This window comes from Leiobunum rupestre, chromosome 11 (assembly GCF_980474605.1).
Source record: "Leiobunum rupestre chromosome 11, qqLeiRupe1.1.hap1, whole genome shotgun sequence".
Taxonomy (NCBI): Eukaryota; Metazoa; Arthropoda; class Arachnida; order Opiliones; family Sclerosomatidae; genus Leiobunum; species Leiobunum rupestre.
Window position 1 is genome coordinate 49,002,549 of NC_143394.1, and position 137,067 is coordinate 49,139,615.

At 37.9% G+C, this 137,067-nt stretch overlaps 1 protein-coding gene across 1 annotated transcript; it reads right to left on the reverse strand.

Moving 5' to 3' along the window:
* Positions 1–44,451: 44,451 nt before the first annotated feature.
* LOC149923129 (neuronal acetylcholine receptor subunit alpha-10-like) lies at positions 44,452–111,178 on the reverse strand. Its single transcript, XM_090162959.1, has 8 exons — positions 110,973–111,178; positions 101,935–102,080; positions 72,520–72,564; positions 70,574–70,683; positions 70,326–70,509; positions 67,811–68,162; positions 67,525–67,724; positions 44,452–46,320 (listed from the first exon to the last, which is right to left on the reverse strand). Exons 1-8 carry the CDS (start codon positions 111,028–111,030, stop codon positions 45,964–45,966), a joined length of 1,452 nt encoding a protein of 483 aa, XP_090019085.1. The 5' UTR covers positions 111,031–111,178; the 3' UTR covers positions 44,452–45,963.
* Between the last annotated feature and the right edge of the window lie 25,889 nt (positions 111,179–137,067).

Genomic DNA, 137,067 nt, shown 5'->3' on the forward strand with positions numbered 1-137,067 from the left:
TGCAGGGAGTACAGAACGTTTTGACAGATCTTTTAGGGCTCTCAACCAAGAAGCCAGAGAATCGAGGTGGGTGGGTTGAAAGGGGATGGAAAGGTTGGCAAAATACGGGACAAGATACGGCTTTTTGCGCCATCTACCTAATTTTTGTGGCTTTATTGTTTATGGAGGAAGTGGATGCTACCGTCTTTCATTAGATAACGTAGAATCCTAATTGTAAATATTTAAATTATCTTACGACCGGCAATATTCCAAGTTTCTTGAGTAAAGCGTATCATTTTTAGGATATAATACAACTGAAATCATAGTACTAAATCAATGTAAATATAATTTTGTATCATACTTCAAACCTTATGCCTTTACAATGATTGGCTAAAATATTTCCCATTTTTGCCTTTAACATGGCCTTTTTAAACACATTCCCTAAAATAGAAAAATAACTTGTATAAAATGATATAAAATAATTATAAGATCTGTTAAAATAATTACAATTTTTTTCTTTTGACTTTTGAAAGTCGATTTATGCTTATTTTCACCACGTGTGTAAAATTTGAATTTCTCAACAAAAACCACATGGCCTCTGATAATAGGAACTTGGCAGCATGACGTCACGCCGTACCTTTGGCCATGGCCGCCATTCTGGTATACTTTTTCTCCCCAGGATAAAAACTATTGAAAAAAAACTGTGACGTAGCACTGCCAAGTCCCTATAGATGGCGTTAAATAGTCGAGGTGTCCCTTATTTTGCAGAGGCGCCGGCTGAAGTGTAGCTCATTGCAGCAGAACCAACCCCCCCCCCCCTCTTTTCATCTCCCGTCCTGTACTCCCTGATATTTGACCCGGTTTTAATGTTGCGAGAATTTATATTAATCAATAATAAAAACGAGTTAGCTGCCAAAATAACAAGAACTTGAAGTTAGGGTGGCGGAGTGGTTAGCACTTTCGCCTCGCAGTAAGTGGAACCGGGTTCGATCCCAGCTTGTAACGTTGGGTGAACTCTTTCTGTGTTGATTTTGCAAGTCATTTCACCGTGTACAATGGTTGGCTTTCGACAAGTTCTATATTTATATTTTGAATTGTAAGTCGGAAAATTTTCCGTGGAAAACTACCGAGGTCTTTTTTTCTATAAAATTTTCCGTATTGTTAGGGAATTTCATTTTCGCCTCTTTTGCTCGAATCCAAAAGTAAAATTAAGCCTAGTCTAGAATAAAAACTCTTAAAAAGTAATATGTTTAATTTTTTTATTTTTCTGATCTGCGGAAAAATTTCCACAATTGATTTTCCCGAAAAATTAACCACTTTATTTATATTTAAATTCTGTAAAAACTTCCACCCCTTCACACTCAAAATCTTGAGAGAAAGCGCAGTGGCACACTAACAGAAACTCGTTGGATGATTGCCTAAAATCACCGATAAGTGATTAAGAAATTCTGTAAATTTCGCTCTACAGAATACCTCAATCACGTCTTCCTCGTAGTAGGAATTGAAGTAAAAAGGCGGTGTTTTAAGTTTCCAAAATTGCATTGGTGTAAGAGATTTTGGGTCAACTGGTACGTCGCGGCATATTGGACGGTCAATAAAGTTTCAAGTTGAGACCGACGAAGAGGTCTACGAGCTTCGATAAATCGATAAAATTGGGATCGCGCGGAAGGAGACTCGATACGAAAAACGAACTCGGGAAAAAGGTCCACTCCATCTTTCCTTCCGCCTGGATAGAGAAGGAACTACGCGCGATATATCATCTACAAATAGACGAAACTCCGAAACGCCTCCTCCGCCGATCTCTTAGAGCGTCTCTCGGACGTTACGACGTTGCTTTTAATAGTAGCGAAGTTGAATTTCGCATGTTGAAAGACAAGACTATAGAAGCAATTGTATGCAAATTTCGCAGTTACAAGGATACTCTCTCAGGCGGGCCGCGCCACGATAAGTCCGGAGTTTCGCAGAAGGACCAGATCGAAGTTACTCCTCTCCGAGTCTACGCGATACAAGCCGAAAGGTATACGATAAGAAGTTGTAACGGCTTAAAATCTGATTGAAATTTTGCAGAATTCAGTCAGCGTATATTTGAATATTTTTGCGTGTCAGCAGTTACAAAACATAAGAGTGAATCTTAGAAATGAAAAAAAAAGATGGTTTTATACAAGCGTATCTATACGTGTGTTTGAAATAAAATCACGCGATCCAGCTGACAAAATTTTCCCGGAATTTTAAAAATTATCAATAACTCATATTTTATAACGAGAAAATCCATATTTTAAAGACACCGTATTATAAAACTTAAGTAATCCAAATAGAAACATCAAAAATTTAAAATATAAACAATTGAAATTGAAACTGAAACTTGACGTCCCCGCGTAAGTCTTTAAACGGCAGGTTTTTGGAAACTCCGGAATATTCCTAAATTCAATTCTACAGAGTGCCTTTGAAGGTTTCGACGTTCCCGTTTGTCTGGTTCTTAACCTCTTTAATAAGGGGACCAAAAACTGGATTGAAAAGAGGGGATTTACGAAAGGAATTAACAATCGCATTTGAAATTCCAGTCGGTATTTGGGCGGCCGTCCATCTCGAGAGGGATTTGGGAATTTGGAGGACGGGGAACGTTCGTTGCGAGATTAAAGGATGCGAGGCCATTGAAATTGAAATTGGTGATCGGACGGGGATGAGAGAGGGAGAAAGGTAGGATTTACACCTCCGAAATACCGCGTATAGGCTCGCCAAGTTTATTGGGCAAACAATTAACGGTTGCCGCGAAAGAATCTAATCAAATTACCATTAACCAAGAGCATAATCGGGTTGCTCCTCGAAAATCCCCCAACCATTGTGGGAGGTGTTCTGGGATGCGTTCACAAAACCCCCTCACCTGCATCTCCCCACCATCCATCCATACAGGTAATTTATACTCAGAATATATATAGTTTCGATATGGATTGCTCCATTTTAGTTATTCTATTCCCAACCGATATATTCTGAAAATAAAATACGAAATTCCATTAGATCAAATGCTATGGTTATTTAGCTCAAATGAAATTTAAATTGGAATATTTTTAGATGTGTAAATAAGCTGTACGTGAATGCAAATTGGTTGAGCTTAAATATGAATTGCTGTGTGTAAATGCGAATTTATAAATAGTGAATTTTCCGGGTTTTAATTTAATTTCCTAAGTATGAGTGAGAATCGGAATTTTCGGGAGTTAATGCGAAATGGCAGAGTGCGAATGAGAATTATCGGGAATGAATGCGAAATGGCCGATTGCGAATCATAATTTTCGGGAATGAATGCGAAATGTAAGAGTGCGAATCATAATTATCGGAAGTGAATGCGAAACGGAAGAGTGTGAATCATAATTGCCGGGAGTGAATGCGAAATGGCAGAGTGGGAATCGGAATTGCCGGGAGTGAATGCGAAATGGAACAGTTCGAATCGGAATTGCCGGGAGTGAATGCGAAATGGCAGAGTGCGAATCGGGATTGCCGGGAGTGAATGCGAAATGGAACAGTGCGAATCGGAATTGCCGGGAGTGAATGCGAAATGGCAGAGTGCGAATCGGGATTACCGGGAGTGAATGCGAAATGGCAGAGTGCGAATCGGGATTGCCGGGAGTGAATGCGAAATGGCAGAGTGTGAATCGGGATTGTCGGGAGTGAATGCGAAATGGCAGAGTGCGAATCGGGATTGTCGGGAGTGAATGCGAAATGGCAGAGTGCGAATCATAATTTTCGGGAATGAATGCGAAATGGCAGAGTGCGAATCATAATTTTCGGGAATGAATGCGAAACGGAAGAGTGCGAATCATAATTGCCGGGAGTGAATGCGAAACGGTTAAGTGTGAATCGGAATTGCCGGGAGTGAATGCGAAATGGAAGAGTGCGAAACGGAATTGCCGGGAGTGAATGCGAAATGGCAGAGTGCGAATCGGAATTACCGGGAGTGAATGCGAAATGGCAGAGTGCGAGAAGGAATGGCCGGGACTGAATGCGAAATGGCAGATTGCGAATCGGAATTTCCAGGAGTTAATGCGAAACGGCAGAGTGCGAATCGGAATTGCCGGGAGTGAATGCGAAATGGCAGAGTGCGAGAAGGAATGGCCGGGACTGAATGCGAAATGGCAGATTGCGAATCGGGATTTCCAGGAGTTAATGCGAAACGGCAGAGTGTGAATCGGAATTGCCAGGAGTGAATGCGAAATGGAAGAGTGCGAATTGGAATTGCCGGGACTGAATGCGAAATGGCAGAATGCGAATCGGAATTGCCGGGAGTGAATGCGAAATGGAAGAGTGCGAATCATAATTGCCGGGAGGGAATGCGAAACAGAAGAGTGTGAATCGGAATTGCCGGGAGTGAATGCGAAATGGCAGAGTGCGAACCGGAATTGCCGGGAGTGAATGCGAAATGGCAGAGTGCGGATCGGAATTGCCGGGAGTTAATGCGAAATGGCAGAGTGGGAATCGAAATTGCCGGGAGTTAATGCGAAATGGAACAGTGCGAATCGGAATTACCGGGAGTGAATGCGAAATGGAACAGTGCGAATCGGAATTGCCAGGAGTTAATGCGAAACGGCAGAGTGCGAATCGGAATTGCCGGGAGTGAATGCGAAATGGCAGAGTGCGAGAAGGAATGGCCGGGACTGAATGCAAAATGGCAGATTGCGAATCGGGATTGCCAGGAGTTAATGCGAAACGGCAGAGTGCGAATCGGAATTGCCAGGAGTTAATGCGAAATGGAAGAGTGCAAATTGGAATTGCCGGCAGTGAATGCGAAATGGCAGAGTGCGAACCGGAATTGCCGGGAGTGAATGCGAAATGGCAGAGTGCGAATCGGAATTGCCGGAAGTTAATGCGAAATGGCAGAATGCGAATCGGAATTGCCGGGAGTGAATGCGAAATGGAATAGTGCGAATCATAATTGCCGGGAGTGAATGCGAAACAGAAGAGTGTGAATCGGAATTGCCGGGAGTGAATGCGAAATGGCAGCGTGCGAATCATAATTTTCGGGAATGAATGCGAAACGGAAGAGTGCGAATCATAATTGCCGGGAGTGAATGCGAAACGGTTAAGTGTGAATCGGAATTGCCGGGAGTGAATGCGAAATGGAAGAGTGCGAAACGGAATTGCCGGGAGTGAATGCGAAATGGCAGAGTGCGAATCGGAATTACCGGGAGTGAATGCGAAATGGCAGAGTGCGAGAAGGAATGGCCGGGACTGAATGCGAAATGGCAGATTGCGAATCGGAATTTCCAGGAGTTAATGCGAAACGGCAGAGTGCGAATCGGAATTGCCGGGAGTGAATGCGAAATGGCAGAGTGCGAGAAGGAATGGCCGGGACTGAATGCGAAATGGCAGATTGCGAATCGGGATTTCCAGGAGTTAATGCGAAACGGCAGAGTGTGAATCGGAATTGCCAGGAGTGAATGCGAAATGGAAGAGTGCGAATTGGAATTGCCGGGACTGAATGCGAAATGGCAGAATGCGAATCGGAATTGCCGGGAGTGAATGCGAAATGGAAGAGTGCGAATCATAATTGCCGGGAGGGAATGCGAAACAGAAGAGTGTGAATCGGAATTGCCGGGAGTGAATGCGAAATGGCAGAGTGCGAACCGGAATTGCCGGGAGTGAATGCGAAATGGCAGAGTGCGGATCGGAATTGCCGGGAGTTAATGCGAAATGGCAGAGTGGGAATCGAAATTGCCGGGAGTTAATGCGAAATGGAACAGTGCGAATCGGAATTACCGGGAGTGAATGCGAAATGGAAGAGTGCGAATCGGAATTGCCAGGAGTTAATGCGAAACGGCAGAGTGCGAATCGGAATTGCCGGGAGTGAATGCGAAATGGCAGAGTGCGAGAAGGAATGGCCGGGACTGAATGCAAAATGGCAGATTGCGAATCGGGATTGCCAGGAGTTAATGCGAAACGGCAGAGTGCGAATCGGAATTGCCAGGAGTTAATGCGAAATGGAAGAGTGCAAATTGGAATTGCCGGCAGTGAATGCGAAATGGCAGAGTGCGAACCGGAATTGCCGGGAGTGAATGCGAAATGGCAGAGTGCGAATCGGAATTGCCGGAAGTTAATGCGAAATGGCAGAATGCGAATCGGAATTGCCGGGAGTGAATGCGAAATGGAATAGTGCGAATCATAATTGCCGGGAGTGAATGCGAAACAGAAGAGTGTGAATCGGAATTGCCGGGAGTGAATGCGAAATGGCAGCGTGCGAACCGGAATTGCCGGGAGTGAATGCGAAATGGCAGAGTGCGAATCATAATTTTCGGGAATGAATGCGAAATGGAAGAGTGCGAATCATAATTATCGGAAGTGAATGCGAAACGGAAGAGTGCGAATCATAATTGCCGGGAGTTAATGCGAAACGGTTAAGTGTGAATCGGAATTGCCGGGAGTGAATGCGAAATGGAAGAGTGCGAACCGGAATTGCCGGGAGTGAATGCGAAATGGCAGAGTGTGAATCGGAATTGCCGGGAGTGAATGCGAAATGGCGGAGTGCGAATCGAAATTGCCGGGAGTGAATGCGAAATGGAACAGTGTGAATCGGAATTGCCGGGAGTGAATGCGAATTGGCAGAGTGCGAATCGGGATTGCCGGGAGTGAATGCGAAATGGCAGAGTGCGAATCGGGATTGCCGGGAGTGAATGCGAAATGGCAGAGTGCGAATCGGGATTGCCGGGAGTGAATGCAAAATGGAACAGTGCGAATTGGAATTACCGGGAGTGAATGCGAAATGGAAGAGTGCGAATCGGAATTGCCAGGAGTTAATGCGAAACGGCAGAGTGCGAATCGGAATTGCCGGGAGTGAATGTGAAATGGCAGAGTGTGAGAAGGAATGGCTGGGAATGAATGCGAAATGGCAGAGTGCGAATCGGGATTGCCAGGAGTTAATGCGAAACGGCAGAGTGCGAATCAGAATTGCCAGGACTTAATGCGAAATGGAATAGTGCCAATTGGAATGGCCGGGAGTGAATGCGAAATGGAAGAGTGCGAATCATAATTGCCGGGAGTGAATGCGAAACAGAAGAGTGTGAATCGGAATTGCCGGGAGTGAATGCGAAATGGAAGAGTGCGAATCATAATTGCCGGGAGTGAATGCGAAACAGAAGAGTGTGAATCGGAATTTCCGGGAGTGAATGCGAAATGGCAGAGTGCGAATCGGGATTGCCGGGAGTGAATGCGAAATGGCAGAGTGCGAGTCGGGATTGCCGGGAGTGAATGCGAAATGGCAGAGTGCGAATCGGGATTGCCGGGACTTAATGCGAAATGGCAGAGTGCGAATCGGGATTGCCGGGAGTGAATGTGAATTGGCAGAGTGTAAATTGGAATTGCGTATATATTCTTCAGATCTGGCGCTTTACGTGCGTGGACCCGACCTTTGCGTTGTTAAAACCAGAACTGAACAACATAGCCTATAAGTGACCCGCTCAACGCCGTTATCGTGTCCAGGGCACTATATGGCCTCGAGTGATCAGCAGCGGCAACACGAGGGCGTGATTGAGTTACTCGGTTTCGCTTCAAGGCAGAATCGAATTAGTATATTAAGGGCCTTAGGCGGGTGGGTCGTCGTACGTTAGTTAGTTTTCGTTACAGCAGCGGCGGCGGAGTCAATGATACCCTCTACTAATTGAACGCGTACCGGTATCCTCCCAAGACAAGCGCCCACTATTCACTGAGCGAGTCTAATGAGTTTACGAAAAGTATTAAGAGCCCCGCTAATCAGGCGGCACTCTAATGAAGGTGCCCCGGCCGGCACCCCAACCCTCTACTTAGCTTGATTTTATAATCAGCCAATTCGCCCCCGTCGTCTCTAAACAAAACGAGTGCCAGGGGTGCTTTGGAAAACATTACGCGATAGTTGTATCGCAAACAATGTAAATGCAATGGCCCTTGGAAAAGCGTTATTCTTCGTACAGATAATGCGTAATGTTTTCCGTAGCAGGCGGCCCGAGGATAAAATCGATTTACACTTCTCTCTTTGAAATTGTTTTCCAATTATTAAGGTTTCGCTATTTCGATTCCTCCCGAGACGAAATTTCGTTAATTTAATTGCGAGAGATAGACCCAATCTTACACCTGTTTCGTTTCAATTTATATCGCTTTAATCTTATATAATATTTCTACGCGATCTTTATTCATTAAACTACTTCCTTTTCATTTCATTTGTTTCCACCAAGATCAGGAAAGTCAATCTGATTCGAGATTTGTAGTGGAATAATATTAATACAGGGTGTTACCATAAGCCTATCAACCCTAAGTTTGACACGCGCATAGCGCCCTTTGTACCACCACTGGATGGGCGAAAAAGAAGAAATCAGGCGATAGTATCGGCACCTGGTAGAGATAAATTGAAGCTTCTTCCTTCCCCCTTTCTCTCTCTACGCACCTCTCTCTTACTAAAGCAGCCGGCATCATGCATTGCGGGACGCGTTACGTTTCTCTTTTCCGCCACCGGCTGGATTTAGCGCTGTACTTTCGACAGTCGTTAGCTTGAACTAACACTGCCTTTCAATTCAAACTTAGGGTTGATAGGCTTATGGTGGTACGGATAATTATGACATACATTTTAGGGCGTGTTCTTTGGGTGCTATTGAGTCAAAAATGTTCCACGAACATGGATCCTAAAATTCATTTGTTTTAGAGTTTTAGACCCACAAAAACCGGGCCCTCAAAACCATGAAATTTTGCCAGTAATGTGAAGTTCGGTATTCTGCCTTTAGCCCAATTGTTTCCATTTATTATTTATTGGTTTTTTAACGGTTAAGCGGAAGTGTGCTAATTTCTACAATGATTTTATTAATTCCAAGTTCCATTATTTCAAAGAATCGAGTTAGATCGACACTGTTAGACCTGGTCAGAAATTTTCGAAATAATTAAGCAACTTGCACGAGCTAATTCAAAGTATTTTCCCCGATGGATGTTGAGATATCTAGTGCTTCTTATTTTGGAAAGCGCGCAAGAGCGAAATACGAGTGTTATGGAAACGTAATGGTACTTTTACTGTTGAAGACACGAAATGGTACTTGTTAGTGTTGAATAATCGAAATGGTACTCGCGAATGCTTACAATTGCTTCCGTTTAGTAATCATTTGGTTTTTATTGGTAAGCGATAATGACCATAGCTGATGTCATTAATAGACTTGAATATTAAGTGTCATAAGTCCTACAATGGATTTAATAATACTTAAATAAAGTTTTTTAAAGAATCGACATAAATGTTAATTACTTAGAATTGAAGTTACAAATGCAAATTTCTCCGCCTCTAATACCTGTTTGAGCTCCTCGTACAAAGTTTCCAACTGTGTTGCGGAGAGTTTGACAGCCATCAATTACGCGTTGTCGTGGGTCGTCAACGTCCCGAACTTCAGTCTTGTAAACTAAGTCTTTAAGATAGCCCCAGAGGAAAAAGTCGTGTAGATTTAAATCGGGAGATCGTGCTGGCCACACAACTGCTCCACCACGACCTATCCGCAATTCGGAACATTTTCCGGAAAATTAACAACACTAGAAAATAATATTTGCTTAAAAAATGCAAAATTAAAGACAACCGATGTTTATTTGCTTAAAATAATTATCTGTACATGTATAAAATCATTGCCTGTTATAGATCCCCAAGTCACAATCTAACAGACTCTGTAAAATATTTTAAGGATAAATTACCAGATATATCATGATCTGGAAAAATTATATATATTGGGGATAATAAAATAGATATTTTCTACTTGAATGATACGAATACTTTAGATTATGTTTCAACTCTATAGGAATGTGGTTTTTATTCATGCATAAATAACATAACAAGACCATCATCGAAATATGATAACGACATTATTGAACTTTTATCACTAAACCAACAACCTATTTTGAAGATGATCTACATAACCAAATAATAAAATCTAGTATAGACGACAAAACCCTAACGAGAAATGTGGAATAGTGTGTTAACAAAAAAATATTGTATTGACCGCTTTAAAAAGTTTTCAATTCATTCTCACAAAAAAAATTAAAACCATAGTTTTCAAACCTTTCAATTCTTAAAAACCTTTTTCAACTACATAGAAATAAATTGTATAATTTAATTAGAACAACTAAATATAACTATTTCAAAGATAAAATTCAATATAGCAATAAACACCCTAAAACAATTTGGCAAACTATCAATGAAGCAACCCAAAAAATTATAAACCCATGTTCCTATTGATGAAAAAACTGTCTGTAAAAACCATAGTAAAAGAGTAACCAATGTGTTTAATAAATATTTTTCTTCTAAAGGCCCTAGCCTAGCTAAAACAATTTAAGATTTTTATCTTGAATTGTTTATAATTAATCACAACATAATGAACAATAAAAGCCTTTTTCTTGCACCATTTATAACGAAGTTGAAAATATTATAAATTAATTGAAAAACGTAAACTCGACGGGCTACGATAACATTAAATTAACTTAAAAATCATATTTCAGTGCCTTTGGCACACCTACTTAGTTTGCATCCCTACGTCACCAATGACGCTGTTGCAAGAATAGATATATGCACCAAGAATAAATATGTTATTTGAGCAAGAATGAACTCTAGTGTAGGGTCCAGTAGATTATTTGTCTACGCTAGAACAGCCCCAAAAGTGAAAAACAAACTAGTGTTGTAAGTCGCAAAATTTTCCGGAAAATGACCAAGGCCTTTTTTTCCGGAAAATTAACAACACTAAAGAAAACCAAACATCGCAAAAATGACAAACTCATTGCGAATGTCGCTCTACCAGCCAAATATTCATCTATTTAACTCAAAAGCAAGCACTCACAAGGAGAGTACCCGAGGTGTTTATGGCCGATTTTGTTCAAATTCGAGCGTAATGTAGACCTTTATGAGATATGAAATTTCCGGAAGGGAGACGTTGCACTACCCATTCGATTTATAATATATTTTTTTTTCCTTATTTTACCCAAAAATTGTTACAATTTTACCCCAAAAATGTTCCAATTTACCCAAACTTGATGAAATTTACCCAAATGTGGTCCAAATTAGACATTTCGTGATTTTCTAATTTTTGAAAACCGAGAAAATCGCATGCTTTTTTAATGGAGATATTTTTTGTTTTAAGTGATCAAAAACATTTACGGTTGCCATGGCAAATCGAATGGGTAGTGCCACTTCTCCTTTTGGGAAATTTCATACCTTGTATGGGTCTACATTACGTCCGACTTTGAACAAAATCGGCAATAATTAAACTACTCGGGTACTCTCCTTTGTCAGTGTTACCAAACAACCCCTTTCGCTTTCTTTAATTCTATCGAAGGCACTTGATGACGTCCAACGACACTCCGCGTAGAGAAAGCCCACAGTAGATGGTTAAACCGTAACCAAGGCTACACTATGTACCGCTTCATTAGTCTCCTTCAATTTGGCTCACTACAGCCGTAAAATCAACTCGATTTGTTTGGCGGGCCCTGTGGGTTCCCACGAAATATATTCAGCCTTACATTCTTCGCTAGCAATTTTTTATTCCATTATATACGAACAAGTCGCGCGATGAAAGGTCCGGATACTTTATTATACTTGGGATCGGATCATTGAACTCATTACGCTTTCATTAGAGAAAACGCCCTAGCTTAGTGCGAACGCAACGAACAATTCTTTAATTTAGCGAAGGCAAATGCTTAAGCTTTAGGGTAAAAAAAATAATCCGAAGAAGAGTTTTAGGAGACAAGCGAGCGACTGAAGGATCCGTCCCTGCGAGGCCGCTCAGGGGTCATTTGCATGTTATTGAAAACCCATGACCGCGGAAGGAAAGCCCCCCCCCCCCCCGGCCCGTAACTATGTCAATCCAGGCATCGGGGAGAAGCGGCCACTTGGTATAATAAAGCTTTTTAGCCCTTCTCCCCAATTCATCGGCTCAACTTGGGCTTCGTAGAGTTGGGGAAAAAGTAATTTGGCCGTGCACGCGCCAATGGAAACCCCCGATCATAATAATAATAATAATAAAAAGTCTTCATCGTCCGACTGTTGGGCGCGCGATACGGGGCCAGTAGCCATGGCCACGGAAGCGGAAACACCCCCTCGTAGATTTCCGGTTCACCCCTTCTTCGAAAAAAGGAGAGAAAGTGCTTCTCCCTTCATTAAATTCCGCGGGATAGATTAGAGGAAATCTTCCAGACATTTCATTTAATCTTCTTATTCCCTCCCCCCTCCGCGCCCCAAAATACGGAAATATTGAACAGATTAGAAGAACTCCACTATACAGGTGTTTAGGAGTTAGCACTGTAAAATATAATATATAAACATCAGAAGCTTAATAAGCGTAAGATACATAATAAACATAATAACATAAGAAGCTTAATAAGCATAATAAACATAATAACATAATAACATAATAACATAAGAAGCTTAGTAATCATAAGAAACATAATAACATAAGAAATTTAATAAGCATAAGAAGCTTAGTAAGCTCAAGAAACATAATATAATAGGAAGCATAATAAGCATAAGAAACATAATAACATAATAAGCTTAGTAAGCATAAGAAACATAATAACATAAGAAATTTAATAAGCATAAGAAGCTTAGTAAGTACAAGAAACATAATATAATAGGAAGCATAATAAGCATAAGAAACATAATAACATAAGAAGCTAAGTAAGGATAAGAAACATAATAACATAAGAAATTTAATAAGCATAAGAAGCTTAGTAAGCTCAAGAAACATAATATAATAGGAAGCCTAATAAGCATAAGAAACATAATAACATAAGAAGCTAAGTAAGCATAAGAAACATAATAACATAAGAAATTTAATAAGCATAAGAAGCTTAGTAAGCTCAAGAAACATAATATAATAGGAAGCATAATAAGCATAAGAAACATAATAACATAATAAGCTTAGTAAGCATAAGAAACATAATAACATAAGAAATTTAATAAGCATAAGAAGCTTAGTAAGTACAAGAAACATAATAACATAAGAAACTTAATAAGCATAAGAAACAAAATAACATAAGAAGCTTAGTAAGCATAAGAAACACAATAACATAAGTGGCTTAGTAAGCCTAAGAAACATAATAACATAAGAAACTTAGTAAGCATAAGAAGCTTAGTAAGTACAAGAAACGTAGTAACATAAGAAGCTTAATAAGCACAAGAAACATAAAACATAAGAAGCTTAATAGCATAAGAAACATAATAAACATAATAATAAACATAATAACATAAGAAGCTTCATAAACATAAGAAACATAATAACTTAAGTCACATAGTAACATAAGTAGCATACTAACTTAGGTCACATAATAGCCTAAATAGCATAAAAACTTATTTTTTAAATACTAATTTACTTACCGAAACGTTTTTCGACACTGACCTTCTGGTCCAATTCCGAATTAGACTACGTATTATTTTATCGACCTTGGGTGGGCTCTGTAACTAATCCTTTATTGCGCAATAACTCTGAAAAATAGTTTAGTGAGCTTTCTTATTGGTATTATATTACTTATGAGATTAAGCCGAAGTAATATAATAAGAATAACTATGATACTGCATATCATCTGACGCTTTTTCTTATTGAAGGTCTGTTGCGCCGATTTAAATCATTACGTGGCTAAGTACTGAACGACCTCATACTAGACTAAGGAAGTGTCAGGTAGCTGATACTAGTCTATGGAAGTGTCAGATAACTATGTTTGAATCACCACCGACATCCTATTCGAAGGATCAATCAAGGTTATTAAAAATTTAAAAGTTAAAAATTACAGTTATTTAGGCAAAATAACTGCAAATTATTCAATTATAAACTTAATCTTCATTTCTAAAGGCCCATTTTCATTCTCGCTGGTAGCGGATAAAAATTGTCAAAATTCGCTTCCGCCACTCGCAAGCGTGAAAATAAAGCTAAAATATCTGTTTGAAACAGATCGACGCGGAAATTGAAAAAGTGTGTAGCGGAAGCGGATTTTGTCGATTTTTACCCGCTACCAGCGAGCATGAAAATGGGGCTTTAAGGTAATTATTTTCGAATTAGAAATCTCGTATTTATCGCGATGATACTAACCTGTCAGTAATTAACTTAAACACTCCGCGTCAGAGTATCATTAAACGAAATTGTTTGGTGTCAATCTTATTAGTATTTTGTTATTTATGATATAAAAGATACTAATCCTTAGGTATTAATAGGTATTCTCAGTACAAGATATTAACCTATTTCTCCTAATTTACAATAATTATGAAACTAAAATTCCATCTCTTTTCAATTTATTTCTAATCATTATTAAATAAAACATTTAGTAAATAACGGTAAAAATGTGTCCTTTAAATGATAAATATAATTTAAGTATCGCGTGAGTTTAACTTTCTCTATTTCCAGGCGACAAAGTAAAAGTGGGAACCCATATAAAAGGAAGCGTATTGTTATCGGGAGGGAAAGTGATCTATCCATTGATAACATTTATTTTTCGCGCTATGTCCGTCGCTGGTTCGATTATTTCCAGCATCCCTATGTTCTCAATTTCGCCTGGAATTCCGCGAAGCTGTGTCAGCCCTGCAAGTGAAAGAATTCCGTGAGCTCCGAAACTTCACTCTTTTCGACCGCAGGAAAAAAATGATAACAATTTTCGGCCCCTATCTGGTTCCTACGTGGGTGGCTTCGTACTGGAAGGACTATATAGATGTCGAGTCGTAACTTTTGTCATTCTTTTTGTCGGGGGGTATGCTGGTCGTTTTTTCAAACATTCTCCGCCATTCCAAAGATTAAATAAACTTCCGCGGATAGAAATCTAGAGCCCCAAAAAACGACCAGCCTCCAAAAAAATATATCGATGGGTAAACGATAATCGTCACCAGGCTTAGCCAAGAAACGCTTGGTGTGTATTGTAACTTACAGGTAGAAGATTACGCGCGGAAAGGTCTAGGGGGGCGTGGTTTATCTTAGGCCCCCTTCGCGTTAAAATTTAAAAGGGGTAAAAATAAGAGATTTTTTACAAAATGACGAATCGAAGAGTCACCACAATTAACCCAATGTTGGTATAGGCCCCAAACAGTGTCAGTCCAGGGCCCCCTAAGTTAACCCCTGCCCCGGGAATCCCGTATATTCTTCCTAAAATATATTAAAAGTTACGTTATAGTTTAAAAATTCAGTTGCAGCAATCCAAATATTGACATTCACAGTATTGGTTTATTCATTATTCTAGTTTGCATATATGAGCTTCCAAGCATTTTCGGGGTAATATTACGCCAGCAAACTGGCACGCTGCAACAAACAAGAATAAATTCTCGGGGAATTTGGAGCTTAACAGGAACTGAGACTTCAACCCCGTCCAATAGAAGTTGTGGGAGTGAAATCAGGAAGTTTACGCGGAAGCAGGTGTTACCGGCTTTCCTCCGAAAATCGCCAAAAAGTTGCTGCCCAAAATAACTATTTCGCCAGTGATTTGCATACAAAGGGAGATCTTTCGCGCTAATGAGAATGGAAGAGCCGCAATATAATGAGAGTGAAAGTGGAGATGATGCATTTTAACGAACGCGCCGAGGCCTAGAACCCAATTTCGAAAAGAGCAGACGACGGAAGTGCCGGCTCGCTAATTTTTTTTTTAAACTAGGCCCGGCCTATCATGCAAAACTCTTTCAATACGTTTTATAAACGCGGTCCCGGTTTTGAATTCCCCAGTTCGGCTTCTCGCTGAACATGGAATGTCTCTTTATTCTAAAAGTACAATTTTATTATTTCTCCCGGGGAGGAAAGAGAAATTTCATTTGCCCGCTTAAAAAGAAAAGAGAATTTGGAAATTGCTTTTCGGTCAAAACAATTGCCAAGGCTCGTTCGCTCCCCCGAAAGTTGAAGAAAAAAACCTTCCGCCTGGTCCGAAAGAAGCCTAAAAGGAGTAAAAACGCTCACGCCACACTGAGCATAAACTACTTTTTATTCAACATTTCTTTCATTTTTCTAGATTTTTTTCATCTCTTTCTAGATAGTTTCCATTATATTTCTCAGAGTTCATATATGCAGATTTAAATAAGCTTCAGCGACGGCTTAAGGTCAAAGGTTATCTTGGGCTAAATAAATGTTGTAGAAAAACGCGGCTTAGAAGGGTTTTGTCATGGGAAATACGTCCCAGCTGCTTTCACGAAGATCATTGAAAAAGTATGCTAATCGTACGAAAGCTTTTGATGATTTTATTTATAAAAATAGCATTGCCTTTTTAGTCATTCTTCACCATCTGGACTATACTGAACCCCATGTTTTGCCATTTCGACTATACTGAATAGCATTTTTGACCATTTGAACTATACTGAACCCAATTCTTTGCCATTTGGACTATACTGAACCCCATTCTTGGTCGCTTGGACTATACTGAACCCCATTCTTGGCCATTTGGACTATACTGAACCCCATTTTTTGTCATGTGGATTGTACTGAACAACATTCTTTGCCATTTGGACTATACTGAAAACCATTCTTTACCGCTTGGACTATACTGAACCCCATTCTTGGCCGTTTGGACTATACTGAACCCCATTCATGGCCGTTTGGACTATACTGAACCCCTTTTCTTGTCATTTGGATTGTACTGCACAACATTCTTTGCCATTTGGACTATACTGAACCCCAATCTTGGCCGTTTGGACTATCCTGAACCCCATTCTTTACCATTTAAACTATCATGAACCCCATTCTTTACCATTTGGACTATCATGAAAAGATATGAGCTAATCTGTGGGGAAATACCCAGGGGCTCCACAATTCCACGAAACTCCATGCGGAGATGCTGTCTTGAACCTTTGGTAGGTAGAGACAATGCATTACTTTAATGCAGTAAAGACGGCCTTGCTACCCGCTTTTCTGCTATCAGAACTATCCTAAGCCCAGCTTTGAACTATCCTGAACTCATTCTGTACATTCTGAACTATCCGGAACTCATTCTGTGCATTCTGAAGTATCTGGAACCCATCCTTGACATATTGAACTATCTAGAACCCATTCTTGACACTCTCAGTCATTATGAAATATCCATGAACCCAGTCTGTACATTTTAAACTATCCTGAACTCATTCTGTACATTCTGGACTATCCTGAACTCATTCTGTACATTCTGAATTATCCTGAACTCATTCTGTACATTCTAAATTATCCTGAACTCATTCTGTACATTCTAAATTATCCTGAACTCATTCTGTACATTCTGGACTATCCTGGACTCATTCTGTACATTCTGAACTATCCTGAACTCATTCTGTACATTCTGTACATTCTAAATTATCCTGAACTCATTCTGTACATTCTGGACTATCCTGGACTCATTCTGTACATTCTGAACTATCCTGAACTCATTCTGTACATTCTGAACTATCCTGAACTCATTCTGTGAATTCTGAAGTATCTGGAACCCATCCTTGACATATTGAACTATCTGGAACCCATTCTTGACAATCTTCAAGGGAGGGTTTCAAACTATAGAAAACACCTGAGAGGGTTCGAGAAAGAGCCTAAGAGGTGAAATTTGAGTACAGCCAAAGATTTGCCGAACGGAAAGCCTCCCCTTATCTAGGCCACTGTTCTGAGCTACTCTGAACCCATTCTTGACATTCTGAACTTTCATGAAGCGATTCTTGACGTTCTGAATTTTTAGGCCACTGTACCATTCTCTTTTAATTAAAAATGAAACATTGCTCTAGTGTCAAATGGTATTACGATTTGTACGACTTGGATAAGATAAGAAACCAAATTGCATTGTACTTTGAGGAAACCAATCGAAAAGTGCCATAGAATAGAACATAGAATAATCAAAACAGTAAAAAAAGTAACATCCAAGATAGTGAAACAATTTTGGCTGGCATACAAAGGAGGTCTTGACCCCCCGGCCAGAAGCTATCCTTACATAAGAGCTTTGTTATTCTGTTATTCTAAGCCTACCCGCGCAAAAAATAACACTGACAGGGAGGGTCCTGCCGATCCCCTTTCGTCATCATATACATAAAGCAGTGAGACATTCTTTATATCGTCGACTTGACAATTTCTCCCCCCCCCCCCTTTCAACCACACACACACACATAATAAGACAGCGCGGGGGGGGTGAATAATTCCGCCGATGTGGCACAATTCTATTGATCTAATCGATTAAGGACGCCCTCTTCTGGTCGATGAAGAAGTTACCCCCGACGGATTCGAATAAGATATAAAAAAAATGGGGGGAGTCAAATCTGCCCCAATAGACCTTTCTTTTTAAGGAGCGGGTGGTGCTTGGAAAAACATATGCAAAACGATGGGGTGCATTCTCGTTCCCCGCGAGGCCAAAAACCCGAAAAAAGGGTAGCGAGTGAAATTCGTTTTGGGATTTGAGGGATAAACAAGATGGGCCGGCATTAAGAGAGCGAAGGACGTAACACGCTAATTTTCGTAGTTATGGAATGTCAAGCGCTTTCTTTATATTACTGTTACCATAAGGTACATATTAACGATAAGTATGACAATTAACGAGATTTACAACCAAACTGAGCCCTCTAGTGTCTAAGCCGAAATATCTTGTTTCCGATAGATAGGCGGAATTGATGGCTTTTAAAATTCATTTTGCGCGTGAAAATACTTCTACATGTTATGGTCAAAAAAGCACGCAAAGAAGGCTGTGTGCCCAAGACATGTACCTGTAGTGTCACGCGCTAAAACGTCATTTCAAAATCCGTCAATATTAGGCTAAAATGATAAACATTAAAAAGGTTTTCTCGGCGCCACGAGCTAACGTTTTTTTTATCACGCGTGATTCGCGCGCGCGCTTCTAAACAAAGCCAAAGCTTCCCTCGTGACTCCAGAACGTGCTCTCCGATATTAGGCTTACGTTTTTATCAAAAAGTAGTCACCCAAAACGGTAAGTCGCCATTTCAAGTCACAGCTTGAAGAGAAGTGCCGAAAAAAGGTTCGGTTAGAAAAATACCATTAAAGCAATAGGAAGTGTCATACTTATTGTTATTATGTTACTTATGCTGTAACCATGAATGTAGTACAACAATTAATGTAGTCTAGCTTCGTAGTTATTTAAAAAAGTTCTTAGGTCCCCAGGTTGGAAGCGTTGAAAAATACCTGATTTTAGCAACCATATTGAATATTTTTCAGAGATATTTTCCCGAAATATTAAGAAAAAGCATTCCATATGATTTCGATGATATTAGCAGGGTGTGTCTATGTTGTTTCAAAATGGTGCTAAGCTAAATTTTAAATTTCGAAAGCGTTTCTTTATGAAATAATAGTGAGAGCGCATGGTTACAAAATATACCAGAATTGTTCGAAATTGGTATACCTAAATTTTATTTTTCAAAAAAACCAACTGAAAAACTTTTATAAGCAAAAAACGCCCTTGTTGCCGAGGGCGCATGCATCTTAGTTTAAATGTGATTCTAAAATGTTTTTGTTCTAAGTTGCACCGCATTTCCGCAACTTTAGGAATAAACAATGGTAAATCGCGTATAACTCACGTGGTAAAGATGGTAAAGTTAAAGTTATGAATTTTTTTATGGTAATACGTGTCACAGTGCTACTTAACACCTGAGGTATTTTTTTACTTGACGTTTTATACCATTTTTCATTTTTCTCCATAGGGAAAAATGGTAAATCGCGTGTATCTCGGGTGGTAAAGGTGGATAAGTTATGCAATTTTTTTATGGTGATACGTGTCATAGTACTACTTAAAACCTGATATGCCATTTTTCCCTATGGAGAAAAACGAAAAATCATTAAAAACGTCAAGTAAAAAAATATATCGATGTGGTTCCATATCAGGTTTTAAGTAGTACTATGACACGTATCACCATAAAAAATTCATAACTTTTCCACCTTTACCACCCGAGATACACGCGATTTACCATTTTTCCCTATGGAGAAAAATGAAAAATGGTAAAAAACGTCAAGTAAAAAAAATACCTCAATGTGGTTCCATATCAGGTTTTAAATAGCACTGTGACACGTATTACCATAAAAAATTCATAACTTTACCACCTTTACCACGCAGGCTACACGCGATTTACCATTATTTATTTCTAAAGTTCCGGAGATGCGGTGCAACTTAGACCATATAATTTTAAAACACATATAAACTAAGATGCGCGCTTCCTGGGCAACAAGGGCGTTTTTTGCTTATAAATGTTTTTCAGTTGGTTTTTTTGAAAAATAAAATTTAGGTAGTCGAGAGTATATTCATGGCACGTGTATATCAATTTTCAGAGCTGTATACCAATTTCGAACAATTTATCACCATGCGCTCTCACTATAAGGTCAAAAATGCTATACTCCTGCTTCCTTTTTTTTCTTCAAATTTAATAATTTTGTACCCATTGCCTAATAATTCCATACACATTTAATTATATTTACAAGATATATTAGTTTATCAGGTAACTATGGAGGACATTTTTTCGGAGGTCCGGCAGGAAGTGGGTAAGTGCTACTGACTACGCTCAAAGATAATAGGCATAATAATAATCAGCTAGGCTAATACCCAAGGCACCATCTTAGGCCTAGGTCATCAAGCAAGTTTTAAAGCCATTAATTCAGGTGGCCGGGTTACAATGCGTAGGATGGTGGTAGCAAGCCCTTTATGCCACGTGAGCCAACAGCTCCCTACACTCACTAAATTATTAGCCTAGATTCAAAATCACTGTATCGCGTGTAGTCAAAAGCGTTTACCCACTTCCAACCGAAACTCCGAAAAATTAAGCTCCATAGCCAACTATAGATAGCGCAATACAGCAGCTGATGGATGTCGAGTTTTCGGAGGTCACGTGACGGAAGTGGGTAGTCGCTTCGTTGCAAAGCCGTTCTGAATTCCAATCTAGAGCAGGGGCGTATTAACCATTAGGCAGAGTAGGCACGTGCCTAGGGCGGCATTTTTCTAGGGGCGCCAAATTTCTGATAAAGCCCCGCGGTCCAAGTACTTGGCTTGCCCCTACTTAACTGATCTTAGACAATGCCAATAGGCTTCTTGCGTAGTTTAAAATTTGGTCATAAGTATCGCCGCCTACCAATCGAGTTTTAAATTAAATAAATGAAAGCTGTCTAATCATTCAAAATTAGCTCTGCATAATAGCTGAAAGTTCATCTGGAAAACCTATAAATTAAAAAGTTGTCTGATATTGCTTCACATATTTAGTTTACGGATATTAAGGCAGATGGCGCTATATTTCCTAAGCTCGAAGCCATTAGGCGCCAAATGTTTTTGTGCCTAGAGGCGCCGAAAGGGTTAATCCGCCCCTTGATCTAGGGTACATGTAGACAGAGATCTACACGCGAAGCAGTTCTTACCTTTGGTTTTTTGGCGAATTCACGAGTCACAAACCAACGCTAGACGACTCCTAGATCAACCCGCCGAATCCATAACGTTCTCCAACGGACTGTAGGAAAAATGTAAAAAATCCCAATTGCTTCAGCCGCTGGAGTATTGATATAAGTCTGATGGACTAACTCGGAGAGTGCGAGCGCGGTTTTCTTTTAAGCTGTTAGCTGGCAAAGAAATTTCCAAACGCAGGCGGCCGTCTAACGAGCCCGGGAATAAGAGACGCTCGTCGAAGGCGGGGACCCGAAAAGCCGCAAATACGCGTTGATGCATATATCGGCATACGCTTTCCGAATAAATTGATGACGACTTTTTTCCCCCGACCTTATTGAATTAATTCGGTTCTCGGGGTCGACTTACGCGACGAATAGACGGACTAAAGGGTGCCGCGAGAAGAGGTAGACGCCACCCCCAAACCACCCACCAGGAAAGTAAAATTTCCAAAATAAAAGGAATGTTATAAAGACTGAGAGTTTTGAGGTTTCCTCTTTGACTATGAAATTCGACGATGAGAAGAGAAAGAGAAACTGCATGGTGGAGATATTTTCGTCATTTTTTATCCATCTTTCCCGAGATGAAGATGAAGGGAAACTAATTTCGAAGAGGAAATATTAACCGATAGAAATGAGGCCAAGCTCGGAAAGGTCATTTGAAAAGGTCGTTTTTTTTCTTCTTCGGTTTAATTAGTGTCAGAGATATAGGGTTGAATTTTGAAATCATTTGTGGAAAATGAATGCCTGGAATAGTAATTATAGTGGAATCTTTGACTATCTTTGGGCTATTCAGTGTATCCGCAAATGACGTTTATACAGGGTGGCCACTAAAAAACGAACCAGGGCGAATATCTGAAAATCGGTTTTAGGTACGAATTTGAAATTTTCAGGTCGCATAGAGTGTGTAAGGAGAAAACTTACTATAAAAAGGTCACGATGAATTTGTCTAGCAAATTTCGACAACGAAACACGACTTTTGTTCGAGTTATTACCGCTGTCTTGCAATTTTCCCTTTAACGACCTTTGTGATTTTGGAAAACCACTTTCTCGACTTCCTATTGGTCAATTCCGATCGGGTCAAAGCTATCTAGACCAAAAATGTGACGGGGAATACTCTATTAATTGGAACCAACTTTCAACACTTACGGTTCTCGAGATAATTTTAGGATGACCTTGAAGACATGGTTCAAGGTCATCTACATTTTCATAGTAGGTGTTCCCCCTGCATACTCTATGCGACCTGAAAATTCCAAATTCTTACCTAAAAGATATTTTGAGATATTCGCTCTGGTTCATTTTTAGTGGACAACCTGTATATGACTGTCAAATGAGAATTTTCTAAATACGAATTTCAAAAACGAGATATTTTTTAATCCAAATTAGAGTTTTCTTCAAATGAAAAGTTTCGGTATTTGAACTTTCTCTCTCTTTTTGAAAAGACAACTTCACCGTCAACAGCTGTTTCAATAATTAACAAGTCTTCAATTGCTATGCAACCTAACCTTCACGGTACTACAGAAAACATTAAAATCTTATGATAAAACCAGAATGCAAAAAATTTATTAATACTTAAGAGTCTTTAGCGTCCCAATCCCCCTGACGGTCTGCCAATATGCCGTACTCTTTAACTAACGCGTCAAAATAGTCATTATCCCTAAGTATAATTAAATACACTCTTGATACAAAAATTGCTATTATAAATTGGTCGACCTTGACCTTGAAAATAGTGATCTTTTAAATTGTAAATTTGTGTATCGCTGGTATAAACTCTCTCTCTTTTCGATGACCCTGACGTTGAGCATTCGTCATTCGTTTGATTTTATCGGGACATTACCTGGAAGTTTGTCGCTGTACAACAACCAGTAATTGAGAGTAAATGTTTCTCCAATGACAATTACAATATGTAAATTTGATTTGGACAATTATCGCGACATTAGCCAATTCAATAAATTCAATAAACGCGATACAAATGAAAGCCTTCTAAATATATATTTCGTAACGCTTCGCGGAAAGTCTGGCCATGATCAACAGTATATAAATCCTTAATTTAATGATCTTCTAATCATTTTATACTAAAACCCAATCACGTTAAAACTAGACACGTTCCGAATGGGCAAACAACCGTCCGCGTTATAATATGATTACCCGACTCCATCCGAAATATCGTTCATTTATAGAAGCACGGATATGATCCAAAGTAAGTTAAGGTTTTGATTACCAAAGGGTTACCTCCGAAGATGGCGTGGTTAATTTAAGAGCGAGTCGGACGGGGCACTTCGCCAGCGGTTTATCGGAGTACACTCGGCGCGAACATGATATAGTCGGCTTAATTATAATGAGACCGTGCTAAGCATGAGCATATCACCGACCGGCCTCTGATTCGTTTTAATATTTAACGAACTAACTAACTACAACAGATTCCCTTTTGAAATATTTACCGGACTCCCTTCCAAATAAATAATCTAAGTCTACCTCTAGAGGTGAGTGGAGTGGCTAACTAGAGCAACTCGATGGAAAGAGAAAACTTTTTAATTAAAGTTTGTTGGGAAATTGCCTTTGGTCGAAAAGCTGAAACTTTTCTCCTTAAGAATCAAGCCGATAGTTCCCTTTTATTGACTGTATTCACCGTATTTAAAGTAAAAGTGTTAATTATTTTTCTCATCTAAGTTTTAATTAATCTTACGTGACTCTCCGTAAACTATAGAAAGGCCAGTTTATTATCAAGTGCTTAGAAACCATTTTTATTTGTTTTCAACGCGCAACCGAGAGTGCGTTATTAAATCATGGACCAAGAATCTAAGTGCAGGGTGACCACTGAAAAACCCCAACAAATTTATAGGAATATAGGAAATTCAACAGTCTATTTATAGGAGAATATAGGAATATTATCTTTGATAATAAAGGAAAATTTGCATAAATACAATTTAAATTTGTGTTAATATAAAAGGAACTTTTTTTAAGCAGACGACGATATTCTTAATTCCGTTCAGTGCAGTTCTTTAGAGAAACAATTTACATTCTATCAAAGGGATTTAGTACATATGTATAACGAAAAGCGAACTAGGCACGCGATAAATTCGAAAAAACCACGCGAAATACAAAATAATATCTAATCATAGGAAAATATAGGAAAAATGATTAAATTATAGGAAAATAAAGGAGAGCATTGAAATATGGGATAAATTATAAACTATAGGAAGAATGGTAACCCTGTAAGTGGCCTCACTGTTCAAAATATTTTGACACGGTAGGCGTGACTTAAATCGGAAGGCTAGCTGAGGTGCATCAGCCGCTTTGAAGCGCCTCAAGAATTCTATTCAACTATTACTAAGAGAGGCTTAGTCGGGGCTTAGAGAAAGTTAGGTTAGGCTTAGTTCATTAATTTTTTTAAGTTAGAATTGAAATGGATTCCAGTGAATTTGATTAAAAAAACCTCAGTCATACGCGGCTTACTGGTTATTTTTCTTATCACAATGGTTGTTTACCATTACTTAAACTTTTAAAGAACCAATTTCAAAAATAAAAGGTTTAAAACTAGCTAAGCCTAATCATTAAAACGACAACAACGGCGCCATTTTGTCAAAATTGAACGTGAACGCTCAGCTTCTTTACGAAACTACGCCGGAAATCGACTTCAGCGACACCAAGTTTGTCCACATTGAACTAAAATTAGCAGTGATTTTATCATTTTCCTATTAACAGTATTAACGTGTGCTTTAACCACTAACTGTGGTAACTAATTATTAAATAGTTACCACAGTTTTTGTTTGAAATTATTAATATTAAATAGTAATTGATAATAGTTACGTAAAGATTTCGAAATCATCCTCGCAGCCAGCGTGGAAAATAAAGCGGTGGCACTGTACAAATGTAATAATTATGTTCTAATTACACAACTCTATTTTCATGAACTATTTACAAGAGGTCATCAAGCTAAATTGGTCAAACCTTTGGTCAAATTCTCTGTAGGTCAACGCCATTTATCCGAGGGGCTTACCACTTCCCGTAATCGGTGTACACCCTAACTGTAATGATTACGTAATCTTCTGTTCTCATTCGTAATCCCGAAATCATTTTTAATCTTCTTACTCATCTGTAGCCACTCGTAAGCATAATGAAATCACGCGTACTCATCTGTAATCCCGTGTAATCATTTGTAATAGCGCGTAATCATCTGTATTCAGGCGTTTTCATTGGAATTCTCCCGTACTCAATTACTCACCTGTAACAATTTAAATTTAATCATTCTGTACTCATCGTAATCATTCTGTACTCATCGTAATTATTCTGTACTCATCGTAATCATTCTTTACTCATCGTAATCATTTATAATCATTGCGTAATCATGTGTACTCATCGTAATCATTCTGTACTCATTGTAATCATCTGTACTCGTTGCGTAATCATGTGTACTCATCTGTACTCATTGTGTAATCATGTGTACTCATCTGTACTCATTGCGTAATCATGTGTACTCATCTGTAATCATGTGTACTCATCTGTAATTATGTGTACTCATCTGTACTTATTGCGTAATCATGTGTACTCATCTGTACTCATTAATGATTACGTAATCGGTGTACAGGCAAATTCTTATCATTTATCAACTAGAATCATTCATGATTGGAATTCGATTCCACCTGATATTTTCAAATCATCATCAAAAGCTTCATTCCGCAAGACAATCACAGTAGATATTTCAACTCAATAGTTGTTCATTTTAATTTATTTTTGTTGGTTTACTTTTCAGATCACATATAAGCCTTCGTGATCTTTGTATATTTAATATAAAGAAATAAATATAAAGTATTATTATTAAAATTGTAATTTAACGCACTATACATTTTAAAACAATTTAATAATTGAAATAATTATAAAAACAATATTTCGTTCCTTTTCTTTCCTAGATACTTTTTCATAAATCTTATTTTGGCCTCAGCTACACGGCCTCCCACCTCGCTACATTTCGGAGTGGATCATTTTTAAGCGTCAAACAAGCTTGACAAAAAGGAAACTTCAACCGCTTATACGGAATTTCGTAAAGGAAAGAATAACCCCTTCGAAATAATATAAAATATTGTGAAAAAAGATGTAGAATTGAAAAGATCGAGAGCGGATGAAAAAAGCGTGTCTTACGCGTGACCTGGGTTGATGCTAGCTAAAGCGATTGTAAGGCGAGGCAGCCTATGTATCTCGGCCTATGTATTCTTGACGTTTCCGGACGAAAATATTTTCGAGCGTTTTTTGCTAAAATTTGAGCCACATCGAAGCGAGGCGGAAAGAAAAGTAAGCCTGCAGACATTTTCTTTTTCGCTATTTGAATCGTGAGTGCGCACTATTTTAGCTTCCGAGGTAGCGGAAGTAATACCTCGCCTTTCAATAAGTACTTAAGGGGCTAAATTCCCAAGATCTCCGCGTAATGCAACAAAAATAAGCTTCGAGGGGCAGTTTTTCGTCATGTCATTACGTGGCTGTGACTAAGCGGGGATGAGACCTACTCTGTCGTCTGCTAGAGCCATCTCGGACTACTCCCAAAGGGTAATTTTATCCTACACTTTAAAAAGTAGATCCTTACATATGTTTTCTAGCGGAATTTTATAAGAAGCTGACCCAAATTTGTACAAACTAAATTTTTAATTCAAAAGTCAAGATCTCATTGTTTATGTTAGTTGTTTTTATTATTAAATTTTATACTATTTTCGAAATAAACAATTTTAAGGTTGAGTAGGCGCGTAGGAATGTTTTTGATTAAACGGGGTACAGATTGGATGCTAAATTTGGCGCCCCCCTGATCGGCAGGCTTTTTGCACCCCTTCTAAAACAATTTGGCGCCTTTCTCAAACTAATTTGGTAACCCTTTCCAATTTTAAGTCGAAATCTCATTTATGTTACTTATTTTTATTATTAAATTTTATTATATTTTCGACATAGACAATTTGAGATTTAAGGTCACTATTTTGAAGGTCAGGATCACCCTTTGGTATAAGAAAACCCTAGTCTTTCTTTAAATTTCTATAAGGGCTACAGAACATTCTATATGAAAAGATTTTTTTTTAGATTTTGTGGTTTGTTCTCCTAGATTAAAAGGTGGTTTAAAAATGTCTGCCAACCCAGCAGAATTTGAATTTATTAAAATCAAACTATGCTCTGGCGAAGTTCAAGATTTTTAGTAATATATTGTCTCCTTTACAGACGACGTGTGACTAGGCTTTCCACCGGGTTTGGGCGGTGTTTGTTCACACAGTCTTTCTAAGTTTCTATTACGTCCCAACGAACACACTTAACTTAAAGTTAAAATTAGTATATGAAAATTCATTATAGTAATAAATTTTAATTTAGGAAAGTACAAGTGAATCGACTAATGTGGTCGACACTACCTCCCCGATTCTAATAATCAGCTAGGCTAATACCCGAGGCACCACCTTAGGCCTAAGTCATCCAGCAAAGGTTTTTTATTGTTTCTGGTATTTTGGAGGGTGCTGATCACGAATCTGCCAGGCTCCAGACCGATAGAGTTGATCATTTTTAGCTATAACGTCATCAAGATGGCCGCCGGTCGCCTAGTCCAAACAATACCTTTTAGATATTTTTTTAATAGATATTGCCCTTTCCCATACCGCAATTGTAATGAATCTATCACCAGGGGTGACTAAGGGGCACTGAGAAAGGGTAAAATTTATCGTCCATAGTTTAGTAAAACAGAAATTTATAATACCCCAGTATCGGATTATATTTAAACAAATTAAAATGTATTTAGCGTAATATTTTAATATTTTGTTAGTATTTATATCTTGTTACTTGAATCCAACACTTAGCCTAGCTAATTATTATTATTATTCTTATTTTTATTAGGGGGGGAGCAAAATCGTCACCGGTGTAAGCTTCAATAGCGTCGGTAGACGGGAAAATGACCGAAGCCTTTTTTCCGGAAAATTTTCCGTATTTTTCCGAAAAATAAAAAAAGTTTCATTCCATTATTAGTCTAATATATTGTTTGCGAATTTAAATAAAGCGGCATTTTCGCCCCATTTTTTCCAATCCTAAAGTAAAACTAAACCTCTAGACTAGTTTAAAATGATTAACAATGTAACGCTATTAATGTTTTGTAGTATGTTTACTGATATTAGACATTTTATATCGATAAAAATTAAAAACATTAAAAACCCTTAAAAAGTAATTTATGTTTCAATTTTTTATTTTTCCGATTTGCGGAATTTTTTTTTATTATACATATATTTCTTGTGACACATTGAATGATTTGAAGGCACCAGAAATGGAATTGCATTCGGTCAAAGTTTGTATCTCTTCATTTTGAAACGCTCTTGAAGACTGTTGAGATTATCTGGTATCTCCAAACCAAATAAATTAAAAGTAGGAAAACATCAGTATCGTCAGCTGTAATGAACTGACTTTTGTTATTATTACATTTCATAATCATTTCTCTAAAGGGCAGAACTAAGAATAACCGGCTAGGCTAATACCCAAGACACCACCTTAGGCCTAAATCATCAAGCTATTTCGTGTGATTTTATAGATCCTTTCTAATATTTTTCGAAAATAACCAAACTTCTTGGATACCGTTCGTAGAATGACTTTGGAAACCATACAAACGTTTAGCCATGAAAAATGATAAAGAGCTTCGTTGCTAAGTAACGAAGCGCGTGATATCGTAGGCTAATGTAAAGGCAGGGCGCCCACTCAAATCTTTTTTATAGGAAAATAGGATTATATTTCTAAAAATATAGGACACTATAGGACTATTTTTTTTTAATTATAGGATTTTATAGGACTAAATATGCTATTTCATTTACTAACTTTATGCATTTAAAAAAGAAAATCTATATTTAGTGAAATAAATCTTTGATTTTCACTTGAAAAATAGAAACTATTGAAGCATTTCATCACAAAAATATACTAGTAGCTAACCATGTTAACAATAACAAAAGTATAGACTAGAGTGACTATAGCTAAATCTAGCAATTTAACAGAGTGGCAGGATTTGAAATGGTAAAAAATATCAAAATTATAGGATTTTATAGAACTTTTTAGGCATTTTACTAAAAATATAGGATGTTATAGGACATTTTTGAAAATATAGGATTTTATAGGAATTATAGGACCTCTGGGGGCCCTGTAAAGGTGTTACAAATTTCATGAGTGTAAAGTCCTTTAACAACCGTTCTTAAGCCACGAACCGAGTCCCTGCGAAATTAAATATTATAACATTTTATAATTAATTTGAACTATCACAGCACCCCTTAATGGCGGATATTAATAATTTATGAAACTTACAGTATCGTAAGTAGGGACCGCGAAATGCTTTTAAGCGAAGTATTACAAGCCTACATGGTTTTTAAAAAAAAACCAGCGCCTTCTGTTTATAGATATCGGTAATTATTTGTGGTATGGGGAAGACCAAAATCTATCAAATGACACCGAAAACGTATTGTTTGGACTAAGAGTTCTGGAGATAAGGCCGGTTGAATGTTAGGGGACGTCATGTAGCTAAATCGGTTCAACTTTCTCGGTCTGGTACCCTGCAGATTCATGATCCAAATTACCAGAATCAATCGAGAAACTTTTGCCGGCTCGAATCCGACGGTTACGTGAAAAATGACCCCCTGTCTCTCGGACTAGAAATTGTTCTTCATATAAATTACAATCCCGATATTTTCACCCACATTTTAAATTTCACCCGTCATTCTTCATAATCGTAAAATTTTATTCTCACTACGCCGCAAAATTTTCGTTTTGAAAACGAAAACATTTGAGAGAGTTGGCCGTTTTCGGTCTATCGAAATCTGGCAGCCTTGCCTGCCTTCCAGCCTGTATCTTCATACCGAAAATGGCCGACGATTACGCCGCCGAAAATATTTTACTAAACTGATCGGCGGCGTTTTTGACCGTTATTTTAAATTATCGACTAAGACTTTACACCAATTTCGACGAAAAAAAACGTTTACAATATAAAAATTAATATTAACTGCAGCTATACTCGAAATCACTGTTATCTTCGAGCGCTACCAAAGGCGGGGATTGTTGAGGCTCCGCCGGAAATATAGTCCGCTAAGTAAAGGGATCTGTGAGAAATTTTATCAGATTAGAGTTATGTGAAATTTATTGTCTTCCACTAAAATTAATTAAAAGCTTGAAAGATATTGTAAAAAAAATTGTCAAAATATTTTACCACTTAAAAATTTAATTTAAAGTACCTCAACGACGGTCATTCGTAATAACATTCGCTTCAACATTAAAAACATCATGGTTACCCTGTTTTAAAAGATTTTACAACTAAGGACTTAAAGGGGAACGGTCAAGCTTTAACCAGTTAGATAGCCCTATAGCCCATTAAAAACTAAAATTTATGGCGAAAACCGCATCAAAAAATATTGAGTGGTTAATTTTTAATAAAATAAAGAAATTTCGGGAAATCGAAAAGCACGCGTCCGCCGCGACACCTGGTGAGAAGTCGGTGAGACAGAAAAACAACGTACAAGCGCGCGCTGCTGAAGACGCGAAAAATATGTTTTGCACGCGCAGCGCGTTCCAGTTATAAGAGAACTAAGCCTAAATGGCGCGATTTTAAAAGTTAGGATAGTCACGGCCAACTTAGATATGTTCTCGCTGTACTCGCACAAGAAGGCCCGCCAGCTTGAAACGACTCAATGTTAACGAGCGTATGAGAAATTCACGTTTTACTCGAAAATATTCCGCTTGGGGCGCCAAAATACGGGAGTACCTTCCTAATGCTTTCCTATGGGAAAATATTTTGTAAAGTGGATCACTTTTCCGAACCTTTTTCGTAACTTTACCGATTTACGTCAGTGCCGAGTTTCTTATATGATTTCAGGTAAGTTTCATTAATAAATTCAAGCCTAATATCGTAATTTTCCATCATTTGGTTCGCTCACAATCTATTTTTGAAATCACCGATATTTTTAAGGCGAGGAAGCGTCTCCTCATCGGATTTTAAGCCTTGGAGTCGTATCGCGCGCGTGAGATTTGAAAATGTAAAACTGAGAACAGTGAATAAAATAGTAAATAAAACACAGTTTTGCCTCTTTTTTTAACTTCAATTATTATGTTTCAATAAAAAACCCGTAATAAACATCATTTAAAATGGTAATAGTTTGTTGTTTACCGTTCTGTAAATCTACAGATAAAAATAAAACCGCTGGGTTGTCTTTCCTTGAGATTCCTAATGATCCTATCTTATGTAATGAATGGCTTAAAGCCATTGCAAGGAAAATAGTTTACCAAAGAAAAAATAAAATAAATTGGATTTGAGTCGAAAAGTATGTCTAGAAAAAGTGAGGGGGAAAAAGTCTCGAGATCACATCTACTTGGATAACTGATAACAAGAACACAATTAAAACCTTAGAGAGATCTGATTTATCTCTATTTATATCCGAAAACAGTGAAAAAACTATGATCAATTCAAAAGTTTCTATCATTGAAAACCCAGAAGCGCACTCAATCTAAGTATTAAATAAAACCATAGAATATTTATTTATTTATGACAAAAATAATTACTCAATAAGAATCAGATGGGCTTTTAAAGAAAACTGTAAATAAACTCAATTCTACAATTTGGAGACTAAACAAGAAAATTGACCAACATAATAATGAGTAACAAATTCAAGAAGCGGAAAAATTAAACCATCACGAGAAAGTGGTATCAATCGCAAATGATGAGATGTCGTTGAATAGCCAACTTCTATATATAAAAGATAACCCAGTTTTTGGATGAAAAATTGGCAAGACACACTCCTGAAACTGCAGAAGAGTTCCAAAATTCACCAACACACCGAAATATTGGCTAGAAATATTGTAAATCAGTTAGTTCCCCCTCTTTTGGACAATTTGATGCACAACATCTCTAAATAATTTGAAAAGTCTTGAAATTTTAAATATAATATATATTAGGTGAAATTAAGGATATTTAGTATTTAACGGTTTTTAACCCAATAAGGAGATTTAGTATTTAACACAACAAGGAGATTTAGTATTTAACCCAACGAAGAGATTTAGTATTTAACACAACAAGTATATTTAATATTTAACCCAATAAGGAGATTTAATATACAACATAACTAGGAGATTTAATGTAATATAAAAGTTATGAAATTTTATTTTAAAGTTTAAATTGCTTGGTTGAATTAATTACAAAGTTCCAACTGGGCGGCACCGTAGAGGACCTTCGATACGCGCGAGACGACTCCAAGGCTTAAAATCCGATGCGGATTGCGGAGACGCTTCCTCGCCTTAAAAATATCGGTGATTTCAAAAATAGATTGTGAGCGAACCAAATGATGGAAAATTACGATATTAGGCTTGAATTTATTAATGAAACTTACCTGAAATCATATAAGAAACTCGGCACTGACGTAAATCGGTAAAGTTACGAAAAAGGTTCGGAAAAGTGATCCACTTTACAAAATATTTTCCCATAGGAAATCATTAGGAAGGTACTCCCGTATTTTGGCGCCCCAAGCGGAATATTTTCGAGTAAAACGTGAATTTCTCATACGCTCGTTAACATTGAGTCGTTTCAAGCTGGCGGGCCTTCTTGTGCGAGTACAGCGAGAACAGATCTAAGTTGGCCGTGGGATAGTTCGCAAATCGCTCATACGGGGTTAGGGGCGCGGGCGGTAGCCTCTAAGATGGCGGCGAAAATTGAAACCCAAACACCGGGCGCGTTTCAACTTTTTGGTCCAAAAGCTATTTTTTCAAGACAAAAAAAGGTACGTGTTAGTATATTGAACGTCTTGTTAATCTTTTGATACGGAAATAAGGCCATATTTGGAAAAGCTTGGCCGTTCCCCTTTAAGATTGGACCGAAAACGGCTAATGTTTCTACGTAAATTAACACGATAATTTTTCAGCGCGAGCTTGAGTGTAAAGTCCGTAAGTTCCAAGATAACTGTTTATTTGTGGGTGCTCTTATTTGAAAATTGTGCCTTTAAAAAACGGAAGAAGGCTATGGCCAATTACCGGTGGCCGGGTTAAATTGCGTAGGAGGGTGGTGGCAGGACACTCAGAAAGTTCTTATGCATAAAGGAAACCGAAGATCTCGGAGAAAACCCTTTTGCGTTTAGTTGTTTAGATTAATTAATGAAAGAGCGTAATAAACACGAGTTTGTTTTTACTTGTATTGTCCCCGTTGTAGCTGTTCTGTAGCCTTTTACATTTCTTTTTAGTTACATTATGGCCTGTGTTGTGGCGCCATCTATATATTGAGCACTATTCTAGTTGGCGGGTAATTTAAATGATATAGTTTATGTTTACATAAAATGGAGTCCTAAGATGACATATTATAACAAACCCCACTAACCAGCGGTTAGATAACTTACAAACTCAACGCGGAAGGAGTGGTTCTGAGTTTTAACACAGTGCCACAAAATGGATCGAACCTGGCTCTTCTTGCTTTGAGGCGAGAGTGCGAAAGACCACTTGTATAGGATTTATAAGTGATAGAAAATATTTAATGATAAGTTTTAATTTGATTTTAAAAATAGTATGTTTTCTCTTAATTTAATAGGTTTCGGTATAACAACTGTTAATTTAGACGTTAAATCTAACTAAAATTATTAAATCCATGGGCAGTGCATACGGAAAATATTAGCCTTTGTTCCATAACTTCCTTTAGATATTCTTAAAGTGTTGGTTGCACGAAAAATCTATAGTAATAAAAACGAATGAATGCGGGCATGTTTTGAAGCCCAGGACGTTCTCTTTCCAAAAATGTCATTTTCGAAACAAATTTACAACTTTGAGTCCGAAACTGACCTTTTTCGCTCCTAAAAATCCTGACATTTTCGGCGAATTTCTCTCCTCCGTAGCACGAGCAATTTGGGGCAAATCAGAGCTGTAGTTTTATTCCTAAAATAGAAGGAACTGAAGTGGAGGGATTCGGTTTACTTGTTGAAGTTTTCAAACCAGAGGTTTTTAATCATAATATTAGGCTTATTATCGAAATAAAAAATATTTTTTTACGCGCGCGCGACCCGACGTTTACCAAAACATTTACGAGGAGCCTTCGGTTTCATATCGTTTTTCTACTACGTAGGCTTGTGTATGCCTATTTCAATTACTACCGCATAGGACTTTTTCCTGGGTGTTAAATCAACCCGCTTTTAATCCCAGATGTAAATAAATGTATTACAGACAATTAGCCAATGATACGCTTCGCATTTTCTGACGTCATGGGTGCCGAGAAAGTCTGGAAATTCGCCGAAAAACTCGCTTTCCACCATTTCGACTTCTTTTTATAATAATTCGAAGACCACTTAACCGATTTTGACGAAATTTTCTGTACTTGCTATAAAATGTTTGCTCTTTCTAATAAATCATTAATTAGCCATAGCTAAAATTTCGTGCAACCAACACTTTAAATATTTTTATTTTAAATAGGAAAAAGACTCCAGCAACAAAATCGAAGATGGTTATCTGCATTGTACCTGAATGTAATAATTGTAATCATCCAAGGAAAAGCAATAATTTAGCATGTGTGACAGTTGCAGAAAAGTTGAGCTTCCACAAATTTCCCAATGATGAAAACAAAAAGAGCCTTTGGTTAAAAGAAATATTTCCCAATGATCCCTCAAAGTATGAACAGCTACTCAGTCTCAAAGGTGAAGCCTTTGTGTGTAGCAGCCATTTCAAAAATTCTGATTTTAGTACGTCCACAAAAAAGAAAACATTGCTAGGCCATGCAGTACCACTTATACGCATGGAAAATGTACAGAGCCAGCTCCCAAAGAGGTTGCCTCTTTCTCCTTTAAACAACACAATGTCAAATAAACGAAGCTGCCTGAAAAGTGCAAGAGAAAGACTTCGTAGAGTACTATTTGATTCTACAACTGATCACACCACAGATGAGATTGAAATAGAATTATCTTCACCAAAAAGAAATTGCTCTTTGCCAAAGAAAAATATTTTATTTTAACTTACCGAAGATACTGTGATAACCCAAAATAATGTTCCTAATACAGTACCAACTGTTCCTATTGGTATACCAATGCAATATAATGGAGAGCAAAATACTTCAATCTCGCCTTCAATATTAATACTTCAAAAAAAATGTAGTTCCTATCATTTTGTGATATCTGTTCATGGAAGTAATGGGAGTCCTATCAACCCTAATAATAAAGAGTTACCTGTAATTGTAACCCATAAAAGTTGTTCAACACAAGCATCTCTTGTCACAGGGAAGCGACAAATCAAAACAAACGTACGAAAAATGGGAAGGAATAATTACAAATTAAGGAAACAAGTAGAAATTGTGCAGATAAAAAACATAAAAGATTCCAGTTTAAGTGATGATTTACAAGCAATTTTTTTATTAAAACAAGTCATTGCTTATGGGAAAAAGACTTTGCCCTATGAAAATTCTACATTAAAAGTTTGCTGTTTACTATACAAAAAATCACCTGCTGCCTACAACTTCATTCGTGATATGAATATTTTACATTTGCCACACAGGTCGACGGTTAAAAGATTTATTGGACACGCTAGTGGAGAACAGGGAATAACATCGCTAGTCAAGGAAAGATTAAAGGCAGAGCATAGCAAATTAAAGGAACCGAACGAAAGATTGGGCTCGTTGATGGCTGATGAAACGGCCATTAAATCTCGATTGCTTTACGACAAAAATTTGGATTGCTACTTTGGTGAAACCTTATTATCGGAAATGGAAGGTGTAGGTGACACTTTAGCCACTCACTTGCTCTGCTTCGTCTACCAGGGCTTGTCAACCAATTTTAGACTACCAGTGGCTTATGTTTTTACTGCTAATCTCACAGCGGAGCAACTACACCACATGTTTCTTGACGTGATCAAAACAGTTGAGGAATGTGGATTTACCGTAGTGCGTCTATTGGCTGACAATGCAAAAACAAACACTGCCGCCTTCAAGAAATTTGGTGATGGGGAACTGAAGCATGAATTAAATCATCCATTGGACCCAAGCCGCAAGCTTTTCATTGCCTTTGACCAGAGTCATTTGATAAAGAACATAAGGTCTCAGTTCCTAGCCAGAGATTTCAGTTTCATTGGTCTTCTAATACAATCAGCGTTCATAAAAAAGTTGTAAGACATTCAAAAAGGCTGCCTGGCCAAACCAGTAAGGTTTTTGACTCGTAAGCACCTGTTCCCAACGAGCTTTCAGAAAATGAATGTCCTTAGAGCCATTCAATTATTTTCCGAACCAGTAACTGCTGCCTTGACAACAATTTTAAGACTTCACTTGTGTGATGGAGAACAAGAAGAAGATTTGGAAGCCACAATATTTTTTATGGAGATGATAAGAACGTGGTTTCAGATCCATGATGTGCATAACAAGACGTATGGAGTTCACCTGAGAAATGAAAACAAACTTCTTTTTTTTAATGTTGATGACCAAAGGCTGGATTGGTTGATTGAGGAATTTCTACCCTTTATTGAAATGATCCAAGTAAACGCCACTAGAAAAAAAGATCGTTTTACAGATGAAACCTTTGAAGCGTTGAACCTGACAACAAAGTCCACATTCTCCCTAGTAAAATATTTGCTGAACAGTGGCTTCCACTATGTTTTCACCCGAAAACTTTCCAGTGATGCAATAGAACAAACATTCAGCCACTTGAGACATTCTGGCGGTTTTAACGACCAAATGGATGTTCGATCCTGTGTTTTAAGTATAGAGCATACGCTTAAAATTGGGATATTAAAAGCATCTACCTCATCCAACTGTAGTGAAGGATCGAAGTCAAAACCGGAAGGTAATAAGAAATTTCTAATAATAATAAAACCTCCATTTTACATTATCTATCCTTTTTTTCTCTTTTATATAACTAGTGTTAAATGACAAAACAGATTTTTGTCCAAATTTGCCCGATGAAAATACATCGAAAGTGAAAATACCTGCTTCACTAATGTTCATGTTACAAAGAATCGAAAAACTGACTTTACATGGTAAGCTATATTGTAACTGATCTGAGATTGTAGTAAATAAGCGGTGTCTCCAATATTCTTAAGTTTTATATTATTTTAGATAATGCTGCCGTATAAATCAAAAATCTTTCTATAACCATGATTGGTGGCTATATTCTAAAGATCGCCGAAGAAAACTCAGAGTGTTGGGATTGCCTACAAAAATTGATCCATCCGTCATCAAACAACCCTATCAATTTTCTAATTAGTGAACAGGATCGTGGTGGACTAAAATATCCATCACGCTTATTAATTTCCCTACTAGTCATTGCAACAGAATTTGTAGAGTGCTCGCTTAATTTATTTCCTAGGAAGAAAGAACTTCAAACGTATATGGGAGTCATTCTCCCTTACTTTACCGTACCTTTAAAATGCCATTGTGGAGATAAAAACCTTCCCAAGGTCTTACTTGAAAAATTTTTGAGGCCTCTCTTAAATAACCATGCTAAAGACGCGACTGACCGAAGAGAATTTGTTAAAAAAATTAACAAAAAGCCATTATCACGAAAAGTTTTAAAAGTTTAACTAGGACGTCTCAAAACCCGGAGCCGGCATTCTCGACAAAGACTTGAGCGGAGCGTGGGCACTACGATAATCGTGAATTACGGAGTTGTCGAAGAGTTGTATAACTTTAGTAATGTCGTATTTATGTTAATTGAACATTAATACCAAAAGAAAACTAAACGAATTTGATTAAGCTACAAACAGTTTATTAGTACAAATAGTACAATTACAACATTAGTAATTTAAGTCTTTCTAGTTAATTTTTTTGGCGGATAAGCCGCTCTTATTGTTTACTTTTAAAAGCCGGGCAATGTTAAAACCTGGTTCGAATATTATTCCGTCTAAAGTCTCTTTTCCTGTCCCCCCTCTCTCGCGGCGAAGGTCTCCCTCTCCTAAATAATATTTTATTAGTCCAATCTTTTTTATAACTTATAATAAGTCCACTCTTTATTTTTCGCTTAAATTATATCCTGTACGGCAGTGCCTTGTCCCCCCTCTCTTTTCTTGCCCCCCTCTCTCGCGGCGAAGGTCTCCCTCTCTTCCGGACATTACCGCGAATTTCCCTCTCTCTTCTCCGTCTCGTTCAGAGTCCCTTTCTCTTCTCCCCCAAGTGCGACACACACACATACCCACACACACACATACCCACACACACACATACCCACACACACACACACACACACACACACAGCCAACTTTCCCATTGAAGTCACCACAGTGAGAGCTCTACCAGGGGGTAGAAACGTACGTGAAATGCGTTGTCTCATGCGATTCCCTAGTGGGAGAGGTGGGGGTGGAAGTTTAGTCTGAAAAGTTTCAGCGGGTTCGTCTGCTTCGGTATCTCGTTCGGGCCTCGGGCTAAAAAGGGATCACGCTTATTGTCAAAAGAAACAACCCAAATCTAAAAAGCCGAATGGTTAGTATTACAATTTTAATTATCATCGATATAATTGTCATATATATATAAATTGTTTGTTTTAAATATACGTAGTCTAGATTATCTTTGGCTAAAGTCACTCGCTTCGCTCGTTCGCTCCGTTCAATTAAAATAATAAATTTTAAGATATTGTAAATATGGGTATTATCTTCCTTAAGGCAATTAATATTTGATTTGTGATATCAAAAAGCCATTATCACAAAAGGTTTAAAAGTTTAAAAGTTTAAAAATAATACACTAAGAAATAAAATTAACATATTTAAAGATATTGTAAGCATTGGTATTATCTTCCTTATGGCAATTAATATTTAAATTGTGATAAAGAATCGATATTTAAATTGTGATAAAGAATCGATATTTAAATTGTGATAAAGAATCGATATTTAAATTGTGATAAAGAATCGATATTTAAATTGTGATAAAGAATCGATATTTAAATTGTGATAAAGAATCGATATTTAAATTGTGATAAAGAATCGATATTTAAATTGTGATAAAGAATCGATATTTAAATTGTGATAAAGAATCGATATTTAAATTATGATAAAGATCTGATATTTAAACTGATAAAACTGAGCTTAGTTTTAAGTGATTAAGGTATTTTAAAAAGGTATTTCGGAATTATTGATTTGCCAAAGATATTAAAAATTTATGAAAACAACTAAAAGGTGTATATTTTAATAAATTTCATACATTATTGAATTCCATTCCTACAAGATCTCGAATAATACTTTCTATGCCTACGGCTTTAAAAATGCCAAGATTTTGACTGGCTATATTCGTGTTTTAGCGGTAAAATTTCAAAAACACATTTTGAGAAGTAACAGAGCGAGCACCGGCCTCTAAGATTACGGAGGCACCGCGCCAACGTAAAACGTTTGAAACGTCTTGTTTTCGACACGGAGAAAAGAAGAAATGAACGCGGCCTAGGACTAGCAAATCTAGTCAGCGCTATATTTAGTCTTTGTAGCAAAAAAGTAGTTTGCTCTCCAAAACGTCGGCTGGCAAACCTGAAACGTAGGTATAGAAAATCCTTGGTTCAAAACTTTAAACAAGAGAGGCGGGCAAGGCTTAAGGTTTTTCAAAGCGTATTGAGGAAATTATATGGAGATATCGCCTTCAGAATCACGATTATTGTTAATTAGTATGCGTATTTATGATAGAAAATAATAGTTTTCACATTTATTACCTTTATAATGTAGAAATTACCAAGTTCAATCAAAACGAGGCGAGTCTCTAAAAATTTAAAATCCCCAGCAAAATCCGATGGGAATTCTACGAGCTAAAATGTAAAGAATCGTCCGCATTTTTGAAATGTTTTCTCCGCTACTGCTCGCGTACGAATCGAGGGGCTATCCAATCATTCCAATGTTAGAAATTTTGTACATCTGATTTCATATTTCAAGTGATTTCAATATTGAATTGATTAAAGTTACTAATGCTACTAAATTTACGTGATTTCAAGTGATTTCACTGCCAGGGCCGGATTAAGACTTTATGGGGCCCTAGGCCCAAGTTAATTTTGGTGCCCCCTTTCAATAGCAAGCTAGGCGCTTCCTCAATTTATAATTGAGAAATGGAAGGAAAATTCATTTTGCTGCCAGATTTAGTATGTCGTCATGGGCTAGACGGCAGTCCGTCAGATAATGTGACAATCAAACGTTTTTGGTTCATAGGGGTGGACGCATTTACTAAAATTACTCCGGAAAATATTTTGTGAAAAGCAAATGATTAAAGTTTTGTACTTTTATTTTTTTCGAACCCTCTTGGTGCCCCTTGTAGGCTTGGTGCCCTAGGCCCAGGCCTATTCGGCCTATTGGTTAATCCGGCCCTGTTCACTGCTGATTTGAACACCTGAAGTCCCTCAGTATGAATATATCGAGAGGACTATATTTTCTGGCCACATATCGCCTTAACAAATCTGTATCCCTCCGAATACCTCTAGTTCGAAAACGAGACGGTTCACGATTTTGGGCGAGTTAGAGGCTTCTCTTAATATAGGATTCTGATAAAACTGAATTCCTTTTCGCCTTCTGGGATCGCCCTAAAAATATTATCATAATATAATCTAAATTAGAAATTGAAGCGATGAAAGTTTTAAAGATCGAGTAGTTCGCCAAAAAACCGTTATTTAAATAGACCGTATCGTCATAATAAATTAGGAATTTGAATCAATCTACAAATAAATCTGATGTAATTCAATCTTTAATTTACCGAAAAGTAATTAAGTCATTTTATTAATACTATGGTAGAGAGAGTTTTATTGAATAATATTCACCGTAATCGTTATGAGGCGGATAACATAATTATATTCAATTTTGGCGAAGAAGACCCTTTTGTTTATGGTATGTTCAAGGCTTAAGTACCCCCCCCCCCCCGGCTTTATTTATCAAAGGAAACCGCGCCGCCTTGGATGTAGGTCCGCCTTTACATTTGTACGCAGTCGAGGGAGCACGACCATTCCAGACCGAATAACTCAAAGAGGGCCGCGCTTCTAAGTAGCGGCTATTAGCGCTGTTTCGCGTCTGACACCGAATATTTTAGCTTTTCTTCTAATAGCGATATAAGCGCCTTAACTCGGACGTGCCCCGAAAGAGGAAATATTTCGTCGGAACAATCGTTGAGCGTAATTTAGCTTTATAAAACCCTTCCAAATATCTTTGGGAATTTCCACTATCTATAAAATTCTGGTCAAGTTTCCGAAGGCTAAGTCCAGAGTATTTCTTCAACCCGGGGCAAACCCTACATTTTGCGCCCCCTCTATTTTCGCAACTAAGCAAAAAATCGGCGAAAATTCTATGATACTCTGTTGCCCCGTTGATTGCAAAAGGATTCAAGTCGTTTAAAAATTAAAAATTTATTCCGCGTGTTTTTGGCAACGCGAACTCTTGAATGCGATGGTCAATATTAATTTGTACCTCTTGTTCGATTTCCAAGATACCAATATTTTTTTAATCTCAACGTGCACATTGTAGACCTTAAATATTTGTTTCTCACTTTTCCGATCCACGATCTCGGCCGGCCGCGTTCGTTTCAATTTTCCAGGCCGCTGGCCGCCCCATACATCTAAGCCGCCCGGGGCCATGGCCCCCTTTGCCCATCCTACGCTACGCCACTGGCTAAGTCAACAACGTCGTGGTAGGTGTCCGGCTAGCCACGCGCCAACAAGCTTCTACAAATGGAAGAAACTACTCGTTTCCACGACGACGCGTTATATAAAGAAATCGTTTTAGCGGCAGATGTTTTAAACGGTATTTTTTTCGGCATCGAAACGGCAAATTTTGATTGCGCCATTTGCCGTACGATAAATGGAGCGGAGTCGATTCCCGGCGGAGCTCCATCTATCGGATTTAATTTGTACGCCATAGGCGTCGTAAATTTCCGGTGAAATCGGGCTATCGTTATCAGCCAAACGTGAAAGATACCATCGAATTAGGAGTGCGATGGGAGATCATTTATATTAGATACCGGGATTATTATTCAATTACCTATATTCGATCGGTGAAATTCTATTGTCACTCTGGAGGACTGCAATTGGCGGTTGGGGTGAGCTGGGGCTAATTAGGCCGGTTGCGGTGATGTCCAAGATTGAAAAGCCGTTCGAGTGCATTTTGCGTTTGCCAGATCGCGAGATGCGCCGTGTCCTTTTGCGTTTAATGAATGACCAGTGACGGGCCGACGCAATTAGATAATGGCCTCCCACCGAGAAACTCCCAGATGGAACATTGATAAAATGACCATCTCGATCTAAATCTAATAATTTACGGCAAATCCGTTTGGTCTTAGGTTCCAATTCCCGTAAACAGATTCCTTCCCTCCTTCAGTCGATCGGAAGTGTCGCCTTATTCGCGGATACGTCAACTCCCCGAATATGGCGGATCAAAAGGGTAATTTGAAAGCTGACAGATTTTGAGATGGTTGACAATAGGTAATAATAATAATAATAATAAGCAGCTAGGCTAATACTTAAGGCACCACCTTAGGCCTTTAAGTCATCTAGCGACTTTTAAAGACATTAGTTCAGGTGGCCGGGTTACAATGCGTAGCAGGGTGGTGGCAACCCCTTCATGCCACGCGAGCCAACATCTCCCTACACTAACTATTACCGTTAACCTTAACAAGTTTTTATGGTGTTTCCATAACGTAAAACAAATAAATAATCGAAGTATGAAAAATAATTTTCTTTCTGTTTTTATATTATCTACAACGCATTGTAACCCGTCGACCTGATTTAAAAGGTGTTGCGTTGGGTATTAGCATAGCTAATTATTATTATAAAAGTACTAATTGATGATAGTGATACTTAAGGTTTTAACGGTAGACCCTTAATGGGTTAGAGTGTGCAACAACTGATGGCTTTACCGGGGAGTCGGGGTCTGGCTCTTGTAACCCATATGGTCGGTGGTGCACTAGGATATGTTAGCTCTGATCAAATCGGGGGCGTAGGAACGTTCTAGAAGTTGGAGGGGGCAAAGAGAAACGAAAAGTTGTCTGGAGAATGGTTTTGAGTTTTTAATTTAGTGTACCTTCTTCGAATGCATGTGTACTTTTTACTACTGTGTAAATTGATGGGAAAAGACTGAAATTTGAACACAGTTGAGGTTCTACAAGCTTCATATTCTTTCAAAATGATAATTTGAGCCTTTTGAAGATTTCAACTGACCAAAAGGTTGGAGGGGGCAATGACATTAGTTGTCCCTCCCAGCAAAATTCTAGGTAGGGGCATTGCCCCCCTGCCCCTAACGGTTCCTACGCCCCTGGATCAAATGGTCCTATCTCCACCTCCAACTTCGGTCAGGTAGGAGCTGGAAACTGAGTTTCGGCTCAGGCTAACGGAGAGGGTCCGTGCAAACTGGGCGCCTCGGCGGATTGGGTAGCCGGCTGTGGGTCGGTGGGTCTCCGTATGAGGCACAGTGGTCCCGTTTCCCGGCCTTTTGGGGGCACACCGGGATCTCCGGTGCCAGCTGTGCCGGGTTACGTGGACCGCTGTGTGCCCGTCATTCCCCTTTAGGAGCTCTTTCTGATGGGTATGGCTCTCTACCTAAGTAGGTAGGGTGTCGGCTGGAGTTGCTACAGCATCCATTCTTAATACCACTGCTGTGTGCGAAGTGGGAATTGGTCCACCCATTGCTGCACCTACTGCTGGGTTGAGTCGCTTGCGTCGAAGCGGAGACGGTCAGTGGTAGGGTTCTCTTGCTGCCTTGGCTGTTCTGTCAGCTGTCCGGGCTGTGGACGCTGGCGTAGGGCAATATGATGAAGACCTCCTGTGGTGTGCACTTTGTTTGCGGTACACCGGGCTACAAATCTGATTCACTTGTTGTTACGGTACTTATGAATACAGCTACTGACGTAGAAATAAAACGTGTAACTATTTTACGGAAAAATATTGAAGATTTTCCGTGTCCATCTGAAAATTCTTTCCGGAATCGGATCATTGTCCGTCCCACCTTGGACCAACAAACACAAGGAGAACGCAGCTAGCCTTAAATACGCTAACGCAGTTTTGTGTACAAATTTCATTGGACGAAGCTTTACGATGAACGTTTTACGAAAAGGGGGAAGACAATTTCCGAATTTTTCTCTTCCGACGGTAGCAGGCTCTAAAGCGTCAAACCAATCAAAAATGTACACAACAAAATGCACGATCCTAGGTCAAAGAGAAGATCAACCAATAAACAATACTAAACGTTTCTTTTTAATTCTATATAAAACATGGAAAATCCAACAGAATCCGCATTTGTTCATATTTGTTTAGCCTTAAATTTATATATATAGTTCCCTTCCCATTTTACATATTTCTTTATAAGATTTTTTTGTTGCAAATTGACACAAGTGGTTTAAAAAATGAGTGTTCCCCCTCACACTTCAAATTATTTTACACGAAACATCCCCAAAAAAGATATAATATTTTTGTAATTTACAATATTTTAAATTTTATAATAAAAGCAAAATGTTGGGAGAAAAGAAAACCAATATTTTTTTTGATGTCGTGAGAACTTTGACATTATATATATTAGCAAGCGAGGTCGTCATAACAAGGGGCAGTTTGATCAATTTAATTATATCTACGTCTTTTTTAAGCGTTAACCTGGCCGTTTTAATCCATCGTCGACACATTCCGCACTTTGGCACAACTTTCAGTTCTGGTTTTTCGAGATGAACGCGATAAAGTAAAAATGAAGACTCATGACTGTTCTAGTTCAGTGAGCAACAAGTCAGGATTTGTTTTATTTTGTAATAAGGCCACAGCCTGAGAATCTCTTCGTGTCTATAACGTTATAAAAGGATTATCCGTTATTACTAATACATGTATTATGTGGGAAAATTTTTATAATTTTCTCTATTGTAGATGCATTTATGATTTAAGAAAAAATTAAAAAGCCTATCAAGGTTAATTTTACGCTACGGTTAAATTAGTTTTGGATTTTGTTCAGCGCTAATACCGACCATGATTATATTTAACTCCTATACGGACATAGATATATATTGTAAAACGTTTATCAATATATATATAACATTTGTTTTTATTTGGTTATAAACGAGAGACGTCTGGAAATGACGCCTTAAAATGTGATTGTACCAATTTCAGAGACTCTTATCGCGCTGTTCACGACGCCTACCGCCAACGCGACCCGAGCCGCCCCGACCATTCGCGATTCCATCACGCCTACGTCGTTGGAAGAAATAAGATTAAGCGATATACTCGTTGGAAAATAACGTTCTTTTTCCACGAAGGTATCGTTTAATAATATCTCAACCGCGAGTATGGAATCGAGTCAGTCTTTCCGCCTCGAGTCGGGCGGTTTCGGATCGTAAAAGTAGGCAATGTAGGTTTTAAATTGTCGGTGGAGTACGAGCGTGGGGAATGTTATATGAATGATTCTTAAAAGTTATTTTCTCTACGTGTCCTGGTGACGTTTTTCCTTATAGTTCGAACAGGATGAGAGTCACGGGCACAAACGCGCCATCTTTTAAAATACCTAAACCCGTATCCTAACTAATAACAGGTACTTGTTACGAAATCCCCATCCCATTGGCGGCTCGCGCTCTTCATTGCCTCAATTGTTTGACCGGGATGGGGGAGACAAGATGGATAAACATCTTGAGAGATGATCGAGTTTGTTTCATTATCGTAAGAATTCGGCGTTATATGGTTGTATGAAAATGTGGGGATGGTGGAAAAAAACAATGGTGTATTGGCGTCATAGAAATAGAAGAGAAGAACGAAGTGTCGCCACTGTGGTGGTGGTTGTGTTCGGGGGCGCGTGGCTACGGTCCGTGTGGAGATGACAGTAAGATGAGGAAGGAAGAGATGGCGGTGGACAGGAGGAAGACAGCCAGCAGGAACCTGTCGCAGACCAGAGACACTTGGTGCCACTCGGAACGGGCCAGCTCGCGGCGGTCCTGGTCGGCGATGCGCATCTCGTTCTTCTCGATGGTCTCGTACACCTTGTTGAGGACGCGCAAGAACTGGCGCTCGAACTCGTCCGTCGAGATGTCGCTGGTGCTGCTGATCTCCTTCCGGTGACGCAGGCGGGGAGAAAAGTGATACTGCTCGATGTGGTCCATCTCCACTTTCTCTTCTCGGTACGTGGGGTACTCCTGACTCTTCGATATCGTCTTCACCTGCGCCAGAAACAAGAACGTCAATTGAGATTAGACAGAAATATATACCGTACGTAGAACCGCTTATTACAAATTTTCATAAAGAAAGATTTTATTTCAATCTCAACAGGCGCGTGCCAACCACGGAGGCAGCGGGGGCGACTTGCTTTTTCGACTACTTTTTCTCAGGGCAGACTTGCCGCGGAGTTGTAATTCACTCATTCTACTTATTTGCCACTGACGGACTCTTGAGGCGTCGCAATTTTAGTAAACCTGACAGATTGGCTAAACATGCGACACCTTTGTTTACGGTTTTTTATATCTCGGCATTTGTTCGAACGTAACGAGGTTGTGCTTATAAGGTTAAAAAGCTGGCACGCCCCTGAATCTCAATGTAGTTAACTTCTTCCTGAACACTGTCTTTATTTCTTTGCAATAGGTGGTTTCTTTTCACCTATTCTCGGTTTAAAGGTGTACTTTCAACCCAAAAACGAACTATTCGACTGTTCCGGGCATGATAATTACTCCGCCCCATAAACTATTAAAATAATTAAATCGTGATTAAAATAATTAAATCATGGTTAAAATAATTAAATCGTGATTAAAATAATTAAATTGTGATTAAAATAATTAAATCATGATTAAAATAATTAAATCGTGATTAAAATGATTGTATATTTACTCTATAGAGTATTTTACGAGGTATTTTATTAAGTTCATCGATATTATTTTTTCGGTACATTATTTGTCATTAAGCTGTGATAAAAATTGCATATTTACTCGATATTTACCTGAAAAATTATTATTAAACAGTATGAAAAACACTACTTGTCTTAGTATTTTACGAGGTATTTTATTAAGTTCATTGATATTAAAAATTAGACTACTAATTCATTAAAATAAGAAATCGAGATTGAAAAGATTAAATCGTTATTAAATTGATTAAATCGTGATTATATTGATTAAATCGTGATTATATTGATTAAATCGTGATTATATTGATAAAATCGTGATTATATTAATTAAATCGTGATTATATTGATAAAATCGTGATTATTTAAATTAAATCGTGATTAAATTGATTAAATCATGATTAAATTGATAAAATCGTGATTAAATTGATAAAATCGTGATTATATTGATAAAATCGTGATTATATTATTTAAATCGTGATTATATTGACTAAATCGTGATTATATTGATTAAATCGTGATTATATGAATTAAATCGTGATTAAATTGGTTAAATCGTGATAATATTGATTAAATCGTGATTATATTAATTGAATCGTTATTATATTAATTAAATCGTGATTAAATTGATAAAATCGTGAGTAAATTTCTTAAATCATGATTATATTGATTAAATCATTATATTAATTAAATCTTGATTATATTAATTAAATCGTGATTATATTGATAAAATCGTAATTAAATTGATAAAAACGTGAGTAAATTTCTTAAATCGTTATTATATTGATTAAATCGTGATTATATTGATAAATCGTGATTACTTAAATCCTTATATTAATTAAATCGCGATTATATTAATTAAATCGTGAATATATTAATTAAGTCGTGATTAAATTGATTAAATCGTGATTATATTAATCAAATCGTTATATTAATTAAATCGTGATTAAATTGATAAAATCGTGATTATATTGATTAAATCGTTATATATTAATTAAATCGTGATTATATTAATTAAATCGTGATTATTATGATTAAATCGTGATTATATTAATTAAATCGTGATTAAATTGATTAAATCGTGATTAAATTGATAAAATCGTGAGTAAATTTCTTAAATCATGATTATATTGATTAAATCATTATATTAATTAAATCTTGATTATATTAATTAAATCGTAATTAAATTGATAAAAACGTGAGTAAATTTCTTAAATCGTTATTATATTGATTAAATCGTGATTATATTGATAAATCGTGATTACTTAAATCCTTATATTAATTAAATCGCGATTATATTAATTAAATCGTGAATATATTAATTAAGTCGTGATTAAATTGATTAAATCGTGATTATATTAATCAAATCGTTATATTAATTAAATCGTGATTAAATTGATAAAATCGTGATTATATTGATTAAATCGTTATATATTAATTAAATCGTGATTATATTAATTAAATCGTGATTATTATGATTAAATCGTGATTATATTAATTAAATCGTGATTAAATTGATTAAATCGTGATTATATTAATCGAATCGTTATATTAATTAAATCGTGATTAAATTGATAAAATCGTGATTATATTGATTGAATCGTGATTATATTGATTAAATCGTTATATTATTTAAATCGTGATTATATTAATTAAATCGTGATTATTATGATAAAATCGTGATTATATTAATTAAATCGTGATTAAATTGATAAAAACGTGAGTAAATTTCTTAAATCGTGATTATATTGATTAAATCGTGATTATATTGATAAATCGTGATTACTTAAATCCTTATATTAATTAAATCGCGATTATATTAATTAAATCGTGAATATATTAATTAAATCGTGATTATATTGATTAAATCGTGAATATATTAATTAAATCGTTATATTAATTAAATCGTGATTATATTAATCAAATCTTTATATTAATTAAATCGTGATTAAATTGATAAAATCGTGATTATATTGATTAAATCGTTATATATTCATTAAATCGTGATTATATTAATTAAATCGTGATTATTATGATTCAATCGGGATTATATTAATTAAATCGTGATTAAATTGATTAAATCGTGATTATATTAATCGAATCGTTATATTAATTAAATCGTGATTAAATTGATAAAATCGTGATTATATTGATTAAATCGTGATTATATTGATTGAATCGTGATTATATTGATTAAATCGTTATATTAATTAAATCGTGATTAAATTGATAAAATCGTGAGTAAATTTCTTAAATCATGATTATATTGATTAAATCATTATATTAATTAAATCTTGATTATAATAATTAAATCGTGATTATATTGATAAAATCGTAATTAAATTGATAAAAACGTGAGTAAATTTCTTAAATCGTTATTATATTGATTAAATCGTGATTATATTGATAAATCGTGATTACTTAAATCCTTATATTAATTAAATCGCGATTATATTAATTAAATCGTGAATATATTAATTAAGTCGTGATTAAATTGATTAAATCGTGATTATATTAATCAAATCGTTATATTAATTAAATCGTGATTAAATTGATAAAATCGTGATTATATTGATTAAATCGTTATATATTAATTAAATCGTGATTATATTAATTAAATCGTGATTATTATGATTAAATCGTGATTATATTAATTAAATCGTGATTAAATTGATTAAATCGTGATTATATTAATCGAATCGTTATATTAATTAAATCGTGATTAAATTGATAAAATCGTGATTATATTGATTGAATCGTGATTATATTGATTAAATCGTGATTATATTGATTAAATCGTTATATTATTTAAATCGTGATTATATTAATTAAATCGTGATTATTATGATAAAATCGTGATTATATTAATTAAATCGTGATTAAATTGATAAAAACGTGAGTAAATTTCTTAAATCGTGATTATATTGATTAAATCGTGATTATATTGATAAATCGTGATTACTTAAATCCTTATATTAATTAAATCGCGATTATATTAATTAAATCGTGAATATATTAATTAAATCGTGATTATATTGATTAAATCGTGAATATATTAATTAAATCGTTATATTAATTAAATCGTGATTATATTAATCAAATCTTTATATTAATTAAATCGTGATTAAATTGATAAAATCGTGATTATATTGATTAAATCGTTATATATTCATTAAATCGTGATTATATTAATTAAATCGTGATTATTATGATTCAATCGGGATTATATTAATTAAATCGTGATTAAATTGATTAAATCGTGATTATATTAATCGAATCGTTATATTAATTAAATCGTGATTAAATTGATAAAATCGTGATTATATTGATTAAATCGTGATTATATTGATTGAATCGTGATTATATTGATTAAATCGTTATATTAATTAAATCGTGATTATATTAATTAAATCGTGATTAAATTGATTAAATCGTGATTATATTAATCGAATCGTTATATTCATTAAATAGTGATTAAATTGATAAAATCGTGATTATATTGATTAAATCGTGATTATATTGATTGAATCGTGATTATATTGATTAAATCGTGATTATATTAATTTAATCAGGATTAAATTTTTAATAATTTAATCATGATTATTAGGCCACTCTAAAGCTTAGTGATCTGACCATCGCTCCTTCTGAAAAGGAGGTGTAAAGGAGTTAATCGGATTTGGTCGTCTGCTAGTCAAAATTTAATTTATTAAAGGTCACAGGCGGCCATTTTGGAAAAACGTTTTTACTCCGACTCAAATTAATCGGAGTAAAATGACGTCATAGCCTTACTCTTCTTACCCTACTCCGAAATCCCCGAACAAGCGAAAAGAAACCACCTATTGGAATAAACACGGTGTTACGGATAAGTATGTCAGAGGCGTATTCTATTAATTAAATTGTGATTAAATTGATTAAATCGTGATTAAATTGATAAAATCGTGAGTAAATTTCTTAAATCATGATTATATTGATTAAATCATTATATTAATTAAATCTTGATTATATTAATTAAATCGTGATTATATTAATTAAATCGTGATTAAATTGATTAAATCGTGATTATATTAATCGAATCGTTATATTAATTAAATCGTGATTAAATTGATAAAATCGTGATTATATTGATTAAATCGTGATTATATTGATTGAATCGTGATTATATTGATTAAATCGTTATATTAATTAAATCGTACGTGATTATATTAATTAAATCGTGATTATATTGATTAAATCGTGATTATATTGATTGAATCGTGATAAAATTGATTAAATCGTTATATTAATTAAATCGTGATTATATTAATTAAATCGTGATTAAATTGATTAAATCGTGATTATATTAATCGAATCGTTATATTCATTAAATAGTGATTAAATTGATAAAATCGTGATTATATTGATTTAATCGTGATTATATTGATTGAATCGTGATTATATTGATTAAATCGTGATTATATTAATTTAATCAGGATTAAATTTTTAATAATTTAATCATGATTATTAGGCCACTCTAAAGCTTAGTGATCTGACCATCGCTCCTTCTGAAAAGGAGGTGTAAAGGAGTAAATCGGATTTGGTCGTCTGCTAGTCAAAATTTAATTTATTAAAGGTCACAGGCGGCCATTTTGGAAAAACGTTTTTACTCCGACTCAAATTAATCGGAGTAAAATGACGTCATAGCCTTACTCTTCTTACCCTACTCCGAAATCCCCGAACAAGCGAAAAGAAACCACCTATTGGAATAAACACGGTGTTACGGATAAGTATGTCAGAGGCGTATTCTATGGGTGCTAATGAGTAAGAAATAGCATTGTTAATTTTCCGAAAAATTAAATGCGGAAAAATTTCCAGAAAATTTTCCGCAAATCGTAAAAATAAAAATTGAAACATAAATTGCTTTTTAAGGGTTTTTAATTTTTTTTAAAACTTTTCATCGATATAAATTGTCTAATACCAGTAAACATACTACAAAACATTAATAGTGTTACATTGTTAATCAGTTTAAACTAGTCTAGAGTTTTAGTTTTACTTTTAGATTCGAAAATGCCGCTTTATTTATATTTGCAAACAATATATTAGGCTAATCATGGAATTAATTTTTTTTCGAAAAAATACGGAGAATTTTCCGGAAAAAAGGCCTCGGTCATTTTCCGGAAAATTTTCCGACTTACAACACTAGTAAGAAATGTTTAATGAACATGGTTGGTTCGTTTCAGAGATATGCGCTATCAAAAACTACCTCAAAAACCCGTACACACAATTAAAAATGACGAACTTTATTCGCCGACAATTTCTTAAAGGAATTGATTTAAAAAAATTTCATCGGTTAGCTGCAGACAAATGAAAAATAAATCAAATTAATTGGGAAATTGTGTGTGGCTCATCCGAATGCACAGGTGATTAGATACTGAAGTATAAAATAGCGTGCAGTTTCAAAATGCATAAATTGTAATAGAAGTTGCGATTAATACGGTAAACCTTTCTAATAACAAATATGCTAGTATGCAGTTAATGTACCGACGAGCTCGAGGAAAAGGTTTAGAAGCTCGAAGATGTACCAGGAACGGTGTGCGTTATGTTTTACCAATAATTATCTTACTTCTAAAAGAGCAACCATGAACTTTTAATTTGGGTACATTTGTTGGAATTTCATTCGTCCGAACGGTGGTACAAATGTCCGATTGATCATTTGTCCGAATGCCGGAAAACAGGATCGTATGTCTGAAAACGAATTTCATTTGCCCGAAAAATTTATCACAACTTTTGTTGGTGATTTAGTCGTTCAATTTATGTTAACTTTACTGGCGAATTTCATTTGTTCGAATAATCGTTTGTCCGTTTTTTCGAACATTAGAAATTGGTTTTTTTTTATATATATTGTTAATATAAGAAAATAGTAACATTAACGTGAACCTAACCTAACCTAACCTAAAATATCCACAACATTGATCGATATTAATACGAATATGAAGTAAAATATACAATATATAGATATAGCAGCAATTAAGAAAAAACAACTTGAACAAACAACGATATTTACTATGTAGTTTTTCATTTTTAATTCTTGCACTAAAAAAAATCCGGACCAAAAAAAAACAGCGATAAGAAATACTAATTTAGCGACAGAATTCGGACAAGTGATGCTACCGATTCGGACGAATGAAACAAACAAGTTGTCCAATTCGAACAATTGAAACATTTGTTATTTCGGCGGTTCGGACAAATGAAATTCAAACGTTTGTTCCACCATTCGGACGATTTAAATTCGAACAAATGTATACCTACCCCGAACTTTTGCCACTTATAAATTTTATCGCTTCACTGATAAAAAACTTTTCCCCACATTTTAATATAATCTTAAAAACAGCTTGAAAGAACCTATTTTTCATTGGTATACCGAAATGCTAGATGTATGATGTATCTAGATTTAACTTCATAAATGAAAGATTAATTCATACACCACGAATATGAAACAGGTGTTTCGAGATCGTTATGTCAAACAAACGATATTTATTCACTCATAAGCTAGAAAAATATCAAAATATAGAAACAGAAAAAAGTTAGGGCCAGAAAACTTAACCACCAATAAAACGTTTTCATGTTTGTAAATGTCTGTATACTGCAAACTTTTACGACGTTTCGGGCCCAGGGCTTTGGCCTAATATGTGTTCTTTTTCCCCGCAATTCGACGCTCTTTTCGCTCGCCTGGATTTCAGCCATCAGTAAGGGAACGAAGCACTTTAGTTTATCGGGGTGGGGCAGAAAGTGCCTCTCTGTACTAAACCGTGCCGAGAAAGACTCGAAAAACATTTTATTATTCGCTGGAAAATCCGTTCCCTCCCCCATTCTCGCCCCCGCTTCCAAACTAGAAGGTAGACGAAAGACTGCCGCATAAACTCATAGAGTTTTATATATATTCGAAATATAGACGTAATTCGCGATTCCGTAAACGTACGTGGCCACGCGGGAAAGGCGTCAACGTTTGGAAATCGCTGGCGACGTTTGAACGCCTGCAAATTCTTCAAAAGCGTGTATACAGGGTGTTTCAAAAGTTTATTAAAATATTTTAAGGAGTTGTAGGGGGTGAGTTGAGAAGTATGCCTGTTTTTGTCCCATTTTCCTACGATGAGTTAAAAGCGCCAGAGAGCTTCAAAGTGTGGCCTACTAGCCCCTGGAAGTAGGCTGCAACAAGCACTTGGATGCGCCGGTTTTGGTACCTTTCGTGGTAGAGACGTTGAGCAGCCAAAGCATAGCCATCCGCTTGTCCATAAACGAAATGAATATCCGTCAGTTCTTCCGAAGTGAACTCCATTGTCGCAGTTTGAAAGAAATCGCGGTCCATCACGACTTTAAATACTGTTTCAGTTGACTTTTTACGCTGGTTACCTCGATTTGCTTACAAAGTCCTTTTTTACCTATCACACAAACCCAAACCTTAATGTTCGCGTTTCCTTGCTGCTTGGTTTTGCGCTGGTTGCAGCCTACTTCCAGGGGCTAGTAGGCCACACTTTGAAGCTCTCTGGCGCTCTTTTAACTCATCGTAGCAAAATGGGGGAAAACAGGCATACTTCTCAACTCACCCCCTACCTCTCCTTAAACTTTTTGTATAATCTTTGAATCACCCTGTATATACGAAATATAGACGTAATTCGCGATTCCGTAAACGTACGTGGCGACGAGTTTGGAAATCGCTGCCAAACTCTTCAAAAGCGTGTATATATATAAAGGAGCGAAAAACGCAAAATGTTACACACAGGCAAAGTTTATTCAAGTCATAAATTTTCAATTTACGGGCTTCTTCGGCTTCGGTATACGCGTGATTTATAAGCTCCCTCAGTGAGCGCGCTAAGTAAAATAGCGGCGACCGAAAGATATATTCTTCTAATGGCCGAGCAGCTTTTACGTCCAAATTATTGTACGTATAACGGATGTTAGAAGAATAAGGAGGAACGTAGCTGGGAAACTTCCGCCAGATAATAAAACCAATACTCCCAAAGACTCGTTTCTAACGCTCCCAGACTATAAAACACTTTACGTTGTAGCGTAAGTCTATAATATTGTATCATAAGTTTGACACTTTGGGGAATATTTTACCGAGAGCCGGTAACGAAGTGATTTCATCACGAGAAGATAATCTCCCCCTAGCGAGGCGCTGTCAAAGGCTTCGTGTGACGCGGGAGAGATAGATCCAACAACTCCGTCGCCGACATTTTCTCTTTTACTTTTCGGCGCACCGCTGATGACGCCGCTGATAAATTTTGATCCCACCGCTGAATTGTTTTTGAGATTTTCTACCTAATGTTTTTTCCTTCAAAACATTTTGTAATTTTTTTTTCTCCAAATTTTCAAAAGAGGGGAGAAATTTTTTCCCCTTCGCGAAAGGCCGCCACCGACCCTAATCAAATCGGCGCTAAGCTCTATACGTAATGCAGTCTGTCTTGTAAGTAGGCTTTTGATTCGCTTGGAGCAACGGTATATAAATTTCTGACTACATGTCTTGTGAATAGCTCTCAGTCACACTTATGTAACGGTATTATACACTTATGGTTATAGATTCGTGACCGATGGAAGAAAACCCCACACAGTAATCCTACCCTCCTACCCCACGCATCGTTGTCATTTTTAAAAGCGCTATCAATATTCTCCTATTTTTAACTAATTTTCGTCCCATAAATCAACGCGAGAACCAGGACCATCCCCCCTTTTCATTATATTAAAGAAGGTCGAAGGTTAATTAAAAAACGATTAATCAAACGAGTATCGATTGACCGCATCCATTATACCGTAATCGTTCATCCAGGGTCATCAGGGCTTAGATCATAAATAATGCTATACCTCGTGTTCAAATAATTTATTCCTAATTCCTGCTTGTAGATTACTTACAATCACGCGTTAAATATTATTAAGATTTGAAATTTAGTTTCAAAAAACCAAAAGGGGCTTTTTTGATTTCGTTCGTAAATTTTTAGTAGTTTAAATGTTATCATATAGAATGAATAAATTAAAACGTAAACTTCGTAATTTCAATAATTTGTAGGTTAAGAATGTATCAGTTGGTCTAAAAACGCCTGTAAAAGTGTTCTACACGCCCAACTTCGGTGTTCAAGGAGAAGATACCTTACTACCAAAATAGCTGACAATAGTCCAAATAAATAGCCCTTTCTATAAAATAAGCTACGCTAGTTGAACTGGTTTTTATGTAACTCATTCGTCACGATATACGGAGAAGTTCAGTTCAGTTTATACTTAAAAACAGGGTGCCTCGTCAAATTTACTCTTATGTTCAGGGATTTTCGTAGTAAAACGTCATCGATACGTCGCCCGTGATGCAGCAGCAACATAAAACAAGAAAGTCAATGTTACTTTATAGAAAGGCCTATTAAGTACGTAAATTAGAAAATGGTGCGTTTATTTCGATCTTACTAAGTTCATAAGAATTTTTAAAAATCTACATTTTGACTGTAGAGTGCGGTTCTTTGTCCAACACTAACATTTTAACGGACGAAGTACATTGTTTAAATAAAATATTCTTTCGGTGAATGCCAAAAAATAATTTTAGTATTTAAATTAATATTTTCTTGTCTACGTAATAAATAAAGCTAAAATATTTTGCAAATTGAATTACTTTTTTAAAATAAAGTAGTGTTGAAAATTTTCCGTATTTTTCCGAAATATGACGTCAGCAAGATGGCCGCCGGTCGCCTAAAAATAAATCGACCTTATTTCCAGAACGCCTAGTTCAAACAATAGCTTTTAGACATTTTTTTAATAGATATTTCCCTTTCCCATACCACAATTGTATCACCAGGGGGCGACTAACGGGCACTGAGAAAGGGTAAAATTTATCGTCCATAGTTTAATAAAACATAAATTTATAATACCCCAGTATCGGATTATATTTAAACAAATAAAATGTATTTAGCGTAATATTTTTAAATTTTGTTAGTATTTATATAATGTAACTTCAATCAAACACTTAGCCTAGATAATTATTATTATTATTCTTATTTTTATTAGGAATAAATATATATATATATATATATATATATATATAGTGTTGTAAGTCGGAAAATTTTCCGTATTTTTCCGAAAAAAATAAAAAAAAGTTTTCAACATGATTAGTCTAATATATTGTTTGAAAATTTAAATAAAGCGGCATTTTCGCCTCATTGTTTCGAATCTAAAAGTAAAACTAAACTTCTAGACTAGTTTAAACTGATTAACACTATTACTATTTTGTAGTATGTTTACTGATATTAGACATTTTATATCGATAAAAGTTAAAAGCATTAAAAATCCTTAAAAAGTAATATATGTTTCAATTTTTTATTTTTCCGATTTGCGTAAAATTTTCCGCGTTATATTTTTCCGGAAAATTAACAACACTAAAATAAAACAACGAGATAGAAAGTATTGTAAAATTTGGAGAAATTAGAGTAAATTGCAACGACAAGCTAGTAAAAATAACAACAAAGCGTTCGTCTCAGTAGGGGAAGAAATGAAAAATAATCCAGGCTGTAGAAAAACGAGATCGTTGCGAGGGGATCATATTAATGGCCGTTGCCATGCCGATGCGTTTTCTCCATCTCTCCAAATTTTCGATTGTATAAACGAAGCCTGTTTTGCTATTCAAGAGAAGAGGGGGTCGCAGAGCGTGTACGCTTGGAAAGAGAATTTTACAGGCTGCGCGTTTAATCATTGGAATGTCTGCGGGGGCTCCGGGATCATAAATCTTCATCGATACAGGCCCCGCCTTTCTGCAGTATCAGGACCCCCGAAACAATGTTCCCCCTTTTATACTTTCATTTCGGCCACCCACCACTTTCGCCGGGGGGCACGGTAGGGCAGGGCAGGCCAGGAGGGGGCTGGCATTTTTTAGAAGGAACGGGGGACTGCACTTCCGGATTCTTTAATGGGACTTGGGCGCCCTTTTCTCCTACTTTATCAGGGTAAACATTTCAGGAATTTCTTGTACGCGAGGCGGCGCTATAGCCACGACAAAAGGAGGTTTGTCTCGGCCCCCAAATCCGCATTAACCAGCTCGGAACGATGTCCGCGTGAAAACAGTTCAATCAAAGGCCGAGGGTTAAATTTACATTCGATTATCCGCGCATCCGAAATAACCTTTAACGAACACGGCTCCGTACTCGACTTATATTAAGATCCAAATAATTTAAAATTTAAATCTTCTAGCTTCTGTTCCGTGGCGAAACCTACTAAACGACATTTTTTATATTTGACAAATTTCAGTTTCTTTATTTTGATTAAGATTATTTCGTACGGTAACTTTAGTGGTATTTTGTGCAGGGTTGGCAAAAACCCGGCAAAAACCTGTTTTTGCCGCCGAGACATGTGGGAAAAACTGGTAAAAACCGAAAAAATAGGAAACAAGTGGAAAAAACTCTTTTCATGTAAATTAATGATTGATATATCTATTAAGCGACTAATTTGGTCATTGCAAATTGGAGAGATGAAAAAAGGCCAGAAGAATAGTCAAAAGAATAGCAGAATATACTGCTTTTATTATTTATTTTTTACTGAATTTTGATAAAACCATGGAAAAACGATTTTCCACACGGTTTTTAACAGAAAAACAATCTAGTTTTTTCCACCCTGTTTTTCCACCCTTAGCAAAATTGTGCCAACTCTGATTTTGTGGTTTAACCAAGAATGTATTTATTTATACTCAGGGAGAATGAATATGTCGAGACTATCGACGGACACGTTGAGGCCCTAACCCCGTCACGCTAAGGGGGGGGGGGGAAAGGAGGCGGTCATATTTTTGCGTCCTCGCATCAGCTTTAATCGCGTCGAAAAACGTCATTTTTAAGAACCAATGAGATTGCGGTATTATTTGATTTTATTAAAGCGGAGGAGCATACCGGTGGCCCCAAAGGGTGGAATTGGAGAAACGCTATAAATAATCTCGACATATTCATTCTCCCTGAGTATAAATAAATACATTCTTGGTTTAACTCATAATGTAATTAATTTGGGGAATATTTGATACAAACTCGAAAATTTAAAAATTGTAGTTTACTAGGTTTTGCCGTGAAATAGTCAACTAGATTATTTAAACTATAACCTCCAATAGAAAAGATTTATAAAAATAACTTTGTCTACTTGACTACTATTTCTTTACGTAAAGATCAAACACACTCCAATGATGAAATACTGATTAGAGATGATCAAGAAATTATTTATTTATTCAATGTTGAGATCATCCGTGAACACCATGAACTACTTTTCCACAGGCAATACAGGGTCACCCGCGTAGGTTTTATTAAACCAATGAGGTGAGGAGCAGACTGTGAGGTGGATTGGCAGAAGCGATCAAAATCGTCTCGCCAAGTATAAATAAGTACATTCAGGATATTATACATAATAGACAGCCTAGGCTAGTCTGACGTGAATATTTTAATATTACTTTCGGGAGATTCGCTTTAATACGTTATATCTAATTAACTATTAAAAATTAAATTAACGAAACTTGTTTTGGCGCTAGGTTAGAGGGCGATCTATACGGCAAAATAAGGTTTCCGGCTGTAAATAAAAAATATAAGCGTTCATCTGAGAAAAAAACTAAAGAAGGTTATAAAGGTAATCGCTTAGAGTTCCGCTAGGTAGAAACGCCGAAAAAAATTATCGCTACAGTTGACGTACGCTCGCCGGAGGCCTGATGGTGACACCAGGAGCAACAAATACAAGAAGAACGCAGCTAGCCTTTAAACACGCTAACGCAGTGTTGCGTACAAATTTCATTGGACGAGCCTTTAGGCTGAACGTTTTACGGAAAGGGGGAAGACAATTTCCGAATTTTCCCCTTCCGACGGCAGCAGGCGCTAAAGCGTCTAACCAATGAAAAATGTACGCGAGAAAATCCACGACTTTTGACTGGTTGCGTAGGAAGGGTAATAATTTACCATCTCTGGGAAGTTTAAAACGAGGTTGCGAAGAGGGGTGAGTGTTGGGGGAAAGCAGTGTGTTGAAGTTTAAGAATCCCCTCGACCTTAATAATTAACTTTGATCTCTCTCGCCTTCTGGCTGTTCGCTTTCACGCCCTTGAGCTTCTCGGGCGCACCATTCATACGCCTATACAACGACACTGACGCCCTCTAAGAATCGATAAGCGTTATAATTCAATGAATTATGTACACTTAGTCTTTGTAATTAAATTTATTAAGCGAGCTTGTCCGATGGACTTGTCGGTTTTGATAGATTCGAGAAATCGATAAAGTAATAGATTGGAAAGACTCGGCTGGCCGGACTCGTGACTAAGGTTTTCTTCAAATATTACCGAAGATCTTCCCGTAAGTGTTTTACTTACATTGTCCAGATTAATTTAAAATGGCTCTGTTAATTTAAAAAAAATTACAAATTACCGAATTACAGCAATGACTAGCCAAAAAATTTTAGCACATTTTTTGTTATTTTGTAGTGTTGCAAGTCCGCGGAAAATGACCGAGGCCTCTTTCCCGGAATATTTTCCGTATATTTCTAGACTCTAGTGTAGGGTCCAGTAGATTATTTGTCTACGCTAGAACAGCCCCAAAAGTGAAAGAAAACTAGTGTTGTAAGTCGGAAAATTTTCCGGAAAATGACCGAGGCCTTTTTTTTTCGGAAAAGTTTCCGTGTTTTACCGAAAAAAATAAAAAAAAGTTTTCATTCCATGATTAGTCTAATATTGTTTACAAATTTAAATGAAGCGGCATTTTCGCCTCATTTTTTCGATTCTAAAAGTAAAACTAAACCTCTAGACTAGCTTTAATCTGATTAACAATGTAACACTATTAATGTTTTGTAGTATGTTTACTGTTATTAGACATTTTATATCGTAATTCGGAAAATTTTCGCATTTTATTTTCCCGGAAAATTAACAACACTATCATTTTGAATTAACTTTTTTTAAAGTTATTCTGTCTGTTCCTACGTCATATTAAGAGAGGAATACTGTTGATAGCCCTTTAAGAATAGCGTAATTTAAATAAACGCAAAACATAAAATTAAATAATCCGTATAAAGTTATAAATCAAAATAAATCTATTAAAATAAGAAATATCACAAAATATTTCAAAAACTGCTACAGAGTAAAAAGCCTATTTTTTTAATCAAGTCCTGAAGAAATGGCCAGAAGAAAGAACCATCAGAAATATGGCCCAGTATTTCTGATCCCTCTTCTTATCGACGGCCAACGAAAGAATTCACCCGAATCACTTCAAGTGTGTAATCGATTGAAAGTTATGTTATTTTTCTTCCTTCTTATTTTTTGTCCACTGCTTTGGGTCCCGTTTTTCCCCTCTGTCTCGCCGCTAAAGGCGAAATCCTTTTTTCTTTGTAAATGGTCATCTACCCTCGTCAATCGAAAGGACCCGTTCACATTACTCATACATTTACAAATATTTCGAAGCTTTTCCAAATTCCAACGAGCCGATCTTGGCGCGCATTTTAACGTATGTATCGCTATAATTTATTTCCCAAATTGTAAAATCATTAAAATTAATTTACACACCGAGGGAGTATTTTCAATGTTTACCCATTTAGCCGTAATTTGAAAATTAATTTACATAAAATATAGTGAAAATATTATAAGCTTATAGTACGACCCGAAAATAAAATACCGTTTAATAATTAAATTTTGATAAATGAGACTTCAGAGCTTTGAAGTCTTTAGGTTAAGCCAGTGCTACAAAACGTGATAGGGAACTCTGGCTGAGTGTAGAAGTAGTTCTATGCTGTAGAAATTTACACTCAATCACTCATACAAGTTATCCCGTTCATGTTTTCGTCGGGTGGTTTATTACTACATTATTATTCTTAAAATATCACCAAATATACAGTCCATATTTAAATATACTATATTCTTAAATATCACCAAATATGCAGTCCATATTTAAATATACTATATTCTTAAATATCACCAAATATACAGTCCATATTTAAATATACTATATTCTTAAATATCACCAAATATACAGTCCATATTTAAATATAGTATATTCTTAAATATCACCAAATATACAGTCCATATTTATAAATAGTATATTCCTAAATATCACCAAATATACAGTCCATATTTAAATATAGTATATTCTTAAATATCACCAAATATACAGTCCATATTTAAATATACTATAATCCTAAATATCACCAAATATACAGTCCATATTTAAATATAGTATATTCTTAAATATCACCAAATATACAGTCAATATTTAAATATAGTATATTCTTAAATATCACCAAATATACAGTCCATATTTAAATATAGTATATTCTTAAATATCACCAAATATACAGTCCATATTTAAATATAGTATATTCTTAAATATCACCAAATATACAGTCCATATTTAAATATAGTATATTCTTAAATATCACCAAATATACAGTCCATATTTAAATATACTATATTCCTAAATATCACCAAATATACAGTCCATATTTAAATATAGTATATTCTTAAATATCACCAAATATACAGTCCATATTTAAATATACTATATTCCTAAATATCACCAAATATACAGTCCATATTTAAATATAGTATATTCTTAAATATCACCAAATATACAGTCAATATTTAAATATAGTATATTCTTAAATATCACCAAATATACAGTCCATATTTAAATATAGTATATTCTTCAATATCACCAAATATACAGTCCATATTTAAATATAGTATATTCTTAAATATCACCAAATATACAGTCCATATTTAAATATAGTATATTCCTAAATATCACCAAATATACAGTCCATATTTAAATATAGTATATTCTTAAATATCACCAAATATACAGTCCATATTTAAATATAGTATATTCTTAAATATCACCAAATATACAGTCCATATTTATATATAGTATATTCCTAAATATCACCAAATATACAGTCCATATTTAAATATAGTATATTCTTAAATATCACCAAATATACAGTCCATATTTAAATATAGTATATTCTTAAATATCACCAAATATACAGTCCATATTTAAATAGGGTATAAACTTTGAATAACGATATTTTTGATGGTGAAATCAATCTTAACATTCGACAATACAGGTTTGGGTTACTCAAGAAAGTTACATTCGGTAATAAATAGACCAAAAATAATGTACCAAACTTCGCCTGGGCAACAAAGGAAGCCTAATATGACCCGCTTTGGCTATATTTTGGCGTTAAGGATTTCAGCCTTAGTTCCACAAGCCGCCATAAAATTAATCCAGAATGAAGGTCTAGCGTATTACCATCCAAGGCCTTCGAGGGAAAATACAGAATACGAAGGTTCATTTACATTCGCGGGATTAAAATCCGCCGTTAAATAATGTCGCAACAGACACGCGTAACGAGCATAATGCGAATGAACGCGTTCTTATAATGAACAAAATGAACGCTTTCCCGGACTTAAGTCTCGAGCAAAAAAGGATTGAAGTGCTAATGGCAGAGCCTATAACGCCAGAGCTGGCGACTATAATGAAACATCACGCCACAACTAGTATGAAACAGCCACCTAAAAGGAGCAAACTGTACCCCCGTCCTGGCTTTCCGCTACACTACCGAGTGTCAGATACGAGGCGAGATAGGACGTTTCGACCCTCCCGCTATCACGGCCATTAACGGATTTAGAGCTTCGGATAGAAAGGAGAAAAAAATATATAAAACCAAGCTGCCATCACTAGAATCTAGATTGTATAGTGGAATTGACTGCTAGTCCCTTTGGCTCCATATCTGGCCTCCAAAACAGGACGGCACGCGAGAGAAAGTGCCCAGGGATAAATTGAAAGGGCCTCTAACAAGGCCAGCCTTACAGAAAGTTGGGGAATATCTTGAGGACACTTCACTTCGCGTAAGCCCCGAATATACGGGGTGTCTCCATTTGCTTGGGTATTTGTCTCGAATACTATGAAATGCAGGGTTGCCAAATTCCAAGCTCCAGATTATCGTTTATAGTTTTGATTTGGGTCGTTCTAGATTAAGAAGGATCGTACGGCTAAAAACAACTAGATAACTTAACATTTTGACTGAAAACATGATAATATTATGTACGAAAAAATACGTGAGAAAATATTTTCGAATATTTTAGATTCGTGACGACCATAATCACTCCCCCAGAAAACCGCAAGAGCGTGTTTGGAAGTGGGAGTCCGGGATCTGGGAGATGGCCTTTGCTTCAGATCAGTGGCTACCGCAATATTTAGAGATATATAAAGGTTTCCGCTCTAAATAAATATTAATAGATTTTAATCTATCCATGGAAATTGATAAACAGTTTTAACGCGGATCGTACTTTGGATTGTATTTTTGCCGTACGATCCAGCCGTACCATCGTATGTCGTACCTAGAGATCGCCGGAACAAATAAACTAACCGGCAAAATTTCGATTAATCATAAAAATTTTGGTTAACTGTTTATTTTTGAACATTTTATACGAATAAACAACGATTTAACATGCAAAAATAATGGTTTTTTTTCCGATATTTTTTGGATAATTGTCGGTTATGAAAAAAATAAATAATTGGATAATTTCTTATTCAAACGCCGATCTCTAGTCGTACCGAGGGTTTAATTATCGTACAACTACGATCCGGATTGTATATCTGGCAACTCTGATATTGAAATGTAGAATCTAGACAACTATGGAAAATTAGAGAGTAATACTAAACACGAAATATTAAATATCTTTTTGCATGCTCAGAAATAAACTTTACAGTAAATTTACAGATAATATAATTTCAAATTTCAACTCAATTTACGCTTTAAAAAGTTGGTTACTTTTTCACCAGCAAAAATGAATGTTTTTCTTTATCAGAAATTGATATGGAATGTAGAAAGATATAATTTCTAATTTCAATTCAATTTGTACTTTAAAAATTTGGTTTATTTTTGCCAACCCTAAATATTTCTTTAATCAGAAATGGATATTTGTTTCCGAAATTGGGAAAATTAAATTTCCATTTGACTTTTAATAAAATATTCAAATTGAAAATCTAAAACGCACTACCTCTGATCTAAAAGTGATTTCCTTAAAATCATAAAATAACGTGGGGGGGGGGAACTGATTTTTAAGTGCCGAATAGGGAGGTATTAGATTAGAATCTGAGCTCAAATAATTGATTTTTGGAATGAGGTTTCAGAACTCGGAAGCGGAACTTTTCGGGTTTTGAAAAAAAAATAGGACCGGTATCACAAGCCAAAACCCCAGTCTTCGCAACGTATCATCCACCAGCGCCCCTACCGAGAGAATCGCAAACGTTTCTACCAAATTCAAAGTGCGTAAGACCGCTAGATCTAAAAATATAAACGTCTCGACTAAAGTATTATGTCAAGAAGGACTTTGGTATAAGAGATGTTTTAAGGAAGCTGTTTTTATCAGAGATAGGGGAAATTTAAATCTAGAGGAAGGGTCAATAAACATAAAAGGTTGGGGGGGTTTTAAATTAAAAACAAAATATTGTGAAACAATTGAACACCAGGGGTAATGTTGTAATCGTATAACGTATAATCACATTAATCAGAATATTGTAGCGAAGGACTACGGTCCGAAAGCTCCCGATCATTTTATTTTAATAAAATCATTTTTTAAATTCCATGAAGTAGCAGTACTTTTTATTATAAATCATTACAACAAATTGAAATAGAACCATGGAACAAAATTTTAAAATTCAAGAATATAAACGTCGTTAGCTTAACTAGTTTATTGTGGAAATGTTTCCATAATCTGCCACCGTGGCGCTACAAGTGGCGCTGGTGTGAAAAAGCTAAGCACTCCATCTGTTTTCGAGTCCAGCAGTTTAAGTTTCAGAGATATATCGGATGCGTCATTCGTTTTTTGGAATCGATTCAGCGTCCTTCACGTATCGTATAATCCAGCGAATTTCAGGGTGGATCCCCCCCCCCCCCCGGTGCGTGTGGACGTCTAATTTATTTAGCGGTCTGTTACAATTGCGAAAAAGTTCTCCCCTCTCGACTCTGAAATATTACGATTAATGTCCCTGGAGGGGCTTTAGTCTAGTCGGAGCAATTTACGCAATTTCGGAGCAAAATTTTGTATATTTTAGGGGGGAACTTTCTGGATGTGTTATTCGAGTCCCTATCAGTGGCTCTTTAAGACCCTCTGTGCCCTTAGCCGAAGGAAAATATGCGGCCCTTTTTTATGCGTTTGAAAACCTTCGTTAATGAGTAAAGTGGCCCTGATAAAGCAGACCAAGCGGATGTACAATCAACGCTGGCAGATTCCGGTAAAAACCACGCCCTTACGAAAAAGGTTTATAGAAATTTTATAGAATTTTATCGATTCTATAGTAATAGGCCTTTCTATAAAATAAGCTACGCTTGCTGAACTTGTTTTTATGTAGCTCCTTCGTCAAGAAATACGTAGATTTTATAGAAAGTCTATAGAATTTTTTTGTAAAACACACGAAACTCTGACAGAATTTCTCAAAGACAGCGAGTACATTGACGTAGTATATTTTCAATTTAGAAATTGGCATCTAACACATGCTATGACTTCTTATTAATGTAACTATCGTTAGTTAAACAAGCTTATTTTAAAACAGGTAGAAGAAATGTGAAATTCGTCACCTAAGAATTTTAAGATTTATATAAATAAAGTTACGTGGATTTTGCTTTCGGGTGACGAATTAAATGATCCTTCATAAAGGAGAAACTTTATACTCCTTTTAACATAGAATTCCGTACGCGCAACCTGAGAGACAAAGTCAAGTAAGTTTTAAAGTCGACAAAACTAATTGTTAGGTTTTATTTTTCGAATAATAACAATTATTATGTAATAAAATTTTTGAATTTCTTCCAAAAGTCGCTTGTTTCGAGTTGCTTATCTTTTTCTCTCAGGTAACAAATTCTTTACCGTATCAATTAGGACTGTGCAATCGAGTAGGTATCAAATTTATTCATTGCATATTCGAGTCGAGTAATATTGAAGTCGAGTCGAGTGATCGAGTACTTGATCAAGAGGAAACTTTCTCTTATTCGAGTCGAGTATAACTAAAAAAACCTCGAGAAAAATTTTAACGAGTCGGGTTATCGAGTACTTGATTAGGAGCTGGTTTTATTCGAGTAATTATGAAAGTAAATTTAAAAGGAGTATGAAGTAACTTTCAATGCTGAAAAATATTCGTTTAATTTAAATGAATCCCAGTTTCCACAACTTTGTAGGTACCGTTTATTGCCCCCCAAAAGTTGTAAAAACCCCTCTTTGAACTTTGAAGCAACGAGGATAGAAAAACCAAACTCGACGAGTTTAGAGAGAGTTCAAGTACTTGACCTCAAAAAAGGCCAAGTACTCTATGATGTTCAAGTACCCGCACAGCCCTAGTATCAAGACCAAATACGGGTACCCGAATATGCAATTTTTTTGTACTCGGTAATCGACGAGTATTCTCCAATTACTTAATCGAGGTAAAGTTCGAGTATTTGACCTTAAAAAGGCCGAGTACTTCATGATGTTCGAGTACTCGCGCAGCCCTAGTATCAAGACAAAATACGTAAATGCGAATATCAACTGACTGACCTCTTCAGTTTTCTTCTTCTTGTTAGGTTTGTTGCCGCAGTTGACAAACATGAGTCTGGCCAAATAGCCGAGCACGACGCGACGCAAAACCTTGGGGACGTCCGACGGGGTCTTGTTCCCCCGGTGATGCATGTTGAGCGTGATGACCGAGAAGAATGTGGCCGACGCCACCAAGCACACCGTCACGCCGTAATACAGATCTGCGGAAGCGGAGGAACGAACGAAGACCGTTAATCCGCGGGCTCTAGATAAACGGCGCTGAATGGGGAAAGGGTTTAGCGCTTACTGATAAGAGGCGTCTTTTGGGAAGGCGGCATCGCCTCCCGGACGATGACCAGGAAGACGGTGACGCAGAGCAGCGTCCCGACGGCCAGCGTCACCTTCTCTCCGGACTCCGACGGGACGTAGAAGGCCAGAATGGAGACGCCATTAATCAGGATGCAAGGCAGGATCAGGTTGAAGACGTAAAACATTGGACGCCTTCGCAGGCGCAGCGTGTACGTCACGTCTTTGGAGAGCTCCTCGCAACAGTCTAACTTCCGCTCGTTTATTACGCAAGTGAAATCGTCCAAGATAAACTCGCCGTGCTCCTGGTAATATTCCAAATTACCCCTCTCTTCCGTCTTCGAAAGCTCTACCTGCGGAACGAATGAAATATTACGGACCAGCGCGCGCCTTGTATTCTATTCTATAATTGCGCTTCCAAAACCCGAAACATCGCGAATCTACAACGAGGATCGCGATTGACAATGCGAGCGCGAATCCAATTGTCGCCTTTATACAAAGCCGCCTTTCGTACCGCTCCAGTTCCGCTTTCATTCGGGAAATATATTGCAGCGACGTTCTTTTCAGTTTTATAATAATATGAATAACCCATTTGCTCAATTAAAGGGAATATAACCTCAGGTATTTGGTGTGGAACACCGACGTTTGCGGCTCTGGCCGCTCTTACCTTTGGTTTTAGAAATGTTTGGCGCCACTGTACAGGATAATTTGAAAAATTGAAGGGTTCTTCCGTAAATATTGCTTTGCAGGTTATATTCCCTTTTAAGGTCAAATCAAATTGTTCCTAGGTGCACAGATAATTATTAAATATTAATCAAGTTAATTAAAATTATGTATTTATATTAAACTTGTTCTGTTTGAGCTCCCGCACTCATGGTTGACTAGTAATGGACGTGCTCGGATCATTTTGAGCAAATTTAAGCTGAACATTTAAGTTTAAAAAAGAACGAATCTATAAAGAAGAGGAGCGTCTATTTCGTTTCTCAAATTTGAGCGGAAATGAGAGGAGTGCTGATTTCGTTTCTCAAATGAGCGCGAAAATGAGAGGAGTGCCGATTTCGTTTCTCAAATGAGCGCGAAAATGAGAGGAGTGCCGATTTCGTTTCTCAAATGAGCGCGGAAATGAGAGGAAAGAAAGTTGGCTATTTTCACCTCTGCATTATCCCTATAAATGATTACCAAAACAGAAAAGTGTCAATTTCATTTCTCAAATGAGCGTTAATATGAATGTGTTTGGTTTATGCTAAAATAATCTTTTTAGCCAAAACTATAATATACATTCTCGAGAAATAATTTAATAAATCTTTGGGAATTTTTAAATCAATTTTTTTCACGAGAATGTTTTCAGATAAATGGTGTTTTTTAAATTTTGTTAAATAGGTAATAATTTAAAAGCTGTTCAGAGTACATTTTCAATTTAGGCTCTCAATTATTTAATAAAAAATAAATTTTGTTTATCAAAGAAAACAGCGCCAAATTATTTCTCAAACGCATTCCTCTCGAGTGAATGGAAAATGAGAGGCAAAAGATAGAAGCGAAGTTTCATTTGAATCGCATTTGAATCAAAACACTCTTCACCACGATTCAGTTTGTGGTTTAATATCAAAAGTAAATGAATCGGAGTTATCAGACTGCTACACTCCTCATGTTGGAGGCGTTTTCCTTATGAAGTTACATTTTGACCTCAGATTTAAAATTTTGCGCGCTCATAGACAGAAAGAAACGTTTTTGTTTTTATGAAACCATTTTTTAAACACAATTCACAAGCGCAATTTATCGCGTCAAAAGACGGGGATGGAAATTAGCTTTTATTTGACTCGATTTTCTGGGGTAGGTACATTTGTTCGAATTTCAATCGTCCGAAAGGTGGAACAAATGTTCGAATTTCATTCGTCCGAACCGCCGAAATAACAAATGTTTCAATTTTTTTAATTGGACAACTTGTTTGTTTCATTCTGTCGCTAAATTACTATTTCTTATTGCTGTTTTTTTTGGTCCGGATTTTTATTATAATGTCTAATCATTTTATCCTATTATGTCCATTTTTACATTGGCTATTTATATGGATATTTTAGGTTAGGTTAGGTTAGGTTCGGTTCACGTTAATGTTACTATTTTCTTATATTAACAATATTTAAAAAAAACAATTCCTAATGTTCGAAAAAAACGGACAAACGATTATTCAAACAAATGAAATTCGCCAGTAAAGTTAACATAAATTGAACGACTAAATCACCAACAAATGTTGTGATATTTTTTTCGGGCAAGTGAAATACGTTTTCGGACATACGATCCTGTTTTCCGGCATTCGGACAAATGATCATTAGGACATTTGTACCACCGTTCGGGCGAATGAAATTTGAACAAATGTACCCAAATCTATTTTCTCATCATTTTCATAAGGAAAACGCCCTCCGATTCTGAGCGCCATTTCGATAACTCGGGTTCATTTACTTCTGATAATATCAAAGGAGTGGTTCGGAAAGACACGCGAGCGAGATGGAAGACTGACTCACTTGAAGGCCATCGTACGTGAGAGACGCGAACTTCATGTTGCAAATCTGAACGTCGAAAGGAAAATACTCCAAATCTACTTTGCAGGTACTTCGAAATGTGGCGTGGAAAACGTAGGTCACCTCGCCGGTCGACTTGACCACGGCGTTAGTGCGCAGAGTGTTCGTGCTCGACTGAGGGTCAGCGCTAGTCGCGAAAATGTGCAATTAAATTGATGAAATGACAGATGGAGCGTCAAATGGGCAATTACCTGTTGTAGAGTACGATATCTGGTTTCCAAACTTGTTCGGCTGGGATTCGAATGATACCGATGTTGCCGAAATCGGAGGCGTTCCACCTCAAATGAACGTCGGTCCACTTCTGCAAATTAAAGATTAAGCGGTCAGCAGACTTAGGAGGCCCTATCCGAAAGAGGCTTATACAACCGGGAACAAAGGCTGAGTTTAATTACTATAACTGCTCGGCCAATTTGGAGTATTTTAGGTTTGGTTTTTAAAAATTAATTTATCGTTATTTATTTTATTTTTATTTATCACAAATTATATTCTTTTTATTTATCATAATTTATTTTATTTTTATTTTTCATAATTTATTTTATTTTTATTTATCATAATTAATTTTATTTCTATTTATCATAATTTTATTTTATTTTATTTTTATTTATCATAATTTAATTTTATTTTATTTTTATTTATCATAATTTAATTTTATTTAATTTTCATTCATCATAATTTAATTAAATTTATTGTAAATAGTATTTAGGTAATATTTGATAAAAATTAGAAATTAATTAGGTAATCTGGCGGCCGAAATAAGAATACAGTCAAATATTTTCCTGGTAAAACCTATTACGTGGGAAAATATATTGTTTTGTCAAAACGAAAAACTCAATAGAGCCATAGCGAAACAAAATTTGTTTTTCTGTAATTCCCAAATCTTATTATATTTATATTTCATGAATAAATATAATAATTATAATTATAGGGTAATATTTTCTTTCAGTTGAAAATTTTGCTGGCGGTGTAAAATTATTTTTAAGCCTTAATTTTACTACTAACTATTTGGCGTAAGGGATTTTCAATCTTAAAGTGATTTCAGCAATTTCTGGTTTATTAGGCTGAGTTTAAGATTTTGTAACTGATTTTCACCCAGATTTCGGGATTTTGAAACTGATTTGAAGATTTCTAAAATTATTTTTGTTTTGAGATTTCAGAGCGCAGCTTTCGTGTATGGGATTTGTACGAATGACTGACAACTCGATTTTAAATTCCCAAATGGCAGGTAGGTTATCATACTGCAAAATATTTTGGTGACATACGGAAAAGCACCTAAGGGAGTTTCTTTGGACGCGTCACTCGCTTTAATATTGGAAAGACATCTGTCGAGAATTTTTCAAGATAGTTCCATCCGTCCATTGACGTTTTTAGAATTTGAAAACGAGGTTTACATGTACAAAAAAATCTAGGCTCCTCCCAATCTGGACGTTAAATTAAGCGAGAAAATTAAGTATAAGCCCAATAAATAATCAACAAAAGACAATAGCCTATTTTAAAGGATGTGGTTTTCTACGTAAATTACTCTACCTGACAATGTAAATAGAAGTGCCAAAACAGACGGGCAAAGGGTTATAACCTAAGTTCAGTGCAGTATACAGGGCCGTTTAATGCAATGGGCACTGTGCCCAAAGCCTACGGAGGTTCTATTGGGCCTACAAAAGTCTATGGGTATGAAAAAATTCAATTTAATAAACTAAAAACCCCACTTGCAGTATAATAGGTTTAAATTCATTCAGGTTAAATACCGATGGACGTAAACTCAAAGTAAATATAAACGAGCATTCACTGACAGTGACACGTGATTCCATAAGTGTATAATATTGTTACATAAGTGTGACACTTCCTATTCTTCACGTGCAAAATTTTTACTGAGAGCTATTCACAAGACATACAGCATTGCGGGCTTCGTCACCGTTTTGCGTCCGCTTGCTCCCGCGTCACACGTAGCCTGTGACAGCGCCTCGCTAGGGGGAGATTTTCTTCTCGTGATGCCATCACTCCGTTACTAGCTCTCAGTAAAATATTCCTTAAAGTGACAAACTTATGGAACAATATTATAGACATATGGTGATTCGCATCAAGCGGTATATTAAGAATATTAAGGACAAATTTCGAAACTTTGGTTAATTTATCCACAAACCTGGGTTATCCAACATACGGTCGTCAGAATCTGACTCCTTTGGTCCTGCGTGGAGAGAAAAATCAAAGCACCCTTCATTACTTCGCAACGCTTTTAGGGGAAAATATACTTTTGAAAAAGGGGCTTGCTCGCTATAACAAATTGGCGGAACAATTTTTGCGACGAGGCCAGAAAAGAAAGTTGAAGAAAAAATTTCACGGATCCATTCAACGTTAGTTACACGCCATAAACTCGGGTAAACCGAGGGTCCGCTTAATATAAATATGAAGATAAATAGGTAGGGTCCGAGAGAAGCGAGCCCCGGACCCCCACCTCCCATTTTTCGCGTGATTAATCTACATTTTTTCTTCTTACACGGTTTTATCCCCGCTGGTGGCGCTGCAGTTTAGTTAATTAAAAAGAGAGGCAAGCGCGTTTTTATATCAGCCCCAAGTTTTGATAGGAGCGCAGCCCGGGGCTTTGGCTGGGAAGCCCCTTCAATTCGATTAGCGCCGAGTTTTGTTTTCGTGATTAACGAGTCGTAACCCTATTTTTCTTGACACCTTAAAACGAAGCGGGCCTTATTTCCCAGCCCTACACGCGACTGGATTCTCTATCAGCGCCATCTAGGTGCGCCCCGATCTTTTTCGCATCCCCGAGATTTTCCACCGAAATCCCCACTTCTTACCGAGAGCCGCTTGAAGAATCACGCGAAAGTTTCCTTCAACGCGGACTGCACCCTTCGCGAGGGCCTGACAAGGGCCCGAAAGCGCCGCTAGTGATGGGGCCGGACCAATACCTCATTAACTTTCGAGCTCGAGTAGGTTCGCTGTAAATATTGGAAGGAATCCGGGCTCCTAATCCCGAGGTGATTTTATCCCCTCGTATTCCGGTTTACAGGTAAGAAGGAGTCAGAGCAGCGACATCAAAAGGGAATTCGTCTTAAGCAAATAAAGATCCGAGGACAAACTCGAGACTTTTACTTGTTGGAAAACTTCGGGACGCGAAGGACAAGTTCGAACGTCCCCAAAGGAGAATTTAGGAAACTCGCGCGCGGATTTGAGTTCTGGCGCAGTTTGTAAGTAGTTAGCCCCGGGACTCTTTGTTTCGTCGCAAAGTACATTACCGATTTGAGCGGCTGGTTTCTTTGGAGATTTAGAAGAATTAAGGAGTTCGTATTAGCATATGTAACATAATAACTCATAAGTATGCCATAAAAGCATTTTCGTGAATGAAACCTTGTTCAAGGGATATGACGAAATATGCGTCATCAACTTTACTGATGGGAAACGGAAGTTAGTGAGAATTCCTCGCGCGTTTCTGGCTTAGCGTCGCGATCACATGATTTCATTTCCATGGTAACCCTTTCCATAGCGCAAGGATTATAAGCATTTTTGCATTTTTGGGTCCGCTCAATGTATGTTCCGGCGTGAAACAAGGTCTCATTGAATTTTTTCCAATGGGAATATTATACAGAGGCATATTTATGAGTAATTATGTAACCTCACCTATTTATAGATCATCGCATTTCTATATAAAAATCGGTTAAGATTGGCTTTGATGTTATTTGTTTGTATCAAAGATAGTACAGATCTCCGTATCCTATACCCCACATTCGAATTCTGAGTTTTCCGATTGTCAATTTTGTAACGAAGCCATTACCCACTTCCAGCACGTGGCCTCCGAAAAACCGTCCTCCATCGGTTGCTGTAGTACGCTTTTTATTGTTGGTTACCATGTGAACTATGAAGCTTAATTTTTCGGAGTTCCGGTTGGAAGTGGGTAATGGCTTTTGACTACGAGTGAGGCAGTGATTTCGAATCTAGGGTATCTAGGGTTTATTATATTTGGTTGCATATACAATGGTTCTATTCTATAGACTAAAACCCTAATTATGATTCGTAAGGATAAAAAATTGTCCTTAAAACTTGAAATTATGCTTATACCCGAAATTTCGTATTCTACTCTGATCCTTGAGAAAAATTAGGAAAGTGCTAAAATAGTTCGTAAGATAAAGTTAGAGTAAAACTCTCCTTAGTGGCTTAAGGACCAAAAAGTATCCTTATTTGGCTCACATTTTAAGATGGCCACCTTGATAAATATTGAAAATTTATATTTAGCTGAAGAAATTATATCATAATTATTTAAAGGCATTATGAGTCGCTAGATGACTTGGGCCGAAGTTGGTGCCTTGGGTATTAGCCTAGCTGATGATTGTCATTATTGTTATCGTTGATAATGGCTACTATTTTTAAAATATTTGTTCCCATGAATAAAGGTATATTTATTTAAATAAAAGAATTTCATTGTCCTTAGCTTATTCTTAAGAGTGAAATAAGGATTTGTCCTTATGTAGCGAGTCCTTATTTTTAGGGAGAGTTCTAGAATTAGACCTCAGGTTCTCAATTGAGTGGCCAAACTTTTTAACCCTAATTCCTAATTTTTTTTAAATTTTTGTGATTACTCACAATGTTAAAAATTTTCTAACCATTGGCAGATACACGATTAACGGAAGAAATCGGTAGCTTACTCTTGAAGGGGATTGGGAGCGACGCTAAGAATCGGTAGCTTACTCTTGAAGGGGATTGGGATTAACGCTAGAAATCGGTAGCTTACTCTTGAAGGGGATTGGGATTAATGCTAGAAATCGGTAGCTTACTCTTGAAGAGCATTGGGAGCAACTCTAAAAATCGGTAGCTTACTCTTGAATGGGATTGGGATTGACGCTAGAAATCGGTAGCTTACTCTTGAAGGGGATTGGGAGCGACGCTAAGAATCGGTAGCTTACTCTTGAAGGGGATTGGGATTAACGCTAGAAATCGGTAGCTTACTCTTGAAGGGGATTGGGATTAATGCTAGAAATCGGTAGCTTACTCTTGAAGGGCATTGGGAGCAACTCTAAAAATCGGTAGCTTACTCTTCAATGGGATTGGGATTAACGCTAGAAATCGGTAGCTTACTCTTGAAGGGGATTGGGAGCGACGCTAAGAATCGGTAGCTTACTCTTGAAGGGGATTGGGATTAACGCTAGAAATCGGTAGCTTACTCTTGAAGGGGATTGGGATTAATGCTAGAAATCGGTAGCTTACTCTTGAAGGGCATTGGGAGCAACTCTAAAAATCGGTAGCTTACTCTTCAATGAGATTGGGATTAACGCTAGAAATCGGTAGCTTACTCTTGAAGGGGATTGGGAGCGACGCTAAGAATCGGTAGCTTACTCTTGAAGGGGATTGGGATTAACGCTAGAAATCGGTAGCTTACTCTTGAAGGGGATTGGGATTAATGCTAGAAATCAGTAGCTTACTCTTGAAGGGCATTGGGAGCAACTCTAAAAATCGGTAGCTTACTCTTGAAGGGGATTGGGAGCGATGCTAGAAATTGGTAGCTTACTCTTGAAGGGGATTGGGAGTAACGCTAGAAATCTGTAACTTATTCTTGAAGGGGATTGAGAGCAACTCTAGAAATCGGTAGCTTACATTTGAAGGGGATTGGGATTAATGCTAGAAATCGGTAGCTTACTCTTGAAGGGGATTGGGATTAACGCTAGAAATCGGTAGTTTACTCTTGAAGGGGATTGGGATTAACGCTAGAAATCAGTAGCTTACTCTTGAAGGGGATTGGGATTAATGCTAGAAATCGGTAGCTTACTCTTGAAGGGCATTGGGAGCAACTCTAAAAATCGGTAGCTTACTCTTGAATGGGATTGGGATTAACGCTAGAAATCGGTAGCTTACCCTTGAAGGGGATTGGGAGCGACGCTAAGAATCGGTAGCTTACTCTTGAAGGGGATTGGGATTTACGCTAGAAATCGGTAGCTTACTCTTGAAGGGGATTGGGATTAATGCTAGAAATCGGTAGCTTACTCTTGAAGGGCATTGGGAGCAACTCTAAAAATCGGTAGCTTACTCTTGAATGGGATTGGGATTAACGCTAGAAATCGGTAGCTTACTCTTGAAGGGGATTGGGAGCGACGCTAAGAATCGGTAGCTTACTCTTGAAGGGGATTGGGATTAACGCTAGAAATCGGTAGCTTACTCTTGAAGGGGATTGGGATTAATGCTAGAAATCGGTAGCTTACTCTTGAAGGGCATTGGTAGCAACTCTAAAAATCGGTAGCTTACTCTTGAATGGGATTGGGATTAACGCTAGAAATCGGTAGCTTACTCTTGAAGGGGATTGGGAGCGACGCTAAGAATCGGTAGCTTACTCTTGAAGGTGATTGGGATTAACGCTAGAAATCGGTAGCTTACTCTTGAAGGGGATTGGGATTAATGCTAGAAATCGGTAGCTTACTCTTGAAGGGCATTGGGAGCAACTCTAAAAATCGGTAGCTTACTCTTGAATGGGATTGGGATTAACGCTAGAAATCGGTAGCTTACTCTGGAAGGGGATTGGGAGCGACGCTAAGAATCGGTAGCTTACTCTTGAAGGGGATTGGGATTAACGCTAGAAATCGGAAGCTTACTCTTGAAGGGGATTGGGATTAATGCTAGAAATCGGTAGCTTACTCTTGAAGGGGAATGGGATTAACGCTAGAAATCGGTAGCTTACTCTTGAAGGGGATTGGGATTAACGCTAGAAATCGGTAGCTTACTCTTGAAGGGGATTGGGATTAACGCTAGAAATCGGTAGCTTACTCTTGAAGGGGATTGGGATTAACGGTAGAAATCGGTAGCTTACTCTTGAAAGGGATTGGGATTAACGCTAGAAATCGGTAGCTTACTCTTGAAGGGGATTGGGATTAACGCTAGAAATCGGTAGCTTACTCTTGAAGGGGATTGGGATTAACGCTAGAAATCGGTAGCTTACTCTTGAAGGGGATTGGGAGCGATGCTAGAAATTGGTAGCTTACTCTTGAAGGGGATTGGGAGTAACGCTAGAAATCTGTAGCTTATTCTTGAAGGGGATTGAGAGCAACTCTAGAAATCGGTAGCTTACATTTGAAGGGGATTGGGATTAACGCTAGAAATCGGTAGCTTACTCTTGAAGGGGATTGGGATTAATGCTAGAAATCGGTAGCTTACTCTTGAAGGGGATTGGGATTAACGCTAGAAATCGGTAGCTTACTCTTGAAGGGGATTGGGAGCGATGCTAGAAATTGGTAGCTTACTCTTGAAGGGGATTGGGAGTAACGCTAGAAATCTGTAGCTTATTCTTGAAGGGGATTGAGAGCAACTCTAGAAATCGGTAGCTTACATTTGAAGGGGATTGGGATTAACGCTAGAAATCGGTAGCTTACTCTTGAAGGGGATTGGGATTAATGCTAGAAATCGGTAGCTTACTCTTGAAGGGGAATGGGATTAACGCTAGAAATCGGTAGCTTACTCTTGAAGGGGATTGGGATTAACGCTAGAAATCGGTAGCCTACTCTTGAAGGGGATTGGGATTAACGCTAGAAATCGGTAGCTTACTCTTGAAGGGGATTGGGATTAACGCTAGAAATCGGTAGCTTACTCTTGAAGGGGATTGGGATTAACGCTAGAAATCGGTAGCTTACTCTTGAAGGGGATTGGGATTAACGCTAGAAATCGGTAGCTTATTCTTGAAGGGGATTGAGAGCAACTCTAAAAATCGGTAGCTTTCTCTTGAAGGGGAGTGAGAGCAACTCTAGAAATCGGTAGCTTACTCTTGAAGGGGATTGGGATTAATGCTAGAAATCGGTAGCTTACTCTTGAAGGGGAATTGGATTAACGCTAGAAATCGGTAGCTTACTCTTGAAGGGGATTGGGATTAACGCTAGAAATCGGTAGCTTACTCTTGAAGGGGATTGGAATTAACGCTAGAAATCGGTAGCTTACTCTTGAAGGGGATTGGGATTAACGCTAGAAATCGGTAGCTTACTCTTGAAGGGGATTGGGATTAATGCTAGAAATCGGTAGCTTACTCTTGAAGGGGAATGGGATTAACTCTAGAAATCGGTAGCTTACTCTTGAAGGGGATTGGGATTAACGCTAGAAATCGGTAGCTTACTCTTGAAGGGGATTGAGATTAACGCTAGAAATCGGTAGCTTACTCTTGAAGGGGATTGGGAGCAATGCTAGAAATTGGTAGCTTACTCTTGAAGGGGATTGGGAGCGATGCTAAAAATTGGTAGCTTACTCTTGAAGGGGATTGGGAGCGATGCTAGAAATTGGTAGCTTACTCTTGAAGGGGATTGGGAGTAACGCTAGAAATTGGTAGCTTACTCTTGAAGGGGATTGGGATTAACGCTAGAAATCGGTAGCTTATTCTTGAAGGGGATTGAGAGCAACTCTAGAAATCGGTAGCTTACTCTTGAAGGGGATTGGGATTAACGCTAGAAATCGGTAGCTTACTCTTGAAGGGGATTGGGATTAACGCTAGAAATCGGTAGCTTACTCTTGAAGGGGATTGGGATTAACGCTAGAAATCGGTAGCTTATTCTTGAAGGGGATTGAGAGCAACTCTAAAAATCGGTAGCTTTCTCTTGAAGGGGAGTGAGAGCAACTCTAGAAATCAGTAGCTTACTCTTGAAGGGGATTGGGATTAATGCTAGAAATCGGTAGCTTACTCTTGAAGGGGATTGGGATTAATGCTAGAAATCAGTAGCTTACTCTTGAAGGGCATTGGGAGCAACTCTAAAAATCGGTAGCTTACTCTTGAAGGGGATTGGGAGCGATGCTAGAAATTGGTAGCTTACTCTTGAAGGGGATTGGGAGTAACGCTAGAAATCTGTAACTTATTCTTGAAGGGGATTGAGAGCAACTCTAGAAATCGGTAGCTTACATTTGAAGGGGATTGGGATTAATGCTAGAAATCGGTAGCTTACTCTTGAAGGGGATTGGGATTAACGCTAGAAATCGGTAGTTTACTCTTGAAGGGGATTGGGATTAACGCTAGAAATCAGTAGCTTACTCTTGAAGGGGATTGGGATTAATGCTAGAAATCGGTAGCTTACTCTTGAAGGGCATTGGGAGCAACTCTAAAAATCGGTAGCTTACTCTTGAATGGGATTGGGATTAACGCTAGAAATCGGTAGCTTACCCTTGAAGGGGATTGGGAGCGACGCTAAGAATCGGTAGCTTACTCTTGAAGGGGATTGGGATTTACGCTAGAAATCGGTAGCTTACTCTTGAAGGGGATTGGGATTAATGCTAGAAATCGGTAGCTTACTCTTGAAGGGCATTGGGAGCAACTCTAAAAATCGGTAGCTTACTCTTGAATGGGATTGGGATTAACGCTAGAAATCGGTAGCTTACTCTTGAAGGGGATTGGGAGCGACGCTAAGAATCGGTAGCTTACTCTTGAAGGGGATTGGGATTAACGCTAGAAATCGGTAGCTTACTCTTGAAGGGGATTGGGATTAATGCTAGAAATCGGTAGCTTACTCTTGAAGGGCATTGGTAGCAACTCTAAAAATCGGTAGCTTACTCTTGAATGGGATTGGGATTAACGCTAGAAATCGGTAGCTTACTCTTGAAGGGGATTGGGAGCGACGCTAAGAATCGGTAGCTTACTCTTGAAGGTGATTGGGATTAACGCTAGAAATCGGTAGCTTACTCTTGAAGGGGATTGGGATTAATGCTAGAAATCGGTAGCTTACTCTTGAAGGGCATTGGGAGCAACTCTAAAAATCGGTAGCTTACTCTTGAATGGGATTGGGATTAACGCTAGAAATCGGTAGCTTACTCTGGAAGGGGATTGGGAGCGACGCTAAGAATCGGTAGCTTACTCTTGAAGGGGATTGGGATTAACGCTAGAAATCGGAAGCTTACTCTTGAAGGGGATTGGGATTAATGCTAGAAATCGGTAGCTTACTCTTGAAGGGGAATGGGATTAACGCTAGAAATCGGTAGCTTACTCTTGAAGGGGATTGGGATTAACGCTAGAAATCGGTAGCTTACTCTTGAAGGGGATTGGGATTAACGCTAGAAATCGGTAGCTTACTCTTGAAGGGGATTGGGATTAACGGTAGAAATCGGTAGCTTACTCTTGAAAGGGATTGGGATTAACGCTAGAAATCGGTAGCTTACTCTTGAAGGGGATTGGGATTAACGCTAGAAATCGGTAGCTTACTCTTGAAGGGGATTGGGATTAACGCTAGAAATCGGTAGCTTACTCTTGAAGGGGATTGGGAGCGATGCTAGAAATTGGTAGCTTACTCTTGAAGGGGATTGGGAGTAACGCTAGAAATCTGTAGCTTATTCTTGAAGGGGATTGAGAGCAACTCTAGAAATCGGTAGCTTACATTTGAAGGGGATTGGGATTAACGCTAGAAATCGGTAGCTTACTCTTGAAGGGGATTGGGATTAATGCTAGAAATCGGTAGCTTACTCTTGAAGGGGATTGGGATTAACGCTAGAAATCGGTAGCTTACTCTTGAAGGGGATTGGGAGCGATGCTAGAAATTGGTAGCTTACTCTTGAAGGGGATTGGGAGTAACGCTAGAAATCTGTAGCTTATTCTTGAAGGGGATTGAGAGCAACTCTAGAAATCGGTAGCTTACATTTGAAGGGGATTGGGATTAACGCTAGAAATCGGTAGCTTACTCTTGAAGGGGATTGGGATTAATGCTAGAAATCGGTAGCTTACTCTTGAAGGGGAATGGGATTAACGCTAGAAATCGGTAGCTTACTCTTGAAGGGGATTGGGATTAACGCTAGAAATCGGTAGCCTACTCTTGAAGGGGATTGGGATTAACGCTAGAAATCGGTAGCTTACTCTTGAAGGGGATTGGGATTAACGCTAGAAATCGGTAGCTTACTCTTGAAGGGGATTGGGATTAACGCTAGAAATCGGTAGCTTACTCTTGAAGGGGATTGGGATTAACGCTAGAAATCGGTAGCTTATTCTTGAAGGGGATTGAGAGCAACTCTAAAAATCGGTAGCTTTCTCTTGAAGGGGAGTGAGAGCAACTCTAGAAATCGGTAGCTTACTCTTGAAGGGGATTGGGATTAATGCTAGAAATCGGTAGCTTACTCTTGAAGGGGAATTGGATTAACGCTAGAAATCGGTAGCTTACTCTTGAAGGGGATTGGGATTAACGCTAGAAATCGGTAGCTTACTCTTGAAGGGGATTGGAATTAACGCTAGAAATCGGTAGCTTACTCTTGAAGGGGATTGGGATTAACGCTAGAAATCGGTAGCTTACTCTTGAAGGGGATTGGGATTAATGCTAGAAATCGGTAGCTTACTCTTGAAGGGGAATGGGATTAACTCTAGAAATCGGTAGCTTACTCTTGAAGGGGATTGGGATTAACGCTAGAAATCGGTAGCTTACTCTTGAAGGGGATTGAGATTAACGCTAGAAATCGGTAGCTTACTCTTGAAGGGGATTGGGAGCAATGCTAGAAATTGGTAGCTTACTCTTGAAGGGGATTGGGAGCGATGCTAAAAATTGGTAGCTTACTCTTGAAGGGGATTGGGAGCGATGCTAGAAATTGGTAGCTTACTCTTGAAGGGGATTGGGAGTAACGCTAGAAATTGGTAGCTTACTCTTGAAGGGGATTGGGATTAACGCTAGAAATCGGTAGCTTATTCTTGAAGGGGATTGAGAGCAACTCTAGAAATCGGTAGCTTACTCTTGAAGGGGATTGGGATTAACGCTAGAAATCGGTAGCTTACTCTTGAAGGGGATTGGGATTAACGCTAGAAATCGGTAGCTTACTCTTGAAGGGGATTGGGATTAACGCTAGAAATCGGTAGCTTATTCTTGAAGGGGATTGAGAGCAACTCTAAAAATCGGTAGCTTTCTCTTGAAGGGGAGTGAGAGCAACTCTAGAAATCAGTAGCTTACTCTTGAAGGGGATTGGGATTAATGCTAGAAATCGGTAGCTTACTCTTGAAGGGGAATTGGATTAACGCTAGAAATCGGTAGCTTACTCTTGAAGGGGATTGGGATTAACGCTAGAAATCGGTAGCTTACTCTTGAAGGGGATTGGGATTAACGCTAGAAATCGGTAGCTTACTCTTGAAGGGGATTGGGATTAACGCTAGAAATCGGTAGCTTACTCTTGAAGGGGATTGGGATTAACGCTAGAAATCGGTAGCTTATTCTTGAAGGGGATTGAGAGCAACTCTAAAAATCGGTAGCTTTCTCTTGAAGGAGAGTGAGAGCAACTCTAGAAATCGGTAGCTTACTCTTGAAGGGGATTGGGATTAATGCTAGAAATCGGTAGCTTACTCTTGAAGGGGAATTGGATTAACGCTAGAAATCGGTAGCTTACTCTTGAAGGGGATTGGGATTAACGCTAGAAATCGGTAGCTTACTCTTGAAGGGGATTGGAATTAACGCTAGAAATCGGTAGCTTACTCTTGAAGGGGATTGGGATTAACGCTAGAAATCGGTAGCTTACTCTTGAAGGGGATTGGGATTAACGCTAGAAATCGGTAGCTTACTCTTGAAGGGGATTGGGATTAACGCTAGAAATCGGTAGCTTACTCTTGAAGGGGATTGGGATTAACGCTAGAAATCGGTAGCTTATTCTTGAAGGGGATTGAGAGCAACTCTAAAAATCGGTAGCTTTCTCTTGAAGGGGAGTGAGAGCAACTCTAGAAATCGGTAGCTTACTCTTGAAGGGGATTGGGATTAATGCTAGAAATCGGTAGCTTACTCTTGAAGGGGAATTGGATTAACGCTAGAAATCGGTAGCTTACTCTTGAAGGGGATTGGGATTAACGCTAGAAATCGGTAGCTTACTCTTGAAGGGGATTGGAATTAACGCTAGAAATCGGTAGCTTACTCTTGAAGGGGATTGGGATTAACGCTAGAAATCGGTAGCTTACTCTTGAAGGGGATTGGGATTAATGCTAGAAATCGGTAGCTTACTCTTGAAGGGGAATGGGATTAACTCTAGAAATCGGTAGCTTACTCTTGAAGGGGATTGGGATTAACGCTAGAAATCGGTAGCTTACTCTTGAAGGGGATTGAGATTAACGCTAGAAATCGGTAGCTTACTCTTGAAGGGGATTGGGAGCAATGCTAGAAATTGGTAGCTTACTCTTGAAGGGGATTGGGAGCGATGCTAAAAATTGGTAGCTTACTCTTGAAGGGGATTGGGAGCGATGCTAGAAATTGGTAGCTTACTCTTGAAGGGGATTGGGAGTAACGCTAGAAATTGGTAGCTTACTCTTGAAGGGGATTGGGATTAACGCTAGAAATCGGTAGCTTATTCTTGAAGGGGATTGAGAGCAACTCTAGAAATCGGTAGCTTACTCTTGAAGGGGATTGGGATTAACGCTAGAAATCGGTAGCTTACTCTTGAAAGGGATTGGGATTAACGCTAGAAATCGGTAGCTTACTCTTGAAGGGGATTGGGATTAACGCTAGAAATCGGTAGCTTATTCTTGAAGGGGATTGAGAGCAACTCTAAAAATCGGTAGCTTTCTCTTGAAGGGGAGTGAGAGCAACTCTAGAAATCGGTAGCTTACTCTTGAAGGGGATTGGGATTAACGCTAGAAATCGGTAGCTTACTCTTGAAGGGGATTGAGATTAACGCTAGAAATCGGTAGCTTACTCTTGAAGGGGATTGGGAGCAATGCTAGAAATTGGTAGCTTACTCTTGAAGGGGATTGGGAGCGATGCTAAAAATTGGTAGCTTACTCTTGAAGGGGATTGGGAGCGATGCTAGAAATTGGTAGCTTACTCTTGAAGGGGATTGGGAGTAACGCTAGAAATTGGTAGCTTACTCTTGAAGGGGATTGGGATTAACGCTAGAAATCGGTAGCTTATTCTTGAAGGGGATTGAGAGCAACTCTAGAAATCGGTAGCTTACTCTTGAAGGGGATTGGGATTAACGCTAGAAATCGGTAGCTTACTCTTGAAGGGGATTGGGATTAACGCTAGAAATCGGTAGCTTACTCTTGAAGGGGATTGGGATTAACGCTTGAAATCGATAGCTTACTCTTGAAGGGGATTGGGATTAACGCTTGAAATCGATAGCTTACTCTTGAAGGGGATTGGGATTAACGCTAGAAATCGGTAGCTTACTCTTGAAGGGGATTGAGATTAACGCTAGAAATCGGTAGCTTACTCTTGAAGGGGATTGGGAGCAATGCTAGAAATTGGTAGCTTACTCTTGAAGGGGATTGGGAGCGATGCTAAAAATTGGTAGCTTACTCTTGAAGGGGATTGGGAGCGATGCTAGAAATTGGTAGCTTACTCTTGAAGGGGATTGGGAGTAACGCTAGAAATTGGTAGCTTACTCTTGAAGGGGATTGGGATTAACGCTAGAAATCGGTAGCTTATTCTTGAAGGGGATTGAGAGCAACTCTAGAAATCGGTAGCTTACTCTTGAAGGGGATTGGGATTAACGCTAGAAATCGGTAGCTTACTCTTGAAGGGGATTGGGATTAACGCTAGAAATCGGTAGCTTACTCTTGAAGGAAATTGGGATTAACGCTTGAAATCGATAGCTTACTCTTGAAGGGGATTGGGATTAACGCTAGAAATCGGTAGCTTACTCTTGAAGGGGATTGGGATTAACGCTAGAAATCGGTAGCTTATTCTTGAAGGGGATTGAGAGCAACTCTAGAAATCGGTAGCTTACTCTTGAAGGGGATTGGGATTAACGCTAGAAATCGGTAGCTTATTCTTGAAGGGGATTGAGAGCAACTCTAGAAATCGGTAGCTTACTCTTGAAGGGGATTGGGATTAACGCTAGAAATCGGTAGCTTACTCTTGAAGGGGATTGGGATTAACGCTAGAAATCGGTAGCTTACTCTTGAAGGGGATTGGGATTAACGCTTGAAATCGATAGCTTACTCTTGAAGGGGATTGGGATTAACGCTAGAAATCGGTAGCTTACTCTTGAAGGGGATTGGGATTAACGCTAGAAATCGGTAGCTTATTCTTGAAGGGGATTGAGAGCAACTCTAGAAATCGGTAGCTTACTCTTGAAGGGGATTGGGATTAACGCTAGAAATCGGTAGCTTATTCTTGAAGGGGATTGAGAGCAACTCTAGAAATCGGTAGCTTACTCTTGAAGGGGATTGGGATTAACGCTAGAAATCGGTAGCTTACTCTTGAAGGGGATTGGGATTAACGCTAGAAATCGGTAGCTTACTCTTGAAGGGGATTGGGATTAACGCTTGAAATCGATAGCTTACTCTTGAAGGGGATTGGGATTAACGCTAGAAATCGGTAGCTTACTCTTGAAGGGGATTGGGATTAACGCTAGAAATCGGTAGCTTACTCTTGAAGGGGATTGGGATTAACGCTTGAAATCGATAGCTTACTCTTGAAGGGGATTGGGATTAACGCTAGAAATCGGTAGCTTACTCTTGAAGGGGATTGGGATTAACGCTAGAAATCGGTAGCTTACTCTTGAAGGGGATTGGGATTAACGCTAGAAATCGGTAGCTTACTCTTGAAGGGGATTGGGATTAACGCTTGAAATCGATAGCTTACTCTTGAAGGGGATTGGGATTAACGCTAGAAATCGGTAGCTTACTCTTGAAGGGGATTGGGATTAACGCTTGAAATCGATAGCTTACTCTTGAAGGGGATTGGGATTAACGCTAGAAATCGGTAGCTTACTCTTGAAGGGGATTGGGATTAACGCTAGAAATCGGTAGCTTACTCTTGAAGGGGATTGGGATTAACGCTAGAAATCGGTAGCTTATTCTTGAAGGGGATTGAGAGCAACTCTAGAAATCGGTAGCTTACTCTTGAAGGGGATTGGGATTAACGCTAGAAATCGGTAGCTTACTCTTGAAAGGGATTGGGATTAACGCTAGAAATCGGTAGCTTACTCTTGAAGGGGATTGGGATTAACGCTAGAAATCGGTAGCTTATTCTTGAAGGGGATTGAGAGCAACTCTAAAAATCGGTAGCTTTCTCTTGAAGGGGAGTGAGAGCAACTCTAGAAATCGGTAGCTTACTCTTGAAGGGGATTGGGATTAACGCTAGAAATCGGTAGCTTACTCTTGAAGGGGATTGAGATTAACGCTAGAAATCGGTAGCTTACTCTTGAAGGGGATTGGGAGCAATGCTAGAAATTGGTAGCTTACTCTTGAAGGGGATTGGGAGCGATGCTAAAAATTGGTAGCTTACTCTTGAAGGGGATTGGGAGCGATGCTAGAAATTGGTAGCTTACTCTTGAAGGGGATTGGGAGTAACGCTAGAAATTGGTAGCTTACTCTTGAAGGGGATTGGGATTAACGCTAGAAATCGGTAGCTTATTCTTGAAGGGGATTGAGAGCAACTCTAGAAATCGGTAGCTTACTCTTGAAGGGGATTGGGATTAACGCTAGAAATCGGTAGCTTACTCTTGAAGGGGATTGGGATTAACGCTAGAAATCGGTAGCTTACTCTTGAAGGGGATTGGGATTAACGCTTGAAATCGATAGCTTACTCTTGAAGGGGATTGGGATTAACGCTTGAAATCGATAGCTTACTCTTGAAGGGGATTGGGATTAACGCTAGAAATCGGTAGCTTACTCTTGAAGGGGATTGAGATTAACGCTAGAAATCGGTAGCTTACTCTTGAAGGGGATTGGGAGCAATGCTAGAAATTGGTAGCTTACTCTTGAAGGGGATTGGGAGCGATGCTAAAAATTGGTAGCTTACTCTTGAAGGGGATTGGGAGCGATGCTAGAAATTGGTAGCTTACTCTTGAAGGGGATTGGGAGTAACGCTAGAAATTGGTAGCTTACTCTTGAAGGGGATTGGGATTAACGCTAGAAATCGGTAGCTTATTCTTGAAGGGGATTGAGAGCAACTCTAGAAATCGGTAGCTTACTCTTGAAGGGGATTGGGATTAACGCTAGAAATCGGTAGCTTACTCTTGAAGGGGATTGGGATTAACGCTAGAAATCGGTAGCTTACTCTTGAAGGAAATTGGGATTAACGCTTGAAATCGATAGCTTACTCTTGAAGGGGATTGGGATTAACGCTAGAAATCGGTAGCTTACTCTTGAAGGGGATTGGGATTAACGCTAGAAATCGGTAGCTTATTCTTGAAGGGGATTGAGAGCAACTCTAGAAATCGGTAGCTTACTCTTGAAGGGGATTGGGATTAACGCTAGAAATCGGTAGCTTATTCTTGAAGGGGATTGAGAGCAACTCTAGAAATCGGTAGCTTACTCTTGAAGGGGATTGGGATTAACGCTAGAAATCGGTAGCTTACTCTTGAAGGGGATTGGGATTAACGCTAGAAATCGGTAGCTTACTCTTGAAGGGGATTGGGATTAACGCTTGAAATCGATAGCTTACTCTTGAAGGGGATTGGGATTAACGCTAGAAATCGGTAGCTTACTCTTGAAGGGGATTGGGATTAACGCTAGAAATCGGTAGCTTATTCTTGAAGGGGATTGAGAGCAACTCTAGAAATCGGTAGCTTACTCTTGAAGGGGATTGGGATTAACGCTAGAAATCGGTAGCTTATTCTTGAAGGGGATTGAGAGCAACTCTAGAAATCGGTAGCTTACTCTTGAAGGGGATTGGGATTAACGCTAGAAATCGGTAGCTTACTCTTGAAGGGGATTGGGATTAACGCTAGAAATCGGTAGCTTACTCTTGAAGGGGATTGGGATTAACGCTTGAAATCGATAGCTTACTCTTGAAGGGGATTGGGATTAACGCTAGAAATCGGTAGCTTACTCTTGAAGGGGATTGGGATTAACGCTAGAAATCGGTAGCTTACTCTTGAAGGGGATTGGGATTAACGCTTGAAATCGATAGCTTACTCTTGAAGGGGATTGGGATTAACGCTAGAAATCGGTAGCTTACTCTTGAAGGGGATTGGGATTAACGCTAGAAATCGGTAGCTTACTCTTGAAGGGGATTGGGATTAACGCTAGAAATCGGTAGCTTACTCTTGAAGGGGATTGGGATTAACGCTTGAAATCGATAGCTTACTCTTGAAGGGGATTGGGATTAACGCTAGAAATCGGTAGCTTACTCTTGAAGGGGATTGGGATTAACGCTTGAAATCGATAGCTTACTCTTGAAGGGGATTGGGATTAACGCTAGAAATCGGTAGCTTACTCTTGAAGGGGATTGGGATTAACGCTAGAAATCGGTAGCTTACTCTTGAAGGGGATTGGGATTAACGCTTGAAATCGATAGCTTACTCTTGAAGGGGATTGGGATTAACGCTAGAAATCGGTAGCTTACTCTTGAAGGGGATTGGGATTAACGCTAGAAATCGGTAGCTTACTCTTGAAGGGGATTGGGATTAACGCTAGAAATCGGTAGCTTACTCTTGAAGGGGATTGGGATTAACGCTTGAAATCGATAGCTTACTCTTGAAGGGGATTGGGATTAACGCTAGAAATCGGTAGCTTACTCTTGAAGGGGATTGGGATTAACGCTAGAAATCGGTAGCTTATTCTTGAAGGGGATTGAGAGCAACTCTAGAAATCGGTAGCTTACTCTTGAAGGGGATTGGGATTAACGCTAGAAATCGGTAGCTTATTCTTGAAGGGGATTGAGAGCAACTCTAGAAATCGGTAGCTTACTCTTGAAGGGGATTGGGATTAACGCTAGAAATCGGTAGCTTACTCTTGAAGGGGATTGGGATTAACGCTAGAAATCGGTAGCTTACTCTTGAAGGGGATTGGGATTAACGCTTGAAATCGATAGCTTACTCTTGAAGGGGATTGGGATTAACGCTAGAAATCGGTAGCTTACTCTTGAAGGGGATTGGGATTAACGCTAGAAATCGGTAGCTTATTCTTGAAGGGGATTGAGAGCAACTCTAGAAATCGGTAGCTTACTCTTGAAGGGGATTGGGATTAACGCTTGAAATCGATAGCTTACTCTTGAAGGGGATTGGGATTAACGCTAGAAATCGGTAGCTTACTCTTGAAGGGGATTGAGATTAACGCTTGAAATCGATAGCTTACTCTTGAAGGGGATTGGGAGCAATGCTAGAAATTGGTAGCTTACTCTTGAAGGGGATTGGGAGCGATGCTAAAAATTGGTAGCTTACTCTTGAAGGGGATTGGGAGCGATGCTAGAAATTGGTAGCTTACTCTTGAAGGGGATTGGGAGTAACGCTAGAAATTGGTAGCTTACTCTTGAAGGGGATTGGGATTAACGCTAGAAATCGGTAGCTTATTCTTGAAGGGGATTGAGAGCAACTCTAGAAATCGGTAGCTTACTCTTGAAGGGGATTGGGATTAACGCTAGAAATCGGTAGCTTACTCTTGAAGGGGATTGGGATTAACGCTAGAAATCGGTAGCTTACTCTTGAAGGGGATTGGGATTAACGCTTGAAATCGATAGCTTACTCTTGAAGGGGATTGGGATTAACGCTAGAAATCGGTAGCTTACTCTTGAAGGGGATTGGGATTAACGCTAGAAATCGGTAGCTTATTCTTGAAGGGGATTGAGAGCAACTCTAGAAATCGGTAGCTTACTCTTGAAGGGGATTGGGATTAACGCTAGAAATCGGTAGCTTATTCTTGAAGGGGATTGAGAGCAACTCTAGAAATCGGTAGCCTACTCTTGAAGGGGATTGGGATTAACGCTAGAAATCGGTAGCTTACTCTTGAAGGGGATTGGGATTAACGCTAGAAATCGGTAGCTTACTCTTGAAGGGGATTGGGATTAACGCTTGAAATCGATAGCTTACTCTTGAAGGGGATTGGGATTAACGCTAGAAATCGGTAGCTTACTCTTGAAGGGGATTGGGATTAACGCTAGAAATCGGTAGCTTATTCTTGAAGGGGATTGAGAGCAACTCTAGAAATCGGTAGCTTACTCTTGAAGGGGATTGGGATTAACGCTAGAAATCGGTAGCTTATTCTTGAAGGGGATTGAGAGCAACTCTAGAAATCGGTAGCTTACTCTTGAAGGGGATTGGGATTAACGCTAGAAATCGGTAGCTTACTCTTGAAGGGGATTGGGATTAACGCTAGAAATCGGTAGCTTACTCTTGAAGGGGATTGGGATTAACGCTTGAAATCGATAGCTTACTCTTGAAGGGGATTGGGATTAACGCTAGAAATCGGTAGCTTACTCTTGAAGGGGATTGGGATTAACGCTAGAAATCGGTAGCTTACTCTTGAAGGGGATTGGGATTAACGCTTGAAATCGATAGCTTACTCTTGAAGGGGATTGGGATTAACGCTAGAAATCGGTAGCTTACTCTTGAAGGGGATTGGGATTAACGCTAGAAATCGGTAGCTTATTCTTGAAGGGGATTGAGAGCAACTCTAGAAATCGGTAGCTTACTCTTGAAGGGGATTGGGATTAACGCTAGAAATCGGTAGCTTATTCTTGAAGGGGATTGAGAGCAACTCTAGAAATCGGTAGCTTACTCTTGAAGGGGATTGGGATTAACGCTAGAAATCGGTAGCTTACTCTTGAAGGGGATTGGGATTAACGCTAGAAATCGGTAGCTTACTCTTGAAGGGGATTGGGATTAACGCTTGAAATCGATAGCTTACTCTTGAAGGGGATTGGGATTAACGCTAGAAATCGGTAGCTTACTCTTGAAGGGGATTGGGATTAACGCTAGAAATCGGTAGCTTACTCTTGTAGGGGATTGGGATTAACGCTTGAAATCGATAGCTTACTCTTGAAGGGGATTGGGATTAACGCTAGAAATCGGTAGCTTACTCTTGAAGGGGATTGGGATTAACGCTAGAAATCGGTAGCTTACTCTTGAAGGGGATTGGGATTAACGCTTGAAATCGATAGCTTACTCTTGAAGGGGATTGGGATTAACGCTTGAAATCGATAGCTTACTCTTGAAGGGGATTGGGATTAACGCTTGAAATCGATAGCTTACTCTTGAAGGGGATTGGGATTAACGCTAGAAATCGGTAGCTTACTCTTGAAGGGGATTGAGATTAACGCTAGAAATCGGTAGCTTACTCTTGAAGGGGATTGGGAGCAATGCTAGAAATTGGTAGCTTACTCTTGAAGGGGATTGGGAGCGATGCTAAAAATTGGTAGCTTACTCTTGAAGGGGATTGGGAGCGATGCTAGAAATTGGTAGCTTACTCTTGAAGGGGATTGGGAGTAACGCTAGAAATTGGTAGCTTACTCTTGAAGGGGATTGGGATTAACGCTAGAAATCGGTAGCTTATTCTTGAAGGGGATTGAGAGCAACTCTAGAAATCGGTAGCTTACTCTTGAAGGGGATTGGGATTAACGCTAGAAATCGGTAGCTTACTCTTGAAGGGGATTGGGATTAACGCTAGAAATCGGTAGCTTACTCTTGAAGGGGATTGGGATTAACGCTTGAAATCGATAGCTTACTCTTGAAGGGGATTGGGATTAACGCTTGAAATCGATAGCTTACTCTTGAAGGGGATTGGGATTAACGCTAGAAATCGGTAGCTTACTCTTGAAGGGGATTGAGATTAACGCTAGAAATCGGTAGCTTACTCTTGAAGGGGATTGGGAGCAATGCTAGAAATTGGTAGCTTACTCTTGAAGGGGATTGGGAGCGATGCTAAAAATTGGTAGCTTACTCTTGAAGGGGATTGGGAGCGATGCTAGAAATTGGTAGCTTACTCTTGAAGGGGATTGGGAGTAACGCTAGAAATTGGTAGCTTACTCTTGAAGGGGATTGGGATTAACGCTAGAAATCGGTAGCTTATTCTTGAAGGGGATTGAGAGCAACTCTAGAAATCGGTAGCTTACTCTTGAAGGGGATTGGGATTAACGCTAGAAATCGGTAGCTTACTCTTGAAGGGGATTGGGATTAACGCTAGAAATCGGTAGCTTACTCTTGAAGGGGATTGGGATTAACGCTTGAAATCGATAGCTTACTCTTGAAGGGGATTGGGATTAACGCTAGAAATCGGTAGCTTACTCTTGAAGGGGATTGGGATTAACGCTAGAAATCGGTAGCTTATTCTTGAAGGGGATTGAGAGCAACTCTAGAAATCGGTAGCTTACTCTTGAAGGGGATTGGGATTAACGCTAGAAATCGGTAGCTTATTCTTGAAGGGGATTGAGAGCAACTCTAGAAATCGGTAGCTTACTCTTGAAGGGGATTGGGATTAACGCTAGAAATCGGTAGCTTACTCTTGAAGGGGATTGGGATTAACGCTAGAAATCGGTAGCTTACTCTTGAAGGGGATTGGGATTAACGCTTGAAATCGATAGCTTACTCTTGAAGGGGATTGGGATTAACGCTAGAAATCGGTAGCTTACTCTTGAAGGGGATTGGGATTAACGCTAGAAATCGGTAGCTTATTCTTGAAGGGGATTGAGAGCAACTCTAGAAATCGGTAGCTTACTCTTGAAGGGGATTGGGATTAACGCTAGAAATCGGTAGCTTATTCTTGAAGGGGATTGAGAGCAACTCTAGAAATCGGTAGCTTACTCTTGAAGGGGATTGGGATTAACGCTAGAAATCGGTAGCTTACTCTTGAAGGGGATTGGGATTAACGCTAGAAATCGGTAGCTTACTCTTGAAGGGGATTGGGATTAACGCTTGAAATCGATAGCTTACTCTTGAAGGGGATTGGGATTAACGCTAGAAATCGGTAGCTTACTCTTGAAGGGGATTGGGATTAACGCTAGAAATCGGTAGCATACTCTTGAAGGGGATTGGGATTAACGCTTGAAATCGATAGCTTACTCTTGAAGGGGATTGGGATTAACGCTAGAAATCGGTAGCTTACTCTTGAAGGGGATTGGGATTAACGCTAGAAATCGGTAGCTTACTCTTGAAGGGGATTGGGATTAACGCTAGAAATCGGTAGCTTACTCTTGAAGGGGATTGGGATTAACGCTTGAAATCGATAGCTTACTCTTGAAGGGGATTGGGATTAACGCTAGAAATCGGTAGCTTACTCTTGAAGGGGATTGGGATTAACGCTTGAAATCGATAGCTTACTCTTGAAGGGGATTGGGATTAACGCTAGAAATCGGTAGCTTACTCTTGAAGGGGATTGGGATTAACGCTAGAAATCGGTAGCTTACTCTTGAAGGGGATTGGGATTAACGCTTGAAATCGATAGCCTACTCTTGAAGGGGATTGGGATTAACGCTAGAAATCGGTAGCTTACTCTTGAAGGGGATTGGGATTAACGCTAGAAATCGGTAGCTTACTCTTGAAGGGGATTGGGATTAACGCTAGAAATCGGTAGCTTACTCTTGAAGGGGATTGGGATTAACGCTTGAAATCGATAGCTTACTCTTGAAGGGGATTGGGATTAACGCTAGAAATCGGTAGCTTACTCTTGAAGGGGATTGGGATTAACGCTAGAAATCGGTAGCTTATTCTTGAAGGGGATTGAGAGCAACTCTAGAAATCGGTAGCTTACTCTTGAAGGGGATTGGGATTAACGCTAGAAATCGGTAGCTTATTCTTGAAGGGGATTGAGAGCAACTCTAGAAATCGGTAGCTTACTCTTGAAGGGGATTGGGATTAACGCTAGAAATCGGTAGCTTACTCTTGAAGGGGATTGGGATTAACGCTAGAAATCGGTAGCTTACTCTTGAAGGGGATTGGGATTAACGCTTGAAATCGATAGCTTACTCTTGAAGGGGATTGGGATTAACGCTAGAAATCGGTAGCTTACTCTTGAAGGGGATTGGGATTAACGCTAGAAATCGGTAGCTTATTCTTGAAGGGGATTGAGAGCAACTCTAGAAATCGGTAGCTTACTCTTGAAGGGGATTGGGATTAACGCTTGAAATCGATAGCTTACTCTTGAAGGGGATTGGGATTAACGCTAGAAATCGGTAGCTTACTCTTGAAGGGGATTGAGATTAACGCTTGAAATCGATAGCTTACTCTTGAAGGGGATTGGGAGCAATGCTAGAAATTGGTAGCTTACTCTTGAAGGGGATTGGGAGCGATGCTAAAAATTGGTAGCTTACTCTTGAAGGGGATTGGGAGCGATGCTAGAAATTGGTAGCTTACTCTTGAAGGGGATTGGGAGTAACGCTAGAAATTGGTAGCTTACTCTTGAAGGGGATTGGGATTAACGCTAGAAATCGGTAGCTTATTCTTGAAGGGGATTGAGAGCAACTCTAGAAATCGGTAGCTTACTCTTGAAGGGGATTGGGATTAACGCTAGAAATCGGTAGCTTACTCTTGAAGGGGATTGGGATTAACGCTAGAAATCGGTAGCTTACTCTTGAAGGGGATTGGGATTAACGCTTGAAATCGATAGCTTACTCTTGAAGGGGATTGGGATTAACGCTAGAAATCGGTAGCTTACTCTTGAAGGGGATTGGGATTAACGCTAGAAATCGGTAGCTTATTCTTGAAGGGGATTGAGAGCAACTCTAGAAATCGGTAGCTTACTCTTGAAGGGGATTGGGATTAACGCTAGAAATCGGTAGCTTATTCTTGAAGGGGATTGAGAGCAACTCTAGAAATCGGTAGCTTACTCTTGAAGGGGATTGGGATTAACGCTAGAAATCGGTAGCTTACTCTTGAAGGGGATTGGGATTAACGCTAGAAATCGGTAGCTTACTCTTGAAGGGGATTGGGATTAACGCTTGAAATCGATAGCTTACTCTTGAAGGGGATTGGGATTAACGCTAGAAATCGGTAGCTTACTCTTGAAGGGGATTGGGATTAACGCTAGAAATCGGTAGCTTATTCTTGAAGGGGATTGAGAGCAACTCTAGAAATCGGTAGCTTACTCTTGAAGGGGATTGGGATTAACGCTAGAAATCGGTAGCTTATTCTTGAAGGGGATTGAGAGCAACTCTAGAAATCGGTAGCTTACTCTTGAAGGGGATTGGGATTAACGCTAGAAATCGGTAGCTTACTCTTGAAGGGGATTGGGATTAACGCTAGAAATCGGTAGCTTACTCTTGAAGGGGATTGGGATTAACGCTTGAAATCGATAGCTTACTCTTGAAGGGGATTGGGATTAACGCTAGAAATCGGTAGCTTACTCTTGAAGGGGATTGGGATTAACGCTAGAAATCGGTAGCTTACTCTTGAAGGGGATTGGGATTAACGCTTGAAATCGATAGCTTACTCTTGAAGGGGATTGGGATTAACGCTAGAAATCGGTAGCTTACTCTTGAAGGGGATTGGGATTAACGCTAGAAATCGGTAGCTTATTCTTGAAGGGGATTGAGAGCAACTCTAGAAATCGGTAGCTTACTCTTGAAGGGGATTGGGATTAACGCTAGAAATCGGTAGCTTATTCTTGAAGGGGATTGAGAGCAACTCTAGAAATCGGTAGCTTACTCTTGAAGGGGATTGGGATTAACGCTAGAAATCGGTAGCTTACTCTTGAAGGGGATTGGGATTAACGCTAGAAATCGGTAGCTTACTCTTGAAGGGGATTGGGATTAACGCTTGAAATCGATAGCTTACTCTTGAAGGGGATTGGGATTAACGCTAGAAATCGGTAGCTTACTCTTGAAGGGGATTGGGATTAACGCTAGAAATCGGTAGCTTACTCTTGTAGGGGATTGGGATTAACGCTTGAAATCGATAGCTTACTCTTGAAGGGGATTGGGATTAACGCTAGAAATCGGTAGCTTACTCTTGAAGGGGATTGGGATTAACGCTAGAAATCGGTAGCTTACTCTTGAAGGGGATTGGGATTAACGCTTGAAATCGATAGCTTACTCTTGAAGGGGATTGGGATTAACGCTTGAAATCGATAGCTTACTCTTGAAGGGGATTGGGATTAACGCTTGAAATCGATAGCTTACTCTTGAAGGGGATTGGGATTAACGCTAGAAATCGGTAGCTTACTCTTGAAGGGGATTGGGATTAACGCTTGAAATCGATAGCTTACTCTTGAAGGGGATTGGGATTAACGCTAGAAATCGGTAGCTTACTCTTGAAGGGGATTGGGATTAACGCTAGAAATCGGTAGCTTACTCTTGAAGGGGATTGGGATTAACGCTAGAAATCGGTAGCTTCCTCTTGAAGGGGATTGGGATTAACGCTTGAAATCGATAGCTTACTCTTGAAGGGGATTGGGATTAACGCTAGAAATCGGTAGCTTACTCTTGAAGGGGATTGGGATTAACGCTAGAAATCGGTAGCTTACTCTTGAAGGGGATTGGGATTAACGCTTGAAATCGATAGCTTACTCTTGAAGGGGATTGGGATTAACGCTTGAAATCGATAGCTTACTCTTGAAGGGGATTGGGATTAACGCTTGAAATCGATAGCTTACTCTTGAAGGGGATTGGGATTAACGCTAGAAATCGGTAGCTTACTCTTGAAGGGGATTGGGATTAACGCTTGAAATCGATAGCTTACTCTTGAAGGGGATTGGGATTAACGCTAGAAATCGGTAGCTTACTCTTGAAGGGGATTGGGATTAACGCTTGAAATCGATAGCTTACTCTTGAAGGGGATTGGGATTAACGCTAGAAATCGGTAGCTTACTCTTGAAGGGGATTGGGATTAACGCTAGAAATCGGTAGCTTACTCTTGAAGGGGATTGGGATTAACGCTTGAAATCGATAGCTTACTCTTGAAGGGGATTGGGATTAACGCTTGAAATCGATAGCTTACTCTTGAAGGGGATTGGGATTAACGCTTGAAATCGATAGCTTACTCTTGAAGGGGATTGGGATTAACGCTAGAAATCGGTAGCTTACTCTTGAAGGGGATTGGGATTAACGCTTGAAATCGATAGCTTACTCTTGAAGGGGATTGGGATTAACGCTAGAAATCGGTAGCTTACTCTTGAAGGGGATTGGGATTAACGCTTGAAATCGATAGCTTACTCTTGAAGGGGATTGGGATTAATGCTAGAAATCGGTAGCTTACTCTTGAAGGGGATTGGGATTAACGCTAGAAATCGGTAGCTTACTCTTGAAGGGGATTGGGATTAACGCTTGAAATCGATAGCTTACTCTTGAAGGGGATTGGGATTAACGCTTGAAATCGATAGCTTACTCTTGAAGGGGATTGGGATTAACGCTTGAAATCGATAGCTTACTCTTGAAGGGGATTGGGATTAACGCTAGAAATCGGTAGCTTACTCTTGAAGGGGATTGGGATTAACGCTTGAAATCGATAGCTTACTCTTGAAGGGGATTGGGATTAACGCTAGAAATCGGTAGCTTACTCTTGAAGGGGATTGGGATTAACGCTTGAAATCGATAGCTTACTCTTGAAGGGGATTGGGATTAACGCTAGAAATCGGTAGCTTACTCTTGAAGGGGATTGGGATTAACGCTTGAAATCGATAGCTTACTCTTGAAGGGGATTGGGATTAACGCTAGAAATCGGTAGCTTACTCTTGAAGGGGATTGGGATTAACGCTTGAAATCGATAGCTTACTCTTGAAGGGGATTGGGATTAACGCTAGAAATCGGTAGCTTACTCTTGAAGGGGATTGGGATTAACGCTTGAAATCGATAGCTTACTCTTGAAGGGGATTGGGATTAACGCTAGAAATCGGTAGCTTACTCTTGAAGGGGATTGGGATTAACGCTTGAAATCGATAGCTTACTCTTGAAGGGGATTGGGATTAACGCTAGAAATCGGTAGCTTACTCTTGAAGGGGATTGGGATTAACGCTTGAAATCGATAGCTTACTCTTGAAGGGGATTGGGATTAACGCTAGAAATCGGTAGCTTACTCTTGAAGGGGATTGGGATTAACGCTTGAAATCGATAGCTTACTCTTGAAGGGGATTGGGATTAACGCTAGAAATCGGTAGCTTACTCTTGAAGGGGATTGGGATTAACGCTTGAAATCGATAGCTTACTCTTGAAGGGGATTGGGATTAACGCTAGAAATCGATAGCTTACTCTTGAAGGGGATTGGGATTAACGCTTGAAATCGATAGCTTACTCTTGAAGGGGATTGGGATTAACGCTAGAAATCGGTAGCTTACTCTTGAAGGGGATTGGGATTAACGCTTGAAATCGATAGCTTACTCTTGAAGGGGATTGGGATTAACGCTAGAAATCGGTAGCTTACTCTTGAAGGGGATTGGGATTAACGCTTGAAATCGATAGCTTACTCTTGAAGGGGATTGGGATTAACGCTAGAAATCGGTAGCTTACTCTTGAAGGGGATTGGGATTAACGCTTGAAATCGATAGCTTACTCTTGAAGGGGATTGGGATTAACGCTAGAAATCGGTAGCTTACTCTTGAAGGGGATTGGGATTAACGCTAGAAATCGGTAGCTTACTCTTGAAGGGGATTGGGATTAACGCTAGAAATCGGTAGCTTACTCTTGAAGGGGATTGGGATTAACGCTTGAAATCGATAGCTTACTCTTGAAGGGGATTGGGATTAACGCTAGAAATCGGTAGCTTACTCTTGAAGGGGATTGGGATTAACGCTAGAAATCGGTAGCTTACTCTTGAAGGGGATTGGGATTAACGCTAGAAATCGGTAGCTTACTCTTGAAGGGGATTGGGATTAACGCTAGAAATCGGTAGCTTACTCTTGAAGGGGATTGGGATTAACGCTAGAAATCGGTAGCTTACTCTTGAAGGGGATTGGGATTAACGCTTGAAATCAATAGCTTACTCTTGAAGGGGATTGGGATTAACGCTAGAAATCGGTAGCTTACTCTTGAAGGGGATTGGGATTAACGCTTGAAATCGATAGCTTACTCTTGAAGGGGATTGGGATTAACGCTAGAAATCGGTAGCTTACTCTTGAAGGGGATTGGGATTAACGCTAGAAATCGGTAGCTTACTCTTGAAGGGGATTGGGATTAACGCTAGAAATCGGTAGCTTACTCTTGAAGGGGATTGGGATTAACGCTTGAAATCGATAGCTTACTCTTGAAGGGGATTGGGATTAACGCTAGAAATCGGTAGCTTACTCTTGAAGGGGATTGGGATTAACGCTAGAAATCGGTAGCTTACTCTTGAAGGGGATTGGGATTAACGCTAGAAATCGGTAGCTTACTCTTGAAGGGGATTGGGATTAACGCTAGAAATCGGTAGCTTACTCTTGAAGGGGATTGGGATTAACGCTAGAAATCGGTAGCTTACTCTTGAAGGGGATTGGGATTAACGCTTGAAATCGATAGCTTACTCTTGAAGGGGATTGGGATTAACGCTAGAAATCGGTAGCTTACTCTTGAAGGGGATTGGGATTAACGCTTGAAATCGATAGCTTACTCTTGAAGGGGATTGGGATTAACGCTAGAAATCGATAGCTTACTCTTGAAGGGGATTGGGATTAACGCTTGAAATCGATAGCTTACTCTTGAAGGGGATTGGGATTAACGCTAGAAATCGGTAGCTTACTCTTGAAGGGGATTGGGATTAACGCTTGAAATCGATAGCTTACTCTTGAAGGGGATTGGGATTAACGCTAGAAATCGGTAGCTTACTCTTGAAGGGGATTGGGATTAACGCTTGAAATCGATAGCTTACTCTTGAAGGGGATTGGGATTAACGCTAGAAATCGGTAGCTTACTCTTGAAGGGGATTGGGATTAACGCTTGAAATCGATAGCTTACTCTTGAAGGGGATTGGGATTAACGCTAGAAATCGGTAGCTTACTCTTGAAGGGGATTGGGATTAACGCTAGAAATCGGTAGCTTACTCTTGAAGGGGATTGGGATTAACGCTAGAAATCGGTAGCTTACTCTTGAAGGGGATTGGGATTAACGCTTGAAATCGATAGCTTACTCTTGAAGGGGATTGGGATTAACGCTAGAAATCGATAGCTTACTCTTGAAGGGGATTGGGATTAACGCTAGAAATCGGTAGCTTACTCTTGAAGGGGATTGGGATTAACGCTTGAAATCGATAGCTTACTCTTGAAGGGGATTGGGATTAACGCTAGAAATCGGTAGCTTACTCTTGAAGGGGATTGGGATTAACGCTTGAAATCGATAGCTTACTCTTGAAGGGGATTGGGATTAACGCTAGAAATCGATAGCTTACTCTTGAAGGGGATTGGGATTAACGCTAGAAATCGGTAGCTTACTCTTGAAGGGGATTGGGATTAACGCTTGAAATCGATAGCTTACTCTTGAAGGGGATTGGGATTAACGCTAGAAATCGATAGCTTACTCTTGAAGGGGATTGGGATTAACGCTTGAAATCGATAGCTTACTCTTGAAGGGGATTGGGATTAACGCTAGAAATCGGTAGCTTACTCTTGAAGGGGATTGGGATTAACGCTTGAAATCGATAGCTTACTCTTGAAGGGGATTGGGATTAACGCTAGAAATCGGTAGCTTACTCTTGAAGGGGATTGGGATTAACGCTTGAAATCGATAGATTACTCTTGAAGGGGATTGGGATTAACGCTAGAAATCGGTAGCTTACTCTTGAAGGGGATTGGGATTAACGCTTGAAATCGATAGCTTACTCTTGAAGGGGATTGGGATTAACGCTTGAAATCGATAGCTTACTCTTGAAGGGGATTGGGATTAACGCTAGAAATCGATAGCTTACTCTTGAAGGGGATTGGGATTAACGCTTGAAATCGATAGCTTACTCTTGAAGGGGATTGGGATTAACGCTAGAAATCGGTAGCTTACTCTTGAAGGGGATTGGGATTAACGCTTGAAATCGATAGCTTACTCTTGAAGGGGATTGGGATTAACGCTAGAAATCGGTAGCTTACTCTTGAAGGGGATTGGGATTAACGCTTGAAATCGATAGCTTACTCTTGAAGGGGATTGGGATTAACGCTAGAAATCGGTAGCTTACTCTTGAAGGGGATTGGGATTAACGCTTGAAATCGATAGCTTACTCTTGAAGGGGATTGGGATTAACGCTAGAAATCGGTAGCTTACTCTTGAAGGGGATTGGGATTAACGCTAGAAATCGGTAGCTTACTCTTGAAGGGGATTGGGATTAACGCTAGAAATCGGTAGCTTACTCTTGAAGGGGATTGGGATTAACGCTTGAAATCGATAGCTTACTCTTGAAGGGGATTGGGATTAACGCTAGAAATCGGTAGCTTACTCTTGAAGGGGATTGGGATTAACGCTAGAAATCGGTAGCTTACTCTTGAAGGGGATTGGGATTAACGCTTGAAATCGATAGCTTACTCTTGAAGGGGATTGGGATTAACGCTAGAAATCGGTAGCTTACTCTTGAAGGGGATTGGGATTAACGCTTGAAATCGATAGCTTACTCTTGAAGGGGATTGGGATTAACGCTAGAAATCGGTAGCTTACTCTTGAAGGGGATTGGGATTAACGCTTGAAATCGATAGCTTACTCTTGAAGGGGATTGGGATTAACGCTAGAAATCGGTAGCTTACTCTTGAAGGGGATTGGGATTAACGCTTGAAATCGATAGCTTACTCTTGAAGGGGATTGGGATTAACGCTAGAAATCGGTAGCTTACTCTTGAAGGGGATTGGGATTAACGCTAGAAATCGGTAGCTTACTCTTGAAGGGGATTGGGATTAACGCTAGAAATCGGTAGCTTACTCTTGAAGGGGATTGGGATTAACGCTTGAAATCGATAGCTTACTCTTGAAGGGGATTGGGATTAACGCTAGAAATCGGTAGCTTACTCTTGAAAGGGATTGGGAGCTACGCTAAAAATTGTCTCAAAATATAGTCTTTCTTCCTAAGTAGAAGTAAATGCATTATTGCTAGAACAAAGAAAAATTGAATAAGGATGAACTTACGAAATCGGCGATGTGATGCAGGGAAGTATCGAGGTGAACTTTAAGGGCTTGAGAGGCATTTTGGGACGGACGGACAGCCGGGTCATAGTTCGACATCAGGTAGCGAGTTAGACGATATTCCTGCTCATCACCACTAATTTGACGAACTGTTCCGAAGAATAAAAACACCGAAACGAGATAAAGAAAATTAGTAGTTTTCTAAAAAGCGGGATGAAGAGAATGAAGCTTATTGGAAAATCGATGGAAGAACGCGTCTATACTACGCGTAGCGTCGAAGAGTAAAAATAAGGCGAGCGCGGAAGAGACGATACGCGGGCTTTTCATATTTCCCGTTTTCTCAAAACTCAGTTAGGCCTTGGCCATTTTTTTTTTCTCTTTAAGCGCGTGGATGATGTATAAAGGGAGACAAAGGATAATAGATGGTACGGGGGCTTACTTTGGCGGGGAGTGCCTTCACGTGTTCTTAAAAGCGAGGAACCGGAAAACCCCCGTTCGTTTTTTAATGATATAAAAAAGTCAGCTCAGGACGGGGGGGGGGGGAGGGGGTCTCGTGAAATTGTCGGTTTGAGGAGAGAGAGAGAGAGAGAGAGAGAGAGAGAATGAAGATACGTGTAAAAAGTGAACGCGTCTACGATGAACGGCACCACTCCGAGAAACTGTCAGAGCGAGGAGGACGAATTGGCCCGTAATGGCAAAGAGACCAAAAAAAGGATGAGAACAAACCAGGGAATTTTCGCGGTTATAGACGTCGAAATGGGCACGATTCGCTCGTTTTAGAGCTCGTCAGAGCGTTTGCAGTGAGAGGATAATTAGCTGTGTCCGTATTTAGCTATTAATGAACGATATGGTCGAGGAACTAAATATTAGAGTGGTTAAATGAGCGGAATAGTAGAGGTAATGTGTCGTTCGGTCTGAAGGTGAGCGGAGCGAGATAAGTTCGGAGCTGTTAAATTGTCGACAAAGTGAGACGAGCGAGTGATAATTAACTTAAAGACGGGCTTTTACGTGGTTATTCCCGAATGTCAGTCCTACAACTTATTTTGTTGCTAAAATAATTAATATAATAAAATAAGTTTTCAGGATTTTTAAATAAATTTAATTAGTTTTCCTTGTTAGGTGTAGTTCTTTCATGATAAGTTATGAGCGTGAGTAAGCTTTATTAGTAATCAGTTAAGCGAATCACGCTTTTCCTTTAGAAAATTAGCCGAGGGAAGAGATGGGTTGCCAGTAAACAATTTTGGTCTGCGTGGGCAAAGATAATATATACCTCGTACGCTAAATTCGAATTCAGCGATCTGTTTTGATTATCCACTTCGGGCATGTGACCTCCGAAAAATCAGCCTCCATAAGTGACTCTAGGGCGCTATCTATAGTTTGTTACCATGAACTGTGTAACTATGAAGGTAATTTATTCGGAGCTCAGGCAGGAAGTGGGTAGACGCTATTGACTACGGGGAAAGACAGTGATTTCTAGGGTACTCACGAGTCAGTTCTATATTATCTTCGACGCGGATATTAGAGAGATACATTATCTGAACTCTTCTTGAGAAGAGACAAATTTGCCAGCTTAGCATGAGCGGCTTGTGAGCTGATAACGTAATTTGTAAAAATGCCCATCACTGAGTTAGAGGACTGTGTTTGAAGGCGAGATGGAAGAGGAATCGAGCTGTCCGTTTGGGATAAATTCTCGTCTAGGTTTATGGTCCCAATAGATAACGCTTATGATGGATACAGCGACGAATTACGGAAAATCAAAGGCTGACAATTGGAATGACCTTTGACCCCCGCACGTTCGCTCTAATAGGCCCATCGACGGCGTCTCGACGAACCGTTTCGGCAATATTTTTACACCAAATAAATCCGTCCGCAGTTGAACGGTCACTTTCATTGATGGCCGGTTCGAGCTTCTGTTCGGATCAATGCCGTAAGACTGTAAATGTATAAACCGAAACGACAGCATTGACAAAGACGTCAGATTTATAACCTTAATTGACACTGCGCTAATGTTAAGAATTTTCCCAAATTGATACATCCAAGGATTTTGCGTAAATTTTCCCATAGTATGGAGTAAAACGTTTCTAGCAGAAGTTAATAATATATTTTTCTTTAATAATAATCCGATAGGCTAACACCCAAGGCACCACTTTAGGCCTAAGTCATCAAAAGACTTCTAATTCAGGTGGCCGGGTTACAATGCGTAGGAGGGTGGTGGCAAGCCCTTCATGCGAAGCGAGCCAACAGCTCCCTATACTAACTATTACTATTAACCCCAACAAGTATCCATTTCTCTATCCTACTAATGTTAGTCACTTGAAAATTTTCCTTCTCAAGCTCCCTAATTTACATCCTCAATTGATTAAAAATGACTATAGCCTTAAATTTTTATTAATAAATTACATCATATACTAACTTTCTAAAACTATTACATAGATAAAATATGGTTTAAATATAATTAAAGGGTATTTTTACATTTTAGTTTATGTTCAACATTGAAACGGTGTACAAAATCCCGGGTTTGGCAGGGAAATTCACGTCTGTTGAAAAGTTCATGTTACATTTTTTCTTAACTAAATACTAAATACGGAATTATGTTTGATTTAATCGCTTATTTCCGCAATTTTGTTGTGATTTTATTTAAAAAAATAATGTAAAATCTAGACCTATTTCTACCAAGTTGTATTTGTTTCGGTGTGGGACCCTTAATTTTGAGACATTTCGGCGCCCCTAAATGCTAAAAAATTCCCAGGCTACTCTAAGTCCGTATTAGCCTCGTTACGTATAAGTCGCTAATTCTTTACATTATAAACGAATTATCCGGGGGTGGAAAAACCAAGTAAATGTATCAGCGGGAGGATGGAAAGCACTTTAGCGTTCTCTTCCCTAGAATCCATCGCGGGGGACGGGCCTAATACAAATCTAAAAAGATTTATTCATTACCAAGTGGCGCCCTCTTTAAGAGTGTTGCTATTTCAGCGTCGCAAATATGCCGCTACAGGGCCTTCAAAGGGTATCTAAGTAGAAAAACGAGCGAGTTAGGCTTCGGATAATGTTTTTTCCCTCTGTCTTTCTGTCGTGTCTTTTTGGTCGGGGTTGAAAGCCCGGGGCTTTAGTTCGGCAATCGGCAATTAACGAGTTTGCGCGTTTTTTCTCTCTTCTATTTTCACTTAAGGACGGATCCCTCCAGTCTAGGACCCACTGCAAATGCTTCTTTTTATTCTCTTCGCTGTTTTTTATACTTCACAAACCGGATTAAAGTTCCACTACGATTCTATTTCAAAGTAGCGTATTTCTTAATAATAATAAATTTATATATTATAATAATAAATTTATTTACGTTAATAATAAATTCATTTACGTTAATAATACATTTATTTATTTATAATAATAGCAACAAATTTATTTATTTATAATAATAACAACAAATCTATTTATTTATAATAATAACAACAAATTTATTTATTTATAATAATAACAACAAATTTATTTATTTATAATAATAACAACAAATTTATTTATTTATAATAAAAACAACAAATTTATTTATTTATTATAATAATAAATTTATTTACGTTAATAATAAATTTACCTACGTAAATAATACAAACAAAATTAATATAAAAAGAATACAAAAATTTATTTATAGTAATAATAATTCATTTATTTATAATATCAATAATAATTTTATTTATAATAATAATAATTTATTTATTTATTTATTTATTATAATAATAATAAATTTATTTTACCTAAATGACTTTTAGGCCTAAATGAAGAATTGGCCAAAAAAATAAAAAACGATACACAAAACATATAAGATCAACCTACTATAGAAAATTTGTCATTATTAGAAATTAGTATTTTGATCGACTAATATAAATTTGAGCGCTAGTTATTTAAAAGTACCTATGTTTACATTTAATGGAGGGTTACATTTGTTGTATTGCTTAACAATTTTACAGAAGATTGAGACTAGTACGCGCGAACTCTACTAATAATATACTCTTTTGCCGAGTACCGTAAGGAAATTTGTTTACTTAATTTAAACGAATTATACATCTTCAAATTCAACGATTTAAATATTAAGAAATGACAAAGATATTCATATATTTCCAAAGTCAGAAGATTTAAAGCAACTGTCGGCTCTATAATTGCCACCTGTATTATGACAAGGTCCCTGTTATTAGAGATGGCCATGAATCTATCCGAATCTTCGGAAAAAAATGACTTTCGTGGAGAGCGTGGAGCCATCTATTAATGGGAACGGAAGCTAAAATTCAAAATAGCGAAACAATAAAGTCGTCAGAGAGGCATTATAGAGTATTATATTTAGACCACTTTTACTCTACTTAGTGAACTTTAACCTAAATTATATCCCATATAAAATATATTGAAAACAATTACTTTAATTGAAGTTATTGACAAATTTACAAACGAGCCAATCAGCGCGAAGCATACTTTTATGTCCCGCCTTTTGAGTCAAAATGTAGCTTCAGCATCTTGTTTTGATTTCGACGCTAGCGACATCTGTTGAAAAAAGAGCTACTTAACGTAGAGCCGACACTTGCTTTAATGATTTAAAAATTTGGGCTGTATGAGCAAAGAATGGTTTATTATCAACAGTTCTCACAGCCCTTTTTTAAGTGAGTTATTACCCCAGATGGGTACACTATTGAAAAGTAGAGCTGTTGACGAGTTTGATACGGAAATATTTTTCTGTTTTTAATAATTGACTTTCACTATCACGAAAAAATTACATTCCGATTTTCCATATAGATGGCGCCGGTAAAGTAACACACTGCTAGCGCGCTTCTTTCTGAACACCAAAGCGCCGCGTGTGGAACACTTTTACAGGCGCTAGTAGGTCAAAAATGAAAATTGCAAAATATTAAAAACTAGAATCCGGTAGACTCCAACTACTAGCCTCTGTACGTCAAAAACATACTACCGCTAGGCATACATAGTTGTATCAGAAGCGTATAATATACCTCTTATGATAAAAGTATCTTTTTCCGAATGCTGCTTAAGTTATTCGCTTAAATTATACGTTCCAGAACCAAATAATTATTTTCTAAAACAAGAAATCGAAATAATATGATTTTTATTTAAGTAACCCTAACTTTTTAAGTATTGTTGCACTGGGTTAAATATTGGAACAACCCGCTTTTGCGTAGTTTGCAAGTACTCTATCCGCCTGATAAACGGGTTTTCGGCTAGTGGTTTAAGCTATCCCGTATCGCTGTTAAAAGGGCTTCAGGCTGGTTACAATGTAGGTTATAAACATAGTTTATGATTATTATATTAGCCGTGATTCTATGGTTGACAAAGGTACATTTTCCATTTTAATGGCGAAGATGGATACTAAATAAAAGGGGGCGCTTTGGGAGATAAATAAAAGCTTTGAGCGGCAAAGCAGGTGGTTTTATTTTAGCAGGGGAATTTCCTATAGCTAAAGAGCATTAGACAAGTTCATACAGCAACACGGAATAATGTTATACGAACTAAAATAAAAATATACCGAACAAGGATTCTCCGCCATCGTGCACTTTTCGGTTTTCGGTTGCTACGCAACGAGATTTGAAGTTTCCAATTCTTAGGCTCAGCTTCTCGTTTAGATTTGTAAGTCAGGTTCCCCGCACAGTACTAAGGAGCCCCTAATAGAGTGCTTTCAATTCGAAACTCACGACGTCACCAATGTAATTTGCCTATTGATGAAAAACGGTAACTGTCATGGCGGCCACTATTAACACTACAGCTGTGACGTTACAAGTTTTCAAAATCGTATCAAACGAAAGCACTCAATAGGGCAAAACCGGTCTACTGCTAGAAATTCTGCATAATTTCTTTAATATTTTATTAGATTTTTACTCTTTATTTTATGGGTATGAGTTAGTCGTTAAGTTTGGTAATATCTTTTTTGCCAAATTTATACGATAAACTTTTCTAGGTGGTGCCTAAGGTATTAGCCTAGCCAAAAACGCATGGAAGTAACTAAGACCTAATACTTCTCACAAGGAAAACTCCCTAAAAATCTGTCCGTAGCGCCATCTGGAAAATGAAAAAGGGGATATTTACACCCTCTCTGATTAAATATTAAAAAATTATCAGTTTTTTTTAATTTGCATTCGCTGACTGAAATACTGTAATTAACAATTATAAAAATGATAATATTAACTATAAATAATAATAATAAATTAAAATTTAGATACGAATTTTCATAGTTCTTAGTTACTGATTTTTATTATAAGCAAAAGTAGCATAAGACCCAAAAGTGTGTCAGCTGTACCTTCGCGCCTATTAAAATTTCTAGTGAGACCTAGTCATACTATAGTCTACATAACCTACTAGTTGGAATTGTACTAGCAACATTATATATTTAGTCTATGGTCTGGTGCGATTTTCTATCTTCGATTTACTCGCCCGTTGACATACGTTCTAAAACGCCTCACTCGGCGGCGCTGGAGTACCTAGATTTTTATGACGCATTTTCCAACCCCCCTTCGTTTCCCTTTTTTACTTTGCGACAAACTCTCATTAACTACTGACACACTTTTGGGTCTTATGTTACTTTTGTTATAAGCCTAGTTGACATTTTCGCATTTTTAAAACGATTTTAAGAGCGTTAGAGTTGGTACAGTTATCATTTCTTAAAGCGGACGATAAAACCTTCGTGCGACAGAAAACGCCTAAATTAAAAAAAAAACACTTTCGCGTAACAGACCGAAATCCTGGTTGAGTACGATATTTCTATCCATTCGTTTTAAGACTCTTAGAAAACAGTAAAGTACAATGGAGTTTTAAAGAAGTGAGAGGTGTAAATCCCCCTTTCTCTTTATATGTCCGAAACTTCGCGGGGGTGGGTTAGAAGTAATCCCCCTCTTAAGAAATACAGCGGCTTAGGGTTGTCGCGAGCCAAAAATGAAATAGGAAACCAGCGCGATTTTACAATTTATTCATCTTCGCAGTTCGTTTACCTTTCACGTTTCTGAAACACAAATAAGTTTCCGAGAATAAAAACTCATTTGGTATTTAAATCCCTTAAGACCAGTAGCCCCCTCAAGAAAAAAAAATAAAATAAAGGAGATTAAAAAAAGTAAAGAATTCCCAGGCGAAAAGGGATTTTTTGAAGAGAGCGTATCTTTCGGAAGCAGAGTTTTCCCTTCGAGCAAATTGCCAAGCACGTTTTCGTTTCCTTTGACAGTGTATGCGAAGTTTTATTGGGCAAATTTTCGAGACGGATGGTAGAAAATTATACCTCGGAGAAGTTTATCTTTTGATGTAAAATGGGATGTCTGCGCGATATAGCTTCGTATTAAGCGCTTAAAATGAAAAATAATTTAGCGCAACGATATGGTTTTCCACTTTATTTACCAAAATTAAAAACAAATTAAAGCAACTGTCGGCTCTATAATTGCCACCTGTATTATGAATAGGTCCCTGTTATTAGAGATGGCCATGAATCTATCCGAATCTTCGAAAAAAATGACTTTCGCGGAGAGCGTGGAGCCATCTATTAATGGGAACGGAAGATAAATTCAAAATAGCGAAACAATAAAGTTATCAGAGAGGCATTATAGAGTATTATATTTAGACCACTTTTACTCTACTTAGTGAACTTTAACCTAAATTATATATCCCATTTAAAATATATTGAAAACAATTACTTAAATTGAAGTTATTGACAAATTTACAAACGAGCCAATCAGCGCGAAGCATACTTTTATGTCCCGCCTTTTGAGTCAAAATGTAGCTTCAGCATCTTGTTTTGATTTCGACGCTAGCGACATCTGTTGAAAAAAGCGCTACTTAACGTAGGGCCGACACTTGCTTTAAATATCTGTTATAGCCTGACCTTGACCTTATTAGTTCTTCAAATTGCAAATGAAAAATAATTTAGCGCAACGATATAGTTTTAGACTTTATTTAACAAAATTAAAAACAAATTAAATATCTGTTATAGCCTGACCTTGACCTTATTAGTTCTTCAAATTGCAAATTAGCGTTTTCTTTTTAAATAGTCGATTTAGACGGAGTATGGTGAAGAGCACATTAAATACGCATTAGGAGTTTTCGTTGGATAGATCACGCCTTGGAGATAAGGATCCTCGAAGCTAATTAAGGTTCGTAGCCGGAATTTACTTCGCCCTCCTGAACGATGTACAACAAACACGGGTTGTTGATGACCTAATATACCTTTTATTTCTGGTCAAAGAAAGGATTTGAAGACTTTATTCCTGATCACGAAATAGCTACGTAACCGATGACTGCATCGTAGACCTTGCCTTAATTTGTGGTCGATTAAATTTTTCTTCTTAAATCGATAGTTCTTTCTTTAAATTGACTTGACCTTCTGGTTTTTATGTTTCTTTTACGTCATTGTCTCTTACTTTTACAAGGCTACCAACGGGTGATGGACTTACCAGAGGAATTTGCGATTTTCTAGTGCGCGTGCAATATGTTTTATTTCTTTGTTTTTGTTAATTTAATTTATTTTAATTTATTTTAATTTGTTTTAATTTATTTCATTTTAATTTCATTTATTTTAATTTAATTTAATTTAATTTAATTTACTTATATTTTAATTTCATTAAATTTTATTTATTTTAATTTTATTTAATTATATTTTAATTTCATTAAATTTTATTTCTTTTAATTTAATTTTATTATTATTTTTATTATATTTTAATTTCATTAAATTTTCTTTTCTTTTAATTGAATTGAATTGAATTTTAATTTTATTTTATTTTATAGAAACATCTTTTAAGAATGTTCAAACACATTTATTAAATAAAAATTACGAGGATTTCAAAATCGACGGAAAATTAACAGCGTTCAATTTGGCCATAAATTATAAATAACTTTCCGCTCTTCGTAATAACTCGAAATTTCCAGTCGAACGTGAAACTAGCTTCAATCGTAACCCGACAGCCGACTAATTCGCTACATAGACCCTTCCGTAAATATAGAAATCAGCAGAGGACAATCTGATAGATTTGAACAATTGTACGAGAAGAAAAAGGTAATTGAGGGTGGACTCTTACCGTGGAGGCCGAGAAGGACGAGGAGCCAGATGCGGATGATCAGCGATTTGCTTTTCATTTCCGATGTGGAGCTGAGGCGCTTGATCTTCCTGGCGCAAACGTCGGCTCCGATGGTCGGCGTCGAGAATCGCTCCTCCAGGACTTTTTTCGCGGAACTCGACTCCCCTTAATCCCGCGCGTTAATAAAGAGCGGAACCGGAGACACATTTATCGACTCTGGCAGCGGGAGGAGCGAGCATCCGAAACCAGCCCGGACTCCGCCGATAGAACGACGCGTAACTTTGCCGCTTTAAAAGGACCAAATTGAGAAGATCCTGAAAATCCTCGTTTTCTATCTCTCTCTGCGGACGATATAATTCGCTATAGCCACTCTCCAACGCGCGTACGACGGAAAGCAATTTTTCCGGAGTTCTTCCACAAACGCCCCGAACCAAAAGCGCCGTTCTTCTTCTTGGTTCTGATGGCTCGATGAACTCTGTCTATAGGCAATCAGCGAGACAACGTATTCGCCTCCAAGCAAGATAGACGTCCGCAATTCTGCAAAGAGAATCGACAAAAGAAAATTGTCAAACGCAAAAATATATAGAAAATCCTTTGTTTTTGTCAAATATAAAATATAAAATGGCTCAATTTGTACCTTTTCTTTTCATTTATGAGCTGAATTTATATACTTTTCTATAGTTTTTTTCCCGTTTGGTCAAACGATATAAATTCGGGTTTTAGCAAATATCTCTAAAATTTACAGATTTTTACTTAATCTGGGCAAAAAAAAGGAATTTAAAATCACGTTTGAAAATGGAATGGATTCTAAGATTCAGTTTAAGATATCCAAAAAGCAATTTATAATCACACTTGAAAATAGAATGGATTCTAAGATTCAGTTTATGATATCAATAAAAGCAATTAAAAAATCACGTTTTAATATTGAATTAATTTTAAGATTCAGTTTATGATACCAGAAAAAGCAATTTATAATCACGCTTGAAAATAGAATGGATTCTAAGATTCAGTTTATGATATCAATAAAAGCAATTAAAAAATCACGTTTTAATATTGAATTAATTTTAAGATTCAGTTTATGATATAAAAAAAGCAATTTATAATCACGCTTTAAAATAGATGGATTCTAAGATGTAGTTTATGATATAAAAATATGCTATAAATAATCACGCTTGAAAATAGAATGAATACTAATATTCAGTTTAAGTTTGTTGAAGTTAACGGTAATAGTTATTGTAGGGAGCTGTTGGCTCGAACGCGTGACAAGCAGGGCTTGCCACCACCCTCGTACGCATTGTAACCCGGCCACCTGAATTAATGGCTTTAAAAGTCGCATGATGACTTAGGCCTAAGGTGGTGCCTTGGGTATTAGCCTAGCTGATTATTATTATTATTATTATATCAAAATATGCTATTTATAATCACGTTTGAATAAAGAATGAATTCTAAGATTCAGTTTATAAGATCAATATAAAGGGGACGATTTTAAAATATTCGAACAAGACTCCGCGGATTCGTAAAATGAAGAGAAGAAATGGTGCCTCAGGTGATATCTTGTTGAGTACTCTGAAACAGCGATGACAGCATCACCCTGGGACTTTTCAAAACTCCGAGTAACTGACTTGGAAGACATTTCATTTCATTCTTTTTATTTGTCGGGAATTATTTGTACTTCTTCCTTAATCCTTCCGAACATTTCGTAAATCATATTTCGGTTTCTAATTTTTCAAATAAATTCTAATTGTATAAACATTTCTGTAAAAGAGGAAAAACTAAAACCACGAGAAAGATTAAATGTTTGAATAAAGCAATTTTAAAGTTAAAACGGGATACAAGTAATAACATTTCGGTTAATATTAACAAATAGATTTTAGTTTTCTTTTTACCAAATATAAAACCCGAGGGGTCTAACATTTGCAAATTTTCCGTGCGGGTTTTAAAACCTCGAAGTAATTTCACATAAAATTTTGAGATTTTAGAGCGCAATTTACGCGTTGAGTTCTGTTTTTTTTTAACTAATTTTCGTCTAGATTTTAGGATTTTAAGTTGATTACCAGATTAATAAAATAATATTTCTTTAGAGGGTACGGGATTTGTACGAATATCGGCCTCCTAAATGTCCATAGAGCGAACCCTTTTGAGGGCGATGGAGATACTAGAGGTTATATTCCCTTTAAGCAAAGTGTATAGGTTTATTTTGCCGTACAGAGGTACACCCTTTTGGGACAGGGCGGCTCTTAGAAGGAGCGCCCCACAGTATTCAAAATGATAATAAAATAAAATAAAAAATGGAAAAAACAAAAATATAATATGATTACAGGAATGGAAAAATAAGTAGAAAACAAGAAAAAGGGGTCTCAGAAAATTATATTCAAATATAAATTTAGCGATTTTAACTTTTAGTTTCCAAATTGGATGTGTTGAAAAACAAGATGGCGGCGTCCAGCACAATTGAAACGCAACCGCCGTAATAAAAACCTTTACTCTCGAATCAGTTCACCCGATGGAAAAAACACAGAGATCTTATTAATAGAAACCTATAGTGGTTAATGTCGCGGCGTGTCAACAAGGGTTCCGAATTAGTTTTCCATCCTAACAGGCGTGTCTAGGACAGCGGCCTTTTTTCATTTGCCCTTTCTTGGAGTGGCTACTTTTCCTTCTTGGCGACTGTGTTTCTTTCGAGTTCGGAGAGGATCCAATTAAAAGATTCGACCTTTTCCGACCCGCGCTCGTAGATTAGACCATCCCTATCACCTCGCCATTTGATCCGAGCCTGCCAGTAGGGTTAAGTTTGCTTTAGATAGGGCTGAGTGATTGGTCGCGGGGTTTTTTCGCGTATACGCTTAATTGGAGCTGGAGAACCTACTAAAAGAGGAGATCCTCGAAGAAAGGAAAGAGGGAAAAGCAAAAAAACCCGATTGGAGGGGGCAGGCAAGTAGGGGGGCAGGCAAGTAGGGGGCAGGCCCTCTGCAGGTGATATCTAACAAGCTTATTACTACCTTTCCCAAGGTAGGGGGATGGTCCGGCACGGCTTACAACCGTGCCCAATCGAAAGAAAACTTCTACAATCCGGAGCTCCAAGAGTCGTTAAATATTAATCGTGTTTTAATTTCATTGGATTTGATTTTAATCATCATTAATTAATCAAGGATGTTCTTTTCGTTCCGAATACGAATAAAAGTTTTTAAAGAATGCAAGAAAACGAGAACCACCGTTGGTCTAAAGATAACATTGAATTAAAACTAACGAACGACTGAAGAAGAGCCTCGGCTCGAAACGTCTTGTATAAAATAAGTTTTATCTTCTAATACCATGCCGTTTTCTCTGAATTAAACATAATTTCTACTAACATTGAACAACGTTGAAGAGGTAAAAAAGACCGACAACGTTTGGGGAAACTAAAATATATTTATTTATTAAAATGAACCGATACTCGTTACTAAGACTAAAAAACATGCCGTTAGTCTAAACTTGTAACTTTGAAGGATTATCGGCCGAAGTACCGTGTATCGGTTCTATGATTAAATAAATAAATATATTTTATTTTATCCAAACGTTTTACCTCTTCGACGTTGTTCAAAAGTTTAAAAAACAAATCCCTAAAAGTTAAAGATTTTAAGTTTTGTTTGTATAAGGTAAATATTTTATACGTAATATCAGATAAAAAGAATCAGATGAATGTGTTAAAATAAATTGGATATTAAGTAGGGAATTGACCCCGTTCAGAAATTTTATTTGTCGTGGGAAATTCAAATAAAATCCTATATTATCATGAATGTATTCATTTCAACCATGAATATCGAACTGCATTAGGTAGTCTAGCTTCAGTCGCTAGGATGGGAGATACTTACAAAGGAGACTACCCGAGGTGTAACTCATCGATTTTGTTTAAATTCAGGGATTAAGTAGAGCTTCATGTAACTTAAAAAACCCCAAAGTGAAAAAATGCGATGGGCTTTAGTTTTACCATGTGGCAACCGAAAACGTTTTTGACAACTAAAATATTATATTTCTCTATGTAAATTAACATGGCAAAATCGAAGTTTCTGAAATTATTGAATTTTTTTTGAAACAACGATGGTTAAATTTGGGTAAATATCTCATTTTGGGTAAGAAACTTCGAATTTGCCATGTTAATTTACTTAGAGAAATATAATATTTTAGTTGTCAAAAACGTTTTCGGTTGCCATGGTAAAACTAAAGCCCATCGCATTTTTCCCTTTGGGGTTTTTTAAGTTACATGAAGGTCTACTTAATCACTGAATTTACACAAAATTGATGAGTTACACCTCGGGTAGTCTCCTTTTTAGTTATTATGACGTTGGTCACGCGCTGTCGCCCAAAACTTGTATTGAGGGGCAACGTTTAGAAGCTTTCAGTGCCAAGGCTTAGCGCAAAATTTAGTTTCTAAAATTTTAATACACATATTTTTGATTGAACGAAAATAGGTAAGAATATTAAAATCCTTTATTTATGATTATCAAGTAATTTTGTTAAAGTACAGGTATTTTTCTGAGAATCAGGAGCCATTTTCTTCGCCGCAATTCCGGAAACGTTCTTTGGGGGTCCATTAAGTTGGCCCCGACTTCATCATATCAAGTAGTTTAATAGCCTATCATGTTGCACCCATATTGCACCATTTTGCACCGTTAATGCCGAATTTTGCACCGCAACAGTTTATTAGCAATTCAAATAATTAAGTTTCGCGGGCCAAGTTAATGCAACCCGCGAGTTTTTAGTTATTTCACATTAAACTAGCCTATCTCATTGCACCCAAAATGCACTAAAATTCACCACCAACGTTTTAATTTTGCACCATATGGTTCTCGGGGTATTTAAATTTTAATTATCGTGGGCCAAGTTAATGAAGCCCGTGACTTCTGGTTTTTTAATGTTTCCCTAACCTATCATGTTGCACCCATAATGCACCATAAGGCACCACCAAAATTTTAATTTTGCATCATATGGTTCTCGAGTTATTCAAATTTTTAAATTTTTGGGAAAATTCCAATTTTAATTATCGCGGGCCAACTTAATGGACCCGTTTTGTGGATCGAGTGAACGACAAACGCTTGCCTCCTGATTGGCTCAAGTGATGACGTAGAAAGGCCCCGCCCATCTCAGCCCCTGATGGTAGAAAGGATAATGATGTAGCTCGATATTCATGGTGGAAATGAATCCATTCATGATATTATGTTGTTATTCCAAAACCAAAATTTCTATAATTCCCATAGATAAATAAAATCAATGGAATTATTTTTTTTTCTAATTCGAAAACGTAAAAATCATATTTTTTATTGATAATTATTTGGTTTGGAAATGACGGTGTCTTTATGTTTGCTCGAAGACCTATTGGTACGAACTATTTGTAAGTTTTTTAATTTCTTCAAATTGGCTTGGGGCTTAGCTTTTTTATCACTTTTCATTGTGGACTATTCCAACTATTCGCCAATTTTATCATCCTTTGAAATGCAGTCCATAGCTGTGGTTCTAAGTAACTTAACAAGAATATACATTGTCTTGCTAAAACAAAAAGTTCAATATTGGCATGGTAAAACCAAATAAGTAAGATATACATTTTTTGCCAAAGTAAAAACATACCATAATATTTCGGGATACATTTGTTCGAATTTCAATCGTCCGAACGGTGGAACAAATGTTCGAATTTCATTCGTCCGAACCACCGAAATAACAAATGTTTCAATTGTTCGAATTGGACAATTTGTTTGTTTCATTCGTCCGAATCGGTAGCATCACTTGTGCGAATTCTGTCGCTAAATTAGTATTTCTTATTGCTGTTTGTTTTGGTCCGGATTTTTTTAGTGCAATTATTTAAAAATAAAAAACTACATTGTAAATATCGTTGTTTGTTAGTAAGTGGGAATTGCGTTGAATGTTGTGGTTAGGTTAGGTTAGGTTAGGTTAGGTTCACGGTAATGTTACTATTTTCTTATATTAACAATATTTAAAAAAAACAACCAATTCCTAATGTTCGAAAAAAACGGACAAACGATTATTCGAACAAATGAAATTCGCCAGTAAAGTTAACATAAATTGAACGACTAAATCACCAACAAAAGATGTGATAAATTTTTCGGGCAAATGAAATACGTTTTCGGACACGCGATCCTGTTTTCCGGCATTCGGACAAATGATCATTCGGACATTTGTAGCACCGTTCGGATGAATGAAATTCGAACAAATGTACCCAAATCATTATTTCCCCGGCTAAAATTATATTTATTATTAGAAGGTTTTAGCATATAAATTTATTTAATCGATGGTATTTTCCACGTATTAGGTTTTAACGCAGTTTATCAAAAATTAAGTGTACTTATTATCTAACTATACTTATATTAAAAATATGTATTTTGGATTGATATATTTAAAGAATATGCAAACAATAATGTTTTTATTTATAATTATAGAGAATGATTAATTGAGTATCTTGAGACGATCGACAATTGAGAGCCTAACCGTAATTAAAAATACGTCTACTAATACAAAATATGTTAATTTACACTAATTAAGATGTCCAAGATTAACATTTTCATTTAGTTTTGTTTAATGAAAAGCATTAATCTGATTATTATTCGATTTAGAAATTTGATTCTAAACCTCGGTCGTAAAAAACTGACGTTAATCAAAACTTTGACAACAAAAGCGTCGGAAGTTAATCAAAACTTTGCCATCAAAAGTGTCGGAAGTTAATCAAAGGTTTACCAACAAAAGCGTTGGAAGTTAATCAAAACTTTGACAACAAAAGCGTTGGAAGTTAATCAAAACTTTGACAACAAAAGCGTTGGAAGTTAATCAAAACTTTGCCAACAAAAGCGTCAAAAGTTAATCAAAACTTTGCCATCAAAAGTGTCGGAAGTTAATCAAAGGTTTACCAACAAAAGCGTCGGAATTTAATCAAAACTTTGCCTACAAAAGCGTCGGAAGTTAATCAAAACTTTGCCTACAAAAGCGTCGGAAGTTAATCAAAACTTTGCCTACAAAAGCGTCGGAATTTAATCAAAACTTTGCCAACAAAAGCGTCAAAAGTTAATCAAAACTTTGCCTACAAAAGCGTCGGAATTTAATCAAAACTTTGCCAACAAAAGCGTCAAAAGTTAATCAAAACTTTGCCTACAAAAGCGTCGGAATTTAATCAAAACTTTGCCAACAAAAGCGTCAAAAGTTAATCAAAACTTTGCCTACAAAAGCGTCGGAATTTAATCAAAACTTTGCCAACAAAAGCGTCAAAAGTTAATCAAAACTTTGCCATCAAAAGTGTCGGAAGTTAATCAAAACTTTGCCTACAAAAGCGTCGGAAGTTAATCAAAACTTTGCCTACAAAAGCGTCGGAAGTTAATCAAAACTTTGCCAACAAAAGCGTCGGAAGTTGTTAATCAAAATTGTACCAACAAAAGCATTTGTGCGCGAAAAAAACTCGACAACTTTTCTGAAGTACCGATCGCGAATATATTTTTATCCAGACTAGATATGGTAAACACCCGAGCTAAATATTTACTCGCAGTAGGATTGAGATGATGCATTATTATAATTTTACAAACATATTGAAGTCAGGAAAGCGGAGCGTCCTTAACGAAGGATAATTGACGACCCGGAATTGGACTATCCAGATAATTACAGAGCGTATTTCTACAACGAACTATTTACTCAGTCAACTGTCGCCATTATAGAGATTAGCATTCTAATTAAATTAAAACTAATTAGATTATAATATATAAAATTAATTCCGTTTACTATCGAAAAATTCTACGTAGAAGTTGGAATTATTTACTTTATTATCTACGGAAAATGTTTTAATATTAAAATAATTTCCGTGAAATAATATAATTTATCTAATTCCTCGCATCAAGCCGGGCTCTTTCGAAAGAGGTACTCGACTAAATTAACTCCTTCTGGTACGAATTAAAATAATCCATTTCGAAGGCCTTTGTACAGTCGGCGTGAAAAATGGACGCGCCAAAACTAAAGTTTCAAACTGGGAGTAGGCTTATTTTCTTCTTCTGGATTTTTGGCGGCGAAAATGCAAAATCCATTTGTCAAATGTTTAGGAGAGGGAGGAGGTAGACCAACGGAACGAAGAGTGGGTGCTATAGCCTATAGCGTAGCCAGATGTCTCCAGTCAGGGGCTACGAACGTTTTTCAAAGAAAATTTAACAGACCCAGAAAAACAGCTATAGTTTTCGTCTCAGGGTTATCGGAAATCGAGAAGAAGAGATACAAGAAGCTTTTCTCCTATCTGTCTATACTATCGTCTTTGGGTTTTCTTCTCCGACATTTTGGGAACACCGTCTCGACTCGGAAGACTTTTGATCTTGATCCGCGATATCACGAAACCCAAAAAGCGAGAAAAAGGCCCTAGACAAAGGAATTCGCTCGCGTCTTCGCCTCCAACACTCTGAAACCGCCACAAATACTCCCTCCTTCCTCCGATTTTTTTTTTGTAATCGAAAACTTTCTATAGACATTTCTATAAAGCGGTTTTATAAAATGTTAATAGATAAATTGGTGAAAAAGTCTTTAGAATATTTAGTAAAGGTTTCATAGATGACCTTTAGAAAATGGGTCATTTTTTCAGAATATTTTTGTAAAAAAATAAGATGTTTCTATAGAATAGTTTCTATAAAAAATATTAAAAGAGTTCATTGGGTCGTAAAGAACAGTTTCTATAAACATTTCGGGAATATTCTTTGAACTTCTTATTGGGTTTTTCTAAAGCCATATATTCTTAAGGTCTCTTTAAGAATTTAATAGAATTTCATCCGACTTTTTTTATTATTTTATCCCAAAATTAAGCTAATACTTAGTAGAAATTTTATACCGACCTTTCTACCAGTTTTTCTATAAAACACTCTACGGGCTATAGAACCCAGTTCAGCCTCTATAAAGTTCTAAACGATTACATAGAGATTGGACAGAAAGACGCTGTTGATATTAATTAGGCGTATACCATTATTTTGTTACGAATACATTATTTAAAATTTATAATTTTACGCTACTTAAAATTTCACGAAACTTTCCAATACAAACGAAAATTATTTTCCGGGAATAATAAATGGATTTAATTTCGTTCGTGGTGAATTTCAAATGAGCAAAACTAAGTTAAAAATTATAAAAGTTCTGGTGTATAGACATTTATAACTGCCACCTACGCACTATCGTTTATATTTCCAACTTTATTAATTCTAACACACATTAATGGGTCACAGGAAATTTATTGATACCATTTAGGACTTATTCAAGAACTACGTTGAAAATTTCGTAGCCTTCCTTTCAAGATAAGTATTTTTCTATCTCTACTGCTAATATTATTTACTTAAAATATTTGCACCTTCGCAGGAACTACAAGATTTTTCCTAAAACCATTTCATGAAGAAACCATACATATAAACTTTATTTAACTATTACTGACTTAAATATTATTTATTTTATTTATTTTATTGAATAATAATAATAATAATCAGCTAGGCTAATACCCAAGGCACCACCTAAGGCCTAAGTCATCGAGCGACTTTTGAAACCATTAATTCAGGTGGCCGGGTTACAAGGCGTAGGAGGGTGGTGGCAAGCACTAACTATTACCGTTAACCTCAACAAGTTTTTATGGAAGGAGAAATCGAAGAGCTCGAGGGAAAACCCCTCGAACCAGTGGGGAGATAACTCAACGCGGAAGGAGTTGTTCCGAGTTTATTTATTAATAAGCTGCGCATTAAGTCAGTGGCTTTTGTACGTACATCGGTACAATTTATACAATACAATATAATGGATATAACGTCCATCCTCTCATACCTCGAAGCTCGCGAAGTTACGCGTTTCAATTGTTAAAGCTTAGCTATATGATAAACTATATATTTCTTTAAATAATAAGAATTTTGAATTGAATAAATAACATCAACTGAAGGGATGAAATAAAATCTCAACACAAAAATTGTTCAAACTTTACCCATTTAATTTAAAAAATAAAGTAACGGAAACATAATCCAACGTTTCGAAACAGATGGAACGGGCGAATTCCAAGTAAAACGAAGATTACAATGCCTTGATTCCGTTTACTTATTCAAAACGAACACTCTGAGCTCCTGTTCATAGCGAGATAGCGATACGTAAAGCCACCGACGAACGCGTCGAGTTGATCCGCCGCCGTCATACGGCCCCGCCTTTGACGGCGCTGTCGGGGCATCCGCGATACGGGGCGTCGTCAGGGGCGCTAGCAGAGTCGCGGGAACGAGGGGCACTTGACCCCTGGCGTATTCAATCTTCTCAATAACCTCATCGAATATCGATGGCAAAGTTGCCACGCTTTCCTCTCCTTTTGTACGATGAAGAGGATGGCCAAAAAACGGCGAGACGGAGGGGACCAGAGCCAGAGAGGAGAAGGGGATTATGCACGTTGCAAGCAGCTGTTCCTCTATAGAAATTCTCCGAGATGCGGGATGAGGATGAAAAGAAGTAACACGCTCGGGGGAGGATCTATCGGGACAACATCCACCGATAGATGGGGGTCTACCGAGGATAAAAAACACTAATAGATATTGCCGGCCGAGAGGGAAAAAATCGTTCTTCTTGAGCTTCGGCTGCTCCAGCGCCGCCATGGTAACCGACGACTATTTCTAGTGCCGACTATTTTTTATCGGTTAGAGACGGCCGCGCGCGCTATAGCGTTGAAAAAGATCCAGCTTGAAACATCGTAAAGAGAACTGCCTAGAATTCGATTACGTACAACCAGAAGTAAATGAACCGAAGTTATCGAAATAGCGCTCAGAATTGGAGGGCGTTTTCCTTATGAAAATGATGAAAAAATCGAGTCAAACAAAATCTAATTTTCATCGCCGCCTTTTGACGCGAGAAATTGCACTTTTGAATAAAAAATGGTTTCATAAAAACCAAAACGATTTTTTTGGGGCCTAGGAGCGCGCAAAATTTCCAATTCGAGGTAAAAATGTTACTTCATAAGGAAAACGCCTCCAACATGGAGAGTATAGCAGTCTGATAACTTCGGTTCATTTACTTTTGGTATACCCAAGGACGTATTTAGGTCTCTAAGAACCTCGAACGTTAGTGTTTGGCTCCCGCTGACATACTCTTTTCAGAATGGACCATGCCCGAAAATCTTCATGTAACGCAATTTGAAGATTGCAAAGCTAATAGCGTTTTCCATTTGATTGCTCGAGATTCGCTCCGAATCTGTCTCTGACGTCATAGATCTCGAACCGATCGACTAAAGTAAAACCGCTAATGGAACATACCATTAACGTATTCCCGCGCTTTCTTGGTTTTCGTCTGCTAGTAATTTGAATTTTCGCGTCTTGGTCTGCCATTTTGAGAAAAAATCTAAAAGGAACACGCAAAAATTTGCTCCGATCTCGATCTCGATCCGTTGATCTGTCGAAATCGGCAGATCGGTTTTGGGCGTTCTCGGAGCACGCGAGACTTGATCGGAGCAGATCAGAGCACGCAAATGGATCATAAAATTTTGAACAGAGCGATCTAAAGCGCTCTAGAGCAGTCAAATGGTAAACGCTATAAGATGAATGATGATCGGATGGTCCCAGTTTAAAAATGTTTTCAGAACGTATTTTATTGACTAAATATGTTTAGCAGTGGCAAACCATAAGTTTCAGTAATTAAAACTAAGGTTTTAAAAAATATCTACGTATTAAATAAAATCAATATTGAGTAACTAAAAATACATTTAAAAAAGTGTTATTGAGAAAAAAGTTAACTCAGAGAATCCGGTATCTGAACAGCTCTATTTCTATAAACTTTGAATTACCTGAAGCCATGAGTAAAATGTCATTCGAGTTTGCAAATTTCAAAGATTTCCTACTAGATTAATATATCTAGCAAATTTTAATACTCTAGCATGAGTAGTTTTCGAGATAACAGCCCTTCAACTTGTTATCTGGTACATAATTTTCATCACGACCTTCCTGTTTTGTATAAATTTCCCAGAATGGTATCAAGACCTAAAATGTGACGGGGAACACTTTTCTAATTGACACCAACTTGGTATCTCTAATGGTTCTCGAGATAAATTTTGAATGATCTTGAAGACATGGTTCAAGGTCATAGAAATTTCCGTTGTTAAGTGACTCTCTGCGCGTTCTATGTGTCCTTAAAGTTTCAAATTACTAGCTCAAGCAAATTTTGAGTTACTGGGCATGTATCGTTTTTGAGTTAAAACCCTGTATATTGCTATAAAATTATTCTCACTCACGAGTTTTATCTATATCTCGAAAAAAACAAACAAAATAGATTTGATTTGTATTAAGAGGGTCGAGATATGGGGCACATTTTCATGGGGCGCTTTTTGAATTGTAGGGACATTAGAAATCTTCAGCCAGTTTTAAACATAGATATATGAAATAGCATAGATACCTTACGCTGCATACGAATAGTGTCATCTATCGGTGACCAAAATTAGTATTTGGAAAATATTTTCTGGATGCGCTACGTAATAGTGCCATCTATCGGTGACCAAAATTAGTATTTGGAAACTATTTTCTGGAGGCGCTACGTAGTAGTGCCATCTATCGGTGTCCAAAATTAGTAATTGGAAAATATCCACTGGAGGCGCTACGTAATAGTGCCATCTATCGGTGACCAAAATTAGTATTTGGAAAATATTTTCTGTATGCGCTACGTAATAGTGCCATCTATCGGTGACCAAAATTAGTATTTGGAAAATATTTTCTGTATGCGCTACGTAATAGTGCCATCTATCGGTGACCAAAATTAGTATTTGGAAAATATTTTCTGTATGCGCTACGTAATAGTGCCATCTATCGGTTACCAAAATTAGTATTTGGAAAATATTTTCTGTATGCGCTACGTAATAGTGCCATCTATCGGTGACCAAAATTAGTATTTGGTAAATATTTTCTGGATGCGCTACGTAATAGTGCCATCTATCGGTGACCAAAATTAGTAATTGGAAAATATTCACTGGAGGCGCTACGTAATAATGCCATCTATGGGTGACCAAAATTAGTATTTGGAAAAAAGAACGCGGTAGATTAGGGCTAATAATGTGGATAGTCCTAGAGTAACATGGAGGTGAAGTGACGTGTATTTTTTTTCCTTTTTGGTGGAAAGATGGCGCTATAAAAAATACACGTTGCCTCCTAGCTGTCACTTCCGTATCAGTCCCTCGTAGAATTTTGGATTTATACTATTTCATATATCTATGGTTTTTAAGGTGTCAACGCCTTATGACTCCGTGAGCCAAATTTTTTATACTGGCTGTGCTTTTATTATAAAGGTACTAGGTCTATATATTTAAAGGTAAAATATAATATCATTTTTTAAAGGACGTCTTCAATATATTAATAAATAATATTTAATATATTTAGAGATCAAGAATGTATTTATTTATACTCAGGGAGAATAAATATGTCGAGATTATTTTTAGCGTTTCTCCAATTCCACCCGTTGGGGCCCCCGGTATGCTCCTCCGCTTTAATAAAATCAAATAATACTGCCATCTCATTGGTTAGGGCCTCAACGTGTCCGTCGATACTTTCGACATATTCATTCTTCCTGAGTATAAATAAATACATAACATTTAAACTAAAAATTCATTAGATAATAAATTTAAACTAACAATATTAAAATAAATAATGTATTTTTACTTTTAAATATAAGCACACGTAACGGTGCATTCGACTTAATGAAACGAAGCTTTTTTAAAGACCCGTAATCAAAAACCAAATAAATAATAATTATAGAATGCCGCATAATTTGAAATGGCTCTATATCTAATTTGAAGTATCACTATAAGAAGTATTATTGGTAAAAAAAAATTATTACTTTACCACCTTTACCACTCGAGTTATAACCATTTTTTCATATTTTTACGCGAGAGCTGGCGAGAAACGGTACATTTTAGAGAATCCCTAATATTTCAAATAGTTACGCGAACTCGGTACCAACTGTTTAATTTGTTTTTAAAAACGAAATAAGTAGGATTTTTAGGAAACTATTTATAAAGTACCTAAGAATATAGTTCAAGCTACGTGTGTATCAATTTTCAAAGCTGTATCATAATTCTGAACAATTGGGAATTATGATAAAAGGTGGATTTTAGCTAAAGGCTCGGAGCGATCCAATCCAATTTCTTAATCCTGGGGGGGTTAATTAAATATTGAATAGTAAAATTTACAAAACTATTTTAATCATTTTCCACTCTACTTAGTTTCGCTGATTAAAACCCATAAATAATTTAATAAATTTAAAAACTTTAAATTCGCCATAAAAGTATCCGGGACGCTACGTTGAATATGCGCGAAACGAAATTCAGCAATTTAAACTAAATTATTCGGCTTATCGTCCCTCAGTCTTTGATCGTAGGAATTCCTTCTCGAGTTAATTTTATTTATATCAAGGCGGGTTCTTTCGCGAAGCATCCCCGAGCTAACAATATCAGGCAACCCGCTGTTCCCTTCGTTGGAAGTCTGAGGCCTGGTTAAGATGGATGTAGTGTCGGCTTCAAAGCCAAAAAGAATGCCGAATTACCTTAGCGAATCTCTTTGGCATTCCGCGTGGAAAGGATGTCCAAATCTACTCTCTTAGTGTTTCGGGATTCTCCTTTTTTCGGGCCATATCTTTATCATTAAAGGTTGCATCTTCCGTTCCCGCGGTCGATCTTTAAGAAGTATCCCCCAAAACGGAATAGATCTTATTATTTACTCTCCGTTCTTTTTGTTCGAGGACTGTCGACCACTAAGCCTCGGCAAATCAATCTCTCAAACGCGATATTGAAGAGGATTTCGAAAAGCCCGAGTGAAATATAATGGTTGGAGTCGCTAACGGCGTTAGTCGACATTGCCTCTACAAATTTACGATAGTTAGACCACCTTTCGAGGCGGTGTAAGCCAACCTCGGGGTTTCCACTAACGCGTACGCCGCCAAATAGTGTCGTTTAGTCTTTTGGGGTATAAGAAAAAAGAAGGACATTATTTATTACGGATAACAGAAATGTAGATAGCGCCGTATACCTACTCGAGAGAAAAAAGCTAAAATCAGTGACTTTTTTTTTACCGCTCCGGGTGCGGGCATCCGTACGAAAAAAAACCCCATCAATTTAAGCGTTTGGGAACGCTTAAATTGTTTTATCTGGTGAGAATTTATGGGGTACTTAAAATGCAAATTTACATAAAACGTAAACCCACGCTTTTGTTCGCGAAGATCTAAAGGTATATTAACTTAAATGGTCAGATAAGACTGTCTAAAATCGAAGAAACATCTTTAAACATTAGCCATTCTCGAGCGGATAAAGAAATGATGATAAGTTCATCTTTCCGTGAAATAGGCCAAAAATAGACCAAACTCCTGTTGAAGCGGCTTCCGTAGTCGATCTCCGGAGCTCAGGGTGAAGCCGACTTCCAAAGCGGTGACGGAACAAAGCGCGCAACTCAAATAAATCAACGCTTGAAAGGCGAACGCGATAAAAGTCTGAAACTCGCGGGCGGGTCAGATCACGCGGGACTCGCGACGGAAGAGGAAAAAAATAATAATCCGCTAAGTAAACGCAAACTCGGGGCCTTTTTTGAGCGATTGAGGCGCGTCTTTGGGAGAGATTGGCCGGAACGGTCCTGAGGGACACGCTGCAGCGGGACCGTGATGTATGAAGACGTCCCGCGGAAGGAAGCCGACCCTTAGGACCCCTCTAAATCGATTTCGAGAGCAAATAAGACACGACGTTACGAGCGCTTCCTTTTATAAAAGCTTATGTTTTGTTTATGAGGATTTGCCGGAGAGATCGTGGCGTACCCTGGCCCGTAACCAGCCGACAACACTCGGGGGCCCTAATTTTTTTTGTGGGGAGGGGGCGGCAAAGCTTTGATACTAAAAATCGTAATTTTTAACTCCCACTCCTGAAATTAGTAAATACAGGGTGTTTCAAAAGGTTATGCAAATATTTGAAGGAGTTGTAGGGGGTGAGTTGAGAAGTATGCCTGTTTTGGTCCCATTTTCCTACGATGACTTAAAAGAGCGCCAGAGAGCTTCAAAGTGTGGCCTACTAGCCCCTGGAAGTAGACTGCAACAAGCGCAAAACCAAGCAGCAAGGAAACGAGAACATTAAGGTTTGGGTTCGTGTGATAGGTAAAAAAGGACTTTGTAAGCAAATCGAGGTAACCAGCGTAAAAAGTCAACTGAAACAGTATTTAAAATCGTGATGGACCGCGAATTCTCATCACTTTCAAACTGCAACAATGGAGTTCACTTCGGAAGAACTGACGGATATTCATTTCGTGTATGGAATAGCGGATGGCAATGCTTTGGCTGCTCAACGTCTCTATCAGGAAAGGTACTCAAACCGGCGCATCCCCGTGCTTGTTGCAGCCTACTTCCAGGGTCTAGTAGATCACACTTTGACGCTCTCTGGCGCTCTTTTAACGCATCGTAGGAAAATGGGGAAAAAACAGGCATACTTCTCAACTCACCCCGTACAACTCCTTCAAATTTTTGCATAACCTTTTGAAACACCATGTATACCGAAATTGGCTTTAATTATGAATTAGCCCAAAAATACCAAGGCAATGTTATATCCGTCGAAACACTTTTGTTTGGCTAGCTCGGTATTTCTTCAATTGAAATATTTAAACTTTTGGTGCAGTTAAACTTTTGAAATATTTACTGAAATTAAATTATGGTGTAGCTCTCCTTTTTGATTAATATACAAATATTTTAGATCATATCTTTTGGTAGTTGAGCGATCGATTTTTTGGGGTCAGTCAGGTTTGGTATGCTCAAGTATTCATTTGGGGACGCTAAGATTCCCCTGGCACCCACCATTTAGGGCCTGCCACGTACCAGCGTCCAGCTCAGATACTGGACCATTTTCTAACCCCTAGCCGACCCTGAAACGCATGCATCGGGAAATAGTATACGATATTATTCCTTCGAGATAGCTACAAAGAGAGTTTCAACCGTAATCTCGAACACCGTTTGATCTTTCGGTAATATCTTTAAGAGGGATAAACGGCGAGAAGAGTCGACAGATGGCGTGAGAGTTGAAAAAGGTCCGCGGCGGGCGTGTCCAAACCCTCCCGTCCGAGATGAAGAAGCGTTGAAGGGAATAGAATGAAAGAATCGTCTTCATGAATCTTTCAAAACGTAAATGACTAGAACCAACAAGACGCGTCCCGGGGGAAGAACTATCATAAATAAAAAGCTATCCACTCAAAGTAGCTCGTCTAAGGATACACCAACGACTATAGTGTGTCTTTTGTATAAACCTAATTATTCCTGTAAGAAAAACAATGGAAAAAGCACCATTATTCACGTCTGTCTTTCAAAACGGCTCTTTTTTCCTAAACGCACGATTTTAATATTAAAATTGGTCGCGTTCCGACTAGCTATATTTTAAAGTTACTTGGTCAATTTGAATCGTTTCCTACGTTATTATACAGGGTGTTTCAAAAGGTTTTGCAACAATTTTAAGGAGTCGTAGGGGGTGAGTTGAGAAGTATGCCGGTTTTTCCCCATTTTCCTACGATGAGTTAAGAGAGCACCAGAGAGATTCAAAGTGTGGCCTACTAAGCTACCTGAGAGAAAAAGTCAAGTAAGTTGAGATACGTGACTATTGAAAGAAATTGAAAATAAGAATCCTTGAGTGTTTTTAAATTAAGGTGACTCGGAACAAAATTTTCAATATATATTTTCATTATTAGATTATCATTGTTATTATGCTAGATTTCCAACTTAAAACTCGTTTTTCTCAAATAGGGGCTTTCAGACTTGCTTGACTCTTGCTCTAAGGTAGTGACTAGCCCCTGGATTCCTGGAAGTAGGCTGCAACCAGCGCTAACTCAAGCAGCAGGGACTTTAAATACTGTTTAAGTTTACTTTTTTTACGCTGGTTACCTTGATTTGTTTACAAAGTCCTTTTTCACCTATCACACGAACCCAAACCTTAATGTTCGCGTTTCCCTGCTGCTTGGTTTTGCGCTTGTTGCAGCCTACTTCCAGAGGCTAGTAGGCCACACTTTGAAGCTCTCTGGCGCCCTTTTAACTCATCGTAGGAAAATGGGGAAAAACAGGCATACTTCTCAACTCACCCCCTACAGCCCCTTAACAAATTTTGCATAACCTTTTGAAACACTCTGTACAGGCTCGTGCTTTTAATTATTAAATAATTCTGATGAAATTCTATTAAATTCTTAAAGAGACCTTAAGAAAATATTACTTTAGAAATTAAGAAAAATATAATAAGTTTAAAGAAACTGTTCTTTGCCAAGAAAACTTCAAAGATTTTTTTTATAGATACGGTTCTATTGAATCTATAGAAACATCTTAAACTTTTCTAAAGATATTCTAAAAATATATTTTAGTAAAATGACCCATTTGCTAAAGACAATTTATGAAATCTTTACTAATTATACTAAAGACATTTTTCGCAATTTATCTACTAACATTCTATGAAACCGCTTTTCAGTAAATGTCTACAGAAAGGTTTTGTAAAGGTCAGCCCTTCATACCACGCGAGCCAACAGCTCCCAAACGCTGAATATTACCGTTAACCTCTATACGTTTTTTGAAAGGGGAAACCGAAGAAATTAATATCATTAAACTAAATACCAAATTTGTAAAAACGCCACAGTCTTGATTGTTGAAAGTTGAAACTTTGCCGTTGTCTAGGCAACGGGGTTCAGATACGAGATAACCTAGTGGTCAGAATTGTCAAACTAAAATACCAGATATGAATTGAAGAAATTAGAAATTTGCCGTTCACAGGCAACGTTGGAAACACTGAGATCATTGATGCGAGTTAAAATTGAAACGGTTCAAATGAAATGTGCACGAATTTAAGAGCTTATAGGTATACAAGGGTCTTCGATAGTATAGTAGAAATTACTGTTGGTTTACATTTTATAGAACGAACGAAGTGTGTTGATCAAAAAATATCAACACGAGAGAGCTCGAAATGTTCCGAAACTATGAGGAAGCATCCGGGAAATGGTATTGTTTGGCCACGCTAAAACTACGAAAAGGTGGAAAAGAAAAAAATCTAAAAGCACCCTGAGCTTTGCAAAGAAGGTTACGATGATCGCCAAGTTCCAAGACGTCCGTCACTCGAAAGCGCCACCAAAATAAAGACACTTAGACAAAACCAATCCCGGCCCCTTCCATAAACAATCAGGTGAGAGCGGGGCTCAACTCGAAGCGAAATAGTTCATCCGCCATCAGCCCCGAAAGGAGAAAAACCTTTCGCGTCCAAGATTGAAGATGGACTCGTTATTCGGGGCCGTCTTTACCCGCGAGAAGGAATAACAGAGACGATATAAAGAGGGATTCCCTGGCCATCAAAAAAGGCTTTCGCGGGATGCGCCGTCGAAGAGAGTATAAAGCGGCGGCTTCGAAACGTGCCCATTATGGAAAACACTCCGCCCTAAGCCGCCCCACCCATTCTAGCCAACACCTTGGAAACTAGGATACCGCGCGCGTGAAAACTATAAATAACTGATGAGACGCGAGCCACCTCTGATATACGCGAGTGCCACTAGGAAAAATATAATTACGACATCCCGTTGGAGGAAAAGGGCAAATTTTATCTACTGCCCAAATGGATCCACCACGAAATTAGTATTGATCGAAAGTTACACCGGAGAAATGTTTCCTCTCCTCTCGTGTGTAGGTCTGCTTACGTCATTGCCCGAGAGCGGGGGGAAAACGCCACCAGGGTCCACCGCTAAAAGGCACCGGGCCTCGATTGATCTCGCGCGTCTTATCGCGGAGGTTAATATCGGCCGATATATTGGCCCCGAAGTTAGGTTCTTTATATATTTAAAGGTGGGAGAAAAAAAGCACTACCTTACCCGCTCTATTATTAACGGGTTAATCGTGATATACTGGGGTTGAGAAAAAATTGATTGACTGTACTTAAAATAATGAAGGTGCCAGCGGTGTTAAAGACATCCGGAATCTTTGTCTTTGGGAATTCGTTAAATAGAAGGGCTTAGATATCTACGGAGCGCGATAGACCAATTCAGACTTTGTTTACAGGTAAACAAACATTAATAGCGTAGCCATTAGACTTTTATTTGTACTAGAACAATTTAATCTTTTGGCTGATTTATTACAAAGAATACAACTCCAAACGATTTTTGTTTTTGTTAAAAGCATAATGGTATTTATTTGTACTTAGGGATAATGACTATTTCGATACGATCAACGGCCATCATTGTGTTATTTTTCTCCGTCACGAGAGGGGGGGAGGGGGGAGCAAAACACGACATCGCGTCGACTGACGTCAGTTCTAAGCAACCAATGAGATGATTTTCCGGTTTCAATTTATTTTAGTCCTTTAATTGAATGCATTCTTTATAAAAATAAACACATTTTATAGTACAATATGTTTTTAAAATAGTGTTATTAAAATAAAGGTTTATTCCGAGAATCCTGGGAAGCTATCAAATTATCAACGTTCAAATAAAACGTTCAGCGTAAAGGCTCGTGACGCTCGTCCAATGAAAATCGTGTACAACCCTTCGTTAGCGTGTTTAAAGGCTAGCTGCGTTCTCCTTGTGTTTGTTGCTCCTAGCTGCCACTACTTAAAATAGCTATTTCTATAAAATAATATACACGCATACATGTATAAAAAGTGTTATTTTTTGGAGCGTGCGCTTCCTAATATTTCCGTGTAGAGGGTCTCGTGCGTTTTCGCGCGAGCTCAACAAAAACCAAAATATGCGCGCGCTCTCTAACTATTATAACTGCACGATGAATATAACGTAATCTCTCGTATTTTATATAAAGAGCTATTGAACTACAATCGATAGTTTGATATTTCGATATCCACCCCTTCTCCACACGCGCATTGACATTTTTGACGGATAGATATTTATTTATCATTTTTACCTCTCCGAGGGGACTTTGTACCCTGGAGGGGTATTACAATCACCGTGTCTGCCTGTGGGTCTGTCTGTGGGTCTGTCTGTCTGTCTGTCTGTCTGTCCGCAGAACCACGGATACAGTTACGCTTAACTGAAAATTAAAAACTCTTCCGAGGAGAGGTATATTTTGGCTTGCCAACTTGTTGATTTTTGAACAGTCATTTTATAAATTAATATTCCAGTTTTGGGCAACCATCAGATGTCACTACATCGCGTCGGTTAACGGTAGTTTTAAGAAACCAAAGATATACCATGCTGCTTTGGTTTTTTTTTACGGGAAAGGGGATTATTTTAGCCAAACCCCTGGTTTAAAAACTAGAAGTTTTTATATATTATTAGTGTTGTAAGTCGGAAAATCTTCCACGGAAAACAAACGAGGCCTTTTTTCCGGAACATTTTCCGTATTTTTCCGAACAAAAATAACAAAAAGTTTTCATTCCACGATTAGTCTAATATATAATATATTGTTTGCAAATTTAAATAAAGCGGCATTTTCGCCTCATTTTTTCGAATATTAAAGTAAAACTAAACCTCTAGACTAGTTTAAACTGATTAACAATGTAACACTATGAATATCGATAAAATTTTTATTTTTCCGATTTTCGAAACATTTTCTGGAAATTTTTCCGGAAAATTAACAACTCTATATATTTTTAACACCAATATCAAAATCTAATCTAAAAGGGCTATTATAATTTTTTCATTTTAACCAAAAAATAATTTATTCCATAATTAGATTCGTCTATAACGGTGTTTTTCGTTTCCGATGTCGAAAGAGAGATTATGGCCTTCCATAATGAAAAAGCGATTCCCGCGCAATCAGTGTGAGCTGCGGGAAAGAGTAGATTAAAGGCGTAGAAAGAGAGCTAATCGTAAAACCCGAGTCAAAAGCCGTAAAAACGCGCGCTAAAAACGGCAACAATCGGCCATTTTTGTTTCCCCATTTTATCATTCCGTTTCTTTACGACCTTTCCTTCTGTTTCGAGGCCTTACAAGCGCAAAATCGTAAACATTTCTATCCATTTCGACGTTACAGTTACTCACGCTACGGACCAGCCACGTCAGGCCGCAGCGAGGAAATAGAAATGCCAGTGACGAAATGCGAGAGCGAATCTGATCTAAAAAAGAACGTTCGCTATGATCGCGTCGTTGTAACCGATAAAACTAAATTGAGCCTAAGAAGACGGCGCTGTCCGGGCTTGGAACTAGGGTACGGTTTGCGGGTGTTTATCCGTTCTAGATTCATCCGCGGTATTCCAGCGATCCTCACTCGTCTCTAATTCCGTATTCCGTAATGGTAGCGGACCCGAATGATGTAGAGGACCATTTTCCTGGCCTGCAAAAATGCGATGAGCTGGAGCAGTGGTCACGTACGAATTCGCCGCTTATACGTATATCGCAATTTCAAAACTGGAAACGTTTCTTACTTGGATACCAAACTCTTCCTAATTTCTACACGAATTAACTCAATTAAAATATATGCTTCAGCCTACTTCCCACTTGACGGAATATTTTGACGAATTAAAATTTTGCGTAGCGAAATAAAGTGTGATTTTTGTAATCGCTAGAGGCTAGGTTCTTATTTGGCGCGAATATTTAAAAACGCTAAGCCTAATATCGCTAGAATTTAAATAAAATAAATTTAGTTTTACCAAGAATGTATTTATTTATACTCAGGGAGAATGAATATGTCGAGATTATTTTTAGCGTTTCTCCAATTCCACCCGTTTGGGGCCCCCGGTATGCTCATTGGTTCTTAAAAATTACGTTTTTCGACGCGATTAACGCTGCAGCGAAGACGCAAAAAATAAGACCGCCTGCTTTTATCTCCCCCCCCCCCCTTAGCGTGACGGCGTTAGGGGCTCAACGTGTCCGTCGATAGTCTCGACATATTCATTCTCCCTGAGTATAAATAAATACATTCTAGGTTTTACTTAATATCTTATTGGTTTATACAATATATGAAAATATTTTCTCCAAAAATCAAAGACGTTTTTGGATTAGAGATTTATTTCAAACAAGACACAAACAGGGCTATTTCAATAACCTTCTTCAAGAAATGAGGATTTGTGGCCGTGAAAGTTTTTTAAGTGATTAATTTGAAATAAACCATGTTTGACAGATTAAAATTGTATTTGCTTTGTAGGTTCTTTCTAAGGATTCCAGCACAATACGACGTATTATTAAATCTAGTGATTTTGATGACGAATTTGAAAAATTTCGCAAATTTTATTCGTCAATTTTCAAATCGAAAACTTTTTTTTTCGGCAAGTGGGAACTAGGCTTTATTACACTGTCCGAGGGTCAGCCATCAAGGCATCAACCCACCTTATAATTATCTCCAGCAATAACTGCTCTCTTGGGGACTGTTTCGCCGATACTTTACTCTTCATCATAAAAAGTAACAATTAGAAGAATCACCTTTAATTACGTAACTAACTAATCATACTTGTCAATCAACCGCTCAATTAATATAGCATCATTAATTTGGAAATTTAAAAATTAATATCTAACTCGTTTATTATAACAGACAAATTTTTTAAATTCACTTCTCTAGATTCGACTATTGGGCAGACGACAAAACAGTCATTAAGTAATTTAATATTTAATTCCCATGATCTATTACTAAACATTTAAGCACTGTGACGTAAACGTGATAATATTCTAACAATTATTATTTTACTTTTATGATTATTTTCGCCGATTTACAATATTTCCCATAATTTCGTACGCGATATCTCATTAGTGAAAATAAACAAAAAGCTCTTAACAAAGTAAATATCGAAATAAACTTCATCTTACAAAGCCCTCTCAATTAATTATTAAAATCGGGGTGCGTTGGTCGGTCAGAAGTGAAGTGAAGTCTTCGCTTTGGCGAAAGTCCCATTATAAGAAGGTAAACAGAGACAAACAAACAGAAGCGGCGAGTTTAGGAATAATAAATATTTGTCGCTTCTTCCTATAGTCATCAAAATTAACCCGCTTTACTCGCGATATAAGACTGAACTTGGACAAACACGATTCAATCTACGTAACAGCCTTTATAAGAGTACAGCGCCAATCGGGGATGATAAAAATATGATTTTCCAATAGGCCATGAATTTATATTATGGGCGAAATACGAAGCTAAAGAGGTATTTTACGAGGCAAAAAAAGGACACGTTGGAGATTACCCGTTGGGAAGCGATATTAGCGAGGTTCCCGCGGAAAAGAGTGATGGAAAAATTCCAATAAGGATATTCGCGATATGACTATCTGGCGCTTTCCTCTCTTTTGGCCGGGGATGGTTTTTGAGTAACCTAGGCAACCGTGTGGTTCACCGCCTTCGTTCGCCCCCTTACTCTCAAAAATCCCCATCTTCTTCCGGGGACTTATACGGCCGCGATTATTCCGGTAAACGAGCCCCCGCGTTAAATCGTTATTATTCAACTAGAACGAGAGTGGCCGCATTCTGTCCAAAATCATTTCGTCTCTTACCTAACTACCGTCATGATTTTGAATATTCTCCATTGACGCGACTACTAAATTCAGCCGTTATTTTAAATTGATTCAATTAGGTTATTCTCGTTTAATGGTGTGCGAAAATCGGTATGAAAATGTGTTAAAAGGTAGTTAAATTTTAAAAGAATTCAGTTACTTGTTCGGGTTAAATATAGTTAAACAAACAAGTTAGTAAACGAAAGTTAAAAAAAAGGTTCAATATAATTAAAACAAACGTGTAAAGATGGTAAAATAAAAGTTAGGTTGTGGATAAATGATTTTATATTACGCTTTTGGTTTTGAAGGTGCGCTAATATGTAAACCACATGTCCTAAATATTTAAAATTTTGAAATTACACTACAAATTTTCTAATTAATAAATCAATTTCCTTTTGTAATAATTTTAGCCGGCGTAAATACGAATAACGTTAATAATTATACTAAGATCGGAAGATCTAAGAATGGATTAATTTAAATTAATTAATTTTTTTAAGTTGGTATAATTTACAAATACTAATTAAAAATTATATCAGATGAAAGACTATAAATAAAATAAATTTACCTTAAGTAGTCGAAATTATGTACATAAATTAATATACATTAGGCTACTAAATAGCAAATTAAGACAAATAATCCTAAGGAAACTTATTATTATTAGTCATCATAAAAATAATAACATTTACTTAAGTATAGAGCGATTTATTCAATAACATACGGTATTCGTACACGCAACACCGTAAAAATATCATCAAACCCATCCGTCGGAATTACACTGGAAAGAGTCTCAATTTGATACCCTAAGGAAAACCTAGAAAAGTTTAACGAGTTTCCACAAAATTCACTCATTAAGACGGAAATTAAGGAACTCGCGAGGAAAGATCCTACTCAGGAGCGATTTAAATTTTTCGCGATAAAAGATTCGAAGGTGGCGAAATACCGAGGAATAAACATCGTTAAAGATTCGCTATTTCACTCAAAACCACTTTACCTTCAAACGGCACTTTCCATTACACTGAAAATCTCGCGAGAGCTTAAAAGACCTTACCTTTCAACGCGGAACCCAAAGATAAGATGGAGCCGAATATTTTCTTCCACTCCTCTTTAATCGAGTCAAAATTAGCCAAATATGACGAACATATTTTCGCGGAAAAAAAAGCGAATCCGCGCGGCGGAACTCTTATAAGAGGAAACAGAGTCAGACCGAAAGTTTCTCGGGAAAAAAACCGGATCTAATCGGAAGTTAGAGAACGTACACTTAGACAACGGATTTACGATAGAGAGCTAGCCGGGCATCGTTGGACTCGAGTTGACCAACGGCGGAAGGAACTGAAAAGAGCGACCGGTTGAGGCGACGCCGCTCTGTCGAGTGACTTCGCCCACGGTCCCGCCTCTCGCAGCCTCTTCCATCCCTCTCTCAGCCTCTTCCATCCCGCTCTCCATCTCTCGGCCGAGAGAGGACTGATTAAGCTTATACACGGTTGCGGCCCGGAGAACACGACACCGTACCGTCCGAGCAAAGAAGCAGCCCGCCCTTTGAAACGAAATTTCACCACTCTCCGACATTAGAGAGCCAAACTCCTCTTGTCCCGGGATTCTCTATAACGAGATACTCTTGTCAATAACTGTCTATTGGAATAAATGAATAGCCGTTCCAATGACTCTTTATCGCGAAAAAGACGTTTTTCAACACCGATTTTACACCT

Excerpts from the sequence above, each read along its gene's own strand:
- LOC149923129 (XM_090162959.1), bottom strand. The coding sequence starts at position 111,030 with ATGAAAAGCAAATCGCTGATCATCCGCATCTGGCTCCTCGTCCTTCTC. Across the intron at positions 72,565-101,934 it reads TGCATCACATCGCCGATTTC|GACCAAAGGAGTCAGATTCT; the intron begins GTAAGTTCATCC and ends CTCTCCACGCAG. Across the intron at positions 46,321-67,524 it reads AGAAGAAGAAAACTGAAGAG|GTGAAGACGATATCGAAGAG; the intron begins GTCAGTCAGTTG and ends TTTCTGGCGCAG.